Raw genomic sequence first — 144,179 nt, 5'->3', positions numbered from 1 at the left:
GCTACTCACGGAGCAACCAAAAATAAACAATTAAAAATATTTTGTCGTGTAAATCCAGAGATGTAAATTTTCAAATAAAAACTATTTTTTAATTTATTTATCCGTAGAAGAATGCCAAAGTCCATTATAAGAAATACCAGTTCTTCAGGTGAGTACCTATATGGACATTCACTAATTTTATTTACCATGTCAGTAATTCCTACAAAAGCACATTTACGGCTTGTTGCTCTGAGTCAAAACAAATTACATCAGCTTCATTAACTTTCACTTGCATGTCCAAATTCGTGGCATGTAACACCTAGCTTGTTATGACATTGTCCCTTACATTTTAACGTGATCAGAAGAATCTTCATCAATATCATGGTTCCGCTCCATCGCATGCTTGCAATCCTTAAAACACAAAGGAAAAGCACATGAACTAAAATTTCACATTGAAACAGAATGTATTAAAGATAGCATATCACTACATAAGCATTACCAATATGATGCTAAAACATAGATCCTTGGAAACCATTTTTTACCAACATAAACTTGCAAAACCAAGAAAGATCAACATAATATTGTTACAATAGAATCTAAAGAAAATCTGATAAAGTATTACAAGCATAGATGCCATAGGCAAAATACCAATCTGGAACCAGAAGGTTTGGAGACAAACAAAAACTAAAAGGGCTTGAATATCTTTTTCTGATAGGCATACTGGAGTTTTGGCAGAACCCTACCTGTATATATATATTAACAAAAAAAAGGCGCTACAAGTATACACAAAGCAGTTCTTATATAAGGTAGCCAATCTGGGGACTCATTCTCCCAGTGGGCAGCTTACCTTGCCTGATGCCTTTTGAGCCAAGGCAAGGCTTTAGCAAGAGCATAGAATAGAAGCCCTTGTTGAAACTAGTGAACAGAGAAAATGGCATCAAATTTGTTACCCAGAAAAAAACATATCATCGTCCACAAATAAGTTCTCTGAGCATTTTAGATATCAAATATTATATACAACAATGGGATATCCAAGTGAAACCTTTAACAAAAAAACACAAACACACACGAAGGGTCATAAAGAAGCCCAAAATCACAAAGTCATATGCAGCCTCTAGAATGCCGGAGCGAGTGATTATTTAAGTACGAAGCAACTACTGAAACACCACTCTAGAGAAAAACAAATAATCATTTCATCATTTGGTAGTATTCTGATTGAAGAGGGATGAGTAGAATGAATAAGGTAACAGTATCCATACCCACTTTAATCATCTTATGGGACCATTGTTGTTAGGCTTTTAGAAACAAATGCATCATTAGTGCAAGGAAACCACGTATCCCTAGGCGACAGCAATCCATCTCACGTAGCAATGACTACAGAAGTGAAAGAACCAAATCTTTAGGCCAATGGACCATGTACCACCGTCGACTTTAACAACGATCATGCGATCAACTAATGCTAAATAAAATCAACAAATCTATTTCTTGAAAATGCCACCTTCAATAGTAACAAACATTGTAATCAAGAAATCGGATTTGCTGGTAGTAAAATTAGTAGTGTCCATGGAACAAACATGGCGTTGCCCACAACTTCCAGCGAAGAGAAACCATCCATTATAAATTAAAAACACAGGAAGAGAGAGAGAGAGATAGCAAATCACATGAATGATATACAATGGTTTTCTCAATGGATGGCTTGCTTCGAGTCTTTGAGTAAATCATAATTACAGCCAAAAGAAATCATCCACCATGAATTAATAACATACAAGAGGGAGAGAGAGTAGTCAATGGAGCATTTGTTTTGAGTTCCCCATACTTCCAGCAAAAAGAAACCATCCACCATGAATTAAAACATACGGGATATATATATATATATATATATATATATATATATATATATATAGAGAGAGAGAGAGAGAGAGAGAGAGAGAGAGATGAATGATATACAATGGTTTTCAATAGAGGCCTGGCCTTGAGGTTGTTGGGAAACGAAAAGTAGAGCTCCCTTCAATCCAAAGAAGGGTCTAACATGAATAATGCAGCTCCTGGGTCATGCAAGCCACAAGCCTATCCGAGTCTTGAACCCAGTGGGTAGGACAGTGGGATCCATAACTCAGCAGCTCTATCTATTCAGCAAGATCCTCATTTGGACATAAAGGAGCTCCACTCAACAATCACCTCCCAAATCCACCAAAACACCAAAAAGAAAACAACACAATCAACTGAATCAAAAACCACCATGAATCATCTATTAACTCAGTTAAGGAATCTATGACAAACAGTGCCCAAAAAAGTACGAGGAAGAGAAAGGAAACAAAAGAAAATTTACATGGTTACAACTTCATGAATATGGAACATCAAAACAACCGAGCCAAAACTCCAATAAAATCATAGACTTATCCAAGGAAAACTAGCCAATAACGCACAATAAAGAAAACCGATCTGTAATTATAAGCTACATGAACACCAAGTACTTTTAGGAACTGAAGTCACGAAACTGTTGCCAAAAGCAATAAAAAGAATTTTCCATTTGCTTCTCAAGCGAACTCAACCATAAAAAAATGAGGCTTTAGAACAAGCAAAGGCCATTTATCTTCGTAGACGATAAACCCCAGCCCCAAAAACAAGGGCAAAGGTAGAAAGAAAAATCTGGACTTGATAACTACCACAGAGGTCCACCCAAAACTCAGCAACCATCCTCACCCACAAGACATCAAAATATCCAACGACAAACAAGAAGACGACTTGGCCAAGTTGACAAGGAGCTATAGGACAAGGACACCATTATGTTTCTTACATACCAACTGAGTAAGAAACTAAAGAAAATGGAAATTGGATTGGGATATTTTGAAGCTTGAAGACTTCCCCAGATCCCCCCAACCACTCGAGTCCCATCGACGCCAGAAGTGGTTTGTTAGGCGGCTTTAGAACCGGCCTAAAGCCCAACGGAGTAACATCCATAAAGAGAACAGTAGAACACTGAGAAACCAATACAACTGGAATAGAGAGCCTGAAACTGGCCTTTTAGAGAGAGAGAGAGATATGCAGATTTAGGGAGCGACATGGTGTAGAGTAGGGCAGAGTGGGTTTTTCCGCTATCACGAGAGGCCTCGGGAAGAGGCTAGATTCCTTGGATCAATTATGATCACACGTGATGAGAGAGAGAGAGAGGGTAGGCAAAGATAGAGATGACGAAAATCTGTTAGAGGGAGAGTTGGCAAAGTGAGATGGGTTGGTAGAGAAAGTGGATGTACAAGAGAGAGGGGGAGATGAACAGGAGCGTAGGAGAAATTCAGATGATGAAACAATGGAAAGATAGATGGGTAGGAGAGAAACGATCAAAGTTCAAACCATGGTTGGTGAGAGAGAGAGAGAGAGAGAGAGAGAGAGAGGGGTGGTCAGGAGAGAGAAAGGGGCAACAGAGAACGCAGAGAGAATGGTGAGTGTGTAGAGGAGAGAGGAAATAGGGTGTCTTAAACGTGTCCGAGGGTGGGGGAAGGTCAGAACTCAGAACATGAATGAAATAATTAAAGAAAAAGGGCAGCCTAGAGGATTAGGGTTTCCTGGGCCCTTCTTAATCGTAATTGGGTATTTGAAGATGGGACAAAAAGAGACGTAGACGTGACGATTAGTCTGCAGTAATCAACAGGCTTCGGAGAGCGGGCTGCTCCTCATTCAATGCCTGCTCCTCTCTCTCTCTCTCTCTCTCTCTCTCTCTGTAGCAGGCTGTTCCTCTCTCTCTAGGATCCCTTTACTCAACCCTCTTTCTCTCTCTTTCCAGTCACTCTCTCTAGTCTCTCCCCTACTAAAATAAGACACAAAATCCAGCCATAGATTCTCTTGCCGGTTAACGCTTCCTTATTCCCGCGCGATCTTTCAATCTCTTTTTCCAAAGAGAGAGACTGAGAGAGGACGTGGTCATATAGTTGGGATGATAAAATGGGCATAGTAGTCAATACATATATGCTGTAGGAGTTTCGTTTTGGAAACTCTTATCCACAAATCTCACAATTTCCCCTTCTTCACTGTACAAATTGGAAAGAAGCCTCTTGGTGAAAATTGCCAAGATCTGCTGAGAGTCAATGTGCAACTTGTGGAGATGGTAGAATAATGTCAAGCACATTTCTTTTTAAAAAATGAAAATAAATAAAGAAACTCGTTTTTGTGGTTTATGTAGCACACATATCTTCGAAGATGGTAGCTAGGGAAATAATCCGAAAACGTGCTATTCCTGTGTTCAAAACTACACATGAGAAAAAGGACTGGGACGAGTTGTGGCCTCTTGTTTTCTTCCTTAAAGTTTGAATTTTGAAAAACATTCTTGCTAGGACATGTGGGCCTTAACCCTTCATCTTTGATAAAAGCTCACAACTTCTACCATTTCTTACTTTTGATTGCCTATACTTTCATGATTGGTTTAATATCTTAAGAAAAAAAAAACCTTTCTTTTTCTCTTTCTTCCAGGTGGTCGGACAGTCTAACAAATATCAGCAACATATACGATATTTAAATCACTGTTTTAAATGGCCAAAATGTTGTGATATTCAAGATTTAATGCTTTTGTTTTATAGTTCCTCATTTTCAATTTATTTACTTCTGCTGAGATTTTGCGAATAAGAAGTGAGAAAGCAAAAAAAACTTGTCATTATAACCATATTTGCACAGACAATAAATTGATTTGTCACTATCGATCGTGCAGTATTCTCATTTTATCATATCTACAAAAGATAAATGAAAACTTTTCTTTTTTTCTGCAATGAAAGCTGGGGCTAAGCAGACCCCTACATGTTTATTAACAACTTAAAAACAAGTTTACATGAAGGGAACCAATCAGGATCCATACTCAACCAATGATGTTCCAATTCAAACTCTTGGTTTTCTGCAGGTCCAAACCGTTGGATGATCCAACTTGCCACAGATCCGCAGGAAACATAATTGTTGAATCTGTTGGCATGTAAGTTTTTTGCCTTAAAAAATGATCAAATTTCAGATAGACCACAGCTTCCAGATGATGATTTGATAGGCTATGATCCACGCACGTTTGAGAACTTTAGGTTGAATACGCTGATTGCTCCCATTTACATAGACCCTCCTCAATGGATCGGTTTGAAGTGCATCTCTGTGGGTTACTGTTTCCTTAGCAACTTTACAAAACGGACATTGACTACCTAAAGAAAATTCCAGCTTGTTTTAGACTGTCCTGGGTGAGGAGACTACCATAGAAGGCAAACAATAATTTGAGTGGCTCCCTTGATAAAGGCCCTTGTACCAAATCAGGGTAGTTGGGACAGTTTAGGGGGTGGGCTTCTGACCGGCTGGGCCCGGGCCCATTTAGAACTCGTCTCGCTGAGCTTTAAGTGCGTCCTACCCATTTACTAACGGGCTGGGCTTTGGCCCAGTTCTTAACGGGCTTGGGTTTGAAGAACAGCCAATGACCCTGCCCGACCCAAACCCAACTAATTAGTGTAACTAATTAGGTAAATAATAAATAATTAACAAGTTTTCATGTACCAAAGTAATTATCTTTCTAGTTTTTATAAACTTAATGCAACTAATTAGGTAAATAATAATAGTTATCAAGTTACTATACAATTAATTATTATTTTTATTTTATATTATTAAAAATTAATAAATAGCTCAAGCTCGTCGGGCAGGCCCAGCCCACATATATGATGAGCCGAGTTTTGGCCTGATGGCTAATGGGCTCAGGCCTAAAAACCATGACCCAAACCTGGCCCATGGCGGGCCGGTCAACTTGGCCCATCGGGATGCCGGGCATGTTGCCCACCCCTAGTTTAGGGTGATGAACACGAATGGAGTTCCAAGCAGCTTTGGTTGGGAATTCTTGGGGACCATCCCAAGTGATGTCTTTCAAATCAGGGTTAAGGGTGATCTCATCAAGCCGGGTGCCCAAATCAGCTATGTAGTTTAGGACTAAGGGTGGCAAAATCTGACCCGACCCGCCAACCCGCTTCTTAGCCGGGTTAGGGTTTGGCTTAAATGGGTTCGTGTCGTAAATGGGTCGATCCACCTAACCTGTTTATTAAACGGGTCGTGTTCGTGTTAGGGGTATGCCAACCCTGATTTGGTTATGGGAAGACCAACATAATCGATCAAAGATGTGTGAGACAACCATGGGTCTAACCTGAAGGAAGTATAGGTACCATTGTCAAGATTTCAATTGAGATTATTTTGAATGTTGTGAATCTCATGACATAAGCTTTTCCACCCATAAGACCCATCTCTCATAACCTTGAGAAACCAATCTGAAGAAGAAGAAAGAAACTTACATTGGACAAGATGAACCCAAGGGTTTGGCCCTTCTTGTAACCCCTCCCAACCCAGCTTGCAAGCTGAATTATGATCTCGATTTATTTTAATCCCTAAACCTCTTTCTTCCTTAAGTCTACATACCTTTTCTCACCCAAATAAATGGAAGTGATGGTTGGAGGGTGAGTCGAACCAAATGAAGTTATTCATTATTCTCACTAATATAGAGATAACCCAGCTTGGCAAAAGAAAATATGACATCCATTAAATTGGAAACAAAGCTAAAACATAATTAATAAGCACCAACCTGTTCACCATAGAGAGGGTCCTGTTGCTCCAGTTCTTTTATCATACTACAAAACTTTTTAACCAAAGGTTGGCATAGGGATGATTTCAACTGACCTCTGAACAGGGGAAGCCCAAGGTTTTTTTTATGAGAATTTGAGCCCTCTAAACATCTACTAAGATGATTTATGTAGTTATCACGACTTCCAAAGAGATAGAAAATAAATAAATAAGGATTTTTCTGCGCTCACAATCCAATCCAATCGAATTTTTCTTCAAACTCATGAATAATGTGAAGGAAGTTCCCCAGATAGAGTTTTTTTGTCACAAATAAAGAGCAAACAGAGAGTGACTCCAAGAAAATTCTTTCACTGAAACAGGAAAAAGCTGGCCCGTGATTCCTCCCAATGAAGCGGTGCACTCAACATTTCCATCACCAATAAGAAAAGAAGAGATGATAAAGGATCACCTTGCCTTACCCCTCTACTGCTATGAAAAGACTGATCACCACCGAGAAAAGTGAGTGAACACACCTCACATAACACGATTGATACCAATTCACTTGGTTGTAGGCCTTAGTGATGTCCGTTTTAAATATTGTTAGGTGTAAGAAAAGAGGAGAGAGAGAATTCATAAGAAGAAACTTAGGTTGTTTTTTCTTTTTGGAAAAAGTTTGGTTTTGATGACATGGAATAGTCTCATATTGAGGGTGTTTGAGTTCGTTGTAGGCTTTATAACCTACATGTAAACTCTTACACTTGTTCCTAAGAACAAGAGGTTGGGATGACTACCACACGCGCGCGCGTGCGCCCGATGGGCCAGGTTGGGTTGGGTCGGGTTCAAGACCAAAGTATCTTTCTGCAACATCAGTTCATAGAGGTTGTTTTCGAAAAACGATTTTTCGTTTTGATCGTCGAGGCTATTGTATTCTGGGAGAAGGACGTCGGACCCTGTTTGCACTGTACGAAAGGGAGTACTTTCGTACGCCTTAGCTTTTTACACAGTATTAATATGTTTTTCTTGTTGTTATTGTGTTCTGTGCATCTGTTTGTGCATATGTTGTTGTCTGGATTTTGGTTTTATGCAAAAACCGTCATGCTTGCTTCCTGTTCTTGTTTGGATCAACTGTAAATCATGATTTCAATACTGCTGTATTTTCTGCTTTATATCATGATGTTGATTGTGAAACTGCGTGATCCAAAAAAAGATCCAATAAATATTACCTACAGGGCCGTGCTGGAAGCCATGGAAGACACTAAGTGGACGGCTAGTAAGATAGTCTCATGGATATTATGGCCATTCAAAAATGTTCTTTTGTTTTGATAAATGATATGATACGTTAGAGAAGCCAAAACCCAGCTCGATCTTAGGGTCTGACTTATATTTGGTAAAATTAAAATATTAGCCCTCAGACACAAGCGTAGCCTGACCAACCATATGTTGCTCAAGGCCTGGCTGAGGCCTACTACTGGGTCTCACTCGAAGTAAAAAATTTCGTGCCAAGACAATTAAAACTGTTGGCCCATTGTTGTGCCAGCCTCGATGACTTCAAAATTCAAAGGGCTATATATTAACTATCTTGCAGTAGGTAGTGAATGGCTCATTATAGATCCATGCCCAAATGGTCCTGCTGGCCTCTGACCACCTTAAGTTAACAACTGTAGATTTTTCTAAAATGAAGCAAAATCATCATCGAAATGTTGATACTGACATCCAAAAAAGATACTTTTTTGTATACTAGTTACAAGACCCACAGTGGGAGTGATGCAGGCAATTGGAGGAAAGACAGAGAGAGCTAAACAACCCCATAGGAAAAACACCAAGTTTGTACACATTCATGGGCGATGGTACCTAGTATCAGGCCCCCAAGTCGTTAGCATCTTAAAGGGAACTTTATCAGAGCTGCAAAAGAATTGCTTAAAACAGTGGAATGTTTAGGAGCTTTAACTTGTTTAGGAATTGAATGATGAACACGTGAAAGCAAGCAATGTAGGGCTTTGTAAATTTTGCACAAAAAATTAAAGCACACATGCATGCATTTTCCATGGAGTATTACACACTATCAATATAGCTCCTTTTCTTATATAGTACTCTTCTGTTTTGAAGACTAAGGAAAACCCTCCATGCGAGGTAAAACTCCCGGTTGAGGATGCAACCACCCAGCCTTAGGTGCCCCCAACCGTGATAAAGCAACAACAGCCCCTATGCACCAGCGAATTCCATCCTAAGCCTTCGGGACCCGCAGACCACCTGAGTCAGCACTGGGGTACTTGCATCCCAAAACTAAACAAACCTTTAGAAAAAGTACCAACAACCAAAAAGCCTAGGCTTACCGTTTGGTGCCTGACCATTTGGCTTCTAACCAAACTGAAATTCTAAGTAGGGCTTCATCCTATATGTATATATATAATTGGTTGTACCAACCGGGGGGAGTTCCCTTGTCTGGTAGGAGTAGCTAGTGCACGTCACCTTGTGTTGAGACATTACAAGTTCAAATCCCAATGGTATCGTTGTATAACTGGTAGGGGTTTGCCTAACCCAGCTTGCCTTTAAAATATATATATATATATATATATATATATATATATATATATATATATATATATATATATATATGAACTATTAAGTATAATATATATTGTATAATATATACACATGAATAAAAAATATGTAATGTTTTTACAACAGCCTATTCGTGTATAGCTCTTCTCATTTAGGGATGAGACGAGTTTGAGCTCAACTCGGCTAAAAACAAACATGAGTTGAGTCACAAGCTAAATCTACTGGCAGGGATGAGCCGAGTTTGAGCTCAACTCGGCTAAAAACAAACATGAGTTGAGTCACAAGCTAAATCTACTGGCAGGGATGAGCCGAGTTTGAGCTCAACTCGGCTAAAGACAAACATGAGTTGAGGCACAAGCTAAATCGACTGGTAAGAATGAGAAGCGGGAGGGCCCACTAATGGACCGGGTCGGCCCAGTCAAAGCCCTGCACCTCAATTGACTGGTCGAGCCTAAAGCCCAGTTCGGGCCGACTCATTGGGTTGGGTTGTGCCAAGCCGAATCAGAATATAAAATATATATATATAATATTAGCATTAGATAGAAATGATTGGAGGAGAAGGATTCATATGGAAGACCCAGAATGATTTTCTTTTTTGGTTCATATAGCGGACCCCAATTGTTTTGGGATGATGCTTAGTTGTTGTTGTAAACATAAATATATAATAGAATAAATTAGTATGTAATGTCTAATTTGATTAAAAATTGTGTTTGTTTAAAACTGGGTCAAGTTATACCCAAACCCATTAAAGCATATATGGGTCTATAAGTTGCCATACCGAGATCTAAGTCAAAACCCAAACCAAATTGGGAAGAAACTCGTTCATACCCTGTGAACCACACAATTCTAAAAAACCACACCGAAACTCAAACCAAATTTGGTTGGCTTTAAACCCAATTTTTAGGTCCGAATTAAAAACGAGTTCTATTTAAGAGCCAACCCAGTTGTCCCCACCTGACTTATACCCAAACCATTAACTGAAATGTCTCCACAAGTTTCCTCATACCCATACTTGGGCCCATCGAGTTGAGTCGGGTTTCAATTTTAGATCCTATTGAACTCAACCCAAACCAACCCTGCTAATACGCGTGAGAGAGAGAGAGAGAGAGCAGGGCCCATGCCTTTCCCTGGTGAAGTAGAAACCGGCTGAATATGTTCCACCAACAGATAACATCAGCGTTGTACAGACCCCATGGGTAGGGGTGGCAATCGTGTCAGGTTGGCGGGTCGACCCGACGGGTTGTCGGGTCAGCATACCTCAACCCGAACCCGACCCCTTTATTAAACGGGTCGGCTGTGGCAAACACGAACCCGACCCGTTTAATAAACGGGTAACCCGACACAACCCGCCAACCCATTTAATAAATGGGTTGGGTCGGGTAAACGGGTTCTCAGGCTCGTGGGTCGGGTTGGCAGACGGGTTGGCGGGTTGGCATACCCCAACCCGAACCCGACCCGTTTAATAAACGGGTTAGGCGGGTCGACCCGTTTATTAAACGGGTTGGCTTAAGCCCAACCCGAACCCGCCTAAGAGGCTGGTTGGCGGGTTGGGTTGACGGGTCTTGTCAGGTTTTTGCCACCCCTACCCATGGGTCTCTCTCTCTCTCTAAACCCCCTCAATTGATTTTTGGCATTGTAGAAAATGGTCCATAGGCGTTTGATACGCTGAAAAAATGTCGTTCAGTCTGTACCAAACAAATGCCGTGTTTGTCTAGAACTTGTGCAACTGGTGAGTCTCTTCACACAACACTGAAAAAGTGCACCACGGTTCACACTTTGTCCTATGGGAAATGTTTTGTCCACGCATATCAAACGCAGGACAAAGCTCACACAGCGGGCTCTTTCTCCCATATCACACTCTAATTCTTATAGTTCTAGTTGTCATATTCTAATGGCTGATTCTAAACCCATTCTACTCCAAATTGCCGGATTTTGGCCGATCCAGATGATTCAGAACAAAATCGGTTGATTTTGAACGGAGGGTCGAATCGGCCAATTTTGACAACAATGCCTGCTCCATAAACTAATCAGACTCTTTGGGTCTGACCCGAATTCTAATGGAGTCTCTTTCTTTATTACCAAACTCTGACCATATAGGGTTTGGTACATGTCAGGTCCCAATCAAACCTGACCCATTGACAGACCTAGTGGTGACTTTTAAACAAGGAAGGGGAAGCTGCACGGTTATGACAAAGTCCTCTCGTGTCAAGATATTGATGTTTCAGCGTTGCATGGTTGGTGTGCATGCATTTCCCAATAATAGGATGGACCACATGTGAAAATAGTTAAAATAGCCATGGACTCATGGCACTTTTGTTCTTAGGATTTGATTCATGAAACTGTATTGTTAGAAAATATTTTCTTGTACACATGGAATACTATTTTTCTTTCAAATTTGAAATATGCTAATTTTTACTCAACCTAATCTTTTAAAATTAGTTAAACCTTGTGAAAGTTTCATCTAACTAACCCATCTCTCTCTCCCCTAAAGCAAACCTAGATTTCACAAGTGGCCCTATTTTTTAGTTCATGCATCAATTGAGCCTTGTTACCAACTAATACTTCATCAATCCTTTGTGCTTTAAGGTAGAACTCAAAATCAGTTACAGAAAAAAACCAATGTGGAGAGTTGTTTGATCACGAGGTCACGTGAGCCAAGATAAGATTGACACTGCCTAATAGGCTTCATACTTGAGCCCTTATTGCCAAGGAAAGTGATGTTTGCACCAAGTGGGTCAAGAAAATGTCAGATCCTTGTGCATGCCAACTCTAATACAAGTCATATCTAAGTAGGTTTTAGTTGTATTCATCAGATCGAGTCCATATCAGACTATGTTGGGTCCAACGGGTTGAAGATCTGGATCCAGTGTTACATCCAACGCAAGGTCAATATAGAGTAGGCCAATCATCCAACCCAAATAATTTGTTAGTCTCCAAGGAGATAAGATCGACCCTTTGGAAGGATAATATTTTTGAAAACATGAAAAGGAAGTTGAGAGAGATAAGAAAGCTTTAATTACTTGTAAATCTCAATCCCTAAAATGTGGCCTAAATATAGGAGATATACCAATCAAGGTAGATCCTGTATGATTGTGTAATCATTATTATTTTAAGGAAACCTCCTCTCTTGAAAAAATATGGAATAGAGAAGGAGAGTCGTGGATGTAGGATTTAACTGAACCACGTTAAAATTGTTTCCTTTCTGTTATATTCTCTTTTTCTTCTTAAGTGTGGGTTAGTTCAATAGAGGATGTTGAACCTTTTTCATGGTATCAGAGTCAATGGCATCATCCTCTTTTGTTCCTTCAGGATTGGTAATGTTCAATCAGGCCATTCAATGGAATGCCTTCTCGAGTTTGGTTTCCATCAAACTCGACCAAAACATTTACCTCTTATGTAAATCTCGGATAGAGTCCATCATGTATTCTCAGGACATGATCAAGTTCGTAGATGGGAGATCCCAGGCCCCTACTCAGTTTTTTCAAAGTTCTGACTCCTCCCAATCTTTGAATCCTGAGTAAGTTGTTTGGAAGAGGGCAGATCAACTTGCCCTGAGTTGGATCAAAATAATAGTTTGTGAATATATCCTTTCTTAAATCATCCGCATACCAACTGCACGTGAGGCTTGGCTTGCCTTAGAACGTGCACATGCTTCTCATTTGAGTCTAAGGATCTTGCAGCTCAAGAGAGACCTGTAAAACATTAATAAAATTGATAAATCTATGGTTGATTATCTAAATGAAATCAAGTTCTTGGTGGACTCACTAAGCATCATTGATAAAAGAGTGTCAGATAATGATTTGGTTAGCTACACTCTTAATGGTTTGTCTGCAAAATATGAGAGTTTCGTTACTACCATCACCACGATGACTCTTCTTCCATGTTTTATTGATATCTATGAGATGTTACTAAATCAAGAAAAACGTTTTCAAATCTTGGCCGCTAAACTTCCCACAAATGACCAAAACTCAAACACAACCTTCTTTACTCGAAGAGGAAGAAGTCGTGAATTTTTTTTTCGTGGTCGTGGTTGTGGCCGAAATAAAAATTTGGATCATGGGAATCAAAATTTGTATGAAAGTGGTCAGCATGATAGGACTAATGGTGTGAATCGTAGTGATGTCATTTGTCAGTTATGTGAAAGAAAGAATCACATTGCACAGTAGTGTTACAATATTCCTAAGGCGTTTGCAGCTATGACTCTAAAACATGGCAGACCCGAATTGGTATCTGGATAGTGGAGCATCACATCACATGACTAGAGATGATAGCAATATGATAAGCAATAAAGAGTACAATAGAACTGATGGAATGATGGTGGCCAACAACAACAACGTGCACATAACTGGAATCGGTAATGTCCTCTTGCCATAAAAAATGATAGTTTATTATTAAAAAATATGCTTTATTAGAATTTTCCAATAATAGGATGGACCGCATGTGAAAACAGTTAAAATAGCCATGGACCCATGATATCTTTTGTTCTTAGGATTTGATTCATGGAACTGCACCATTTGCTAGAAAATATTTTCTTCTACACATGGAATATTTTTCTTTCAATTTTGAATGAAACAAACGAATATGCTAACTTCTACTTAACCTAATCTTTTAAAATTAGCTAGACCCTATGAAAGTTTCATCTAACTAACCCATCTCTTTCTCTCGCTCTCTCTACTAAAGCAAACCCAGTTTTCACAAGTGGTCCTATCTTTCAGTTCATACATGAATTGAGCCTAGTTATTGACTAGTGCTTCGTCAATTGTTTGTGCTTTAAGGTAGAATTTAAAATCAGTTACAAAAAGGAACCAATGTGGAGGGTTGTTTGATCACGATCACGTGAGCCAAGATAAGATTGACATTGCCTAGTGGCTTCATACTTGAGCCCTTATTGCCAAGGAAAGTGATGTTCACACCAAGTGGGTCAAGGAAATGTCAAATCCTTGTGCATGCCAACTCTAATACAAGCCACATCTAAGTAGGTTTCAAGTGTATTCATCTGATCAAGTCCATGTGAGACTCTGTTGGGTGTAAAATCCAATGCAGGGTCAATATAGAGCAGGCCTATCATCCAACGCATGATAAGAAAGTTAAGAGAGATAAGTAAGCTCTAACTACTGGTAAATCTCAATCCCTAAAATGGTGGCCTAAATATAGGAGATCTACCAATCAAGGTAGATCTCGTATGGTTGTGTAATCTTTATTATTTTAAGGGAACCTCCTCTCTTGAAAAAATATAGAATAGAGAAGGAGAGTTGTAGATGTAGGATTTAGCTTAACCACATTAAAACTATTTCCTTCCTTTTGTATTCTCTTTTCTTCCTCACAGTGTGTCATTGTCTTGAGTGTGGGTTAGTTTAATAGAGGATGTTGAACCCTTTTCATGGTATCAGAGCCAATGGCATCATCCTCTTTCATTCCTTCAGGATTGTTGATGTTGAATCAGTCCATTTATTGGAACACCTTTTCAAGTTTGGCTTCCATCAAACTCGATCAAAACAATTACCTCTTATGGAAGTCTCATATGGTGTCTTTCATGTAATTCGAGGACCTGATCAAGTTTGTAGATGGGACCTCTCAGGCCCTTGCTCAGTTTATTTAAAGTTTTGAATCCTCCCAATCCCTGAATCCCGTTGTTTAGAAGAGGGCATATCAACTTGCCATGAGTTGGATCAAAGCAATGGCATGTGAATTTGTCCTTTCTCAAATCATTCGTATACCAACTGCATGTAAGGCTTGGCTTGGCTTAGAACGTGGACATGCCTCTCATTTAAGTCTAAGCATCTTGTAGCTCAAGAGAGATCTGCAAAACATTAAGAAAAATGATAAATCTATGGTTGATTATCTAAATGAAATCAAGTTCTTAGCAGACTCACTAAGCGTCGTTGATGAAAGAGTGTTAGATACTGATTCGGTTAACTACACTTTTAATGGTTTGTCTGTAGAATATGAGAGTTTCATTACTACCATCACCACGGTGACTCATCTTCCATGTTTTATTGATATCTATAAGTTGTTACTAAATCAAGAAAAATGTCTTGAAATCTTGGCCCCTAAACCTCTCGCAAACGACCAAAACTCAAACACGACCTTCTTTACTTAAATAGAGAGAGGCCGTAAAATTTTTTATCATGGTCGTGGTTGTGGACGAAATATAAATTTGGGTCGTGAGAATCAAATTTTTTGTGAAAGTGGTCAGCATGATAGAACTAATGGTGTGAATCATAGTGATGGCATTTTTCAGTTATGCGAAAGAAAGAAACACATTGCACGGTAGTGTTACAATATTCTTAAGGTGTTTGCATCTATGACTCTAAATAACATGGCAAACTCGAATTGGTATCCGGATAGTGGGGCATCACATCACATGACTGCATATGATAGCAATATGATTAGTAAGGAGTACAATGGAACTGATTGAATAATGGTGGCCAACGGCAACAACATGAGCATAACTGGAATCAATAATGTTATGTTACCATAAAAAATGGTAGTTTATTATTAAAAAATATGCTTCATTAACATTTTCCAATAATAGGACGCACCACATGTAAAAATTGTTAAAATAGCCATGGACCCATGATACCTTTTGTTCTTAGGATTTTATTCATAGAACTGTACTATTTGCTAGAAAATATTTTCTTATACACAAGGAATATTATTTTTCTTTCAATTTTGAATGAAACAAACGAATATGCTGACTTCTACTCAACCTAATCTTTTAAAATTAGTTAGACCCTATGAAAGTTCCATCTAACCAACCTTACTTTCTCTCTCTTCACTAAAGCAAACCCAGATTTCACAAGTGGTCTTATCTTTCAGTTCATGCATGAATTGAGCCTAGTTATCAACTAGTGATTCGTCAATCCTTAGTGCTTTAAGGTTGAATTCAAAAATCAGTTACAAATAGGAACCAATGAGGAAGATTGTTTGATCACGGTCATGTGAGCCAAGATAAAATTGACACTGCCTAGTGGCTTCATACTTGAGCCCTTATTACCAAGGAAAGTGATGTTTACGCCAAGTGGCTCAAAAAAATGTCAGATCCTTGTGTATGCCAACTATAATACAAGCCACATCTAAGTAGGTTCCAGTTATGTTCGTCTGATCAAGTCCATGTCAGATTCTGTTGGGTCCAACTTGGGCAAATACATCTCTAATTGTGTTGGGCTCAAGGGTGCGCAAGGTGTCGATCAATTAACTTAGTAAACACAACAACTGCTAAGGACTATATATTGAGTTGAAAATCATAGGTTCAACATAGTTTGTTTGAAGGCGCAGAACTATTGAACTGGAAATCATAGGTTCAATCTTTAAAGACTCAATCTAACTACATAGATGTGTTCATCATGGTCTATTTTCTAAGGATCAAACCACTACAACAATTATTTTTTGTCGTGACGGTTTATAAAAGCCATCATAAGAAAACCAAAAATAGTGACAACCCAAGTCATTGTCGGATTTTTTAATAAAAAAATATGGCAAAATGGGAAGCTCATGATGCCTTTCGCCCTCCCTTTTAATCCAACAAAAAAGGGACAGCCCATGACTCCTTCTGGTCTCCTTTCCTCTTATGTGCTTCTCTTCTCTCACTCTCTTTCAACATTTTATCTTTACACCTCTAAGGCCGATGACGGATGCAAACTTGAGTGTGCTTTTGCGAGAGCAATTGCCTGTGCCAAGGGGTTCAAGGACTTGCATCAATCCAAGATTGGCTCTATTCTGTAATGCTTGAAAATTTTATCAAAAATTTTCAAGATTTTTTTTTTTAATTTTGACTTATCTTTTGCAAGCACAATGAAATAGTTGGTTTGAACCCGATTCAAACTTTGGGCGAGTTACAATAAACTCAGACACACACACACACACAACTGGATTTAAAGAACTTAATTAAAGAGATTAATTCAAACAAGTACTCAGATAAATTCAAAGTTTACAAGTCTCAACAAAAATCTAACTTAATATAAAATTATCCAAAATAAATCTGAATCCCCAGAGAAAGAGAACGATGATGATCAATTTGACATCGACGAGTGACCCGCCATCATGCTAGCTCATGCATTATCTGTATTATTTTAAAGTAGGGGGCATTAAGCCACAAGCTCTAGTAGGATACCCCAAACGACATAAACATGGATAGAGTCTAAACACAAAAGATATACACAGGTCCATAGATATCTAAGGGCAATTCAAGCAGTTTTTTGCTTTCGTCAATAGGGACTCTACACTAGCTTTTGCTAATCTTGCAGATAATGTCTTTCTCAATTTTGTTAACAATATGACTTTTTGGATCATAGACACTGATGCTTCTGATCACATGACCTCCCATCTTTATTCTTTGAGTAATATGGAGACTCTTGCTGTAAAACCCGAAAATTTTTGCTACCAAAATTTTTGTTTATATTATAAAATATTTCAAATTATGCAAATTGGGCCTAGATCCACATTTCGGATCTAGGACCCATAAAGGGGGTAATTAGGATTAATTGATTTAAATTTCAATTTAATAATAATAATAACAATAACAATAACAATAAATAAATAAAATTTTAAGTTTTTAAAATTAATCCGAGGATCCACAGTTGGATCCATTTGGATCCATATTGGTTGGGGTCGGGTTACGGGTCTCGGGTCCGGACTCGATAGCAGCCTTTTTAAAAGATAAAGGGCAACCCGATAAGGGTTTCCCGATAAAGCTAGATCTGAAAACAGAAAGGGGGGTAGGGGGGTTACGCAGAGCGTAACGACCCCGCGCCTCTCGGCAGAAGAGGGGGGGGGGTCTTGGCCGATAAAAGGGAGTGGAGAGGGGGCCCTCTTCACCCATCTCTCTCTCTTCCCTTGTTTCTCTCTCTCCCCGTCTCTCTCTCTCTCTGTCTGTGTGCGCACACCAGAGGAAGAAGAGGTCGCCGGCGAGCTGCGGCAACTAGCAGCCATCGCCGACCTCCAGCGAGCTCCCTGTCACGGCAGCAGCAAGGAGCAACCCCAGCCGGCCTTACCCACGTGATTTCAGCCTTCGATCGCGGGAGAGATCGCCGGAAAATTCTTCAAAAGGTACGGTGCTCCTCTCGATTCTAGGTGAGGGATCGAACATGGGTTCAATCCGGTGTAATCTTTTGAGGTGAGGGTCCATGGGGACCTTTTGCATGGCCGATTGTTGTTTCCTTTGTTGCTTCGTGTATTTAATTTTGTTTTGGGGGTTTCCATCGACCCTAACCCGAAAACCCAAATCTATGATTTGGGGGTTTTCGGATTTTCATCATCAAGGGGATGCGCGATTTTGATTTTTATGATAAAAAAGGGGTTTCTTGTTTGTGCAATTCTTTTGACTTCTAATTGGTATATGGCATGCGTATGAATGAGGAGATTTGGATCATTTATGGTAATTTCCTTTCTTTCACTTTATGGTATGAAAGAACAGTACTGTGCAAGTCAATCTAACGGGTTCTTTTGGGTTGATTGAAATTTTGAATTTCTTTTGGCTAATGTGAAATAGGGTTGCTAACGATATATATATATATATATATATATATATATATATATATATATATATCGACTGACACGGTCATGGTCTCTTGTTGGGTTATCTTATGGAATCGGTTTTTAGTTTTTATAAAATTTAAAATTAGTAATCTGTAAGGTATATTAACAAGTGTAACATCTTGTAATGCCTGAGTATTGAGTTATGCTTATCTCTTCTGATCTTCATCGAAGCAACAAATATCTAGAGACTTCCCTATCAGGCATATATCTTAAACCTGCTCGTGTTTTCTCGTTTCTTAAGTCCTGTTAATTCCTATCGGTAATCGTCTGAATAACAAGTATTTGATTGTGCTTGAGTTGGTTTTCTTTTTTCTTGATGTTAAATCTGAATATGCATCTATATAGTTTAGCCCAACAATATGGATTAAACCAGAATGGGCACTGAAAAGTTTGAAGGGTTATGACTGTTGCGAAAGAATATATAGTCACAGATATAGGGGTTTGGATTGAGTAGTTTGTTGGGTTGCACATGCTGCTGATATGGTTGCTCATGTATATAATACTTAATCTGTATTATATACATACTTTTAATCTGTAGATTTGGCATGGAAAATACATTTTAGAATTTTTGTTCAGCGTTAGCACATACTGCTACCGTTATCATGCTTCGACCTTATGTTTACATGTATTTTTCTGTTTGCACTGGATTTGGGTTTCCCATGAGTAGTCGGTTTTGAAAAAAAAAAACATTCTTGAGGGAAAAAGGATCTAACATTATTAGGGATCTTCATTATTGATTAGCTAAATGTGTTTATTTTGTGGCATCAGCCCCTGGTATTATGTAAACTGTGTTCGTAAGGGTTGATTTTACTCATATCATTCATGATAGGTTGATAGTGATGCCCATGCATGGAAGTTATCAGGTCTGTTTCCGTATTGCATACATATTTGGGTTTGATGGACAGATTTATCATGGGGTTCGTGTACAAGCACCATGTAAATGGTTCTTGGAACCCTGAGCTTTGGATAACGATCTGATCGATCTTTGTGCACATTAAGATAATTGTGCAAACTGTATTTTCTTTCCTGAAAATCTATGTCCTTTCAATATGATTGGTTGATATGTGTTGGCTGGACTGAATTGACTAAACTTCTAGCTAGGAGGTTGGCGGGTCTGGGATTGGTAAGCCCGACTAACTTCCCTAGCATATGGCAAAGCTTACACTTTTGCCTAGTAATCATGTAAATGTTGTTTTGCTTTTCATCATACTAGTTGTGAAATCTGGAATGTGAGCATGATTTGGTTATTGATAATTCTTCTTGGGCATGAATGCTTGATTTATTATGTGAGATGGTACATGAACACTCACACACTCAAAAGAAGACATGGGTTGGTTGATACCCGTATGTGATGTAAGTAACACAAATATAGTGGAAATGCTTTTTTTTATAGCAATTTGTAAGTACAAAGAGAGATAGAGAGGGGCTTGTTACCAAAGTACATGGGCGATCTTAGACCAAAATCCCTTTACAATAACTAGATAGTGCTAAAGAGGTATATACATCAGATACAAAAAGTGAAAAACATGGCATTCTCAAACATGCTCTTTCGCCTAAATTGGTAGTCCTTGACGCCAATCATTCATGGTAATCCTCCACAAGTTCATGGTGGTGCAACATGTTGGTAGCTTTTTCTCAAGCAGATTTTCTCTCTAGCAGACCTTTTCACTACACCAAGTATTTTTTGACTTCACTAATGTAGTTATTGTAGTGGTTGAGAATGACTTCCGATTCTCTACTTGGGATGTTGATTGTTGATGGTGTGTGCTATAGGATGAGAGCATGTTGAGGCATGCTCTATTGAGGATCTTCTTCATTTTCATGGAATGACTTCAAGTTGCACACATAGAAGACTAGATACACTTGAAAATTTAATGATAAGTCCAGCTTATATATATGTGTGTTAATCTCATGTGATTTCAAATCTCACATTCTCTCTGTCTCTCTCGTGGTGGAGCCGAAACAGGCATGCCTCTCTCGTGGTGGAGCCGAATTAGGTACGTCTCTGTCTCGACTTTCACAGTCGCAACATTCTCTCTGTCTCTCTCATGGTGGAGATTTGGATTGAAAACCCAATCTCCTCCTTCAAGAAATAAGGGTTTTCGTCCTTTTTCCGTTCTCCGTCACTTACAACGTTAGATCTGAAAATTATGATTGGGATCATCAGTTGTTCTTTCGACCTTTGGTCATTTTCTGCCATCAACTTTTTGCTAAGCGGATTTAGGGTTTCTTGGTCGTTTCCTACCATCATCTTTTTTCCAAGCGCATTTAGGGTGACTTGTGGGTATTAAAAAACCTAACAGATTGACATATGTATGGAGACATAATCCTCTAATTTGTGTTTTTCGTGAGCTGTGAATTCAAGAATTGTGTTATCTTAATTGATGGACTGTGATTATAAGACGTTGACTAATCTTCACGTAATCTTCTTTTGAATGGGCATGTTTTTTCTGTGTGGTTCTGCTCGGTTTAGTTGTACTTGGGGGGTTTCTTTCATGGATTGTGTTAATTTGATGCATCGAGAAGTTTCGTATGTATGCAGATTTCTTTTGCCCACTAGGTGAAAATTGTCTAATGTGCTAATTCTGCCATTCACCATATGATTTGGCGGGTGCTTCTGTTGATTTGTATTTCCATGCTTGATTAATGATTGCCACATCTTAGATTCCAAATGCTTTTGGAACTGTTCAAGTTGTAACTTTCATGTTTGAGGATCAAAAGCAGGTGACTGAATTGTTAGATATTTGAAAGGAAGATGATTCAAGAAATTTTCTATCCAAGAAACTACCTCTTCTGTGAAGAAAGGAATGTTCTTGCGGTATATTGAAGACATATAGTGTTTGTATTAATCAAGATCCGTTCCTTTATTGTTCACATGAGACCTATGGGATTCATCGAAAATTTTCTTTCCCCCGGTTGTGCACTTGTATCGTGTGAAATTATATATAGAGGTTATGGCTCACATGTATTATGGTTAACGTTTTGTTGTGCATGCTTCATGTTGGTCAGATGGATTTTAAATCATGCACTGTAATTGCATGATTTTTTATAAACATTGGTGTTGTTAAGTTATTTTTACATTGTAGTAGTGGCACACAATTTTACTCAAAGAATGCAGGCACATAAAAAAAAATCTTTATTTACTGAAATTTCACTAGTTATTGTCTATGCTTGATCAAAGCTTTGCTGGAAATTTTGACTTGTGTGAATTCGAAATCCGGAGCTATTTTGTTTTATTATATCTGTTAAATCACTTTGAAAAAACTGGATTTGCCTCAAATCCTAGTGATTTGCTAAAACTGTTAATGCTAATATGCATTTCGTTTAATGTTAATTTTTTATTGAATGAATGTTCATATTTTATTTCTTAGATACTTACATAGATCAAGTTCTTGTATTAATATTATTTTTACATGTTAATCTCATATTTTTTCAGTATTTATTTGAGATTTTTTATTTCTTATTGGTTGTTGCTTCATCAACAAAGCATTTTTTATTTATTTATAATTTTAGATATTTTTTTATAGTTTTTTTAAGTTAAATTGTTTTTTTTAGGCTTACGCTTTATGCCTCAAGGTTTACGCCTCGCCTCAGATTTTGGTGGAGCGTCTCGCTACACCTCAACGCTTTTCACAACACTGATTTGAATGTATTACAATACTTGATTTGAATGTATTGAAATGTATTGCAATGATTTGAATGATTTATATGTATTCCAATGATTTGAATGTATTGCAATACTTGATTTGAATTATTTGAATGTATTGAAATACTTGATGTGAATGATTTAAAATAATTTGAATATATTGCATGACATTTTTTATTTGTTAGAATATGGTTCGTGGAGCTTACAGTGGTCGTTCATTCAGTAGTAGCCAGTCTCAACCTTAATCTTCACAGACTCATTTGATAGGTATATCATTTAACTAATTAGATGTTTGATTAGTTGAAATATGCATTATGAGAATTTCTAACATATTTTTTTACAGATGATGTTTCTCCTGCACATGTCTGAACATGAACATCGGTCTTTTGCTAAGATCAAGCTTTTAACTAGAGCAAGCAACAAAAGAATTTCATCTTTGAAAAATACACCAAAAAGTTCACGTCTACATCAAATCATACACTTATTTTAAGGCAGATTAACAATGTTACTGGATCAAACCTGCCAAAAAAATCATGGATGTAAAATTCACAGAAACCAACAAAAAATAGATGAATCAAACTTAGACTACTGCTTGAGAAGAAAAAGATAAATTCATAGTTATTTCAAGCATAACACCAACAAGAGCGACCCACCCCACTTTCTTCCTGCCAACAAATTGCGGTAGTGATAAAGGGGAGGGAGACGATGATGGTGGTGGTACGGGGGCCAGCAGGGGAAGTAGGGAAGTGGGTGTTGATGGTGAAGGCGAAGGGGTTGAAGACGATGGTGGTGGTGATGAAGGGGAGGAAGATGATGGTACGAGGTGAGAGAGGGGGGGACAGGAAAGACTTTGATAGGAAACACTCCACCCCCATGAGGAGTGTTTCCTATCAAAATATGTACTTTTTCAACATGTTTCTCATAGAAAAATTTTCTCTTGTTTGGAAAGGTCGGAAAAATTGTACGGTTTTCCGACCTTGGTTCACTTCTGCTACATGTTTCCTGCTTTCAAACGTGCCCTAAAAGGAAATGAGAGAGAAAAGACATTGATAGACTATAAGAAAACCTACAAAGAATGGGAGGTGGGCCATGCAAAGGTTTCAAAGAATATCTTGAATCAAATGAGATTGTATACCAAAGATCTTGTGACTACACACTCCAATAAAATGGTTTGGCCGAAAGAAAACATAGGCACAATATTGAAACCACTAGGATACTCCTAATTTCAAAACATATTTCAAAAGATTTTTGGGCCGAAACTTCATTAACCGACGTATATCTTATCAATCAAATTTCTTTCACGAAACTGCAAAATGTTTCTCCTATTGAAAAATTCTTTGAAACTCCTCCCGATTTTTCGAGACTAAGGACTTTTGGATGTAAATGTTTTGTCTTTACCAAAAAAAATGACAAACTTTCTCCAAAAGTCATTCCGTGTGTATTTCTTGGGTATGGAGAAAACCAAAAAGGCTTTAGATGTTATGATTTTGAAATAAACAAAATCTATATTTCTAGAAATGTTTATTTTTTAGAGAAGAAAAGTTTTTTGATCAAGGTGTGCCTAAAAAAATACTGAATATTCATTTTTACATGAATTATTGCCTAAGAACAATGAGGAGTGCATGATTATTGACGTTATTAATCAAGAACCTCCACTCAATATCCAGAATGGTGATAACATTGATCAAACCGAGCCTTTAGTAATTCAATATAGTAGATGTGGCAATGAGAGACACCCAAGCGCCTTTAAAAATTATTCTAACTTAGAACAACAATTAGGCGAACTTAAAATTTGTTCCATATGATTCATTCTCAACTCTCTATAGAGCCTACCTAACCAAAATCCTGACATATTTTGAACCAACTATCTATAAATGAAAGTTATCCGTCTCTAATCCGACGCTAATCCATCGCTAAGCTGTTTAGCGACGGATTAACGTCAAATTAGCGACAAATTTAGGTTGTCGTTAATCCACAGGTTTCTTGTAGTGTGTGAGACTAAAATTTTATAGAGAACTCATTACCCACAAACTTAAATAAAAATAAAAATAAAAATAAATACTTAGGGATAATTTTGAGCCAAAATCTAACATATATGACGCATCAAACCCCCTAATCTCAAAGTGCCAGTGACCATTGCTAATAGTTCTTTTGTTCCGATTGAAGATGTTGGGGAAACTTACTTTTTTAACCATGTTGTGGCTTGTAATGGTTTCTATACACCTAAGCCCACATGAAGCTTGCTATTCATTCATCAAATAACTCAGAGCCACAATTGTAATATTATTTTTTTTAACTAACATAATCTTTGAAGATCGAATATGAGATTGTTGGAGTGTGGATCATGTTTCCTATCTCGATATAAATCTATAAATTTTTATAGAGTAGTTAATTATGTAATTTTATCTAAGACTCCTTGTATCCGGCAAAACTAGTAGACTTCATGTAAACTTCGTAGACTACTCATATTTTAAGAGGCATCCTCATCTTTATTGTCTATCCTAATCAATAAAGAAGAAGACTAAGTGTGGTTGTGGATGTACACAATTCTTGTTGAATCACGTAAAATACTTGTTTTTGTGTATAATTATTTTTCTCCTTTTGTTTTTTCGTGCTTATTTCTTCAATCCAAGCTTTATTCTCTAACAACCAATAAGATTGGTGAATGAAAGGTTGTCATAGGTCTCTACTTACTCAAAACAGGGAGTGAGGCCTTTATGACGTGTCATGTAAAGGGGGACAACAAGGTGTTGCACCAAAAATTGAGCTACCCATCCAATAAAACTATAAAATCTCCCATGTTTCAGTTAGACTTTGATTGTCTGTCATGAGATGTTTACCAATATGCTAAGCTCACTTGTGGCCATTTTCCACATCCAAATAGAGTTTCTACTAAAACTGTTTGACTTGGTGCACTCATGACGTATGGGGTCCAACCCTTGTATTTGAGTTTCAAATATTATGTCACCTTTATCGATTTCAAAGGTGACTTGAGTCTATTTTATGCACTCCAAAGATGAAGTTCTCTCACACTTTAAACTTTTTTTTTCAAGCTTGTTAAAAATAAATTTTGAGTATCGATAATGGTATAAAGTACACCACCAAGTTGTATGTGAAATTTACTAGGGGATCAACCACTAGACCACTTGCGTGGGCACCCCAGCAGAATGGATCCACTGAACACAAAAATCAACATGTTATGAGTCACCAGAGTTTTCCTATTCCAAATAAATGTCTTGAAACAATATTGAAGTGACGTGGTTGCCACTACATGTTACTTTTTTTTAAAGGCAAGCTGTGGTTAGGCAGACTCATACCAGATATACAACTATACCATTGGGTTTTGAACCTGTAATGTCCCAACATAAGGTCGCTTGGACTAGCTGGGCCTACCAGACAAGTAGAACCCTTTTGAGCAAAAAGTTGAAAGGTAAATCTTCTATGGAGATCTTGAGAGGAAAGAAGGTCTCTCTTGACCATCTAAGGGTTTTTTGGTGCACTATGTATATTCTGAAACCCCCTCAAGGATGGGACAAACTTAGCCCTGGAGTTGTCAAGTGCCTCTTTCTGGGGTATTACTCCTCCAATAAGGGCTATAAATGCTACTGTTCCGGACCACCATGTTTTTCACCTTTTTGCTCTGATGTATATACCTCTTTGGCACTCTAGAGTGCCCCACAAGGCCTTACGGCCTAAGCACCCTATGTATTTGGACCCACTTTCCCCCTCTTGATGTACTTTGCTTTCAAGTATCTATAAAGAAGCTTTTTGCATCCTTGTCTCTTTGCTCTCTTTGTGTTTGGGCATACGCGTACTCTTGCTTCCGCTCGTGCGCGTGTGATGTGTGTTCTTGTGTGCTTAAAAGGCTTGCCTTTGGTGTTTGTGATTGCCCGAAGCTGCGTCACGGGGGCCTTCACTTCTTAGCCCGTGACAAGTTGGTACCAGAGCCTTGTCGACATTGGGAGTGACAATGGCGCCGAAGAAGATTGCCATGACTCCTTCAAGTAGTATGGTTCCTGCTGAAGAGGACTTCATGACCGATGATCGGGTGTCAACCATCTCAGGCGATGTGACGGAGCTGACTGGGTCAGTGACCAACATGGAGAAGTTGGTTAATGGAACTTGTGTCGCTTTTAGAGATCTCAATGCAGAGATCAAGACAACAATAGAGGGAGTAAAAGACTCGGTGAAAAGTCTTGCCACTAAACTTAACTACTCAGTGGAGGACTTTTCCACCAGATTTGATGATTTGTTGGGTCGGTTCAACATCATGGCTGCTGAGTTGGATGTTGTTCGCCGAAAGAATGAACAGTTAGAGCGACAGTTGAGAACTGCCCCGGCTGGCGGAGTTGCGACATATGTGGATAGACCACGGTATAGGCTACCTGAGCCCGCAAAGTATAAAGGCACGCGGGACTCAAAGGATCTCGAGAATTTTATCTACGAGATGGACCAATTTTTAGAAGCTGCGAGGATAGAGGAGGAAGCAGATAGGCTGCGCACCACAACAATGTACTTTGCGGATGAAGCGACCCTTTGGTGGAGACGTCGCTTAGGTGATGTTCGACGAGGATTGGTTGCTATAGTCTCATGGGAAGACCTTCAGAAGGAAATGCGAGACTACTTTCTACCTAAAAATTAAGAGAAAATGACCCGCAAAAGGTTATTGGCATTGAAACAGATAGGGTCAGTGCATGACTATGTCAAGGCATTCTCTTCGATAATGTTGGAAGTGGAGAGAATGGATGATGATGATCGGTTGTTTTACTTTGGCAATGGGTTGCAAGGATGGGCAAACCAAGAACTCATTCGGCATGACCCCGCAACACTAGCTGAGGTGCTTGCGGTTGCAGAGAAACTTGCTGAGCTGGATAGGAATGACCTTGCATTTCAAGGCAGACAACATGGAAATGATCGCAACAATCGAAGGAACGTCCAAGGACAAAATGCTGGTCGGGGAAACCAACAGAATCATGGCCGACAAGATGGCCAAAATAATAATCAGAATTGGAATAATTTTCAAGGTGGTAATTATCGTCGCCATGACTGTCGCATCTGCCATGGGGATCATTGGCAGGATACATGTCCCAATAGAAACTGCGGTCAAGGGAATGGAGATAACCACACACCTCGAGTTGCGAATGTTGTTCAGGGTGAGGAAGATGATCAACTTGCAGAGGCGCCAACAGTTGGCGCAATGCAGATGATGAATGCAGTAAAGGTCACAACCAGTGTGGAACCGACAATATGCAAAGAATTGATGTATTTGGAACTTTTGCTCAACTGAAGACTTACCAAGACATTGGTAGACACGGGTGCCACGCACAATTTCATCTCACGTGAAGAAGCATAACGGTTGGGATTACAGTGGGAACAAAAAGAGAGCTGCATGAAAGCGGTTAATTCTGAGGCTAAAGCCATCTACGGCGTCGCTCGAGATGTACCAGTGCGGATCCACAACTGGTTAGGAAGGATCACATTATCAATCGCACCCATGGATGATTTTAAAGTCATCCTCGGGATGGAATTCTTGAGAAGCAACAAGGCAGTGCCGATGCCCCACCTCAACGTTGTCAGCTTTGAGAGCGAGAGTCAACCCTGCATGGTTACTGCGATGACAGAGAAGCCTTGTGAGCGCTTGGTGTCTGCGCTCCAGTTGAAGAGAGGCATGAAAAGTGGTGACAAGACTTTTCTTGTCACAATCCATGCTACAGATGAGGCAGAAAAAGTCGTGGATGTCCCAGAGGCCTTAGCGCCAGTATTGAAGGAATTTGGCAATGTTATGCCCGCCGAGATGCCGAAGAAGCTACCTCCGAGGCATGAGGTAGATCATCAGATTGAATTAATACCGGGTGCACGGCCACTCGCAATGGCTCCTTATCGCATGGCAATTCTTGAGTTGCAGGAATTACGCAGACAATTGGATGATATGCTCGAAGCAGGAATCATCCAACCCTCCAAAGCTCTCTTTGGAGCGCCCGTGCTCTTTCAAACAAAGCACAATGGGTCGAAGCGGTTGTGTGTCGACTATAGGGCACTGAACAAAATGAAGGTGAAGAACAAGTACCCGCTTCCTTTGATCACAGACTTGTTTGATCAACTTGGAAAGACAAAGGTCTTCTCTAAGTTAGATTTGAGATCTGGCTATTGGCAAGATCAGACAGAGTTGGCAAAGGCATATCTAAACAAGACAACCAAGCGCATGAAGAAATGGGCAGATGAGAAGCATCGCCCAACAAAATTTCAAGTTGGAGACAAAGTGTTGGCCAAGCTCTTTCCTAACCGCACAACTATCTTTCGGGGCCACCACCGAGGCCTTATTTGCAAGTATGATGACCCCTTCACCATTATCAAACGTGTGAGAAACTTGGCATACCGGCTGGACTTGCCAGCAAACTTTCAAGTGCACTCAGTATTCCATATATGCAACCTGAAGCCATTCCACGAAGATGAAGGAGATACTCAACGGAGCATGCCTCAACGTGCCCCGATCCCGCAGCGAGCTTCTTCAACAGTTAGTGTACCAGGCAGAGATCCAGATATCATCCTCAACCATTCCAACAACTATCTAGGGGAAGTCAAAAAGTACTTAGTGCAGTGGAAGGGATTGCCAGAATGTGAAGCCACCTGGGAGAAAGCCAGCAACATGTTTCAGCATCGTCAGCTTGTAGAAGGCTACCATGAACAATTGGCGTTGAGGACGGCGCCAACTTAGGCGGGGGAGCGTGTTCCGGACCGCCATGTTTTTCACCTTTTTGCTCTGATGTATATACCTCTTTGGCACTCTAGAGTGCCCCACAAGGCCTTACGGCCTAAGCACCCCGTGTATTCGGACCCTCTTTCCCCCTCTTGATGTATTTTGCTTTCAAGTATCTATAAAGAAGCTTTTTGCATCCTTGTCTCTTTGCTCTCTTTGTGTTTGGGCATACGTGTACTCTTGCTTCCGCTCGTGTGCGTGTGCTGTGTGTTCTTGTGCGCTCAAAAGGCCGGCCTTCGGTGTTTGTGATTGCCCGAAGCTGCGTCACAAGGGGCCTTCGCTTCTTAGCCCGTGACAACTACAATGTTTGTTAGAGATGTAAATCTCTAGAGAGGTGAGTTTTGAAGAAAAGGTTCCTTATTTCAATAATCTTGAGGTCAATCAGCTCAAAGGACAGGTGCAACAAAGCAATATTCCTGCTCTACCCAACCTGATGATCTTGGCATTCCTCACACACGTGGTTGAGAAAAAATGAGTCTGGTTAGAACAACACTCCTCACGTGACCAACAATACCCAAATCACACCACTTGCACCCAACGTTTCCCTCGGGCGTTCAGAAAGAGTTACCCGGCCTTCCCACCGGCTCCAAGAGTTCATAACATATAAATTCTCAACTTACCCAATTGAGAAATATATCTCCTATAATCATTTTCCCACATGTTATATGGATTTTCTTGGAAACATTTTCCCTCACCAAGAACCAAGCAGTTTTCATGAAGCTAGAGAAAGGCTATGCTGGAAGAACTTGACGCTCTCCACAGAAACCATGCATGAGAAGTCGTCCCCCATTCCTAAAGAACAAAAAGGTTGTTGGATGCACATGGACATACAAAATAAAATATAAAAGTGAGGGTAGTATTGAATGAAATAAGGCCAAACCCTACATGGAAACCTTCTCTTTGATTGCCAAGATGAAGAAGACATTGAGAGTTCTTTGTAACCTTGATTGGAAACTCTATCAACTGGACGTTAAAAACACCTTCCTACAACTAACTTAAAAAAGGACTGCCCCTAGGATAACCAAACAAAGAAAATCAAGAGCTTGTGTGCAAACTCAATAAGGTTATATATGACCTAAAACAGTCCCTGATACAACATTGTTGAAAAAACAACTCAGAGAAGCTCTGCCGACTCTACCCTATTTGTCAAGAGAACCAACTCGATTACTGATTATTCTAATCGTGCTTAAGGGAATTGAAACCATGAGATCTACAAAGAAGAGACATTCTTCTTCCAAGTCAATGCTAAGAAGGAAGAAAGCTCTAATCATTTATTTTGGAGATGTGATTTTATCATGGAGTGCTTCATTAGAATATGCCTACTTCTACGTGGAAAGTTGATGTTCAACTTAGATATAATTCTTACAGCTTTATCAAAATGAATAGTATCAAAAAGCTATTTGCATGGAGGTGTTTTGCAATCTGATTGCAAAGGAATGAGCGTCCACTCGAGTAAATCCATCCCAAGTAAAGGGATTTCAAAGATGGTTCTTCGAGAACTACATCAAAGCATCTCAATTAAATGGCAGAATCTTCAATACCATTTCATCATACAGTTTGAATCTCTTTTGTAATCTGTGTGTCAACCCTATATAATGTATAGTAATTCTCTGTTGAAATAAAATGTATTTTTTCTTAAAAAAAATGAGATCTACAAACTAAAAGACTATCTTAACGAAGCCTTTGACATTAATTCCTAGGCATTGAGATTGCTCGTTCAAGGAAAGGGCTATTCCTTTCACCATACAATTATGTCTTGGATCTCTTAAGGGCAACTAGGAAACTTCGGCCAAACCAGCAGACACTCCGATTGAAGTCATAGCAAGCTTACTCAAGATGATGGGGAACCTCTTGAGGATGTTGAAAAGCATCAAAGGCTTGTGAGGAAACTCATATACCTTATGGTAACTTAACCAGACATTACCTACGTTGTAAGTTTGGACTTGTCCGAAAATCTATCTAATAAGATGGCTACTACTGGATACTGCATAATAGTAGGAGGTAATGTGGTTGTCTGAAAGAGAAAAAAATAAAATGTGATATCACCCCAATGAAAATGCATTACAACCAAGCTCTGTCGACTCAGTCTTTAACAAAATGACCAAACACATTGAGATAGGCAATCACTATAGGGAGAAAGTCCAATCGAATGAAATATGCACAACCTAGTTGAAAAGCTTGAAGCAACTCAACAAATAATCTTCACTGAAGCAGTCACCAAGATCCAATTCTATGAAATTCTTAGCACGTTGGATTCTATGAGTGTTTTCACTCTAACTTGAGGGAGTGTTTGGAGTTAAGATCAGCTCCACCGTCATGCTAGCACCCCTAACCATTTGGATCTGTGCCCTATTTTTAAGATTACCCTTCCAAATTGGGTGTTATCTCCTTTGGCTGTCATCCCTTAATTCAAGGGAAGAATCACGTTGTATCTATATATGCGAGTGTATTGTTGTAGTCGGATTCATGATTCTTAGTGAAACTTTCTCTGAGCTGGTATTCGTGGACGTAGGCGAATCATGATCTCTCTCTCTCTCTCAACCACGTTAGACAGATCTCAATCTGACAAACGATCGTATAAACACAAATCCAATCTAAATTCACATATGAATATTATACTAAGATAAATCACACAATACTGTATCACATTTGGATCTTAGATCCTTAGGTGTAGGGATGGCAGTGGGGCGGGGCGGGACGGGGCGGGGTGGGGCAGGGGACAAGGTCTCCACCCCCCGCCCTGCCTCAAGATTTTATCCTCCACCCCCGCCTCCATCTCCGGCGGGGAATGGATTTTATCCTCCATCCCTGCCTTCATCCCCGGTTCAAACGGGGATGAGGCGGGGCGGGGCGGGGATCGGGGCGGGGCAGGGAAAAGTGCACGTCCATCCCCGCCTCCACCCCCGGACGGGGATGGATTTTAACCTTCGTCCCCGCCTCCATCCCCGTTTCATACCCTTCATCCCCGGTCCAAACGGGGCAAGGCGGGGGCGGGGCCCGCTTTCCCCGGGTCCACTGCCATCCCTACTTAGGTGGTGATTTCCCCCATATGAGGTCTCTCTCTCTCTCAGAACAATGGACCCCACATGACATGTAAAGGCACAATTATTTGGTGGGTGGCGTGGGCCTACCAAAGCACAGTGTGGCTGACTATGAGCACATTCATTGGGCCGGTAGTGGCCAGTATTATCTTATGCACGGTTTCACTTTCACCCCCCTTCGCCTAGTAGCTGGGCTGTCAATGGGTCGGGTATCCACCGTTGAGGGTGTACTCGAATCCACCAAAATAACTTGCAGCCCAACTCCGGTTATGTCGGATTGAGCTAATGGAATCCCAAACCCAACACGTATCATCCAAGAAGTATTTAATTTGCTTTAAAATACATGTCAAGTACTCGGGTCAGCTGGGTCAGATTGGATATCTAACGAAAAGTCAAAACTCAAACCGAATCACATATTATGTGTCAACCCGATTAACACTCGGGTTAGCATTTTTATGCCCATACCTGATAGATCGGGTCTGGATTGAATTGAATACCGGATTGACAGCCCTAAATTACTGGATTTACTTATCCTCATTTTCATCTTTGCATGTATAGCTTTGTTGTAAAGGTTCAAACAAACCACCGAGGTGGTATCCCATGTGGTAGGCAGAGTCCTGTGCCAAGCTGAAGGCCCAGGTTCGAATCCCTCTGTCACATGGGCTTAAGAGATATCTGGTTGGGGTTTACCTAACTCCAGCTTGCCTTTCAAAAAAAGAAAAGGTTCCTGACAAAAAACCAAATTACCCTTTCTCATTTCAAGGGTACAAGTCACAAAGAAAGATGCTTTGCATTATACAAAAAGGAAACCAAAATCCTCCTTTTGAATTAAAAAAAAATATAATCAGATGGAAAATAAATAAAAAAATTTATTTTTTGGTCAAATAATTTTTTTGAAAGAAAATAAAATTTAATTATAATCAGATGGAAAGAATTAATACAAAACAAAAGGGATGGTGATGAGATACTACCAATAACAAACATCAAAGAATTCTCACATGGAGGAATCCAATTACCATTCCAACATTTCCCCAAATCTAGATTGAGACTTGCAAGCAGAGGAAAACATGGAAATGAGTAAAACTTTTAAATGAGCTGGTACACGGACCTATCCAGAATGGTCTGCCAACCAGATCCAGACGTATCTGGATAGGTATATGTAATGGATCCTGATTGAAGAGTTCGACCCAACAAAATGTAACCATACAGGTAGTGTGAATCAAATCATAATCATTCTCTGGATCTTAAAATAAAAAAAATTGGATTGGATCTGGAACCATACCGAAGATTATTGACCCGGACCTTCTGCTGGATCCCATTCATTTGGGTCCAGAACTGACTGGTTATTGCCTTCAATAACATCTGAGATTGTAGTTACGGGTGTCAACAGGTCGGGCATGACCTGATTCCAACTCTACCGGATCCAGTACAATCCAGGGTTGGTATTTAACGAGGAGGTCCAATTATCGATTCAGGTTGGAACCCAGGGTCCAATTAGTATATGGAACCGAGTATGGTTTATGAAATTTCATTAACTATACCTCAGATCAGATTAAGATCCACAATCTTTTAATGTAAAAAACATAAAAATATTATAAGAAAGGACTTTAATGATAAGCGGGGCAGATTGGTGCTAAAGACTTCTTTTAGCGGTCACTTTGATCATTCTTTAAGGGTTAAATGCCATTTGAATTTTTTTGGACACGACACGTTGGGTGCACCTAGTTCGTACCTACTCCCAAACTCCAAAATTACATTAGACTGTTCTAAAGTTACTGCCTACAAAAGTGGTAAATCGAACTCCATGGAAGTCACGAGGTGCACGGTGTCTACATTTCTCATGTTCCATATTTCTATGAATCCTCATTAAATATGCCTCCAATCAAACCCCACTCTCAAGGAAATAGGAATTCTAATTCCAGTTTGGAAAAGATTTTTTGGGAACAGGTGAGAGTAAGGATTAGGGATGGCAGTGGACCCGTCTCCACCCCTACCCAGTCTCAAAATCCAGGAGGATGGATTCTGGGATACAAGTCATCCCCGTCCAAATAGTATAATCAAAAGCAAGCAAAAAAAGGGGGTTTTCCGTGATTTTTTGGCCGTACATAAATAATATAATTGCGATCAACAAGAATTCAGCTTTTTTCGCCAGCTCGATGTTGAGGAATCCGTGGATCTAGAAATTCATTTCGGCTAATTGAACCTTCTCAAACTGTTTCTTTTTAAGAACCAAAAAGATTTGCGCCAGGATAACAGATACTAAGAAGAACAAAAGGCCTTGGATACCCAATGGATCTTGAAGTACTATTTCCGCATCGCCTTGACCAAAACCACCTACATTGGGATTACTTGTTAATGGCTGATCAAGCTTGATGTATTCACCTTCAGAAACAAGAAGTTCTGGTCCTCGAGGTATAATATCAACCGTTTGCTGTCCATTCGATGCATCAGCTATGGTTATTTCATATCCACCTTTTTCTTTACATACTATTTTACTTATACCTGCTGCTGAAGCATTATAGACTGTATTGCTACTCTTGCTCCCAACTTTCGCCCCTGCCTCCATCCCCGTTTCATGTCCTCCATCCCCGGTCCAAACAGGGACGAGGCTGGGTGGGGCCCCATTTCTCCTCGATCTATTGTCATCCCTTAGAAGGATTGGAGATGGGCTGGAGCGGGGCAAGGCGAGGATCAGGATGGGGCAGCGCAGAGAAAAGCATAAGTCCATCCCTGCATCGAGATGAATTTTAACCTTCATCCCCGCCTCCATCCCCGTTTCATGCCCTTCATCCAGAGCCGTACCTGTGTTTTATGGGGCCCAAGGCGGAGGGAAAAAATGGGCCCCCGTATTAATAGTAGGAGTTCGGGGGCAGTGCCTCCGTTTTTTTTTTAAAGAATCAAAATAACCGTAAAAATTGCATTCACATTAAACAAATATAATATTCCAAATATTTATATTATATTAAATAAAAATATATAAAATATTTATATAAACTACCTAAACAATTGGCCCCTAAAATTTTTTTGGGCCCTGAGGCCCAAGCCTCATTGGCCTCTTTACAGGTCCGGCTCTGCCTTCGTCTCCAGTCCAAGTGGAGCGACGCAGGGCGGGCCCCCCATTTTCCCACGGACCACTGCCATCCCTAGCAAGAATATAACAAGATGTGAGGTAAAGTGTGACAGCTAAATAGGCTAGGTCACTATCATAACCAAAGGGCCTTGAGTTCGAATCCAATACTGGATTGACCACTCAGCTTGATCAAACAGGAAGCAGGGTTGCCAATTCTCTAGAGACATAGCCAGGGAAGGAATTGAGATGTCCTCCCAAAGTCTCCAAAATCAGACGCAGGCTAATCTTCTCAGCCCAAGAAAGGATGTAAGCCAAAATCTCTAGAATTCAAGACTTCTGTTGGTCCATAAAATTTTATGAAGTGATATAAAGAAATCTCTACACCTTTTGTAGTCTTTTCTTTGATAAAGGGGCGCGTGATCACCAAACTACAAATTAAAAAAAAACAATAAAAAAGTATCGAGGAGTCTTAGACAGAGAAAGCTCGGGTTAGTCACACCCTACCGATTAAAAAAACACATACCACTGGGATTCGATCTTGCAACGTCCCAACACAAGGTGACGTATACTAACTGCTCCTGCCAGACAAGCAAAGCCTCCATTGGTAAAAGAAGTCTTGACTCTTGACTATAGAGGCACAACGGTTATTTATTGTGGGTTGACTTTGATCAACAACTTTCTTGAATTGCAGTTAGTATACCTTCTTTGACCAATGAGAAAGGCTTTCAAGGTCAACCAAGTATGTGTGGATGAAAGTCAAGAAATTAAAGAGTGGCTTAATCCTATGGACCACATCCATTTTTCTAATCATTCATCACAAAAAGTATAGTTTTTTTTTTCCTTTCCCATTGTAGTCAAAACAACTAGTGAGCTTCTTTATTTGCCAACTACCTAGATAGATTCATCCAACTTAGGGAACAGTAGGCTAACGAAGTAGAGATGTGGAAAGAGAGTGAACAAATATAGCAATATGTATGGAACAATGTTATAAGTTTTTACAAACTTTTACTTTTTTTACCAGTGTTATCAGTTTTCATAAAACAGATTAATATATTGACTGCAACTATAAAAACAATCGAACATGTTGTTTATGCTTCATGTAAATGGGAGTATAGCTTGCTTATTTTTTTAATAAAACAATAAATATCACACTTAAATTGTTTAAATGTAACATATGGTTTAATCAGTGTCGTCCGAATCGAATCAAATCGGCCCCTTTCGACTCAATGAAGGAGCTGATTTAGATGCCATATAAAATCGGCCAGTTTAGCCAAATTGAGCATATTTGACCTAAATTAGGTCTGAATTGTAATACATATATATATAATGTTTTAAGTTTTTTGTGTTTTTTTTTTTTGAGAAAAGTTGTTTTGAAAGACCAATCCAAGCCAATTTGATTTAGACCAATTCAGGTTTTCCTTTAAATTTGATTCAGTTAACAAACTGATTTTGACAGCATTGAATTTATTGGTTAAGATAGAATAGGTTCAAGGAAAAAATATATATAACTAATTCAGTTACATTAAATTATGAGATTTCTATATTTCATTCAATACATTACATCTTTCTTAATGTTAAAAATAATAAAAATATAAAATGTTCCAAAAATAAGTAATAATAAAATTAAATAACAAATGTATTTCAAAATTGTTTTATTAAAAATGTCTTATTTAAGGGAAATATGTGAGAAATATACAGAAAAATTATTTCCAAAATAAGGGGATTTGGTTTCCCATAAAAACTAAGTAGGTTTCTTATGCATTCTTTACAAGCTTCCTACTAGTAAACATTAGGTTTTTGATGAAAACAGTTTCTCAGAAAAACATTTTTCCACATGTAAGTAGTTTTTCAGTAACTCTAGGTTGGAGTACAGTGCAAACAAATTGTTGAAGTGAAGAAATATGTTTAGAATTCAAATCTTAATGGTTTTAGCTTTAATAAAAGGTACTTCTTCCAGTCCAAAAAGTATGTAACAAATTCAAAATTAAATTTAAGTGTTTTTCTTGCATTAATATCACTGTAAAATTGTAATTTCTGACATTGGTGATATGTTAAAAACATTGCATTTTTAGGACTTACATCGATTTTGAAATTATCAGAATAAGATCCCGTTTTCAAAAGTATAACCAATATTTGCTGCATTGTCATACATGCAGGACACACACACACACACAGAGAGAGAGAGAGAGAGAGAGAGAGAGAGAGAGAGACCTAGTCCAAATTCACTATGATAATGGACACTAGCATTCATTGTGAGCCGCTTAAGTTGGTTGGCAGAGCTTAGCTAATGTACTTACCAAATACCAACCTCACAAAAGTTATCAATGGACGTCCTAATACCACTCAAAAGCCCATGCCAGCATTCCTTCACCTAACTTGCATCCAGGCTTCATAAAATTCATGTATTATGATGATATTGTAGGTGAAGGTATTATTTGTTACATTATGATGAAAATAATACGGGCACATCTACTATTAAGAATCTGCTTCAACAAGAAAAAAAAAAAGCCTAAGAGTTGACGCATGCGAGTTGTGGTACTATTGTATTTTTTTTTTTATATTTATATGGAGAAACCAGCCTGGGGAACAAAGACCTAGCCGCTCTCTTTGCTTTGCCTGCCAAACTTATGGTCACTGTTCTGGCAGGGCTAGCTTACCTCCTTGCCCCAAGGGTGTTGCCACGGCTTGCCCAAGGAGTGATGCCCATGAGATTTGAACTTAGACCGCTTGCCTGGATACCTAGGCCCCATCTCACTACGCTAAAGTGGTACTATTGTTTTATATTAATCATATGTATTAGCAAATGACATGATCCTAATCTGCTCATCACAATTTGTGAAATAAATAATCAAAATAAAATAATAGATTTAAATATTATCAATTAGGCCATCTACTCTACTAATTGTAGGGCTAGGTAGGATGAGTAGGCTAGCAACATCATGTGATCAATGAAATGGACGTGAACCAAGGGGTACACAAAAAAAACAAAAAATCATTAAATCTTCCCAAACCTAGCAGTTAGCCAACTCAACCAACCCAATGGATAATATTCAAGGGTGCACCTCTCAACATCTTTCAATTTCAGTACGTCCCGCTACATATCCATTTAGCTCACCAAATAAATTGATAAGCTCATCAAAGTGGACCGAATTGCAAGTAGATATACTCGACTACGGAACTTTATTGTTTTTTATTTTTTATTTTTTCCATTTCCTTTCATGAAATAGTATACGGCTAGGGATGGCAGTGGATAGGGGGAGAACGGGCCCTGCCCCGCCTCTCCCCATTTGGACCGGGGATTGAGGACATGAAATGGAGGTTAAAATAAAAAACGGTGTGGGAATGGAGGTGGGGATGGACTTACGCTTTCCCCCGCCCTGCCCTCATCCCCGTCCCAATCCTCGCCTTGCCCCGCTCCACCCCGTCCCCAATACTTCTTTAGAGATGGCAATGGACCGAAGAGAAACGGGGCCTACCCCACCTCGCCCCATTTGGACTGGGGATGGAGGGCATGAAACAGGGATGAAGGTTAAAATAAAAAATCGTGAGGGGATGGAGGGCAAGATTTTGAGACCCACCCCCACCCCGGTCCACTTCCATCCCTATATAGGGCGCAAAATATGCAAGCATTTCTAGGGCTTTTGATTATTCTACATCACAAAAAAGGGAAAAATATATTTATAGTACTTTGTCATTTTTTTCCCATCAAAAGCACATTCATATGGCTTAACATCTGATGACCAACAAAAAAATAAAATAAAAATTTATTTTAAAGTACACAAAGTTTGAGCATTAATAAAAAAGACATCAAAGTTTTTGAAAATTTTTCAAAATACACTTAAAAAATATCATGGTTAATTAAGAAGGCCCAGAGTTTACTACTATCAAGTTTGCTGTTAAATGAGATGTGGAATTACTATTTTATCCTCAACTTCATATTTAAAAAAAAAAAGCACTTAGAAAAAAGATAGCCTAAGTTAAATGGATGGAAGTTTGTTTGATAACAGTGCAAAAATTTAGGTGCCCTTTTAATTTTTTTTCAAAATTAGTTATATTTTTAATTAATGTCCAAACTTTAGGCGCATTTTTTTAAAATTTCTCAAATGCAAAGGAAAATAAATAGCTTGAAAAATAATACAAGAACATTAAATCATGCCACTAGTGGCTACATAAGTTATTAACCAAAAACGGTTTACCTTTTTCAGAGTTTTAGTTTCTTATTGACTTTTGGGTTCATCTGAAGGACCAAGCAATGTGGCACTTCTCGATCATTAAAGGGATGGATATCATTATTTTGGACACTAAAATGGGACCGCCGCTCTTATGGTTGCCAAAAATCATGGTAGTACAATCCCCATCAGTTTCACACATGGTGCAATGCAGATGCACTGTTAGTTCTTATTTTCACCCACCTGAACCTAACAAATCAACCGCTGTAATGATCTGTTTTTAGGAGGTGTTTAGCTTCATTGGGATATATTACTTATCAGCTATTTGACAAATATCTGTTATATTTTGAAAATATCCTGCAAAAATGTGATATTTGTGGGGAAAATTTGCATAAAAATTTAGATATCCCAACCTATTGCAATATTTAAATTTTTATCGAAAAATTTCATTAAAAATGGTAATTTTACTTTATATAAGTTTTTACTTATTCGTGAAAATTTCAATTTCTCGTGGGAACTTGGCAGCTCTTATTTTGCTGTTTTAAACGTATCGCTATTCTTATCGGTAAAATATAAAAAATTACTAGCTGTAACAATAAAGAAATTACTTCAGTTAACAAACAAGACGAGAGAGAGAGAGAGAGAGAGAGAGAGAGAGAGAGAGAGAGAGATTCAAGGATCACCAAGAGCCACACCACAAGAGTGGAGCATGAATGGGGCATCCTTTTAAACGGAAAAAACGGTGAAAAATCGGGTCGTGATCAAACGTGGTATGCTAGTGGCCCGATGGTATCTCTCCATTTAAATATAGTTAATTACAAAAAAAAAAAACTTTGTGTTAATATCCTGTTTTGTTGCTGTCAGCATGCCGAATTCAAAAAAATAAAGAAACAAGGAACCGTGATGACAAAATAAGACAAAACCAATAGATAAATACAATATTTTTTGTTTTTATTTTGCTAAAAATAACAAATTAGTGTAGTTAGTGAAAAACCATAATTAGATGAAAAAGAACTGAAAATAAGTATAACCGCAGCTTCCTCCTTTCACCTTTGAGTTCTTTCTTCCTCTCTCTCCATCTGTGTTGGAGGGAACAAATTGAGGAAGCAACAATCCTCACACTCCATCTCTTGCTTCTCTTTCTCTCTCTACTCCCCCAAAAAACCCAAACACCCAAGAAACCCGTCATTCCACCACAAGTGAAGGAAAAGGAATCCCAGTTCCATCCTTGTAAGTCTCCTCATTCCATGCCTCCTCTCTTCCCTTCTTCTTTTCTTTGGTTTTCATGGCTCAAGTTGCTATTTTTATTTCATCCCAACTCTCAAACTCGGTAGAGAAACGAGTTCCCTCATCTGGGTCATCCTTCTTCCCTAAAAAATCTCATCTTCTTCCAGAGTTGTGAGTGAAAAGGTAGGCCTTTTCAATGGGATCTGCCTTGTTCTAAGGATTGGTTTTTTGCTTTTTTTTTCAGGGTGTTTTCTGTGGGAACTGAACTCAGAGGATAGTGCGTTTCTGAAGATGGGTGATCATTTTGTGCTGTTGGTGGATCGGTTGATCACTGCGTCAACCCTGGAGGCGGCAATAGAGAGCCGGAACCTGAGCCAAATCCCGGTGGCGGTCGAGAAATCTTCGGTCGATTCGACGCCACTATGGAATTCCGGCGACGAGGGGTCGGGATCGTCAGTACTCAAATTGGCGGAGTGCCGGATTTGCCAGGACGAGGACCGTGACTGCAACATGGAGTCTCCTTGTGCTTGCTGTGGCAGCCTAAAGGTATTTTTTTTTTTTGGGGGGGGGGGGGTATAGTTTTTAACTTATACCGGAGCTAATTGTGTGCCCTGTGTACAGTTTGATGTAGGATGATGCTCCTTGGTTATTGATTGACATAAAATTTGATCACACTGTTTCAGCTTTTTCCTTGTTCGTTTTATTTTCTGGAGCTGTCTTTGGTTTCAAAGTATTTGATTAGAATGCTTAGGACGGTTTAGCTAGACTGTTATTTTAATCTTTGCAGCTTTATTTGTCTTATATACTTGTGATGCATGACGGCTAAGAATTCTACGATTGAAAATCTCATATTGGGAATAGTTTTATGAGCTTTGGATGCTTTCTCATCTTGAGCTTCCTTTCGATTGAAGAGCAACTGAGGGAAGGTCCTCGTGATGCAGGAAGAAAAGCTGCATTGTAGTTTTTTTTCCCTTTTGTGATGGAGAGAATGGCAATAAGAATGCATTAAATCCTGATAAAGTACAGAAGAAAATCAGAAAAATTGAAACACAAAGATCCTGATTCATGTAGGAACCAAAAACAATCATCCATCACAATAAGGAGAAAAAAAAAGGAGCCTTGTTGCGTGTTCACTTGGTCTACATGAAGCATAGCTTTGCCTTTGCCCCTTTGCAATTCATGTTGGATGATAAGTCTCAGATGCATTCTAATAATTTAGTATCAAATGGTGCTACCAATTAATTCTACTTGCTGAATTTGGATGACATACACAAGCTATCGGTTTCTTTGTGGGTTGTTCTTGGCCCATTTTCTCAAACTTTTAGCTTCCTTCTTTCTGTTTGTTGCTATGTCTAAGAAGTATTAATAGAGTTTTGGTCTCTAATCAGTGTTGAATTCGTCCTGTTGGTGCACTTCTGATTTCAAAGTACTTTTGGAACGGGAGATTTTTGATTAGTTTCAGATGGTTTCTTATAGTTAGCTCTATCAATGTCGCTTTGCGATTCATTCCTGCTTATCCTTCTCTTTCTAATGCATCTGCATCAACTTCTTACATCCTGCAGTACGCTCATCGCAAATGCGTTCAGCGGTGGTGCAATGAGAAGGGAGACACCACCTGTGAGATATGTCATCAGGTGAATCAACTTTGCATTTTTAGATTCTCTATCTACTAATATAACTCAGGGATTTTTAATTGTTACTAGAGCAATAATCTTTGGTTTTGAAGATCCAACTTTTCTTTGCATGGAGTATAACTCTCTGAACGTGCAAATATGTTGCCAAATTGCAGCCATTTAAACCAAACTATACGGCACCTCAGATTTTCCATTATGGAAGCATTCCAATGAACTTTAGGTAAATCACTTGCTGTTTGGCCTTCAAATATTTCCTCTTCAATACTTTTATTGTAGATATGCATGCATACTAATTTATTCAGTTGCTTTGTAGAATTTTCTTTTTAAGGTGATGTTTCTTTCAGGGGAAGTTGGGAAATCTCCAGACAGGACTTGAGGAATCCCCAATTTATAGCAATGGTTGCAACTGACCGCAACTTTTTGGATTCTGACTATGACGAATTTTCTGCTTCTAGTACAAGAAGTGCGCTATGCTGTCGTATTATTGCTGCTATTGTGAGTCCTAAATCTGTTGAACTGAACTAAGTTCCTTGCTTTTTGTTTGCTTGTTTACTGATTCGTGGTGCCTTTTCCCTGTTACTGGATTCAGTTCACGGTTCTACTGGTCTTAAGACATGCCTTGCCTATCATAATTGGTGGAGCCGATGAATATGCTTTCACAATATTAACAGTAAGTCATGTAGAATAGACCAATTTGCTGAATGCTTATGAGATTCACAACTTTGATGTCGCCCTAACTGAAAATGCCTGGATTTTTCTGATAGTTATTTCTGTTGAAGGCTGCTGGAATCCTTATTCCTGTATATATAATGGTGCGTGCACTCGCTGCTTTTCATCGGCGGAGACGGCGCCAGGTATTTTGCAAGTTTATTATCTGTGTTTCGTATCCTGCTTGCCATTTTTTGATGAAATAATAAACAATCTTGACTTGAATGGCATATGCAGGAGGTTTCAGATGCTTCACTTAGTGCATCTGATGATGATGATGATGAGCAACAACATCTACATGTGATACATGTTAGGCAAGTGGATTGATTCATTCAAAGCTTAGTTGCTCAATATGATGGTGGCCCTGTCCCAGTGGGATGGATGAGTTCCTAGATGAAAAAGAAGTGATAAATGAAAAGGTGTTGGAATCAACTGGCAGGGTAAATATTCTCAGGGAAAGATTCAGCCAAGCTGTGTAAAATTATGTAAATAACAAAATATAGGCCTGGAGAAAATACACATATAGTTGTATCCTGTAAAGATATCGAGTATGCTATATGTAGCGCCCCACCAAATTTGATATATAAAGGAATGATACCTTTCTCTCTGAAACGTATAATGATGCAACATACTTGAAGGAATTTTTGTTCTTACTGGCCTCTTCATTTAAGGACAAAAGGCCAGACCACTCAAAATTTGAAAATCAAGATTAACTGGTTCATAGCGACACATCTAAAAGACTAAAACAAGAAACAAATGATGAAAAAAATAGAAGACATATTGGACATTTTTCACATTTCTCACGTTTTTATTGGCAAAAATAAATAAATTAAGAAAATAGAAGACATATTTGCAAAAGGAAACAAAAAAACATAAATGAAATCAAATTTATAGGGAAAATAACCCATTAAAATGTAAATATCACAATAAAATTACAATATTTACATTTTAACAAAAATATCATGATATTTTGCCGTTTAAAATGGTGACTGACATGTTTTTCCGCAATATTTTTTAAATATGACCGATATTTGTCACATAGGTTGTATGTAGGCCCGGCTTGTTGATTTTCAGCAAAACTCACGAGACTAAGAGGGCATGTGCACGATTGATTTTGTTCAAATTCATAAATGGAAAGAGGGGCAAACCTGGACCATTTGAAAAATTTTATATAAAAAAGGCAAGCCATCCATAGAAAAGCAAACCGATCCCGAACAACACAACATACTTTATTCAAATGCAAATTACATGGCACCAGAATACAATTTTAAGCTAGAACAAAAATGTGATTTTTCATAAGCCTTTAAAAAATCCTTGGATAGCTTGAAAGCATCAGGAACGTACTCTTTCTGAAGCTGATCCCATATATAGATCTGTATCTGTAATGTTTCTTTATCAATTGCACTTCCCATCCAGCTATGAATTAAGAACATATAACCTGTCGTGTAACTGCTCAAAACTTAGTCATGCATTCTTATGCCAATCTGAGCACCAGCTACAAACATTCCAAACAGTGCAGGAATTGGATGGTACCTTCACATCCATTCTGGCAAAAATGATTACTAAAGAGGACTCCATATAACATGGCCAAAATCCTTGGAATACGTGGGAGACAGTTGACAAGCTGTGTGCTTGTACACTAGAGTGATTAATTGAGACTACAAAGTAAAAAATCATACATCTTCAAGGACAAAAATTCTATAATTTTCAATATGAGAATGTACACGTGATTAAAAAGCAGCCATCTCCTTTTCAAGATGGATATTCAGATCCCAGTACACTGAAATTCCAAACTGATGGTTAGTGAATCAATACAATGCCTCAGGCTTGATATACAGAAGAAAAGCATAGGAAAAAGTGATGGGCTCGCATCTGGGAATAACGGATTCAAAGATGCCGTCAAGCATATTCTGAGCATGCGTACAGCCTTGAAGCAAGCACAGTAAACATACCTATTTGGTAAAAGCTTTGTTTCCATGGATAATCTCATTTAATGATCCTCCTCTGCCTAAACAAACAAAAGAATATGATAATCAGCTTCCTGTCATTAGGAACTCTTACCACTTGTAACAAGACACTAAATGACAATTTACCCTCCTACTAATTATATGTTCTTTAAAGAGTGTAGTTGGTGTAAGTACTTTCGGCTCTTCTGTTGCGATCGCCAGAAGCAAGCGAGTGCCCCAAAAGTGCAGCTGGCAAAAGCAATGGCTAATGCGGCTCCAACAGGTACTGCAACTGCATTTGATGTGGTCAGGTCATCAACCATTTCCAGATCACTCTTTCTCCTACTCAAATCATTTGCCTCTGAAGATGACTTAATCATCTTCCCATAATAATCAATTAAGAAATGGAACACTTCTGTTTCATTCCATTCAACTTTAGCGGTGCCATTTTCTTTCCTGTGCACAGAAATGTAACAAGATGGACAAAGTAGCCGGGATGGCCAGATTCGTTTTGGGAATTTTGGGTCTCCGGTACCAAGAGCTGTTTCTTCTTGCTTTAGCCTCTGATTGACCTTGTTATGTGTTTTCCATAACCACAAAGCAAAATCTCGGGTTGTGTTGAAAGGAATAGAAACACTGCAACCACATATTAGAAACAATCATGTCGAAAGAGAGTTCTTCAATGAATGACTCCACAATAAAATCTGGAAATACCTGGAACACATCTTATAAAAATGATGGCGACATTCCTCGCAAATGAAGAAGTTATGAATGAAGTTACATATGGTAGAAAAGGCCAAATGACTCTCTCCATCATCAACTCTAACAGACAATGAGTGGAGCAGTACCCATAATCCACAGCTGCCACAACGAAAAACAGTTAGAAAAACAGAACTAAGAATATGCATTGAGGCATATGATTACTAATTCAGAACAGCATAGTTGAATAGAGCATTCCGCCAGAGGAAGCAACAAAGAAGTAGCATACTCCATAATATAAATATAATATATATATATATATATATGAAGTTGCATGGGCTAAAATAGTAGAATAATACACTTTTGAACAAACAAGTCTACATAATTAAAGCATTAGTATACCGAATATAATCGTGATGATTTACCAGAGACTGGCAGTTAAGTGCCTTCAAAGACAAGTATCCAAATTAGAAAAGAATTTCCTTTTCGCACACTTCATACAAATGTCATTCCATTAGAACTAAAAGTTCAAGTTTAGCAAGTGAAAGATGATTATCAAATAATTGAATGAGGGAAACACATCATTCAGATGGAAAACATGCTGCACTCTTAACTGGGGCTACACAACATCCCAAGCATTTCATATGATGAGCCAAGCATTCATGAAAGGCTCAGGGTCAGATCATCCATTTTCATATAAATGAACTGAACTCAGCTAATTCAACATCACTTTAGTGCAAGAACAAGGGTATCCATGCACCATTTTCATCAAATGCCCCTTGTATGTCCTACAAAAACGTGTAAGGGCAAAGAATGTGCCTCCTAGGTCATCTTGGACTGTATACATAGCCTCTTATTATAGACTTCTAACACAAGACAGGGTGGATCATTTCGGAGTATCCCTTCCTAATAGATGCTGTTTATGCTAAGGAAGAGGAGATGCAAGATCATCTGTTCTTTAGGCAATGAGTGGCTGAGGTTGTTTGAAGGGAGATGACTCAGAAATTCGGTTGGCAGAGGGTACCTCAACCAACTTCATCTCTGAATGAGTGGTGGTTTTCCATAAGCACCACTGGCTTGAAGAATATCTGCTGGGACTTTCTCTCTCACTTGGTTTTGTAGAAATTGTGGCATGTCAGGAATAAAATTCAGCATGAGAACACTGTTTATACTCTATCAGAAGTGGTTAAAAAGGTCTATGCCACATGCACAGATAAATGATATATTATGGGCCACAAATATCATCCAACCATTAAGAACTTGATTAAGATTCAGACTAATGAGTGAACTTGTTCTTCCTCCATTGGACAAACTTCTCACCTTTGGATCATGGGAGAGAAAAGAAGGAAAAATGATATGTTTTGGAGGTAATGTGGTGGGGAATTTTCTGCTGAGAGGAAGTGAGATTATTGCTAGAGATTTTATTTTTCCTCAGCTACAACTGCTTGATTATCATTCTAAGGAGATCCTGCATGATTGTGAGGTTTTGATCCAAACAAGTTGCAAAAGATGGTGCACTGCTATTGTTACTACACTTGAAGGACGAGGAAGATGAATTGAACCACTGAATACTTTTGTCCTGTCCATTAAATTGCTCGTATCAAGTTCAGATTTCCTAAAACTGCACAGATTTTTTATTTTCTTCAAAATGTTGTGGACGTTATGTATGGGAAACATAAAGCCCCAGACTGGATTCTCAATCCCCAGAATATGCTCTAATTCTTTTCGATCATTGATGATACAAAGAGGGGTCCTTAATCCCCTGGATATATGTATATATATATATATATATATATATATAAGGTAGATGAATTTAATTCAGGATTTGCCTTGGGATCTTCCCTTGTCCATCATTACCTAGACAAGCAAGGGTTATGGTTCCAACATTTAACGCAATGTTATAAACACCCCTACAAATAGGCCAATTTAACATATATACCCCTACATAATCCACCTGAGGCAATAGGGATAATTTGGTTATGGAAAACTTGGGACATGAATGCTGTTTATGAGACCTTAGACATTGTTGGAAGGTTGAGATTTGCCTAGCCCATGCATGGTTTCCTTGTTTGTTAAAATAGTAACTAATTTCATAAACTAACTCTTGATATTATACTTAGACTGTCAATTTTCTAGACATTGAAGGTCCAAATGATTCCAGTTAGCATTGGGGGACCAAAGTATTGTGCCCATCATTTAGGCTTCTAAGAAGAAAATTGAGAAGGGTCAACCAGGCAAAGGGCAATTTTCATCTACAAGAGCCAACCGCTGGCAAGATGTCGGTAGAGGTGAGTGTTAGAATAGTGAGACATGTACATTTGGGCGTTCTTGTAATTTTTCATTATTTTAACCCCTTTTTCTCATATCAGGGGTAATGCTGTAATTAGTCAAGTAACTTAATATAAAAGGAGAAGCTCTAAGGGACGACCTACATAGGGAAAATATCCTCTTTGTCTGCCCCACCTCTCTCTTTCATCTCTCTTCCATATGCGATTGATCTTTGGGTAAATCCATTTTATATCAAAGTCTAAGATAGTATTAGAGCAAGGATTGAAGACTGATTTCTCCAAATACTTGAAAAGATCTGATTTCCTTGTTTCATCTCTTCCAAGTTTTCTATATTTCCTCTTCTTTTCTCTCTTTTCTATTCTTTTCTTTTATTTATATCTATTCATCCCTTTGTCTTCATTTTTCCATCTTTTCTTCTTTGTTGATCATAGACCCTGTCTTTGTTTTCCCATCTTTCTGTTAAGGAGTCAGTTACTGGATCCATTGGAGATCCACACCCAAGTGCTCAAAAGGAGTCCAAGTTCAATGAAGTTGAAGATAAATATCAAGAGCAATCCAGAGGACGTGAAAATAGAAGTTTGGTAGGAGACAAATTTTGTAAAAAATTTATACCAGACCCGGACTCGACCCGAGTTCCGATTAAGACCCACAATTTTTCGATGTAAAAGTGATTAAAAATATGGTTTTACTGGGTTTGTTTCATGTAGTTCTTATCGGGTCCAGATCTGATACCATACCTGAAAATCTGGTCCAAGTCTGGTTCCACCTGGGTCCGAACCAAACCCGACCCGTTGACACCCCTAAGATCAGTTCATTAAGGAAGGTGAAATTTGTTTTGAATCCTGAGTTTTTTGTGTTGAAGCATTCCGATCAGTTGGCACTTAGCTGGATTAAGGCCACCATTACTGAGCCTGTTTTAAGTTAAATAATTTGTACTAGCACGGCTCATGAAGCCTGGCTGTCTTTGGAACACTCATATGCATCCCAATCTAATCTTCACATCCTCCAATTGAAGGATCTTCAAGACGTGGAGGAAAAATTGATGGTTGAGCATCTCAATTTTTAACCATGTAAAGTTCATTGCAGACTCTTTATGTACGACGAATGAACCTGTTTCGGATAGTGAGTTGGTTCAACATACTTCAAACAAACTCACAAGTGATTATAAAAGTTTCATTACAACTGTGACCATGCTCAACAAGCTTTCGTCTTTTGTTGAGATTTATGACCTTATGTTGAACCAAGAGAAGAGACTCCAAATGTTGAAACCAAAGCAGCCTCAATCTGAAAATAGCACCACTGCTTTCTTCACTCAAAGAGGAAGGGATTATGGTAACTTCCGTAGCCATGGGCGTGGAAGAGGAACAGGTTGTGGTATGTTCCAATTTTTTTCCAAAACAATAAGGACAACTAGAACCAAAACATGCGATCTAATGAAGTTCAAGGGCAGGTTGTGTGCCAATTTTGTGGTAGAAGAAATCGCACAGCTCGTAATTGCTATGATATTCCTAAAGTGTTTGCTGCCATGGCGCCAAGTTATATGCAGGATTCAGCATGGTATCCTGACACTGGGGCATCCCATCATGTGACATCCGATGGTCGTGGCATGGAGAACAAAACTAAATACAAAGGACCAGAGAGCGTGATTGTTGGCAATGGTGCTAGTCTACCTATTTCAAACATATTACAAAGACAAATATAGCCACTACAAAGGAGAAGAGAAGAATGAGTAACAAGAATAACTTCATTAGTTGCAAAATGAGATAAAGATACAACATAAAAAGGGCGATCCCTTAGGGTTACACATAAGGACAAAAATAGTTGACTATATTACAAAGATACCCCTCTATAAAGTAAGTATGTACATAAATCTATTAATAAAGAGGGAATCACACAAACAAGTAATAAGGCATTTCCTCACCACTCCCCCTCAAGCTTGAGGTGATGAAAACACAATCAACCCAAGCTTGAACAAAAATGATTGGAATGCCTTCAAAAGTAAATTTTTCGTAAAGCAATCTGCAATCTGGCTCTGAGTCCCAATATAAGCCAACTATATAACTCCATCCAGATATGCTTGCCGGGTAAAGTGACAATCTATCGCAATATGCTTAGTCCTTTCATGAAATTTTGGATTCTTGGCAATATGGACAGCACTTTGATTGTCACAATGCAATGTTGTTGCAGTTGCAATTTTCACTCCCATATCTTGCAACCATCTCAACCAAATAACTTTTGCAGTCACCTGAGCCATAGCACGATACTCTGCCTCAGTAGTTGATAAATGATAGGGCAATCCTTTGTTGTTTCTTGCCCTTCCATGATATCAAATAGTCACCTAGGAATATACACAACCCTGCGGTAGAATGCCTATCTCGTGAAGCTCCTCCAAAATTTGCATTAGAGTAAACTTTCAGAGAAAAATAACCCATAATGCATGGTACCTCTAACATATCTGATGATCCTCAGAACAACTGCCAAGTGAGATGTCCTGGGGGTACTCATAAATTGACTTACCACATGAACTGCAAAGGTAATGTTTGATCGTAAGATAATTAAATAAATTTGAATCCCAACCAATTGCCTATAAACCGAGGGATCACTGAGCAATTCTCCATCAGTATGCTTCAATTTGTAGTTGGCCTCCATAGGAGTGTCCACATGTGTCTTGTTATCTACCAGCCTTGCTTTACCAATAAGCTTTGCTCCATACTTGTGTTGTGTCAACAAATATCCACACTTGGAATACGCAACTTAAAGACCTAGGAAATATTTCAATTTTCTCAAATCTTTCATCGCAAAGTTTTAGGTCAGTTGTGTCTTTACCTTGGCAATCATTGTCCTGTCATCTCCAACAATGATCATATCATCTACATACAACCATAGTGACAAAAGTTAAAAACGGCAAAATCTCGGCAGGCCAAAAACTCAGGAGATTTTAAAATTTTTCATAAATCTCACATTTTTTTTGACAAAATCTCTAGAATAAAAAATAAATTAAAAATATGAAAAATAAAATTTATAAGAAAATATAAATAAAACACATTTAAAAATAAAAAAACTTGGGGGTTTTCACAATAAATATCTTTTAAAAATATAAATATCACGATATTTGTCATGGTTTGAAACTTTGAAAATCTCAAGAGAAATTGTCGTTTTAAACTTTCAGGCAATTTCTTGTGATATATCGGTGAGATTTTTATAAATTGCGCGATATTTATCATAAAGCATACAACAATAGAAGGCATTGTCCTTAATAAAAATGCCACAAACAAAGCAGGCTCATGATGACTCTGTCTAAAACCCAGGCTCACTAGTGTTGTGCTAAAATTTTCAGACCAAGCTCTTGGAGCTTGTTTCAACCCGTATAGAGCCCTTTTTAATTTGCATACTCTACCCTCCTTATCAACAACTCCCTGAGGCAACTCCATATAGACTTCTTCCTCTAAATTCCCATTTAAGAAGGCATTTTTAACAATTATCTGCCATAAATCCTATCCCCTGACTGCAGCTATTCCCAACATGGTTCTAATTGTTGTCATGTGGGCAACTGGTGCAAAAGTCACATCGTCCTCAATAAGTCTGGAGAAGGAAAAGGGGGGTACTTTGTTAAAAGGCAATGTTCGATGGAGATAACACTATCATCCCCTATAATCTTAACTAATAATGTAACCGTTGGATTAGTCCAACGGTTACATTTATAATTGTTGGACTAGTCCAATGATTACAAGGAGAGCTCCTTAAGAGCTCTCCTCTCCCACTTGTATATAAAGAGGTGCATCCCCTCTTGTATTTTATTCCAATGCTTCTTAAGCATTTGGTGTTTCATATCAATAAAGAATATTTTTTATTTCTTCTTTTGTTTCCCATTATACCCTTTTTAAGGGTTATGCTTTAGTGTCTTTTTAGACACCTTCTCGTGCGGATCTAAGTTCGTGTTTGGAAGATCCTCATTTCATGGTATCAGAGCGAGGTTCATCCTACATCGTGAAGATTTTTTGCCTTGTTTTCCGTGCCAAGCTTGTAAAGGTGTTTTATCACCTTGGTTGAGGTTTTTAAAGCCTCTTTTTAAGGAAGGAGAGAAAAGAAAGGCTCGTTGCATCAAAATATCGCATTTGCTTTCTCTTACCCTCTCTTTCTTTATTTCTTTTTCTCCTTGTTTTATCACCTTTGTAAAAGATGGATGATTAAGATAAAATCACCATCATAACCATGAAGCTAAACGACACAAATTATGTAATGTGGGCTTCAATAATAAAGTACCACATATGGGAAAAAGGGTTGTGGGGCATAGTAGATGGTTCCGATTCGGAACCTAAACTTGTTCTCACCAAAATAGAAGGTGATAAAGAAGTTCCCTTGACCGAAGAGGAAAAAAGCAAAGCCTTAGCCAACTATGAAAAGAGTTGGAAAGAATTGAGAATAGGGCATGCTAAAATTATGTCATGGCTAATCAATAGCGTTGACATAAAGAAATGTTCTAGTCTTGCCAAGTTTGAGCATGCCGATAAGGCATGGGAATATCTCAAAAATATGTATTCCCTAAAAGATATTGCACATGTGTGCAATCTTCAAGAAAAGATTAGATCAATGACCCAAGGTGACAAAACTATACGAGAATAATATAATAAATTATCCGAACTTTGGGGTGAATTGGCTATTCTAGAGCTAAAATGGCATTGTCCAGCAGATATTGAGCTCTGACAAAAACAACTTGATATGGAGCATTTTTATCAATTTATAAACTGTCTAAGACCGAAATTCAAGTCAACGAAATCGGCTCTTCTTTATCGAGGAAAAGTTTCCTCTATTGTCGACACTATAAAGGAATTAACTATGAAGGAAAACAGAATCAAGAAGTATACTCCAAAGGTTGAAGATGATTCTGTTCTTGTTGTATCCAGACCAGGGAATCATGTACGATCATATAGACCACCCCATTTTAACCGCCAAGGTGGTGATTATGACAAGAAAAAGGTTATCTGCCATCATTGTAGTGAACTGGGACACAACAGGCCTCAGTGTCCTAAGCTTAAAGAGCTTAGAGAAAAGAGAGTTGTGATTGTTGGATCGGATCCCAAAGATCAAAATGCACCAGTCTCTATGGCACAACTAATGAAGATTCTCCAACCTCTCATCAAAGGAGCTTCCTCCTCATCAGAAGCTTTGACTGAGGCAGTTGCTTCATCTTTTTCCGATCCAGGTAACTTCCCTCGGCTTCTTGACTCTGGTGCTTCATTTCATATGACCCAAAATGATAAAAGTTTATCCGAATGTGTTAAAAATAAAACAAGTGTGTCAAAAGTTTTTACAGCTGATGGAACTTCTCTTGAAATAGAAGGAATAGGAAATTTTGAAAAATCCATAAAGCTGAGAATTTTTTTGTTCCAAAAGTAAGATTTATTCCCAAACTAAATTTAAATCTATTATCCGTTTCTCAAATATCTGACCATGGTTGTAATATTTTCTTTTCTTCTCATGGTTGTTGGGTACAGGATCGCCAGCCAGGAAAACAGATTGGGGAAGGCCATAGAGAAGAACTCTATTACATGGATTTTTTTGAAATGACAAAGAAAGCTTTTTGTTATAACATTCAGAAAAATGAGTTGGAGTTGTGGCACAAGACTCGATCATCCTCGTATAGCCAAAATCCAACATTTTCCAAATCTAGGAAAATTTTGTAATTCTGAAACGTTTACTTGTAAAGATTGTATTCTTGTCAAAATGAAAAGATTATCATTTCAGAATAGAACTTTTGTCTCTTCAAGACCACTTGAATTAGTTCACTCGGATGTTTGGGGTCCTGCACCAATAATTTCTAAAGGAGGATTTGCTTATTATGTTATCCTTGTCGATGATTATTCCAGACATACATGGATTTACTTTCTAAAACATAAGTTTAAAGTATTTTCATACTTTTAAACATTTCATAATATGGTTAAAAACAAGTTTCAAAATAAAATTTTCATCTTTCCCACAGATTCAGGATGAGAATTTTTGTCCACAGATTTTAAAAATTACCTTAACTTGCATGGCATCACATATCAAAGGTCTTGTCCATATACACCCCAACAAAATGGGTTGGCAGAACGAAAACATCATCATATTATGGAAACCACTAGGACTCTATTAATAGCAAATCAAGTCCCAAAAGATTTATGGGCAGAAGCTGCCTTGACTGCCACCTATCTGATTAATCGAATGCCTTCTTCTTTGCAAAATATAACACTAATCGAAAAACTTGTGAACCTTTCTCCAAATTACTCTAGACTGAGAGTATTTGGATGCAAATGTTTCATATTTACGGACAAAAATGATAAACTTTCTCCCCGTGCGATTCCTTATGCCTTTTTAGGATATGCTGAAAATAAAAAAGGATATAGGTGTTTTGACTTCAAAAATAATAAGTTATACGTAACAAGAAATGTTTCTTTTCTAGAAAAAGAGAGCTTCTTTGAATTTGAAAAACCAAAGGAAGTCACATAGTACTCCTTTTTGTTAAATCAAACATCACAATCTGATGAATATGATGATGACTATAACTTTGATGAAGATCAAGGTATTATTGACCTTTATTACAATGTTGACAATGAAGAAGTTCATAGAGATACTAGTATACAATATTCAAGACGACGAGAGCCTAATCTTCTATGTGCACTTGAAAGATATTATGAAATTCCAACCAGAAGGTCATCCCGAGTCTCAAGGCCTCCAGGAAAATTTGTGTCATACGAATCTTTCTCTCCCATATATAGGGCAGTTATTGCATTAATTCACTCATATGAAGAACCATCTTCATACTATCAAGCAAAGAATGATGTCAAATGGGTAAAAGCCATGAAAACTAAGTTAGATGCACTTGAAAAGGCTTCTACATGGTCTATTCAAGACCTTCCACTTGGGAAGAAACCTATAGGATGTCGATAAGTTTACAAGGTTAAAACTAGGAGTGATGGTACTCTTGAAAGATATAAAACCCGTCTTGTAGCCAAAGGTTATGCCCAAGAATATGACATTGACTACGAAGAAACCTTTGCCCCTGTTGCTCGTAATGACAACAGTCAGAACCTTAATTGTCTTAGCTTCCATCAAGAAATGGTTTATATTTCAGATGGACGTCAAAAATGCATTTCTAAATGAAAACCTAGTTGAAGAAGTGTACATGAAAGCCCCTCCCGATCTCAATATTTCTAAGGATAAAGTCCTTTGCCTGGAAAAAACTCTTTATGGGCTTAAGCAAGCACCCAAATCGTGGTATGACAGGTTTAGTCATGTTATGATTGATATTGATTTTCACTTCTGCTTGACTGACACAACTTTGTTTATTAAGAGTTCTGATGCAGGGATCATTGTGCTTCTTCTATACGTGGATGATATGATCATCATTGGAAGCGATAAACAAGGAGTTGAAAATATAAAAAACATTCTTAAATCTCATTTTGAAATGACTCATTTAGATTTATTAAGATATTTCTCAAGTATTGAAGTTGCTTACTCTCCTAGGGGTTATCTACTATTTCAAACTAAATTTGCTTCTGATATTATTTTCAGGTCTGACATTACCGATGATAAGAAAGTAGATAATCCAGAAGTTGTCAATGTAAAAATGAAGATTGATGATGGAGAACTCCTTGAAGACCCTACTCCTTACAGACAGCTAGTCGGAGCTCTTTCCTATCTATCCATTACCAGACCAGACATAGCACATGTTGTGCACAAAGCAAGCCAGTTTCAGCATGCTCCCACATCTGTTCATATGGGAGCAATTTTGCGTATCATCAGATACCTCAAGACCTCTCTTTCGAGAGGGCTCTTTTTGTCTTTTACTTCCTCACTTGATTTAATTGCATACATTGATGCTGATTGGGGAGGTGAACCCAACAACCGACACTCAACCATTGGTTTTTGTGTCTTTTTAGGTGAATCTTTGATATCGTGGAGATGCAAAAAGCAACATAAGGTCTCTCTCATCCACAAAAGCCGAATATCGTGTCATGGCAACCACGACCATGGAAGTAGTTTGGCTCAGATGCCTGCTTGCTGATATGGGAGCAGAAGCAATACAAGCTTCACATATGTGCTGCGACAACAAAAGTGTGATCTACATTGCAAGCAACAGAACATTTCATGAATGCACCAAGCACATTGAAATGGGTTGTCACTACGTCAGAGAGAAATATCTACATGGGACAATTGATCTGCCATATGTTACCTCAGAATATCAGTTAGCAGACTTCTTTACAAAGCCTCTCGCTGCTCCCAGATTTCACTTTCTCTTAGACAAACTTTTGCTCATTGTACCGTAAGTTTGAGGGGGAGTGTTAAAATGTAAAAAATATATATATATATATAATATTCATATTATATATATATATATATTTATGTAATTTTATTTTTATTTTTTTGCATTTTTTTGCTATTTTCTTTTTAGCTTTTTAATAGTTTAATTCTAATAGAACTAGATTTATCTTATTAGTTGAGTTCCACTTGGAACATAACTAATAATGTAATCGTTGGACTAGTCCACCGGTTACATTTATAACCGTTGGACTAGTCCAACAGTTACGAGAAGAGCTCCTTAAGAGCTCTCCTCTCCCACTTGTATATAAAGGGGTGCATCCCCTCTTGTATTTTATTCCAATGCTTCTTAAGCATTTGGTGTTTCATATCAATAAAGAATATTTTTTATTTCTTCTTTTGTTTCCCATTATACCCTTTTTAAGGGTTATGCTTTAGTGTCTGTTTAGACACCTTCTCGTGCGAATCTAAGTTCATGTTTGGAAGATCCTCATTTCATTTCAAAAGTATCTCCAAAGAAGTCACTATGATCAAGACACTAAGTTCTTGATGAATAAAGTGTACACAGAGGCACAATAAGAAGACTTAGAACACTTGTGCACAAAGGCACCACCCACAATGTCTCACAAATGCACAAAGGCATAAAAGAATATGAAAAGCTTTATTAAACAAGAATGGCTTTGACTCAAAGCCTTAACTAAATACAAAGGGATAAGCCCCTTTTATAGAGCAACTAAGTGGGCCTTGGAGGGGCTCCACTTCTAGTCATTGGAGCCCCTCCAACAGTCACAATGTGATCGTTGGAGGGGCCCAACGACTAGAGTGTACCCCCCCCCCAAGGTACACAACTTATAATAAAAGAAAAAGGAAAAATAAAATAAAAAATAAAAAAATAAAAAAAAATAAAAGGAAGAATTACAATCATATTAAAAAATATGAATATGCATAAAATGTTGAAATGATTAAAATACCCCTACAATTAATACAAGAAAGAAATATATTATATATATATAAGTAGATGGATATATGTATTTTCTTTTATACATATAAAATATATATAGAAAATGCATTGCCTTATGAATTACAATTTAACATCCTCCCCCCCTCAAACTTAGGGCATAATGACCAAAAGTTTGCCAAGAAAGAAGTTGAATCGCGAAGAGCACATCGCTTTGGTGAAGAAATCTGCCAACTGATATTCTGAAGTTACATATAGAAGATCTATGACTCCTTTCAGATATGCTTCTCGGACATAGTGGCAGTCCATCTCGATGTGTTTGGTCTGCTTATGAAATGTGTGGTTTTTGGCAATATAAATTGCACTCTTATTATCACAACATAGCTTGGTGGGCCCTTCTATATTAATCCCCATATCTTCCAATAGCTGATGAATTCATACAATCTCCATGGTAGTAGTTGGCATGGCTCGGTATTCAGCTTCGGTAGAGGATAACGATATTTTTTGTTGTTTCTTACATCTCCATGAGATTAGTGAGTCTCTTAAAAACACACAAAAGTCAGTGGTGGAGTGACGGTTATGTGGATCACCTCCCCAATCAAAGTCAATATAAGCTATTAAATTTAATTCAGAGAAAGATGATAAGAATACTCCCTTATTCAATGATCCCTTTATGTATCTGATGATCCGCAGAATTGCACTCATATGAACGAATGTTGGTGCATGTTGAAATTGTCTTGCAGTATAAACTGCGTGTGAAATATCTGGTCTAGTAATACTCAGATACATCAAGGAGCCTACAAGCTGTCTGTAGGGAGTGGGGTTTTTGAAAAAAAAAATCATCATCAATTTTCATTTTGGTTCCTACTTAGCAGGAGTTTCACAAATTTTATCATCTGTAAAATCTGACATGTTAAGAATCTTAGAAGCAAGTTTAGTTTGAGATAAAAAATAACCTCTATGTGAATATGCAACTTCAATTCCCAGAAAGTAGGTCAAAAATCCTAAGTCAGACATTTCAAATTTATCTTTTAAAATAGATTTTATGCTCTTAATTCCTTTAGAATCGCTTCCAGTTATTAGCATATCATCGACATATAGAAGCAATATTACTATTCCTGTGTTGGATTTTATGACAAATAAAGTTGTGCCTGTAAAACATGAGAAGCCATTTTTTAACATTATAGAGTTAAATCTGTCATACCAAGCTTTGGGGGCTTGTTTTAGTCTACAAAGTGTTTTTTGAAGATAAAGTATTTTTCCTTTAGGAGTCTTCATTTCTCGAGGAGCATCCATATACACTTCTTCGTTAAGATCGCCATTTTAAAAAACGTTTTTAACATCCATTTGGTAGATGTTCCATTTTTTAATAGAAGCGATAGTAATAAGGCATCTGACAGTAACCATTCGTGCAACAGAGGCAAATATTTCTTCATAGTTAATCCTGTATTCTTCACTATATCCTTTGGCTACTAGACGAGCTTTATATCTTTCAAGAGATCCATCGCTTTTAGTTTTGACCTTAAACACCCATCTACACCTTATGGTTTTCTTACCCTTAGGAAGATCTTGAAATTCCCAAGTCTTCGTTTTTCTGAGAGCTCTAAGTTCATATCCATAGCTTTTATCCATTCAATACTTTTTTTGGCTTCTTCAAAGTTTTTGGGTTCTACATATGAGTGAATGCCACTAAGGCAAGCTCTATGTTTAGGTGTGAATGAATCATAAGAAATAAACCTTTTAGGGATTTTTCTATTTCTCTAAGTTCTTCGTGGATTTTACTCATTTGAAGAGGTAGTTCCACTAGATTCGTTATATTTTTCTATTGCACTTTTAAAACTATTTTTATCTCTATGGGAATATGTGATAGGATCTCTAGATGTTCCTTCATCAATATGTTGATAGGTAGGTGGGTGTAATAAAGAGTTATTTTCCTCAACTTCATTATCACTAGTCATTATGTGGGAACTCATCATCACTATCATCATTATTCTTAGATAATAACTCAAATAAAAAGGAATAATCCATATTTTCTTCGTGAGGTTCACATCTTTCAAAACTACTAACATTTTTAAAAAAAATTACATTTCTGGATACATATAATTTGTCGTTTTTAATATCGTAACACCGAAACCCCTTTTGAGTTTCAGAGTAACCAAGAAAAGCACATGTGGTAGATTTTGGTGAAAGCTTGTCATTCTTGTCCGTAAAAAAAAACATTTGCATCCAAAAATTCTTAATCTATTATAATCAGGTTCTTTTGTGTATAACATTTCAAAAGGCGAAATTTTGTTTAAATTTTTGGATGTAAGCCGATTTATGAGATAGACAGATGTGAGAGCCGCCTCGGTCCAAAAAAATTTTGGTATGTTTTGCGAAATGAGAAGGGTTTGAGTAGTTTTAATAATATATCTATGTTTTTTTTCGGCTAATCCATTTTGTTGAGGTATTTTCGAACAAGATTTTTAATGGAAAATACCATAACTCTCAAGATATGTTTGAATTCATTTGATAGGTGTTCTCCTTCAGAGTCAGTTCTAAAAATTTTCAAGTTACCATTAAATTGGTTTTTGATCATCATATGATATGTTTTGAATGTCGTAAAAACCTCACATTTGTGCTTAAGAAAAAATATCCAATAATATCTAGTGTAATCATCAACAAAAATCACATAATACGAAAACCCCCCTTTTGATAAAATAGGTGTCGGTCCCCATACGTCTGAATGGACAATTTCAAATGGTCTTATTGTAAACATAGATCTTTGATTAAAAGATAAACTTCTCATCTTTCCAAGACTACAATCATTATAAGTGAAATCACTTTTACAAAGATGTTTAACAAAGATAAATAAGAAATTTTAACAATATTGGGATGTCCAAGCTTTTTGTGCCATACATTAATATCTTTATGTTGGACGATATTACAAAAAGGGTTCTTTGGAATTTGAAGGAAGTCAACATAATATAGATCACACTTCCTAGTGCCTTCCCCAATCAACCTCCCGGACCGGCGATCCTGTATCCAACATTTATCAGATGAGAATTTTATCACATCCATGGTCCGAGAGTTGAGAAACCGAAAGCAAATTTAAGTTTAATTTTGGTATAAATCTAATTTTTTGGATAAAAAAATCTTATTTTTCAAAATTTTCAATTCCTTTGATTTCAAGAGAAGTTTCATCCGCGATTGAAACAAAGGATAGAGAGGAATTTTTAAATATTCAGAAAAAGAACAAATACTTAGAGACATATGAAAAGAGGCACCCGAATCTAAAAGCCAAGAAGTCTTACCGGAAGGAGAGAAAGTTGACATGGCGGCTCTAGAAATTGCCCCCTTGAGAAGAGGTTGAAGCGCTTCCATAATTTGATGCAAAGAGAGAGCTCCATTGGAAGAAGATGAACTTTCTTCCTTTTGGGGTTGGGATGTGGTAGCCATGGCTAGCAACTTCTTCCATTTTGGACAAACCGGTTTGATGTGCCCCAGTTCCTTACAAAAGTGACACAATTTTGCTATAATCTCTTTTCCACCTTGCCCGTTATTTTTCCTTGCTCCTTGATTTTTGAAGTGGGGAGGTTTGTAGGTTCTCAAATTGTTTTCCGATCTTGAAACATTAACACCTTCACATTCTTCTTGGTTGGAAGGTGTTGCAAGAACACTTGAGTTATTTTTGCTTATACCCATACGAGTCTCTTCCCCACTTAATTTTGTAATTACATCTTCAAGAGAAGGGGAAGTAAAGGCGGATAGAAGAGAGGATCATATTTATTCAAATTCGGGTCTAAGCCCATTTAGAAAATTGAAAAAGCGATCATCTTCTAATTGCTTATGCCTAAGCTCAATGGCATCACCACTCCATTTGGGCTCAAGCATGGCAAGCTCATCCCCAATAGAGGACAACTCTGTGAAATACTCTCTAATAGTCATTTCGCCTTGTTGGAGGGTAAGACCATTTTTTTAAGATAGTACTTGTGGGACAAGTCTCTTAAAGTGTACAATTTTTCAAGATATTGCCATGCTTGAGAGGCTTTTTTGAATTTGATAATGTTGGCATTGATTCTTGTCTCAACGGATGAGAAGATCCATGATAGAATTTTAAAATTTCTCATCTCCCATTCATCATGTTTCTTACTATAGTCTTCAAGCGCTTTGATTCTCTCTTCACCTTCAAGAATCTTTATTTCTCCTTTTTCTACCAAAGTAATCTTTGGTTCTGGTTCCGATATTGAGTCTTTGACATATCCCCAAAGCCCTTTACCATTGATATGGGCTTCCATATTACCGGCCCAAACATGATAATTTGAGCCATTGAGTTTGAACCCAAGAAAGAAGTGTCTTTTTCCCCTATTTTGAGAAGGAATATAGAGTGAAGATTTTACCACAAGCGAGTCTTTAGAGCTTACTTGATGTGGTATGATTCTCTCGATATATATTGCAAGGAGTCTCTATGCCGAAAATCAAGAGAAAGGTAGGTGCATGTCTTTCAAGGCACACGATCTTCTTCAATAATAACCTATTTTCTTCAATAATAACCTTGCTCTGATACCATGTGAAAGTATCATGAAAAAAGTCACTACGATCAAGACACTAAGTTCTTGACGAATAAAGTGTGCACAAAGGCACAATAAGAACACTTAGAACACTTGTGCACAAAGGCACCACCCACAATGTGTCACAAATGCACAAAAGCATAAAAGAATATGAAAAGCTTTATTAAAGAAGAATGAGTTTGACTCAAAGCCTTAACTAAATACAAGGGGATGAGCCCCTTTTATAGAGCAACTAAGTGGGCCTTGGAGGGGCTCTACTTCTAGTCGTTGGAGGGGCCCAATGACTAGAGTGTGCGCCCCCCCCAAGGTACACAACTTATAATAAAATAAAAAGGAAAAGAAAAAAGAACAATAATCATATTCAAAAACATGAATATGCGTAAAATATAAAAATGACTAAAATACCCCTACGACTAATACAAGAAATAAATATATATTTTATATATATAAGTAGACGGATACATGTACATATATATGAAATATATATGTATATGTATCTTCTTTTATACATATAAAATATATATAGAAAATACATTGTCTTATGAATTATAATTTAACGGGGGGGGGGGGGGTCCGATTAGCTGGACCAACTTCCTCCCCTAGGTGAAGTGATTGGATTAGAGAGAGACTCAGGCCTTGCTTTTGATGTTGCTTGTGACTCTTAAGCTAACTAAAGTAAAGAGAAGATTGTTGGAATGGTGATGTGCGGCACCTGGAGTAGTCAGAGAGGAAGTTGAAGGCTCCCTATTAGTCCTAGCTCAAGTAGTGGATTCTCCTCTCCTTTTCTAGTCCTCTCGCAAGTACAAGTTAGACACATAAGAGACAAGGGTATATGTCATTGATAGATGGTTATCCATTGCCTATTCAGACAGCCTAAGACTAATTACAGAGATGTCAAATGATCTAAACTTGATGTAACTCAGGGTGGAACATTTCAGGCACTCGAGATCGATGATTCCATCGATGCAGAAGGGAATCCTCATTTCAAGGCACCCAAACAAAAGACCGATGGAAAAAGGAGAAAAAAATGGCTTCGTCATTTTTGGTTACCAATCAAACACAAGGGCCCAAGACAACACTAGGAAGGAGCAATTGCACCCAATCTGAACTGAGTCTTGCTATCCTTCTAGTTACTTCAATCAAGGAAGCTTTGCTCCCTTTTCCTGAGAGAGAATCCAATGATTGTCCAAAGGTTGCAAGCAAGCCCGTTGAAAACAAAGCAAAGGAGCCAAGCAAGGCAAACCAGTCTTCTTTCTAAGACTCCCTCCCTGCCTTTTCTTCCTTCTATTAGCCATTCCAAGCAGTACCTTCTTTTAAATAAGAGCCTCTACGGTCAAGTGTCTTTTTCGTAGTAAGGGGCCCCGATGGATTCAAGTTGGTTCAGGGGACATAGAAGATCCTCGATTCTAGAGGATTACACTTGACACTTTGGGAACCCCGCATGCTACTCTTATTAAGGACCAGTGATTAGCGTGCCTACACTTTGCTTTCCCTGTCAGGTGAACCCCCTCCACATCCTACAATTAGGACCGATTGTTTTTACTCGTCTCCCCTTGTACTCCTTCCTAATAGAGAGGCAAGGTAGCCAACAACTAAACCTATACAGGTCTGGATCATGCACCCAGGTAGTTTATTCCCTTCCCCTCCCTTTTGCTTGCATGGATGTGTATGCCTGGCAATTGTCTTTGTTTCAAACAGAAGAAAGTCCTTATGGTCAAACCATTGAAGAACCTGGGATTACATCTTTTCCATACCAAAGAGAAGGAGCCCTATTGTAGTTTTGTTTGGAAAAGCTTGATTGCCTAGCCCTCGTGTAACCCTCCTTTCTCCTCATCAAGTAACTATGTCAGGCTCCATGTCTTATTACCAAAGTTGAGTACTTGAGTCATACACTTTCTTATCACTCTCCTTTGTGAGTTACTTTTCAAACTAACCTTGGTGCAAGTCCTCGACCTTCAGGTTTCAGGAGATATGGATTCGACATCCTTCCTTTAAGGAAGTGGTCCATAATAGTTTATCTATCCCAGTCCATGCCCAGTCGGTGCTTAGCCTCTTCTTCATTCCTTACCACATCGATAACTAGAATGAAAAAAAGGAGAATGGCAATGCATCTTGGAATAAACAATTGATCTCTATCAATAGACCTGCTAAAGAACCAAACCATAGAGTAGTTAGTAGCACAAGCACCACAAAAAGGTATGTTTTGATATCTCGTTTGGGTGCCCACCAATCATCTCAAACAAAGTCACCCAACAGGTTGACTACCTTTGTCTGAGTGTCACTGCTTTTCCTAAGCCCAGTACCCAACTCATTCCTTGCACAATAGTGTGTAGGGTTGATATGAATGAATGACTGACCTCAGAGCACACCTACTCGCTTCACACCACTTTTTTGTCTTTCTCTATAGTCATAACAAAAAGAAAGAAAGAGATAAGATTTAACGGCTCCCTTGAGGGACGGGAAGGAGAGATTCCCTTCTATATTCCTTTCTTGATATTTGAAAATATCCCAAATAGAAAAGCCTTCTCTCTATATTCTGTTCTAAATCTATTTTCCCTCTCGTTTTCATAGGTACATTGTTTCTTTATGTTTTCACGAGCTTTTGGTTCTACATATTGTAGTTGTTGGTTTATTGATCTGGTCTATAAAAAAAACCGCATATCATATTGATTGCCTCTTAAAAGTTTCTTGATTCGTTTTATTTTAGTTGCAACCGAATATATTGAGATTTATTGTGCCTGTGGAATTCAGAAGTGCCCGCAGCACGTACCCATTGAATCTGTGTCTGTGGAATATGTTTGTGTTCTGTAACTTAGTGTTTTGCCTTTCTTTGGCTCTCTCTTGTGTAACTTTCCTGTTTGTTATGCAAAATACTCAACATTAATGGATTTTGTCCCTTATTCAGCCTTAACAAGTTGATGTTTGAAAAGTTAAACCATTCCAATTTCTTGACTTAGAAGAGACAAATTTCACCTTTTATCAGAAGTCAGGATCCTGAAGAACACCTAGTGAAAAGAAGTGTTTTCTCGGTTACGGGTCATGGATCTGAAGATCCAGGACCCGTGACATCCACTTCTTCATTAATGGCATTATGTAATATTGATTATTGTAATAAGGGGTATTTTAGTACCCTAAAAATGTTGTAATCACTTGTTAATATGAAGGAATACACAGCAGCCGACCCCATTGCTGAAGGGGTATCGGTTTCTCCCAACTTCTCTCTCCCTTTCTCTCTCTCTCTCTGTTTTTCAGATCTCACGCGTGGAAGGACCTGGAGATTCAAAATCTAACATGGTATCAGAGCCACGCTTCAGTTGAAACTGGAATCGATCGCAAAGGTACGTCCGATAGATCTATCCTTCTCGATTTCTTCTTCTAAGTCAAGAACATATCCCTCCGTTCCCTATTTTCATTTTTTTTCCGTTCCCTATTTTCATTTTTTTTTTGTTCACGAACGACCCATTTTTGTCTCCCCACATTCCTTTCTTCTCTATCAGATCTGATATCAATCAGATCTGAAGATAATCAGATCTGATTCAAATCTGACTTCTTCTTCCCACAGTCTTCTTTTCGTCTCTTTCTATTTTTCTTTTACCTCGGTGGTGGCTGAACCTCGGTTCCCCCACAACCTTCTTTCTATCCCCTGAGTAACTCAATCCAGATTTGGATTTTCGACTCCACAGCCTTCTTTCTATCCCTTGAATAACTCAATCCAGATTTTCGACCCAAATACCTAGTTTATCACGGTTGATAACAGCGTGCTCTAATCACGCAGGGTCCTATTTCTCATTCTGTCACTCGCATACCTAGTTTATTGCTGTTGGTAGCAGCGTGATCTAATCACGCAGGGTCCTATTTTGATTCACCTGCATCCTTAATCAAGCCGATACATTCATTTTCTGTTTCATTCATATCAAATCAGAAATCTGATTGACATTCAATTTCTGTTTCATATCAGCAATCTGAATTAGTTTCTGCAGTCTGATAGCATCGATCTGAGTTAGTTCCTGCAAAAAAAAAACTGCAGGTCAGATTGTGCTGAATACTTTCTTAATTCTGTGAAACAAGAATTCACTTCCTAGTCAATCAGTTCTTTCTTCCAGTTTTCTCAGTCAACTCGTGTCTGAAAAATTAAATAATGGTAATTTCTTGACTTGGAAGAGGCAAATCATACCTTTCATTAGGAGTCAGGATCTTTCTGGACACCTGGATGGATCTATTCCAGTTCCTCCTGAGTTCCTATCACAAGAAGAAAGGGACAGCAAAGGGGAAGCTACTACCGTATATGTTAGAAATCCTGAATTTGTGGCTTGGATGAAAAGAGACCAAGCGCTTGTTGCTTATATTACATCAACACTGTCACAAGAGGTTCTTGTAGCCATTCCAGATGACTGCACTGCCATGCAACTTTGGAACAGACTAGTTCAGACATATTCACAGGTTTCTCAGGCCAGGATTATGTTTCTTAAAAGAGAATTTCAAATGTTAAGAAAGGATTCCATGTCCATCATGGAATATTTGAACAAAATGAAGGTTATCACAGATCAGTTAGCAGTTGTTGGAAGTACAGTTTCTGATAAAGATTTGGTACAGCAAACCCTCAGTGGATTGGGACACGACTATCATATGATTGTCACTTCTCTATTATGTTTACCTGAGCTGCCCAACTTTGAAGATCTGCGCGCAAAATTGTTACAATATGAGATGAATCTAAAGGGATTTTCTGAAGAATCATCTATGCAAACTGGGGCACAAGAAGTTCTTGCTACAGGGGTTACTTATGCACGAGGACGAGGAAGCTATGATATCAAGGGAAAAGGAGCACAAGGGAGAAGTAGCCATGGCGGTCGTGGATTATTGCCTACACCCAACTCATATACCAACTCACAAAGACAGAGGCCAATCCTTACTTGCTTTCTGTGTAATAAAAGGGGGCACATCAAAGCCAACTGCTGGTTCAATCCCTTAAATAAAGGAAAATCAACACAAACTGAAGCAAAAAGAGGCACAGACAGTACAAGGACCAATGGAGAAGTAAAAGAGTTGTTGTTGTCAGCCTTAGCAGAATTGAATCTGAAATAGAATGAGCAAGGTACTTGGTATGTGGACTCTGGCGCAGCGACTCATGTTACTGGTGATGCAGGTAAGCTCCTAAAACTTGTTCCTTACATTGGTAGAAGTAGTATAGTTACTGGAGATGGATCACACCACTCTGTCTCGTATATTGGAAACTCCATCATACCTTTGCCCGAATCTTCCATCAATCTTTCAAATGTTCTTTATGCTCCTAATATCAAGAAAAACATTGTTTCAGTTTCTAAACTTGTTGATGATGTCAAAGCCTCAGTTGAATTTACTCCTTCTGTTCTTGTTAAGGATCTCTACACGAAGGAGACGTTCGCTAGAGGAAAACGACAAGGCAATATGTATGTTTTTCAAGAAGATCCTTCAACACATGTTAGCTCTGCAGATCCAAACTTGAAGCTCCAATCATCGTTGTCTTCTGAAAATCCTACCTGCGTTTTTAGTGTCTCTGAAATCAATAAGCCAAATCTTTGGCATGGTCGTCTAGGTCACTGCAGTAGTAGTTTCATTGAAAAGCTTGTTTCGAATAATCTTATTCCCAAGTCAAGTCTAGGAATAAATGTCAATGACAATAAATGTTCTAGTTGTCTCTTATGTAAGAGTCATGTTTTACCATTTCATTCTATCAATAAAAGAGCTTCAAGACCTTTTGAGACTATCTGTTCTGATGTTTGGGGGCCTGCTCCAGTTGCTTCCATGTCTGGAACTAGATATTATCTTTTATTTGTTGACAGTTATTCTCGATATTCCTGGATATTTTTCATGAAACATAAATCCGAGACTTTCAAGTTGTTCCGTAACTTCCATTCCTTTGTCAAAAACCAATTTTCTGAAAACATCCTAAGTTTCCAATGTGACGGAGGAGGTGAATTCTCTTCCATTGACTTTACTAACTTTCTTCAAAGTAATGGGATAAGAAAAAAGGTGTCTTGCCCACACACACCTCAGCAGAATGGGATTGCTGAAAGGAAGCATCGCCATATTGTTGAGAGTGCGATGAGCATGATGCATGACAGTAATCTTCCGATCACTTTATGGACAGAGGCTTTTCATTCTGCAGTTCATGTGATAAATCGATTGCCCATGACTATTTTGGAAAACAAGTCTCCTTACTTGTCTCTTTTTGGTATACACCCCAACTACTATGATTTGCATGTCTTTGGATGTTTATGTTATGTTCATGTTGATAGTTCAAGGAGACATAAGTTTCAGGACAAAGCTTTAAAGTGCAGGTTTGTGGGTTATGCTGATGACTATAAAGGGTACAAGTGCTATGATCCGGTGAGCAAGCGCATCAAAATATCAAGAAATGTCATCTTCGATGAATTGAATTTTGATTGTCGATGTACTAGTTCTTCAGAATCAAAACATAAAGTTGAGGCTTATTATCCTTGGTTGAATTATGAACTTCTCTCAGGAGCTAGTGATGCTTGCTCAAATTGCATTCAAAAGGATAAGAAACTTGTGTCTACTGATGGAATGATTGATCATGAAAATACAGACTCAACTTTGAATCCAGGAAGGTATAAAGGTCTTGTCTACACTCGACGAGGAAGAGAGTCACCCACCATAGTTGATTCAGACATGGACGCATCCTCAACATCCAACATTGTTGATACTAGAAGATCCACACGTTGTCGCCATCCAATTGAAAGGTGGGTCAGTTATGAAAATTTCTCATTAGATTTTCAACTCTTTCTAACAGCCTTGAATAAAGAAGATGAACCCACAACGTTCTCTCAAGCATCAAATTCCAGAAGATGGATTGAAGCAATGAATGAGGAGATGGAAGCTCTACATGAATGTGGTACGTGGGATGTCGTATCAAGACCACCTGACAGAAACGTTGTTGGTTCGAAATGGGTGTACAAAATAAAGTATAAACCGGATGGGACTATAGAGCGATACAAGGCGAGACTTGTAGCCAAAGGTTTTACACAGGAGCAAGGACAGGATTATGATGAAACCTTTAGTCCAGTTGTGAGGATGGGGACAATCCGAGTCATACTTTCTTTAGCCATTGAACACCAATGGACCATTAGCCAACTTGATGTGAAGAATGCTTTTCTTCATGGAGATTTGAGAGAAGAAGTTTACATGGAACAACCCACTGGTTACGCAGAAGGTAATCCTACAAAATATGTCTGCAGACTAAAAAGGGCGATATATGGATTGAAGCAGGCATCTCGATCTTGGTTTGACAGCTTTTCTCTTGAAATACAAAAGTATGGTTTTAAGAAATCTCTTCTTGACCACTCCTTATTTATATTTAAGAACCAAGACACAATTACTCTGTTGTTGATATATGTGGATGATATTATCATCACTGGCAGTTCCAATAAGCACATTGAAGAAGTCAAACATCTCTTGAATCAGAGGTTCAAAATGAAGGATCTTGGCAAACTACGGTACTTTCTTGGAATTGAAGTCGACAGTTCCTCGGAAAAATGACTCTTACTCAACATAAGTATACCATTGATGTTCTCAATAAATCGGGTATGAAAGACTGCAAGCCCTTGAGCACTCCTAGCGTTCTTCATCAAAGGCTTAGCTCTCAAGACGGAGATCCATTTGAAAATCTCACACAGTACCGTAGCATAGTGGGTATGTTACAATACCTCACTTTTACTCGCCCTGATATAGTCTACTCGGTGAATCAAGTTTCTCAGCTTATGCATGCACCATGTGAAGGGCATATGGAAGCAGTTAAACGGATACTACGATATCTGAAGGGAACGGTTGGGGATGGTCTCACATATAAGCGAAAGACAAATGGGCAAAGTGCACATGAGATCACTATTTATTCTGACGCGGACTGGGCGGGAGATCCAGATGAACGCAGATCAGTATCAGGCTATTGTGTATTTGTTGGGATGAATTTGGTTTCTTGGAGTAGTAAGAAACAAAAGGCTGTTGCCAGATCCAGTACAGAGGCTGAATACAGGTCAATGGCAGCCGCCACTGCTGAGGCTACTTGGGTTAGACATCTACTGACAGAAGTCGGAGAATCGATATCTCGATCACTTCTTCTGTGTGACAACCAGAGCGCCATTAGTGTGTCTTTTAATCCAATCCATCACAGTCGTGCCAAACATATTGAAATAGACCAGCATTTTGTGAGACAAAAGGTAGAAGAGAAAGAGATTGAGCCTGAATTTGTTCGAACTACAGATCAAGTGGCGGATATATTTACAAAAGGATTGACAAAAGACAGATTTTGGATGTTAAAAGGCAAGTTGTTCATGATTCAAGATCATGCACAACTTGAGGGAGGGTGAAAAGAAGTGTTTTCTCGGTTACGGGTCATGGATCTGAAGATCCAGGACCCGTGACATCCACTTCTTCATTAATGGCATTATGTAATATTGATTATTGTAATGAGGGGTATTTTAGTACCCTAAAAATGTTGTAATCACTTGTTAATATGAAGGAATACACAGCAGCCGACCCCATTGCTGAAGGGGTATCGGTTTCTCCCAACTTCTCTCTCCCTTTCTCTCTCTCTCTCTGTTTTTCAGATCTCACGCGTGGAAGGACCTGGAGATTCAAAATCTAACACCTAGATGAATCAGTCAAGATCCCATTAGATTTCATCCTACAGGAAGAAAAAGATGATAAAGGGGCAATTATATCATCTTCCACTATCCGTAATCTAGAGTACGCGAGCTAGAAGAAGAGAGATCAAGCTCTAGCCATCGTAGAAACTTCTTTTAGGTATACTGGATACCTGTACTGTTATGGAGCTATGGGGGAAATTAATTCAGACTTACTCCCAGATCCTAGAGGCCAAAATCATGCTTTTGAAGGAGTTTTAGGACTTAAAGAAAGGATCCATGAATGTTCTTGACTATCTAAACAAGGTCAAGATAACAGGTCAACTTGCTATGGTTGGATGTGAAATAGAGGAGAAAGAGAAAGTTCGACAGGCCCTGAGGGGAAGGGATCAGAGTTCCATGTCCTATCTACTATACTATCTCTTTTCCCCGCTTTGCCTACCTTTGATGAGCTAGATCTAAGTTCTTGCATTATGACCAGGCTTTGAATGGTTTGAAGGATCAAAGTAAATATATAGGGACCTCTAGTGAAGTACTCAATACGGGTGTTGGACAAGGCCGTGGTTGCGAGGGTTTTCAAGGAGGGGCTTGTGGTCGTAGTCATAGCAACAATCAGGGAGGCAGAGGTATTTTACCATTGACCACCATGCGACCGTGAAGGGAAAACAATCAGAATCAGAGTGGTGGCATATCAATATACTATATATGTAAGAAGAAGGGTCATGTGAAGGGACCCAAACTACAACCCTGAGGTCAATATTGTTCACAACAAAAACCAGCCAGGTAGTCAAGGCCAAAGTTCTAATCAGGGACAGTGTAGTAATAATCAATCAAGAAGTGACAAGGATTCTCTTATTGCTGGACCTGTTGATCTGAATTTCAAGAAGAGCGAAGATGGTTATTGGTACATCAATTCTAGAGCAGCCACTCACACCACAGGTGACGTGGGTAAGTGTTCAAAGTTAATTTCATATTTTGTTAGGAATAGTGTTGTTACTGGAGATGGGGCTCACCAGTCACCATCCAATCACTCATGTTGGTAGTGTCCAAATTCCTTTGTTGAATTCTAGATCTTTATCATTTTTGTATTTAAACTTGATGATACAAATTCCTACGTTGTGTTTACTTCAACTTCTGAAGGATCCTCTCACGAAGAAGAGGTTAGCTGAAGGAGAGTGACGTAGGAATATGTACGGGTATCAAGGAAGATGTCCATTCATCAATCATCCGTTCATGTTTCAGCTTCGGAGCCAGTTTTCCTTAATGCTTTTGTTTCTAATCTTGTTGAATCCAATAAAGCTATAATGTGGCATTATCGTCTTGCTTACTGTAATAATCATGATTTTGTCGAAAGACTTGTGTCTGATGGGTTAATTCCCAAATCTGGTTTATGTAATGAAGAGTCTTTATGTCCTAGTTATCATATTTGCAAGTCACGTTTTACCTTTTAAGTCTTAGAATAATAGAGCTTCGAAGCCTTTTGAACTTGTGCATTTTGATGTTTGGGATCCAGCCCCTAATGATTCTTTGTCTGGCAGCAAGTATTGTGTTATTTACATTGATGATTATTCTCAATCCTGGATTTATTTCATAAAAAATAAATCTGATGTGTTTGGTATCTTTCGCAAATTCTATGCTCTCGTTAAAGTTCACTTTTCTGTTCCTATTGTTTATTTTCAAAGTGACGGTGATGGTGAGTTTACAATGAAGGAATTAATTCACTGAATTCCTACAAGAAAATGGAATTAATCATAGGACGTCTTGCTCACAGGCACCTCAACAAAATGGTTTGGCATCAAGAAAGCACAAACATGTTGAGATTGTGCTGTCCATGATCCACAACAGTGGAATCCCTATTTTGTTGTGGACAAAAGCTTTTCATATTGTTGTTCATGTGATAAATAGGCTTCCTATGTGTATTCTTAAGAATAAATCTCCATACTATGTACTGTTTAAAGAACATCCTGATTATGACGCTTTGAGAGAATATGGCTGCACATGCTATGTCCATGTTGATAAAAGCCTTAGGACCAAGTTTAGTGATAAGGCTATAGCATGTAGATTTGTCGGGTACGCTGATGGTTATGATGGTTACAGATGCTATGATTCTTTTAAGAAGTGTATTCATATTGCTAGAAATGTGGTATTTGATGAAAATTCTTTTCAGGATGTTATGTCAGATGTTATACAGGAGAAAGGAACCGAAAGGGTCGAGTTTTGCCAACCATGGCTGAAAATTCTGATATTCCTTCCTCTTGATGTTTGAGATCTCACACATAATCAAAATGACTCCTTGGCTGGACAGCAAGATGAAAGTGAGGTTGTAGCCCCAGATATGGATCATGGAAATGTATCAACCCAGGGAGGCTCCAGGCATGGCCAAGTTTATGTGAGGCGTAATCATAATGTGCAGCAGCAAGGTGAAAATCTTGATGATCAACCTAGTGTTATTAGTCAAGAACAAAGTTTGAGAAGATCCTCAAGAATTCACCACCCTATTGACAGATGGGTTAGTTATGAAAGCTTCAGTCTTGATTACTAAGTATTTATTGCAGAGACTGAAAATCATTAAGAATTGAAGACTTTTGCTCAAGCAAATAAAAATAGTAGTTGGATAGAAGCCGTGAATGAGGGAATGAAAGCCTTGACTGAGTGTCGAACTTGAAAATTTGTAAGGCAAAAGAAAAAGTTGCAGTGGGATCAAAGTGGGTCTACAAGATAAAATACAAACCAGATGGAAGCTTTGAGAGGTATAAAACACAGTTGGTGGCAAAAGGTTTCACTCAAGAGTATGGATTGAATTTCGAAAAAACTTTTAGTCTCGTAGTAAAAATGAGAACTATAAACATTATTTTATCTCTTGCTCCTGGTCATTGAATCAACTGGATGTGAAAAATGCTTTCCTACATCACAGTATTAAGGAAGAAGTATACATGGAACAACCGTCAAGTTTCAATGAAAAGGATCATGTAATTTGCAAACTAAAATGAACCATTTATGGGCTGAAACAAGCCTCAAGGTCTTGGTTTGAACGATTCTTTTGATGAAATTCAAAGGCATGATTTCAAGAGGTCAGTATTAAACTATTCATTGTTTATATATAAGGACATAGATAAGATCAGTGTTGTAAGTATCGTATGTATCGTATAATATGGTACGATACGTATCATTACTTTTGGGTTTTGCCATACGATACACATCGTACCCGTATCGGGTGTATCGTACGATACACCCCTGTATTGTGTTGTATCGTACGTTACAGGCACCTTCGACGCACTTTAAAAAAGACAAAAGTTACTTTTTTTCATTTTGGGTTTTAAATACCTTTTGAGGGCCTACTTCTCCATTTGGCTAGAAGTCATTAGAAGTGCATTTCCATTGGTGTTTCACCCAAAGAAGTGTGTTAAGGTAAAAAAAGTGCATTTTCACCATTTTTCACTCAAAAAAAAGGGTTAAGGTAAAAAACTCTTTATTATAAACAAAATTACAAAACTACTCTAAATTTTTTTTTTGCATAAGTTGGAGCCGCGAAAATTAAAGATTTATATCAAAGTAGAAATCAAGCTTCACACAACTCCAACAAAGATGGCATAAGATGATCTGACATGGCAAAGGGGCACTCAAGTAATGAGTGAAAACCGATTGAAAATTGAGAACTATTGCCATAATATTTTTGTTTATATAATATGAAAGTATGAGTCTTGTGGCATGTTCTTAATTGCAAGATATTTAATATTTTGCATTGTTCTTATGAGATATGCATGCAATATTATCTATGATTCTATATGACTTGATGTTTGATGATGTCTTATGCGGCTCATAGAGACGCAAATGCTTTCATATGTGATTTTATGGTTGTATTTTATACAATTCATCATTGTTTCATGTGATATAAATTTTTTTAGAATTTTTGCTAATTTTTCTTAAATTTTTTGGATTTTTTAGAATTTTTTTATTAAAAATTTACGATACGTTTACGATACAATATGGTATTACTTTGGGCCCAACCGATACGGGTAACGATACAATACGTTTACAATACGATACAATATTACTTTGGGCCCGACCGATACGGGTAATGATACAATACTTACAACCTTAGATAAGATTACTTTGTTACTTATCTAAGTAGATGACATCATAGTCACAGACTCACAGGGAGTTGTGAAAGCCACATTTGGGAAATCAAAAGTCTTCTCAACAAAAGGTTTCAGATGAAAGGTTTGGAAAAGCTGGAATTTTTCTTGATGTGGAGGCTGATCACAGAGGAGACAAGCTTATGCAGACACAACATAAATATACTCTAGATTTACTGGCCAAGACAGGAATGGTAGACTATAAACTATGTCACACGGACTCGGCTAAGGAGGTGCCGCACCCGAGTCGACACGCCCCGACACGGGTGCGGACTCAGGTGTGGCTTCGGACTCGGCCCGAACTCGGTCAACGCCGAGTCGGACTCGGTCAACGAGTCCAGGCCGAGTCCGTCCACATTTTGGACTCGGTCAACTTTGACCGAGTCCAAAAATGTCCCTAAAAAACCAATTTTTTATATTTTTTATTTAAAAATATATATATAAAAACTGTGACAGTGCTGCAGTCACAGACTGTGACTGTGACTGTGCACAGTCTGTGCAGTGTGCACAGTCTGTGACTGTGTGACTGTGCACAGTCACACAGACTGTGCTGTGGCATTTTAAAAATAAAATAAAATTATATATATATATATATATATTTTTTTTTTTTTGCCGAGTCCCCGTGTCCAAAAATTTTAAAATTGTGCCGCACCCGTGTCGCACCCGCACCCGCACCCATGTGACATAGACTATAAACCTTCACCAACTTCGAGTACTCTCAATCAGAAATTGAGCACATATGATGGAGAAATTTATGAGGATCTCACTAGATATCGGAGTATAGTAAGCATGCTTCAATACCTTACTTTTACTCGTCCTGATAGAGTCTATGCAGTGAACCAAGTATCCCAATTTATGCATGAACCACGGATGGAACACATTGAAGCGGTTAAAAGAATCCTTAAGTATTTAAAGGGAACGGTCAAAGATGGGCTGTTATATGTAAAAACATCTCAAAATGAAGATGTACTTTCTGTTATAGTGTATTTTGATGTAGATTGGGAAGGAGATCCTGATGAAAGGAAGTTGGTTTCAGATTGTGTATATATTGGTGAGAATATTGTATCCTAAAGCAGCAAAAAGAAAAAGGTTGTTGCTAGACCTAGCATAGAAACTGAATACATATCCATGGCTTCAGCAACATTCGAAGTAACATGGATTCATCATTTGTTGAATGAAATTGGTGAAAGAATATCAAGACTGATATTTTTTGTGACAACCAAAGTGCAATCAAAATCTCGGTGAATCCAGTTCAACATGGAAGAACAAAACACATTGAGATAGACCAACACTTTATTGGACAGAAGATTGATTTTGAATCGAAGACGAGATATGTTAGGAGTGAAGATCAAATTGCAGACATTATTACAAAAGGGCTCACCAAGGAAAGGTTTTGGCTACTGAAATCCAAGTTGTTCATGATTGTAAACCATGTACAACTTGAGGGAGGCTGTTAGAATAGTGAGACGTGTATATTTGGACATTCTTGTACTTTTTCATTATTTTAACCCTTTTTCTCTTATCAGGGCAATGTTGCAATTAGTCATGTAACAATATAAAAAGAGAAGGGACAATCCACATAGGGAAAGCATCCTCTTTGTCTGCCCTAACTCTCTCTTTCGTATACGATTGATCTTTGGGTAAATCTATTTGATATCAAAGTCTAAGAGTGAGAGGCATTCTATGCAACGACGACAGTTGCAAGAGGCATTCTCTACTGTAGTTTTCCAAAGCATTAAGGGTTTAGAGAGAGAGAGAGAGAGAGATTTTCTATACATTCATGATCATCCAAGATTCTGGTGACCAACAAGGAACAAATGTGTACAACCAACAGCAGCCTATGATGGATATGAGAGTTTTATCCTGGTATGCAATTATCATTTTTCACATACATTAATCTGTGATGAAGTTCAGGGTTTCGCATTTTGGTGTTTCGTTTAGCTCTGAATATCTGATCATGGATTTTGGTGAATGTTGGAGAATGACAGGTTCAAATCCCGCTCCCACCACTGCCTTTATTTAACAGCCAAAAGTTAAAGGGAAAAAAATTGTCTCATCTCTAACCTAGTTAATCTGAGTTCGAGCTCTCTCAGCTTGACCCAAGTTGAACTTCAACATGATTGTTCAAGCTTGGAGCCAAATTCGAACCTGGTTCAGTAATGACTGCTATTCAAGCAATCCCATGCGGCCATGCCATAAACAGATATAGACAAAACAGGAATAAGAGATGTGGTTTAGAAATATGAAAAACAAAACAAAACTATGTTGCTCCAAACTTCAATCCTAGTCTGAAGTCAATCAACATAAGATAAGCTGATAATATTCAAAAGCATGGAAGAGAGACGAGACACAAGAAACAAACATCTCCGTGAAAATGAAGTTATTTAAGTAAAAAAAGTACACATGCAAATAAGATTCCGTAATGTAGAAATTCAAACATGAGATATTTTGTGGATTATAAAATATACTGATGCAAAAACTTTACATATCATTATCATCAAATTAGCAGAATGTGACAGGTTCAAGGAAACAGAACTAAACAATCATCTAGTAGCTATGTCAGAGGCATAAGGAATTGACAAACCTGAATCCCCTCGTGTCATTTTTACTGCCACGACAAAATATCTGCAATATAGTAGATAATCAGGGTGAAGACAAAGTCATTATCTTACAGAAAAACCAGAGTTTTTTGTGCTGGCATAAAATGAAATCAAACTGACATTTAACCAAAAAAGGCCACCGTGAAAAAAGAAGAATGCATTTAGACATACATGAGATGGTGAACCTCTCTGTCAACTTTCATATGCTCATCTCTGAAAATTGGAGACTAACATAATTAAATAAAATGTTTTTAAATAGCTAGCGGTATAAGGCCATTAAGTTTTCAAACATTTTAGAACAAGAGTTATTACAAATTTCAATAGGAGAAAAGGTAGCCTAGAAGAGTTCACATTCAGAAGATACAGATATCCACGCCACAGCTTAACATAAAGTGTAAAAAGAAATGAGCAACTTTGAACTGTTCTACTGCCAATAGCCTGGTCAGATTGTTATATACAAGCATTCATGCACATATACTGCCACACAGAGACAGAGACAGATACGGACCCAAGCTACTCCCCAGGGCACCTAAATGTATCTATAATGGGTGCTTTGTAATTTACTGAAACACCATTGTGTTATGGTAATAATACACATCAAATGATGAAAAAACATAAAAATCCAGACATGACATATATATGACCATATTCCTCCAGATCATACAACCTCACTCAAAGTTGATCTCAAGCTTAGGGGTCTCCACATAGCCTTTATTCTATATGTGCAAGTAAAATTAAGAATCCATTTGGCATATCCTATGGACTTAACCCTCCCTTAAGTCACTGCAGTCTTGGTCATGGCCTGACTGGGATTTGGACTACTGGAACATCAGTGCATATAGCATTTCCTTTGGCACATTTGGTGAAGAAGAAAGGAAAGGGAAGGAAGGCCATTTGGAAATGGTGGTTAATTTTGGCATGGTGGCACTTTTGGCAGGGAAGAAATAATAGTATCTTCAAAGAAGAGAAGGAAGACATATTTCACACATCAACGGAAGAATTCAATCACAGTTGTTACTTTATGTAAAAGACAAACAGGCAGGAGAGCGTCTCAGCTGCATTGGCAACAGAAGGCTAGGGAATCTCAGATGTAATTTGATGTGTGATTCTATCTCTTATCAGGATTCTCCTTTCACTCTCTTTTACTGTGCTTTTTCTTTTCTTCTGTATTGCAGTTTTCTCAGAGATACCTCATCACTGACACTCTCTACTCCATTTTTACCGAAGATACTGTTTCTTTATAAACTATATAGATTAGGAATGTCCAATATGAGAAACATTAAGAAAAACAAGGGAACCATAGGAAGTTAGGATTAGAGCATTTCCAAAAAGAGAAATCTGATGGTTTTTCATCTCCAGTATTAAGTATACTGTGAGGAGCAAGATAAGAATGTGCTTTTAGACTATGCCATTTATGGCATAGGATTATATTATGTCATGTGAATATTTCCTACATTCCATGATCTTTTAGATTATGTCATATTCATACTCCATTTTGATTCCCTTAGTGAATCCTCTATTGTATTTTTGCAATGGAAATCTCCAAAAAAAAATTATATTCCAATATCCAACAGCCGTAAATATGTGACACAACATTTAGAGGGCACATACTTCTGGTAGAACACTCATAAAGTTCCAACAGGTGATGCAGATTTCATGTATTAAAGGTAGTAGATAATGTTTTGTGGCTACTAATGTAGATGCAATGAAGGTGCAAGAAATATTGGAGAAATGTAGTACAAAATATGCAGACAAGCTCTTGACAAGTATAAGGTAGTACACCATTGAAAGTAATTAGCAAAAATATGCCCTCTCTTGTTACAAATCCAACATACAATTGTAGCATAGAATTGTATGTGACCACTGTAACAAAGCACTTATAATGTGACCTAAGACCACAGAGTGCTTGCATAACAGTATCATCATCAGATATTGAATTCCCTACAACAACAAAATTGTCCATAATGGATTTGATGTGATTCTGATATTCATTCAATTTTTCATGTCTTGTGTTTCCAGATCTTCCTTTAGTTTGTAGAACTTTGGATTGGAAACTTGTTGAATCATTTGTGCAATCAACTCCATAGTTTAATGTCTGATATTCTTGTGAATTCTCAGGAACTTCTTGTGGCAATATGGCTATGATACATGTAACCACAAACCATCATTTTTTACCAGTAATAAACACTGGCTTCCTCCTCAAGACCACCTTCCTACTTTCATCATCATCTCTCATAGAGATGCCACCTCAAATCATAAGAGCAGAGAAATGGAATAATTTGTTTCTTCCGTTATATGAAGTTAGAAGAATTCAAATTTTCAGTGATGAGATTAAAAGGTGAATTGAAACTGAATAGAATCCAAGAATTAAGTAAAAGGCAAAAGATCTAGAATAAAGGATGAACATATGCCCTATGACACATTGAGTTTGTTTTCTTTCCTCCTTTCCCACTTCCCCTTGTTCTTAAATAATAAAACAAAGAGGAGGAAAATCGAAACACTGAAATGTTTGACGTTGACAGCATATTTTATAGTTTTTACCTGGGTTTCCCAATTTGTGTGGTATAATATTGAAAGTTTGGAACCCTTTCAGGAGTTTCAGTTGAGATTATAAAAGATTTCTTGAGAAACGAGGTAAGCAAGATTTTTCCCCTTTCTCCTTGGTTACTGATTTCTTCTAAATGTTCCTAACTTAGTCAGAGGATATGAAGTTTCTATTTACCTTCTTTGTATATTTCAGTTATCTTCTCACTTTTGATATTTCTTTGTTTTGCTCATCTTTGCATATTGTAGGACTACATTTGGATTCTACGGGTAGGTTGGATCTTTAACCAGGCAGTTTGGATGAAGCAGCTGTTAGGTGAGATTGGGCTTATAATATGTCTTAAACCAATATGGATCTGGCCTAAGCTAATGGGTTCAAACATAGATATAGTAGGTCTTATTTAGATCTAGGTAACTATAAAGCTAACCATTTGGAATTCAATTTCAATTTATGACCTAAAGGGCCTTTAATCAGTTGGGTTAGGGTACAAAAATAGATCTAGATATAGAATCTATAGATCCTAGTTAGAATTATATTTTATTTAGTTTATAAGGTATTTAAGGTTCGTTATGTAATATTGAATATGCCTAATTTAGAAAAGTCAATACTCTTTAATACCCTATCTTAATTTCTTTTTGTATTTTAAATATTCATTAAATTGCCAATACATTGACAATATATAGTTGATACATAGCTGAAATCTGCCAAGAATAACAAACAATAATTCACTTATGTATTGGCTTGTGACTGTGGTGAATTGGCTGCAGCTTATATGAGTCCATGTTGGCATGAACCCCAAGGTTCCAATTTGAAATATGTCTAATTCAGTAAATATGTATCTAAATGATGCAAAAATGCTTGCAACTTGTAGGATTGAATCAAGGTTGACCCTGATCTGATCATTGCAACATAATCTTCAAGTTTTGAAGAACTCTAATCTTTTATGATAAAAATAACAATAATCAGTCATTTCACTAACTGTGATGAGTTTTAGCAGCTGAGAAGGCAGATTGTATACACATTGTCTCTAGATTTTATATTAGTGATAGTCAACACTATCAGTTTCATCATAATGTTGCTATGTGATCTTCTCAGAAAGCTTAAAAGTAAGCTTATTTTGAGAAAATCTCAGTTATTTTTTAAATAAAAATGACCCATTTAGTAAAAAAATTTGATCTCAAGAAATACATAGTATTAATATTTATATATTTTCGTTAAAAAAAGAAATGTCTGGATATTTGGTGATTATGGTATTAAATTATTAATTTTTCATACAAACTTCTATTATGGAACATAGGCTGTGCGAGTTCAAGTGTCAAGTTCTGAGAGAAGGGGAACAGAGTTACAGTTACTATTCAGTTTAACTGCAGAAAAAAGTTTAGTAACAAGAATAGGTATTACTAGTCACAATGCCTTACAGGACTCTAGACCAGTTTAAGTGTTGTATCCAAGTATAAATTAAAGAGAGAAAACTACCCAATATCCACGAGGGACCTCTTCACCGCAAATACCAATGCTTCTCATTGTATCATTTTCAGCAGAAATAACATCTTTCTTGGTATGAATTGACCAGAAATTTGGAGGCCATGTGTCATCAAAGTTGACAAGTATCTCAGAACTGCCTCTTCGACACCTAAAATATTATCAACTGTAAATAAAAGGAAAGCAAAGGTAGCATGCATTACAATCATATGGATCAAAGTTGATATACCTCTTAGATGGATGATGAGCCACCAAAAGTTGCAGAAACTGTATAAGAGGAGCTCGAGCATCTGGCTTTATCATCTGCAACCGTGGCCAAGAAATTGACCATATGAGTTAGTGAATGAGATACATAAAATATGATGGACATGGAAAAATGCTACCTTATGTTCCAGGATGATGTCAAAAGCTTTAGCTGTTGCTTCCTCAAGATCAAATGCGCCTTGCAAAATCTTTCACCAGTTACATGCCACACATATTGAATAGTATCACTAAATGAATAAGTACCAGTTAATGGAATATAATAAACATGGAAAATATGTTAATATCAGTCAAGCGTTCTTTAAAATACCTGACCAGAATCTGAAATATTGTGTGTATACAGAAACACATTTTCAGTTTTCTCATCATCAAAGGAAAATGCCCTGTAAAGTTGACATTTAAAAAAAAAAAAATTGAAGATGGTATATTATTGGTATAGAGCAAAAATGAAAACCATGGTATCAGTTCAAAACTTCACATAGCAACCATACAAAGAAATGGACTAGAGTCTAAATGAATAAATTTCAAATCCAGGATTCACTAGCAATTTTGTTCAAATAGGTCGTACAATAGTTAAATAAGGAGATTTGACTGCCAAACATCCATTTGCCAAATCCTGAAATAAAGTGCAAACTATCTTTATGATACAAAATGAATCTTATTTTGTGATGATACCCATGCCAGATCCACCAGAAGCACAACAATTCTTCCATGATGAATGAGAGAGAGAATTATGAACTGATACTCCATGATTTCATTATAGAAAACACCCTAAATGACCTGTTCGTAAGAATCAATATTTCATTTTATATTATGATCTCACAAAACTTTCTGCAACATGCATGTAAACCAGACTCAAACTGATGTCTGTACATGAGAGAGAGAGAGTTGCTGAGATCACATAGACTCAGTGAGGAAGAGATGTGACTTAAAAGGAAATTAAAGATGATGGCATCTATAAGTATTTTGGCCACTGCGGAACCAATAATGACCTATAAACATTTTACAACAATGCTGGCAAAAAGGACAGAAAAATTTTTCTCCGCTTTGGTGTTTCTGAAGCCATGTCCATAAATCACCATCCGTCCCTCCCTGCTCCACCAACCCCACCCTTTGTGCAAAACAGTAGTCTCAATCACTCAATCTTGGTGTTTGTTATTCAATTATGTTTCTAAAGACAGGGTCTCTTTATCCTGGAAGGATAAACATCCTAATTGGATTGCAACTGCAGAATCCATGCAAGTTGCTAATTCCATTTAATTCAAGAAGGGGGCCTTAATCCCCAGGTTTCTTATTGAAAGAGATTAATGAGCAATTGTCATAATTGTTGAGAATAGGTGGTTTTAAGTTAAGCCTTTTTATATTAGAGGCTATTTGAAATTCTGTTTTCATAATGGGCTTAGATGTAATTATTCCTTTTTAGCCTCTCTCTATTTAATATAGAGAGAAGCCCTAACAAAGCAAGTTAACGTGTTTTATTCTGTGCAGCCGCCTCTCTCTCTCTCTCTCTCTCTCTCTCTCTCTCTCTCTCTCTCTCCCTCTCTCTCTCTCTCTCTACCTAGGGTTCGGTGCTTCTTTTCTACATGGTATCAAAGCCATCGATCGTGGGAACGTGATCTATCGTGATCAAACTATCGTGGGAGCGTGAACGAAAAGCTTTTGCTAATAAGGTCTGCTGGTTAGTTTTCTGTGTAAGATCTGATGACAGATCTGCAGATCTAAGGAAGCAGGATGCATGCTGCTGGTCTGGTAGCTCCTCAACTTTTTTTTCTTCGTGATTCCCTGTTGCCGAGTTTTATCCCTGCCGTGATTCCTGCCCTGATTTCCTGCTGTGATGCCGTGATTCCTTGCCGTGATTTCCTGCGATTCCTTGCCGTGATTCCCTGCTGTGATTCTTGCCGAGTTTTATCTCTGCCGTGATGCTGTGATTTCCTGCACTGTTTTGTTGCTGAGTATTTTTTTTATTGTCGTGATATCCTAATGTTTTGGGCCACTCTCCTTGTCGTGGTTTTTGGTATCTTCTGTTTTCGTGACTTCCTGTTATTTGGGAGAAACAAAAACTGCATTGGTTGTGTTGTTGCTCGTGATTGAGATATGACTGACTGCTGGTGTTGCATTAGCTGGTTTGCTGGGAGTTGTGAGAGCACAGGGCAAGCCACTAAGTGACTTCGTGAAGCAAAAGTGCGGTTGTGGGAGCAACCTCTGTTATGACTCAGTTGCTGCGTATGCATAGTTATGCTGTTATGATTCAGTTTCTGCATATGCAAATTTATGTTGGTTGTGATTCCCTGCTGTGCTGAAAAAAATTAATTTTAAAAACTAGTATTCATGTGTGTGGGTTGCTGTCCACTATTGTCGTGGAAACTGCAGGCTTGATTCCCTGCTGTGCTGGGAAAATATTCTTCTTGTGGCCTGTTGTTCCCTACTGTCGTGGTTTTTTTTTGTGAACAGCTGCTGGTTGTCGTATCGGTTGATGCGTGAGTGTAACACACGCTATTTCCTGTGTTGATTGAAGTTTGTCCAGATTTTTATCTTTGCTGAAACAGAAATATATCTTCAGTATGGCTGAAAATTCGAAATGTGATTCCAAATTGGAACATATTGGAGAATATAAAGCATTTGCCAATCCTTTTTCGTACGGCTCTTCTGTAAGGTTGAATGAAACCAACTACGCCAGGTGGTCCAAAACGTTTATGATGTCGGTATCTGGACATCGTCGAAAACATATTTTGTTGGAAGATGAACCCACTGAAAAATTGGGAAAATATGTTACTTGGGATGAAGATAATGACATAGTTATGTTATGGATCATGAATAGTGTCGAACCCCATATTGCAGATGGATTGATCTACTATAATACAGCCAAACTGATGTGGGACAATCTTCGTGATACATACTCACAAGAAACGAATGTGAGTCGTATCCTGCAAGTCGAACAGGAGATATATAATTTGCAGCAGGGAGATCAGACCTTAGCCCAGTACTATGCCTCTGTCAAAGCTGCTTTTGAAAGACTTAATGCTCACAGGCCTCTTTGTTGCTCGAAGCAGAAGGATCATCAAGAACAAACCATGGTTGCTCGCTTTCTTACAGGTCTCTCTTCAGAATTTTCTGTTGCAAAAGTTCGAATGTTGACTGGATCAGATGTTCCTACTCTTGTTGACGCATACAATCGTCTGAGTAGACTTGCGAATCTCTTCCACAATCTCAGCCTGTGACTCAGTCATCTGCTCTTGTTGTCTCATCTGGTTATGGGCGTGAAAATATTCAGAATATTAGAGGACGAGGTCGTGAACGTGGTATGGGAGGCAGAGGAAAGCTTCAATGTACATTCTGTGGAAAATCTGGACATTTAGAAGATCGTTGCTGGGATAAGCATGGTCGACCAACCTCCTCTTCATCAAAGTCATATGCTCCTAAAGCAAATGTTACTACTATCGAGGCACCAAGTTTACAGGATAATATTTCGGCAAGTGACAGTAGTATCATCCTCAGTCGTGCTGAATATGATGAGTTGATAGCTCTTCGTCCTTTGAGTTCCACCCCTCCTGGTGTTGCCTATTCAACTGGAAATCATCTTCATCCGACTGACAGTAAGTGGATTATTGACTCTGGTGCATTCAGACATTTGTTTGGAAATTCACTTGGTTTTTCAGATATGAAGGATATTAATGCTCATCGAGGAGTCTCATTAGCCGATGGGAGTTCCTCCCCGGTTGTTAGTCAGGGAAATATTTCTATATCCTCCTCATTACAGTTGCAAAATGTTCTTCATGCTCCAAACTTTCCTCAAAGTTTACTCTCTATTAGTTGCCTTATACGAGAACAAAACTGTAGAGTAATATTTGATCCGATGGGTTGTCATTTTCAGGATTTGCTGACGGGGAAGAAGATTGGTGGAGGCTATGAAGAAAATGGAGTCTACTACCTACATCATCCAGTAGGTAATGTTCATGCTGCAGTGGAACACTCATCCAGTCCTGTTCAGTAGCATCGTCGTCTTGGTCATCCTTCATTGTCAAAGCTTCGTTCGGTCTTTCCTCAAATTCCTTCCACCACATCATTTCAGTGTGAAGCATGTCAGTTGGGAAAGCATCATCGAAGTTCGTTTTCTTCGAGTCAGAGTCTGTCTAGTAATAAAGTCTTTGAACTTCTTCATGCAGATGTATGGGGTCCTAGTAAGATTCCTACTAGGAATCAGTGTCGTTACTATCTTGTTATTGTTGATGATTTCTCTAAGTTGTCATGGGTGTTTTTAATAAAGGAACGATCTGAAGTTCCAAGTATTATCAAATCCTTAATTCTTGAAATAAAAACTCAGTTTGAATCTATTATCAAGATTGTTCGCACTGATAATGCTCTCGAGTTTAAATCAAAAGGTCTGTTACAATTCTACCAAGATAATGGCATCCAACCCCAAACTTCTTGTGCCTATTCATCTCAACAAAATGGGGTGGCTGAGCGAAAACATCGGCACCTGCTTGATGTTGCCAGGACCATTATGATTCAATCCAATGTTCTTGCGTTATACTGGGGTGATGCGATTACCACTGCTTGCTATCTGATCAACTGCATGCCTTCGTCTTCTGTGGGTGATCAAATTCCATTACATATCCTAAAACCTAATGCCTCACTCTTTTCTTTCTCACCAAAAATATTTGGATATGTTTGTTTTGTACACAAACTTGGCCCTGACCGTGATAAATTAGTTGCTCAAGCTACAAAATGCATATTTATAAGTTATCCCAAAAATCAAAAGGGATATCGATGTTATGATCCTATTTCTCGCCAAGAGTATGTCAGTGCGGATGTATCTTTCTTGGAATCCACTCCATATTACTCCAGTACCGGTTCCCCGCTGCAGATTGATCCAACTGAGTCTTTTCCATTACCTATACCTCCTTTTCCTTTGGAATCTGTGCCCTCATTATCGAACCAAAATTCATCCTCTTCCAGAATTAATAATCCTCCATTGGTATATGTGCGTAGAGCTCCACCTCCGCAAGAGCCTTCATCTTCTTCTTCTCCTGAGGTAAGTTCTACTGACAATAGTGATCTTCATGATGATGATAACAGGCCTATTGCTCTACGAAAGGGGACACGACAATGTACCTTATATCCCATATCTCATTTTGTCTCCGATGCCAGAATTGGAAATCAGATAAAGTCTTTTATTTCAGCCTTATCTGCTGAAACTATTCCTCTGAACTATCAACATGCAGAGCTTGATAATCGCTGGAAGTTGGCTATGGAAGAAGAAATGGATGCTTTAGTATCTTAGCATACATGGGATCTAGTTGATTCCCCAGCAGATGCTGACATTGTTGGATGTAAATGGGTATACACAATAAAGTACAAATTTGATGGTTCTATTGAAAGGTACAAGGTCAGATTAGTAGCGAAAGGGTATACTCAGACATATGGCATTGATTTCTTTGAAACTTTTTCTCCTGTTGCACGGATGGGTACCATTCGTCTTGTTCTCTCAGTAGCTGTTCAGCATGGTTGGAGCTTGTGCCAGTTAGATGTGAAAAATGCCTTTCTATATGGGAATCTATCTGAGACCGTTTACATGCACCAACCTCCTGGTTTCGAGGTTGAGGGGGAGTGTCAGAAGGTGTGTAGATTGAGAAAGGCGATTTATGGCTTGAAACAGAGTCCTCGTGCATGGTTTCAAAAGTTGTTTGAAGTGATGTCAGGCTTTGGCTTTAATAGGTCAGCAGCAGATCATACACTATTTATAAAGAAAACTAGCTCTGGCATAGTCGTTATGGTGGTATATGTGGATGACATCATTCTTATAGGAGATGATGTGAAAGCTATTGAAGCCACAAAGGCTCATCTTCAAAAACACTTTGTTACAAAAGACCTTGGTTCACTTAGGTATTTTCTGGGTATAGAAGTTGCCAGGAGCCGTGAAGGGATGGTTTTGTCTCAACGGAAGTATGTTCTTGACTTTTTAAAGGAAACGGGAATGTTGGGAGCTAAACCAGCAAATATTCCCATGGACCATAAAGTTCAGTTGGTTGAAGAAGGGTCAAAACCGATTGATAGCAAGAGCTATCGCTCCCTAGTAGGGAAGCTATTGTATGTAACTATGATCAGGCCGGATATTGCTTTAGCAGTAAGCAAAGTTAGTCAGTTTATGGACAAACCAACTGAGGTACACTGGAATGCAGCTATTATGATTCTCAGATATCTAAAATCTTCTCCTGGAAAGGGGTTATTGTTCAGGAAAAGTGGACCTCTGGAGATAGTGGCCTATTCTGATGCTGACTATGCAGGATCTGTAGTAGATAGAAAATCTACCACAGGATTTTGTGTGTTCCTGGGAGACAACTTAATCTCTTGGAGAAGTAAGAAGCAAAATGTGGTTTCTAGGTCTAGTGCAGAATCAGAATATCGGGCTATGGCCCAAACAGCTGCTGAATTGATGTGGGTTCGTACTGTGCTTCTTGATCTCCAGGTGAAGGTTTCTTCTCCCATGACCATGATGTGCGATAACAAAGCTGCAACATATATAGCGAACAATCCTGTATTTCATGAGAGAACAAAGCACATTGAGGTTGATTGCCACTATGTAAGGGATATGGTTCAAGCGGGTCATATCACTACCCAATATCTAAAGTCGGAAGACCAAGTTGCAGATATGTTCACAAAACCTCTTGCCAGACCAAATTTTTCAAAATGTTGTGACAAGCTGAGCATGATCGATATCTATGCTCCAGCTTGAGGGGGAGTGTTGAGAATAGGTGGTTTTAAGTTAAGCCTTTTTATATTAGAGGCTATTTGAAATTTTGTTTTCATAATGGGCTTAGATGTAATTATTCCTTTTTAGCCTCTCTCTATTTAATATAGAGAGAAGCCCTAACAAAGCAAGTTAATGTTTTTTATTCTGTGCAGCCGTCTCTTCTCTCTCTCTCTCCCTCTCTCTCTCTCTACCTAGGGTTCGGCGCTTCTTATTAAAAGAGATTAATGAGCAATTGTCATAATCATGGTGAACCAACAACAATGAAGTCTCACAAAAATCATTGACTGATACCTGTAATAAGATGAGCTCCTAGATCACCACCAACGAATACTTCAAAGAGCTCCAACCAAAGTGTCGAAAATGAACACTCACAAGAACCAAGAAAGGTTCATACACAAATACCCAAAAAAGGGTATTCAACAACAAGAAAAAAAATGAATATTATTGATTATGAACCACACAAAAAATACATATTTTAGAGGGGGCAATGCCCCATATTTATATACAATAGAGGGCAAGAAGGAGAGAGTCGTTGGGCTCCCAACGGCTCTAAATAAAGTCATTGGGTGCCCAATGACTATGTATTTGACTTTAGTCAAACATTGACTAGTCAAATACAACCTAAAGGTCCTAAAAAGTAAAAAGAAAAAAAGACAAATACCTATACAAATAATACTAAAAGAAAAAATAAGAAAATAGCTAGCCTTATAATACATTATTTAACACTCCCCTCAAACTTACGGTTGGATAACCAAAAGTTTGTCTAAGAAAAAGTGAAATCTAGGAGCTGCAAGAGGTTTGGTAAATAAATCTGCCAATTAATATTCTAAAGAAACATAAGGAAGATCAATAGTGTTGTATAGAAATTCCTCTCGCACATAGTGACAATCCATCTCAATGTGCTTGGTTCGTTCGTGTAATGTCTGATTGCTAACAATGTCAATAGAACACTTATTGTAGCAACATAGTTGTGATGCCCTTGTACTCTGAACACTCATGTCATGCAACAACCTCCCTAGCGAAACTACTTCCATAGTGGTTGTAGTCATGACATTGTATTCTGCTTCAGTTGATGAGAGAGAGACTTTTTGTTGCTTCTTGCACCTCTAAGAAATTAATGATTCACCTAAAAATACACAGAAACCAGTAGTTGAGTGTCAGTTATTTGGATATTGTCTCCAATTTGCATTATTATAAGCAATTAAATTTAAGAAGAAAGAAGCATACAAGAAAAGTCATCGAAAAATAGAGGTTTTAATATATCTAATAATACATAAAATAACTCACATATGAACAGTGGTAAGAGCATACTGAAATTGGCTTACTGTGTGAACAGCATGCGCAATGTCAGGTCGTGTAATTGAGAGATAAGACAGTGCCCTGACAAGTTGTCTATAAGGTGTTGGATTTTCAAGTGGTTCTCCATCATCAATCCTTATTTTGACATTTATAATTTCGAGAGTGTCGACCTTTTTCTCATCGGAGATACCAAACCTGTCAACAATATCTAGAGCAAACTTAGACTGAGTTAGCAAATACCCTCTAGAAGAATAAGCAACTTCTATACCAAGATTTTTTTTTAAAAAAACCCAATTCACTCATTTCAAAGTGTATTTTGAGAAATCTTTTAAAATTTTCAACTCCTTGCTTATCACTTTTAGTGATGATCATGTCGTCTATATGGAGGAGAAGGATAATAATACTTGCATCAGAAATCTTAACAAATAAAGTTGTATCAGTAAGATAAGATTGAAAACCAAAATCGAACATAACTTAACTAAATTTGTCATACCAAACTTTGGGGGCTTGTTTAAGGCCATACAGAGCCTTATTTAAACGAAGTGCCTTTCCTTTAAAAATATTAATGCCAGGTGGTAGTTCCATATACACTTCTTTGGCTAAACTTCCATTAAGAAACGCATTTTTGGCATCCATTTGATATATAGGTCATTTCTTTATAGAGGCAAGAGCCACTAAGGTCATAACTATGGTCATTCTAGCGACTGGAGCAAAGGTCTCTTTATAGTATAAAACCCGAGATTTCTTATTTTAAAATATTTCAAATTTTTTTCAATTTGGGCCTAGATCCACATTACGGATCCAGGACCCATAAAGGGGGGGGTAATTAGGATTGATTATTTGAAATCTTGATTTAAAGGGCAATAATAAATAAATGAAAATTTTTCTAATTAAAAATTTTTAATTTAATTCGAGGATCCACAGTGGATCCATTTGGATCCACTTGTGGACCCATTTCGTTTTGGGGCTGGGTTGCGGGTCCCGGGTTCGGACCCGAGCCCCACCCCAACTAATAGCCTTTTTAAAACAGAAAGGGCAACCCGATAAGGGTTGCCCGATAAGCCCTAACAGGATAGGAAAGGGGGGAAGGGGGTGTTACGCAAGGCGTAACCGACCTCCCCCTCCCATCTCGGCGAGGAAGGAGGGGGCCTGGGGTCGATAAAACCGGAGTGAAGAGAGGGTTATGCCCTCTTCACTCGGGCTCTCTCTTCACCATCTCCCCCCTCTCTCTCGCTTGCTCGGTGCGCACACGCCGGAGGAGAGAAGGTCGCCGGAAAGCTGCGACAGCCTTCAAGAGCCCTCCCGCGAGCTCCCTGTCACGGCAACAGCAAGGGGCAACCCCAGCCGACCGTGGTTTCGCGTCCCCAGCATCCGATAGCCGGAATACCCTTCAAAAAGGTACGGGTACCTCTTTTTGATTCAAATGGGGCATCGGTGGAGGTTTGATTTTTCATGCAGCAGTCGATGGAAAATCTTGGAGAATAGTTTCCACTGTCACTCCCTTGCACCTTCTGTGCTCTGGTTGTATTGAAGAAAAAGAGACAGATTTAAAACTTCTCTTGCATGGTTTGGGGCCCAGGTATGCAGTCGGTTCGGCTGGGTATAAAAAAAAAAAAAAGAAAATTCAGTTGTGCAAGATAAGTATGTTGTTGATTGCTGGCAGCATACACAGGCCCACACTGGGCCTGTGTATATGCTGCTAAGCCCAGCCAACAAGGTCGGCTGGGCTGGGGTAGGTGTGTGTTCTCACAAAAAAAAATATCCAGTTTTCGTGGGGGGGGGGGGGGGGTTGCTGTCACCTTTGACAGCCTACACAGGTCCAAACTGGACCTGTGTGTATGCTTTTGGACCCAGCCGACAGGGTCGGCTGGGCTGGGTGTTCTTCCCCTTTTCAAAAAAATACACATGATATTTTTAACAGGTAATGTGCGTAAATAAAATTTCTTTTATGTTGTTCTTGTTGACAGCATACACAGGCCCACACTGGGCCTGTGTATATGCTGTTAAGCCCAGCCATCAAGGTCGGCTGGGCTGGGCAGAGTTGCAACAAAAACATTTATAAAAAAAAAAAATCCGCATTTTCAAAGGGGATGAGTTGGGGTCGTTACAGGTTTGGTATCAGAGCCACCACAAATACTTGCAATTTTATCATCTTTTAGTGTTTAATTTTCATAATTGGTATGTGAGCCCTGTCCTGAAGCGTCAACAAGTTGTGACTCGTCCTCCAGAGCAGTCTTGTTCACTAGTATGGTTGCCTAATACTTTTACTTAATTTATATAAGTTCTGTGTGATTATGGTAAGTATAATTCCATGTTCTTTGGTGTGAATTTTAAAAGTCTGATGTGATTCGGGAACGAATACTTTTCGTGATCAAACCTAAGGGGGTAGTATCAATAATAGTCTAATTTGAAAAAGGTGGTGCATTGTATATGTCGCACTATACCCGTAGAGGCGCTTTGTCTTCTACTGCTGCTCCCACGAACTGGCAGGAGGAAAGAGATTTCATGATGGAGGTCATCCATACCCTAACAGAGACTATGACGGCTCAAGCGACGCAGACAGCGCAGGCGCTACAAGCGACTCAGAATCTTCAGGCGGCACAAGCTGCACAAACGGCCCAAGCGGCACAGGCTGCACAGGTAGCTGCACAGGCAGTCGCGCAGGCAGCGACTCGTGACCCTCCGGTCAATATTGTTCCCAACGCAGGTGGCGTTTCGTTCGAGAGGTTTCTGAAGTTGGACCCGCCTTCCTTTTCAGGAAAGGCAGACCCAGAGGCTGCCGAGAGGTGGGTCGAGGAGATTGAGAGAGTGTTTGACGTCTTACTTGTCCCTGAGGAGAGAAAGACACCCTTCGGCACGTACCGCTTAAAGGGCGATGCCATGAACTGGTGGGACACCCTGCGAAGGGTGAAATTTGCTGATTGGGATGAGATTCCTTGGGAGACGTTCAGGGAGGAGTTTTTAGACGCCTACTTTCCCCCTTACGCCAAGGAGCAGATGCAACAAAAGTTCCTCGATCTGACTCAGGGGACCATGAGTCCAGTGGAATACACTACTAAGTTTCGGAGTCTTGAGAAGTATAGCCCAAACCTCTTCAAGAATGAGAAGGCAAGGGCGGCTAGATTCGTGCGTGGACTGAAAGACGGGTTACGGACTCGTGTGCTCGGGGGTCGTCCTTCTACCCTGGCCGAGGCGATCGAGTCGGCCACTGTACTGACCGAGGACTGGGAACGATCCAAAGGTGGTTTTCAGAAGAAGGGTGGCAGCGGAGGAGGTTCTTCAGGCGGGACCAGGAAGAATCCTCCAACAGGAGGGGGAGTGCAGAACGGGAAGAAGCAGCGGACCTGGGACGAGCGACAGCAGGGCGCGCAACAGGGCCGACCTCAGCCGCGGAGACAACAGGGGAAGGCCCAACCGGCATGTCGCAGATGCGGCAAGAATCATCCATTAGGTTTTTGCCCATCGTTTAAGGGGGTATGCTACCAGTGCCAGCAGCCAGGGCACATTGCCCCCTTCTATCCGAACAAGCCTGCGATTCCGGGTGGACAGCCGCAACAACCACAGCAGCAGAGGCCTCAACAGCAGCAGGGTCAGCGCAAGACCAATGGACGGGTCTACGCAGCGACAGCAACCTCCCAGGATGATCAGGCTGATCTGATCGAAGGTATATTCTTAGTCGCCAAACAATTTGCACGTGTTATGTTTGATTCGGGTGCAACACACAGCTTTATTTCCTCTTCGTTTGCAAAGTTGCTTGATTTGGTTTCATCTAGCCTCGAAAGGGCTCTTGATGTGATGTCACCTATGGGTGCATCCTCTTCCTACGGGAAGTATTTTCCGTCCGTATGCGTGGTGATAGAAGGCCATGAGTTGTCGGCCGATTTGGTCATTTTGGATATGACATTCTATGATGTCATCCTGGGCATGGACTGGTTGTCCAAGCATAATGTGACCCTCCAGTGTCGGGGCAGGAAGGTAATCTTGGAGCACCCCAAATTGTCTGCATTGTTGTACCATTCGACGAGACCAACCGATGGGGTGAAGATCGTGTCAGCCTTGAAGGTCTCCAAGTACCACAAGAAGGGATGCATGGTATTCTTGGCCAGTGTTTCTGCTCAAGACAGTCAGGCGCCGTCCTTGGAGCAGTTAGACGTTGTCCGCGAATTCCCGGATGTTTTTCCCGAGGATTTGCCGGGTTTGCCTCCGCATCGAGAAATTGAGTTCTCGATCGAGCTAGTGCCTGGTACAGCACCAGTTTCCCGCGCTCCGTATCGCATGGCACCTGCTGAGTTAGGGGAACTGAAAAAGCAGTTGCAGGAGCTTCTTGACAAAGGATTTATTAGACCGAGTCTATCCCCTTGGGGTGCCCCGGTCCTCTTTGTTAAGAAGAAGGATGATTCAATGCGACTTTGTATTGACTACCGCATGTTGAATCAAGTAACGGTGAAGAACAAATACCCTTTGCCTAGGATCGATGATTTGTTTGATCAGTTGAGAAGGGCCAAGGTGTTCTCGAAAATCGATCTTCGTTCGGGGTATCATCAGCTGAGGATTAAAACCGAAGATATTCCTAAGACAGCGTTAAGGTCCAGATATGGGCATTATGAATTTCTAGTGATGTCATTTGGACTTACAAATGCCCCTGCGGCATTTATGGATCTGATGAACCGGGTTTTCAAGTTGTGGCTGGATTCCTTTGTCATCGTGTTCATAGATGACATTCTGATATATTCGGAGAGTGTGGAAGATCACCGAGAGCATTTGCGACTCGTGCTGAAGACACTGAGAGAACATCAGCTTTATGCTAAATTCTCAAAGTGTGAGTTTTGGATCGATAGGGTGATGTTTCTTGGTCACGTGATATCCGAGAGAGGTGTAGAGGTTGATCCAGCCAAGGTGGAAGCCGTTTTGTCATGGGAACAACCGAAGACGGTGACAGACATTAGGAGTTTCTTGGGATTGGCGGGTTATTATCGTCGATTCATTCAAGATTTCTCGCGTATAGCGGCTCCGATGACTCGGTTGTTGCAGAAAGGAGTGAAGTTCGAGTGGTCCTCTCGCTGCGAAGACAGTTTCCAAGAGTTAAAGAAGAAGTTGACCACAGCGCCGGTTTTGACATTGCCTTCCGGGGCGGGTGGTTTTGTGGTATATAGTGATGCGTCAGGGACTGGACTGGGTTGTGTTCTTATGCAACATGGAAATGTCATAGCATATGCTTCCCGACAGCTAAAGGTGCATGAGAAGAATTATCCCACACATGACTTGGAGTTAGCGGCAGTAGTTTATGCGTTGAAGATTTGGCGCCACTACCTTTATGGGGAAACGTTTGAGGTCATGTCTGACCACAAGAGCCTCAAATATATCTTCACCCAGAGGGACCTGAATTTGAGGCAACGTAGGTGGTTGGAATTCCTAAAGGATTACGACTTCTCCATCGCTTACCATCCGGGTAAGGCGAATGTGGTGGCTGATGCGCTTAGTAGAAAGGCGTCAATCACAACAGCTAGCTTAATTGGACGCAGTTGGAATCTGGTCTAGGAGTTCGTACGATGGCAACCTTTTTCTGACGACTCCGAACGCATCCTTTGTGCCGGGATGCAGGCACGACCAGAGATCATAGATCGAATCGAGGAACTCCAATCAGAAGATCCGGACTTTGAAAAGTTGTGCGAAAGTGCTCAGAAGCCAGAAGCGCAGTTTCGTCGGGAGGAGAGCGGAACCATTATGTTCGGGGACCGATGGTGGGTTCCAAAAGCGTTACGGGAAGAGCTGATGAGTGAAGCTCACAGGTCGAAGTATTCCGTTCACCCTGGTTCCACCAAGATGTTCAAAGATCTTCAGAGGACGTACTGGTGGAATGGGATGAAACGGGACATCGCGGAGTTCGTATCTCGGTGTCTTACTTGCCAGCAAGTGAAGATTGAACACCAGAGACCGGGTGAACTTTTGCAGCCTCTTGAGATTCCAGAATGGTAGTGGGATGATATCTCAATGGACTTCATCGTAGGGCTGCCTAAGACCCGACGACAACGAGATGCCATATGGGTGATTGTGGATCGGTTGACAAAGAGTGCTCATTTTCTTCCGATCAGGATTAGTCAAAGCTTGGAGAGCTTGGCTGATCTCTACGTAGAGGAGATTGTTAGGCTTCACGGAGTGCCTCGTTCGATAGTGTCAGATCGGGATCCGAGGTTCACATCTCGATTTTGGCGCCAGCTTCAGAAAGCCCTTGGCACTACCTTGAAGTTTAGTACTGCTTTCCATCCGCAGACAGACGGGCAGTCAGAGCGAACGATCCAGACGCTCGAGGACATGTTGAGAGTGTGCGTTTTGGATTGGCCTGGTGATTGGGACAAACATGTGAAGCTTGCAGAGTTTTCTTATAACAATAGCTTTCATGCTAGTATTGGCATGCCCCCGTATGAAGCACTGTATGGCCGACCGTGTAGATCTCCGGTTTGTTGGGATGAGGTTGGAGTAAGAGCAGTAGAGTCTCCAGAAATCGTCCAGCACTATGCGGATCAGGTACGTTTAATTCGACAAAGGTTGATTGCAGCTCAAAGTAGGCAAAAGAGTTATGCCGATCAGCGGCGTAGAGAGCTCAGTTTTGAGGTAGGCGATCACGTGTTTGTTCGAATCTCGCCTACGAAAAGTATCTTCCGGTTTGGAAAGAAAGGCAAGTTGAGTCCTAGGTATGTTGGACCCTTCGAAGTCCTTGGACGTGTCGGAGAGACGGCGTATCGAGTAGCCCTTCCTCCTCAGTTTTCGCAGATTCACGATGTTTTTCATGTCTCGATGTTGAGAAAATACGTGCCTGACCCCTCACACGTAATTCACTATGAGGCGATCGAGGTACAATCTGACTTAACAACGGACGAGAAGCCGATAGAGATTGTGGAACGCCAGGAAAGGGTACTACGCAGTAGGACGATTCCTTTTGTAAAGGTGCGTTGGCAGCATCATGGGCTAGATGAATGCACTTGGGAGCCTGAGGCGGAGATGCGTCAACACTATCCTCTTTTATTTGGTATGTGCTAATTTCGCGGACGAAATTCTTTTAAGGGGGTAGGGATGTAAAACCCGAGATTTCTTATTTTAAAATATTTCAAATTTTTTTCAATTTGGGCCTAGATCCACATTACGGATCCAGGACCCATAAAGGGGGGGGTAATTAGGATTGATTATTTGAAATCTTGATTTAAAGGGCAATAATAAATAAATGAAAATTTTTCTAATTAAAAATTTTTAATTTAATTCGAGGATCCACAGTGGATCCATTTGGATCCACTTGTGGACCCATTTCGTTTTGGGGCTGGGTTGCGGGTCCCGGGTTCGGACCCGAGCCCCACCCCAACTAATAGCCTTTTTAAAACAGAAAGGGCAACCCGATAAGGGTTGCCCGATAAGCCCTAACAGGATAGGAAAGGGGGGAAGGGGGTGTTACGCAAGGCGTAACCGACCTCCCCCTCCCATCTCGGCGAGGAAGGAGGGGGCCTGGGGTCGATAAAACCGGAGTGAAGAGAGGGTTATGCCCTCTTCACTCGGGCTCTCTCTTCACCATCTCCCCCCTCTCTCTCGCTTGCTCGGTGCGCACACGCCGGAGGAGAGAAGGTCGCCGGAAAGCTGCGACAGCCTTCAAGAGCCCTCCCGCGAGCTCCCTGTCACGGCAACAGCAAGGGGCAACCCCAGCCGACCGTGGTTTCGCGTCCCCAGCATCCGATAGCCGGAATACCCTTCAAAAAGGTACGGGTACCTCTTTTTGATTCAAATGGGGCATCGGTGGAGGTTTGATTTTTCATGCAGTAGTCGATGGAAAATCTTGGAGAATAGTTTCCACTGTCACTCCCTTGCACCTTCTGTGCTCTGGTTGTATTGAAGAAAAAGAGACAGATTTAAAACTTCTCTTGCATGGTTTGGGGCCCAGGTATGCAGTCGGTTCGGCTGGGTATAAAAAAAAAAAAAAAGAAAATTCAGTTGTGCAAGATAAGTATGTTGTTGATTGCTGGCAGCATACACAGGCCCACACTGGGCCTGTGTATATGCTGCTAAGCCCAGCCAACAAGGTCGGCTGGGCTGGGGTAGGTGTGTGTTCTCACAAAAAAAAATATCCAGTTTTCGTGGGGGGGGGGGGGGGGGTTGCTGTCACCTTTGACAGCCTACACAGGTCCAAACTGGACCTGTGTGTATGCTTTTGGACCCAGCCGACAGGGTCGGCTGGGCTGGGTGTTCTTCCCCTTTTCAAAAAAATACACATGATATTTTTAACAGGTAATGTGCGTAAATAAAATTTCTTTTATGTTGTTTTTGTTGACAGCATACACAGGCCCACACTGGGCCTGTGTATATGCTGTTAAGCCCAGTCATCAAGGTCGGCTGGGCTGGGCAGAGTTGCATCAAAAACATTTATAAAAAAAAAAATCAGTTTTCTTGTAGCAGGTATGCTGTTCTTTTTTACAGCATACACAGGCCCAAACTGGGCCTGTGCACATGCTGGTGGACCCAGCCGACAGGGTCGGCTGGGTTGGGCTGGGTGTTTTCATCTTTACAAAAAAAAAAGATGCTTAAGCTGTTGGATTAAGATATGGACAGTAAGAGAAGGATGAGATTGAAGTTACAAGCCTTCTGGGCTGATTTGTTTTTCTACACATCATGTTTAATCATGCTTTTTTTTTAGCAATAACAAGTCTCAATTTGTATTTTTTTTAATACATGAATATATCACTATGATGCATGTACGTATCTGTGATACATACAGTGTATGTTTCTCTTTCAACCTAAATCAAGTCAACTCTCTTTGTGATCTATCCTAATCTTCCATTATGAATATAAATATTTTCTTAGCTTCTGATCCATCCTTGTTGACCCATTTTGTGTTTTCATATATCGATATGAAATTTTATGGAAAAACATTTAGATTTATCATGCTGATAGGCATTCTTATTATTTTGATTGGTTAGAATAAATTGATATTGTTTAAATGGAATTGGCATCAGATTTGTCAAGCTGATAGGCATTCTTATTTTAATTTGAATGGTCAGAATAATGTAGATATTATTTAATAAAGTGGTGCATCAGATTTATCATGCTAATAGGCATTCTTATCATTTTGAATGGTTAGAATAAATTGATATTGTTTAATGGAATTTGGCACCAGATTTATCAAGCTGATAGGCATTCTTATTTTAATTTGAACGGTTAGAATAAGTTGATATTGATTAATGAAGTTTTGCATCAGCATTATCATGTTGATAGATATCTTTTAATTGAACTGGAATGGTCAGAATAACGTTGATATTATTTAATAAAGTCTTGTATCAAAATTATCATGTTAATAGGCATCTTTTATTTGAACTTGAATGGTGAGAATGAGATGATAATTCGTCCATAGTTTAATTCTGATATGTCTTAGAAATTAAATATGGTATTGAATTTGTGATCCTTGTATTAGTGTCCCGGTGATCAAAATGAATCATCGAGGGTTTGGTAAACCCGAGCTGTGGGAATATTTTCCCTTACTTTTTTCAATGCATTTCAAAGATCATGCTTCATAAATATTTCAGCTTTATTGCACTGTTATATATGTTTCCACAGGCCGGAGTCCTGTGATGGCTCTCGCGAGGTAGATGCGAGCTTTTGTCTTTCTTTTTGCATATGATGTTGCAAAACTTAAGAAATTAAATCTTAATAAAAAATAATAATAAAGCACAGTGTAATAAACCTTCTGGGATCACTCATCTGGAGAGTGGGGATCTTAGAAATCCGGTCTTGGGGAGACTGTGAGGATACAAAACTCTGTGTGCTAATTTTGGTCCCCTGAACCCGATATTGAGGTTCCTTCTCCTGGCCACGGTTTTAGGGAGAGTCTGCCACTTTACCCGGGAGTGGTGTGTTTGACACAGCTGTTGTTTTTGGTACCAAGGAAGTGGCACTTGTGGGCGTGGAGTGTCCCTTGTGTCCCCGACATTAGATGTGGAGGTCTAATGTTCCGAAGGTGATTCGGTCGAGGGCTAAGTTGGAACCCAGTAATAAAATACAAATTGTGTGCTAAGCTACCCTGGGAACCTAACTTAACCTCGGGGTTTGTACCCGTTTGGTGTATCCGCGGGCAACGGTAATTGAAAAGAGAAACTTAAAGTTGTATGCATTTAATAGGGCATGCATAAGGAAACAAAAGACTTAATGGAAGATAATAAAATGATTCATGCATTGCATAAAAGACATGCATTTTTCCTGTTATGCATTAGATCATGCATACTTTGATGGTTTCCTTACTCAGCACATGAGGGTAGATGTTGAATGTTAAATTCTTGTTGCATGCTGAAATTTTAGTAGATGCTACTGCTTTACTGTCTTTGCGTGCTTAGCAATTATGATTGTTGCATGAATAAATTCTCAATTGCTATAAACTGTCTTGTATGTATTTCCATTAATTGTTGCATGATATCTCATCTTCACTCTTTACCTCACTTGTTTCATTAAGAAGTAGTTGTGCTCAGGATTTCGATTCTGACACCCTACTTCGTTGGTTTTTCGCAGGAACAGGTGATCAGTGAAGTCGACAGCTACTGTGAGGGCGCGGGAGTCACAACGAGTTTTGACAGTCTTCTTTGTGGACAGAGTGGCTCTTTATTTTGGTTTTTCAGTCTAGTGTTCTTGTCAGTTGCTTATTGTCATCAGTGGTTACTTGAGTCAGACACTTTATTTTTGAAATTTGTTTTTAATTCATGAATAAAGGTAATGGTTAGTTATGGATGTTAATTGCAAGTTCTTTTGTGGTGTATGGCTATCCAGTTGGAATTGGAACTGTGAGGACCTCGGGTCTCTGGGAAGTTTTCCGCACTGTTTAGAAAAAAAAAAAATCCGCATTTTCAAAGGGGATGAGTTGGGGTCGTTACATATAGTCTATTCCATATTCTTGGGAATAGCCCTAGACAACTAATCTGACCTTATACCATTCAAGAGTTATGTCACTCTTGGTTTCAACTTTGTACATTCATCGATAACATATAGGCTTTTCGTCTAGTGGAATATCTTGAATAGTTCAGGTATTTGCCTTTTCTAAAGCTTTTAATTCCACTGTTATTGCTTCTACCCATTTAGAATGTTCGTTTGCTACAACATAGTTATGAGGTTGTATGTAGGAATGTATTAATGCGATGTAGGCTTGACACTTAGGTGAAAAGGACTCATAAGATACAAAATTTTCAGAAACTTTTGACACTCTAGATGACTTTCTTGTTTGTATTTCTTCATGTTCTTCATTACTTGTATATTTTTCGAAAGCACATGGTTGTTCTAAATTACCCTGCCTAGAGTATTGAATACAATCTTGATTATCACGAAAAATGGCACCGTACTTATCATGTCATTTTTATCTTTTTGGCTTTCATCAATATCACACTCATCAATCTTTGGAACTAAATCCAATAAAAAAGAATATTCATTTATTTCCTTAGAGTTCTCATTTTAAAAAAATCTTTTCTTTTTAAAAAATGATACATTTCTTGACACATATAACTTTTTAGTTTTAAAATCAAAACATCTATAGTTTTTTTTATAATTTGTGTATCCTACAAAAGCACAAGGAATAGCACGAGTAGAGAGTTTGTCATTTTTGTTAGAAAAAATAAAACACTTGCATCCAAAAACCCTTAACCTAGAATAATCTGGAATTTGTTTGAAAAGTTTTTCAACAGGAGATATATCTTTCAAAGAAGAGGATGGCATTCTGTTAATAAGATAAACTGCAGTTAGAGAGGCTTCAACCCAAAAAACTTTAGGTACTTGATTTGTAATGAGTAGAATTTTTGTTGTCTCTATAATATGCTTATCATTTCTTTCAGCTAAACCATTTTTGTTGAGGGGTATAGAGACATGATCTTTGACGTGTGATACCATATACATTTAAATAATTTTTAAATTCTCTTGACAAAAAACTCTCCCTTTGAATTAGTGCGAAAGATAGAAATATCATTCTTAAATTGATTTTTTACTAGATTATAAAATATTTGAAAGTGTGAGAAAACTTCTCATTTATGTTTAAGAAAATAGATCCAAGTATGTCTTGTAAAATCGTCCACAAAAATTACATAATACATAAAGTAACCTTTTGATACATCCGAATGTATTAACTCAAGTGATCGAGAAGAAACAAAGGTTCTTTCTTGAAAAGGTAATCCCTTTATTTTATCAAGAATACAATTTTCACATGTAAAGTTTTCAAAATTACAAAACAAAATCATCTTTGAAAAAAGTTGGATCTTGGATACACTAGGATGGCCAAGTCTCTTATGTCATAGATCCAAATCCACTTTCTGAACATTACAACACAATGTATTCTTGGGTATTTTCAAAAAATTCATGTAGTATAAGCCTCCTTCTCTATAACCTTCCCCAATCAGCTTCCCTGACTGACGATTCTGCACTCGACAACTACTAGAGGAGAATGAAACATTACATCCATGGTCAGATAATTGAGAAACGGATAAAAGATTTAGGTTAAGTTTAAGAATATATCTAATTTGTGGAATACAAAATCTTTTTGAGTTTTAAGAAATATTTTCAAAACTTCTTATTCCTTTTATCTCAAGAGATGATAAATCAACGGTAAAATCATTTAACCCACTTGAGTTATGACATTCAGATAACATATCAATATTTGGTGTCATATAAAAAGAGACACCTGAGTCAAAAAGCCAATGAGATTTATTGGGATCGAAGATACCAAAAAAAGAGACTGCAACTCCAGTGGATGAAGATGCTCCTTTGAGTAGAGGTTGAAGTGCCTTCAGTAATTGAGTTAAGGACATACTTACAATAGATGGTTCACTTGATTCTTGTAGAGGTCTGACAGAGGTAACCTTATTATCATAGGGCTTCTTTAATTTCAGACAATATGTTTCCACGTGTTCTGGTTCACGGTAATAGTAACAAATGACTTTCCTTTTTTCAAACTCATTTCCTTGTTTCTCATCATTTGTCCTCCTATAATGTGGAGGTTTGTAGGTACGAACATAGTTTTTCGGTCTAGATACGGCTAGGACCGAGTCATCATCACACTTGGCGATTATCTTTTTAAACCCATTTTCCTCCATGCTTAATTCTTCTATTGAAGGAATTTTTTCTCGATGAAGGAAAACGGATTTGATTGATTCAAATTACGATCTCAATCCATTAATAAATTAGAAAAAATACTCCATACTTATTTGATTTTGATGGAGTTTTATATCTTTCGAAAAATGCCATTTTGGTTCAAGAATAGTCAACTCTTCCCATAATTCGGACAAGCTATTATAGTATTCTCTAATACTCTTGTCCCCTTGAACCATATTTCGTAATTTATCTTGTAAATTGCACACATGTGCAATATCTTGAGTACATTTTCTTAAGATAGTCTCATGCATTATTACTACTACCATTCTTCTTGTTGTCATCATCCTAGATGCAATAGTGCACTTCATAATTATAGTATAAACAACAAATAATTTAACAAAAATATCAGAGAGACAAACAAGAGAAGAGCATCATGTACTTGTCTTTACTAAAGACATCTTAATAACTTTTGTTTCTTCAAAAATGAAAAGAGCAAAAATAAGATTTAAGAATAACCAGCTACCATATTCAATAACCATGAAAAAGCAAATTAAATCCATGGTGCTCTTTCACGGCCCTTTCCGGCCAAACCAAACATATGACAGAAAAAAGGGCCTCAGGGAAGGCCCTTTTCCGACCATAGACAACTAGCTGAGAAAAAAAGGGGCCTAGCCTACTGTCATTTTCCTAAAGGCACACAAAAGAGGACAGGGACGAAGACGATGATGATGAGAAGAAGATGATGATGATGATGATGATGGGAAGAACAGGACAACGAGAAAGAAGACGAGAGAGAGAGAGAGACTCGCTGATGTATTGGGGATTTGTCGGATCAACAACACTGTAAGAAGATGAATTCTTGGATCATTACCAAATAAAGCTTCAACTAGCTCCAACTAAAATACCGAAAATGATCATTCATAAGAACCACAAAGGTTCATACACAATACCCACAAAAGGGTATATAAAAACAAGAGAAAAAATATATTTATTTGAATGGGAAAACACCCTTGGAATACATTACATTGTGAGTATTTACAATACATTGAGGGAAGTAGGAGAGGGAGTTGTTGGGCTCCCAACGACTCTAAATAGAGCCATTGGGAGTCCAACGACTCTCTTTCTTTTTTACTTAGTCAAACATTGACTAGTCAAAAAGCCTAAATCAGTACAAAAATGAAAAAATAAAAAGCCTATTCTAACTAGACTAATCCTATTCTAACTAGACTTAAACAATTCCTAGTTAGCCTAGGATATTACATATAATTTAAGACTCTCCATCAAGCTTACGGTTGGATAATCAAAAGTTTGTCCAAGAGAAAGTGAAATCAAAGAATAGCGAGAGGTTTGGTAAAGAAATCTGACAATTGACATTATGAAGAAACACAAGGAAGATCAATGGTGTCGTGTAGAAATTCCTCTCGTACGTAGTGACAATCCATCTCGATATGCTTGGTTCATATGTATGTATATATGTGTATGTATTTATATACATATAAATACATACACATATATTCTATATATGTATATATATATATAGATATATATATTTTTGTAATACCTGATAAGGGTAAATATGTCATTTCTATTTTTACACATATTATACTTAAGAATATGATTATAATTTATTTCTTTTCTCTTTCTTTATTTTTTTATTTTTTCTTTTTTTATTTTTCTTCCTTTTAGCCATTGGAGGGCCCACACAATAGACGTTGGAGGGGCTCCAACGTCTATATGTGGATCCCCTCCAAGGTCTCCATGTGTGTATATATTGGGGTTCAACCCCTTTGTATTTTCTTAAGCATTGAGACAAAGCTCTCTCACTTCTTCAATAAAGATCCATATTTTTTATGCCTTTGTATTCTCTTGAATGTGTTGTGCCTTTGTGCACATTTGTTCCAAGTGTTCTTATTGTGCCTTTATACACATGTTTCTCATTAAGAACTTAGCGTTCTTGTGTATGTTGTCGCTTTGAAGACATTTTCACATGGTATCAGAGCTTGGTCTCTAGAAGAAGATTTCAGGTATTGTGTCATCTTGGTGGTCTCCTCGAAGAACGTGCCTATCTCACTTTCTTATTCTTTTGACACAAGAAGCTCTTGCAAATCATTTCAAGTAAAGCGCAATACATCAAGTAAACTCAAAGAAGACCCATTGTGGTAAGATTTCAACTCTTGAAGACTCTTTCTTTCTCGTAAAGGCACTTCCATGGGAGAAAAAGATTCTCATTTTTCCCTAGGATTTAAACTCAATGGGTCCAAATATCATGTTTGGGCTAACAATATGAAAGCCCATATTAAGGAAAAAGGTCTTTTGGGTTATATCAAAGGCACAATTCTGGAACCCGAACAAAAAATCACCATTATTGAAAAAGGTGAGATTAAAGTTCTTGATGGGGAAGAAAGAGAGAAGGCTTTTGAAGAGTATAAAAAGAAGCATGAAGAGTGGGAAATGAAGAATTATAAAATTCTTTCATGGATTTTTTCTATGGTGGAAACAAGAATAAATGCCAATATTTTGAAATTTAAAAAGGCATTTCAAGTTTGAGATTATCTTGAGAGGATGTATACCTCAAGAGATTTATCCCATAAATGCTATTTTCAAAAAAAGGCATTGACCCTCCAACAAGGGGAAATGTCCGTTAGAAAATACTTTGCCAAATTATCATCCATTTGGGATGAACTTGCTCTTCAAGAACCCAAATGGAGTGGAGAAGATATTGAACTAAGGCATAAGTGATTGCAAGATGATCACTTTTTCAATTTTTTGAATGAGCTTAAACCCGAATTTAAACAAACTAGATCCTCACTTTTATCTTCTTTTACATCTCCACCTCTAGAAGATTTTCTTACTAAATTGAGTAGAGAAGAGACTAGATTGGGAATGAATAAAACCAATCAAAGTGTGTTAGCCGCTCCTTTACAAGATGAAAATGAAGGAGCCTATGTCGTCTCTAGACCGGGGAATAATGTGAAAGCATATAAACCCCCTCATTTTAACAAATTCAAAAATCAAAATCAAGGAACAAGAGAGAATGATGGCCAAAATTGAAGGTATCAAGGAAGATACTATAGTAGGATTATGTCATTTTTGCAAAGAATCGGGCTATATTAAACCAGTGTATCCTAAATGAAAGAAGATGGTGGCCATGTCGACTACATTTCAACCACATGGGGAGGGTTCATCTACTTCCAACAATGGAGCATTGTCACTAAGTCAAATCATGGAAACTCTTCAACCGCTTCTCAAGGGGTCCATTTTCGGAGCCGCCATGTCAACTTTCTCTCCTCCCGATAAGATTCTTTGGCTTTTAGAATCGGGTGCCTTATTTCATATGACTCCAAATATTTTTGCTCTTTTTGAATACACGAAAAATTTCTCCCTCTTTTGTCTCAACCGCAGATGGTGCTTCACTTGAAATTAAAGGAATTGAAAATTTTAAAAAACAAAGATTTTTTTATTCTTAAAGTTAGATTTATTCTTAAATTAAATTTAAATTTGTTTTCGGTCTCTCAACTATCAGACCATGGGTGTAATATCAAATTCTTATTAAATAAATATTAGATACAGGATCACCGATCCGGAAAGTTGATTGGGAAAAGCTCTAGGAAAGAAGATCTATGCTACATGGAGTTTCTCCAAATTCCAAAACATTCTTCTTGTAACATTGCCCAACATAAAGATATAAATGTTTGGCATAAGCGCCTTGGGCATCCCAATATTATCAAGCTTTCTTATTTACATTTTGTTAAAAATCTATGTAAAAACAACTTCACTTGTAATGACTGTATTCTTGAAAAAATGAGAAGCTTACCTTTTGGAGAAAGAACCATGTTTATAACCAAACCTTTTGAAACTGTGCATTCGGACGTATGGGAACCGGCACCCGTAGTATCTAAAGGAGGATTTTCTTACTATGTCATTTTTGTAGATGATTATTCTAGATTTTGTTGGATATACTTTTTCAAGCATAAACAAGAGGTTTTTTTGACATTTAAGACATATCACATGATGATAAGAAATCAATTTAATGGTAAGTTAAAAATTCTTAGGACCGATTCCAGAGGAGAATATCTCTCAAATGATTTTAAGAATTATCTTGAAACTAATGGAATTATTCATAAAAAATTGTGTCTCAAAACACCCCAACAAAATGGTTTAACCGAGAGAAAACATAGACATATAGTTGACACTACTAGGACTTTGCTTATCTTTCTAAAAATTCCTTCAAGATTTTGGGCCGAGGGGACTCTTGCATCCATCTATCTTATAAATCGTCTTCCTTTAAAAAAAATGAATAAAATATCACATTTTAAAACTTTGTATAAAAAAGAACCCAATTTTAAAACTAAGAATTTTTTGATGCAAATGTTTTGTTCTTACCGACAAAAATTATAAACTTTCACCCAAAGTCATTCCTTGTGCATTTCTTGGTTATTCAGAAATTCAAAAGGGATTTAGGTGTTATGATATCAAAAATGATAAACTATATGTTTCTAGAAATGTAACTTTCTTAGAAAACTTAAGTGGTTTAGAAGAATATAAACCCCGTGAGGATAATGTCGATTATTCCTTCTTGTTTGAATTATTATCTAGAAATGAGGATATTTCTAATGACGATGAAATGATATGTGATGCTCCTAATAGTGATTTTCAAGAAAATGAGAGTTTTCCACTTCTTGAGCAAGCTATCGAAGAAGGAATATCTAATGAACCAATCATGTATACACATAGAGATAGAAACACTTTTAGAAGTGCAATTAAAAAATATAGTGAATCCAATGAATTTTTTTCAATAAACAATCCTCGTAGAACCAAGAAAACTAGGAGAAACCCTTCTAGATTTACATCCTATGAATCCTTCTCACCTAAACATAGAGCATGTCTTAGTGCTATTCATTCATATGTGGAACCTAAGAATTTTGAAGAAGCTAAGAAAATGATAGAATGGACGATTGCAATGGATAATGAACATGGAGCTCTTAGGAAAGCTAAAACTTGGAAATTCCAAAATTTACCTAAAGGTAAGAAAACAATAGGATGTAAATGGGTTTTTAAGGTAAAAACCAAGAGTGATGGATCACTTGAAAGATATAAAGCTCGTCTCGTCGCCAAGAGATATAGTCAAGAACATGGTATAGATTACGATGAAACATTTGCCCCCGCAGCAAGAAGGGTTAGTGTTAGGTGCCTAATTACCATTGTCTCTATTAAAAAATGAAACATATATCAAATGGATGTCAAAAATGCATTTTTAAATAAATATTTAAATGAAAAAGTCTATATGGATGTTCCTCTGGGTATGGATGTGCCCAAGGGTAAAGTCTTTCGCCTACAAAAAAACCCTCTATGGTTTGAAACAAGCTCCCAAGGCTTGGTATGATCGATTTAACAACTTAATGATAGAAAATGGTTTTGTTTCATGTTATGCTAACAGTGCCCTGTTTGTCAAGAAATCAGATGCAGGAGTTGTAATTTTGTTATTATATGTTAATGACATGTTGATCACAAAGTGATGATACCGAAGGAATCAAGAACATCAAGTCAGCATTAACAGAAAAATTTTAAATGTCAGACTTAGGTTTTCTGACATATTTTTTAGGCATTGAAGTTGCATATTCTCACAGGGGTTATTTTTTGTCTCAAACTAAACTTGCTAGTGAGGTCATTAACAGGTCATGCATTACAGATGATAAAATCTGTGAAACTCCTAAAGTAGTAGGAACAAGAATAAAGATTGATGATGGGATTCCTCTAGAAAATCCTACTCCTTACAGGCAACTCGTTGGATCTTTGATGTATCTTAGCATTATGAAGTCAGATATCTCTCATGCAGTACATGTTGTAAGTCAATTTTAGCACGCCCCTACATCAATTCATATGGGTGCCATTCTTCGAATTATCAGAAATATGAAGGGGACCATAAATAAGGGAGTATTTCTATCTTCATCTTCTGATTTAAATTTAATTGCGTATACTGATTCTGATTGGGAAGGTGACCCAAATAATCGTCACTCCACCACTGATTTCTGTGTCTTTTTAGGTGAATCATTTGTTTCTTGGAGATGCAAGAAACAACAGAAGGTATTTTTGTCTTTTACTGAAGCTCAGTACTAAGCCATGGCAACTACAACCATGAAAATTGTTTAGCTTCGACAGTTGCTAGAAGATATGGGAGTTCGTGTTTAAGGGCCCATAAAGCTATGCTATGATAACAAAAGTACAATATATATTGTCAGGAATCACAGATTTCATGAGCGAACAAAGCATATTGACATGGACTGCCATTATGTTGGAGAAAAATATTTGAAGAAAGTCATTGATCTCCCTTATGTAACATTCAGTGTTGTGAAAAGCGTTGAGGCGTAGCAAGGTGCTCCACCAAAAATCGAGGTAAAGCGTAAAGCGTAAGCCTCAAATAATTTTTTTGAAAACTTTAAAAAAATTATAAAAAAAATATCTAAAAAAACAAATAAATAAAGAAATGCTTTATTAATGAAATAACAACCAATAAGAAATAGAAAATCTCAAATAAGTACTAAAAAATATGAGATTAACATATAAAAGTAATTAAAAACTGATTACATACCTGGAAAATATATGAGATTAACCAAAAAAAGTTAAAATATACTAAGAAACTGATTACATAACTGAAATAACTGAAAATATGAGATTAACCTACAAAAGTTAAAATATATGAGATTATTCTAAAAATATGAGATTAACATATAAAAGTAACTAAAAATTGATTACATAACTAGAAAATATATGAGATTAACCAAATAAAGTTAAAATATGTTAAGAAACTAATTACATAACTGAAATAACTAGAAAATATATGAGATTAGCCTACAAAAGTTAAAATAAATGAGATTATTCTAAAAAATATGAGATTAACATATAAAAGTAACTAAAAAACTGACTACATAACTGGAAAATATATAAGATTAACCAACTAAAATTAAAATATATTAAGAAACTAATTACATAACTGAAATAACTAAAAAATATACGAGATTAACCAACAAAAGTTAAAATATAGTAATATACTAAGAAACTAATTACATAACTAAAATAACTGGAAAATATATGAGATTAACCTACAAAAATCTTGTTGATCATGTCTCAGAAATCTTTTTGTAAAAAAAAATAAACATTTTTTTGCGCCTTAGGCTTGCGCTTTGGGGCATAGAGGGACGCGCCTCAAGGCGCATTTTTTTATAACACTGGTAACATCAAAATATCAATTGTCTGACTTCTTTACTAAGGCACTATGTTCCCCTAGATTCAATTTTCTTTTTGGCAAACTTTTGGTCATCACACTATAAGTTTGAGGGGGGATGTTAAAATATAAAGTCCATATATATATATATATATATATATATATATATATATATATATATATATATATATATATATATATATATATATATATATATATATTGTAATACCTGATAAGGGTAAATATGTCATTTCCATTTTTACGCATATTCTACTTAAGAATATGATTGTAATTTATTTCTTTTCTCTTTCTTTATTTTTTCATTTTTCTCTTTTTTAGTTTTCTTATTTTTAGCCATTAGGAGCCCCACACAAGAAACGTTGGGCCCCTCCACAATTATGATCGTTGGAGGGGCTCCAACATCTACATGTAGAGCCCCTTTAAAGTCTCCATGTGTGTATATATAGGGGTTCAACCCCTTTGTATTTTCTTAAGCTTTGAGACAAAGCTCTCTCACTTCTTCAATAAAGATCCATATTTTTTATGCCTTTGTACATTTGTGTTCTCTTGAATGTGTTGTGCCTTTGTGCACATTTGTTCCAAGTGTTCTTATTGTGCCTTTGTACACGTGTTTCTCATTAAGAACTTAGTGTTCTTATGTATGTTGTCTCTTTAAAGACATTTTCACAATCACCTCCTCAATCTGTATTAGTATAGGCAGTTAAATCTAAGGAGGAAGAAGCAGACAAAAAAAGTTCACGAAAAATTAAAGTTTTAATATATCTAATAATGTGTAAAACAGCTCCCATATGGACAGTGGTAGGAGCATGCTGAAATTGACTTGTTGTGTGAATGACATGTGCAATGTCAGGTCTTATAATGGAGAGATAAGATAGTAACCCGACAAGTTGTCTGTAAGGTGTTGGATTTTCAAGTGGTTCTCCATCATTAATCTTCATTTTGATATTTACAACTTCAGGAGTGTCAACCTGTCTTCCGTCTGAGATATCAGTCATGTCAACAATATCTAGAGCAAATTTAGATTGAGTTAGCAAATAACCTCTGAAGAAGTAAGCAACTTTTATGCCAAAAAAGAATTTTAAAAAAACTAAGTCACTCATTTCAAAGTGTGTTTTGAGAAACTTTTTAATATTGTCAACTCCCTATTTATCACTTCCTGTGATGATCATGTCATCTACATAAAGGAGAATAAGAATAATACCTGCATCAGAATTCTTAACAAACAAAGTTGTGTCAATAAGATAATATTGAAAACCAAAATCAAACATAACCTAAATAAACTTATCATACCAAGCTTTTGGGGTTTACTTAAGTCCATACAAAGCCTTATTTAAACGAAGAGTTTTTCTTTTAGGAATATTGATGTCAGGTAGCGGGTTCATGTACACTTCTTCAGCTAGGCTTCAATTGAGAAATGCATTCTTGACATCCATTTGGTATATATGTCATTTCTTTACAGAGGCAAGAGCTATTAGGATCCTAACAATAGTCATTCTAGCGACTAAGGCAAAAGTCTCTTCATAATCTATTTCATATTCTTGGGAATAACCTTTGGCAACTAATCGAGCTTTAAACCTCTCAAGAGTGCCATCACTCTTGGTTTTAACTTTGTACACCTATCGACAGCCTATGGGCTTTTTGCCTGGTGAAATATCTTTAATAGTCCAAGTATTTGTCTTTTCTAAGGCTTTTACTTTTTTTGTCATAGCTTTGACCCATTCAGGTTGTTCTTTTGCTACAACATAGTTAGAAGGTTCTTCGTAGGAGTATATTAAGGCAATGTAGGCTTAATACTGTGGTGAAAAAGACTCATAGGACACAAAATTTTCGGAAACTTTTGACACTCTAGATGACTATCTAATTGATATTTGGTCATGTTCTTTAGTATATTTTTAAAGAGCACATGGTTTTTCTAAACTTCCCCGCCTAGAATATCGAATGCAATCTTGATTATCACTAAATGATACTGTACTTATCATATCATTTTGTTCATCTTGACTTTCATCAATGTCACCTTCATCAATCTTTGGAACTAAGTCCAAAAAAGAATATTCATTTATTTTCGTAGGATTCTCACTTCCAAAAATATTTTCTTTTCTAAGAAGGATACATTCCTTGATACATATAAATTTTTTGTTTTAATGTTAAAGCATCTATAACCTTTTTGGTGACTCGCGTACCTTAAGAAGGCACAAGGAATAGCACGAGGAAAGAGTTTATCATTTTTATCCATAAAAACAAAACATTTGCACTCAAAAACACTCAACCTAGAATAATCTGGAATTTGCTTGAAAAGTTTTTCAACAGGAGAGATATTGTTTAGTGAAAAAGAGAGCATCCTGTTAATAAGATAAACTGCAATTAAAGTGGCTTCGGCCCAAAAAGTTTTTGGTACTTGATGTGTAATTAGTAAAGTTTTTGTTGTTTCTATAATATGCCTATGTTTTCTTTCTGTTAAACCATTTTGTTGAGGAGTATAAGGACATGATCTTTGATGTGTAATACCGTATACGTTCAAATAATCTTTGAATTCTTTTGATAAAAACTCTTCCCCTGAATCAGTACAAAAAATTGAAATATCATTCTTAAATTAATTTTTGACGAGATTATGATTTATTTGAAAATGTGAGAAAACTTCAGATTTATGTTTAAGAAAATAAATCCAAGTATGTCTTGTAAAGTCATCAACGAAAATTACATAATACATGAAACCACTTTTTGATATAACAGGTGTGGGTTCCCATACATCTGAATGTACTAACTCAAATGGTCAAGAAGAGACAAATGTTCTTTCTTGAAAAGGTAATCTTTTCATTTTTTCAAGAATACATTTTTCACATGTAAAGGTTTCAAAATTACAAAAAAAATCAATCTTTGAAAAAAACTGGATCTTGGATATACTAGGATGGCCAAGTCTCTTCTGCATAGATCCAAGCCTATTTTCTGAACATTACAACATAATGTACTCTTGGGTATTTCCAAAAAAATCATGTAGTACAAGCCTTCTTCTCTATGGCCTTCCCCAATCAACTTCCTTGACTGATGATCTTACACTCGACAACCACGAGAGGAGAAGGAAGCATTACACCCATGGTCAAATAATTAAGACAAATAAAAGATTTAGGTTAAGTCTAGGAATATATCTAATTTGCGAAATACAAAATCTTTTTGAGTTTTGAGAATTTTTTTTAAAATTTCCTATTCCTCTGATTTCAAGAGATGTTCCATCAGCGGTAAAAACATTCAACCCATTTGAGTTATGACATTCGGATAACATATCTATGTTTGGTGTCATATGAAAAGAAGCACCTGAGTCAAGAAGCCAAAGAGATTTACCGGGATCGGAAATGCCGACGGAAGAAACAATGGCTCCAATGAATGAAGATGCTCCTTTGAGTAGTGGTTGAAGTTCCTCCACTTATTGTTTTAAGGACATGCTTCCAATGGATGGCTCACTTGAATCTTGTGGAGATTTGACCGAAGCGACTTTCTTTTCATAGAGTTTCTTCAATTTTGGACAATAAGTCTTTACATGTCCCGGTTCTCGGCAATAGTAACAAATGACTTTTCTTTTTTTAAATTTATTCACTTGCTTCTCATCATTTGTCCTCCCATAGTGTGGAGGTTTGTATGTACGAATATGATTTCCCGATCTAGATATGGCTAAAACCGAGTCATCATCACTCTTAGAGATTTTTTCTTAAGCCTATTCTCTTCCATACTCAACTCTTTTATTGTGTCTTCTATGGAAGGAACCTTTCATCGATGAAGAAGCACGGATTTGGTTGATTCAAACTCCGATCTTAACCCACTAATAAATTGAATATTTATTTGATTTTGGTGGAGTTCTATGTCTTATGGACAATGCCACGTTGGTTCAAGGAGAGTCAATTCTTCCCATAATTTAGACAAACTATTATAGTATTCTCTAATACTCTTGTCCCCTTGAACCATATTTCGAACTTTGTCTTGTAAGTTGCACACATGTGCAATGTCTTTAAGAGAATACATTCTCTTAAGATAGTCTCAAGCATCGTTAGCATGTTCAAATTTTGCAAGCATTGAACACTTTTTTATATTGACACTATTAATGAGCCAAGACATAATCTTGGCATGTCTCATTCTCCATTCCTTCCACTTTTTTTCGTAAGTAGAAATGGCTTTATTTTTTTCAACCTCCGTAAGAGGTATCTCTTTCTCACCTTCTACCTTTGTAAGGATTAGTTTGGGTTCTGGATCAGTCCAATCCACTAATCCCCACAACCCCTTTCTCCATATAAGGTGTTTCATAATTGAAATCCATGTTACATAATTAGAATCATTGAGCTTAATGGGTTTAATGGTGACACTATCATTGTCATCCATTTTACAAAGTTTGAGAAGGAAAAAAGAAAATAAGAAGAATGGAGAAGAAGAAGAAAAGAGAAAAAAAGTGAAGATAACGAGTACTCCACCACTGATAAAGAGTACGAGCACTCCAATCTTTTACATGATCACGATCTCACACGCACTTGAATAAGAATTGTAAAAAAAGCTTCACCTCTTTTTCAAATTTTGAATGGCATGTTTCTTGATGTACCGAAAACAAACTTAGCTTGATCACCAAGCTCTGATACCATGTAAAAAGTTAAACTCCTAGATCACCACCAACGAATACTTCAAAGAGCTCCAACCAAAGTGTCGAAAATGAACACTCACAAGAACCAAAGAAAGGTTCATACACAAATACCCAAGAAAAGGTATTCAACAACAAGATGAAAAAATGAATATTATTGATTATGAACCACACAAAAAACTACAATTTTAGAGGGGGCAATGCCCCATATTTATATACAATAGAGGGCAAGAAGGAGAGAGTCTATGTATTTGACTTAGGTCAAACATTGACTAGTCAAATACAGCCTAAAGAGGTCCTAAAAAGTAAAAATAAAAAAAGGAAAAATACCTATACAAATAATACTAAAAGAAAAAATAAGAAAATAGCTAGCCTTATAATACATTATTTAACAGTAGGGGGCCTTAATCCCCAGGTTTCTTATTGAAAGAGATTATTGAGCAATTGTCATAATCATGGTGAACCAACAACAATGAAGTCTCACAAAAATCATTGACTGATACCATCATTACTCTGACTTTTATTCATGTTACATGATATTACTAGTTATCTGCTCCTATCTTATACATTCAACAATGCTGGCATGTTTCCAGAATAAAAAACCAGGCTTCCATCCCAAAATGTAAGTATGAAATTCTGATCTTAAAATTACTATAAACAGCAAATAACCATGTAAACAACATTTAGCCCACTATATCAAGAGGTCTTCTGAAGCTTGAATTTTCAAGGCACACAACAGATCCTGCACTACGTGTTCAAGAAGGAAATGATCTCCAAATTTGAAAATTAAGCAGGATTAGTTAATAATGCAGCAAAGTTTGAAAGATAATTAACATGCACTAAGTGTTCAAGAAGGAAATGAGCTCTAAATTTGAAAATTCAGCAGGATTAGTTAATAATGCAGCAAAGTTTGAAAGATAATTAACACTTCCATATTCAAGTAGCCATGAAAAGACAAAAATAAAGTGATCTACGATGACATTCTAAGCTTGAGAAATGAAATGAGCCAAAATCCCTGCCAGTTTAGGATCTCACATACCAACGGACAATAGCACAGCAATTTCTTGAAACTGGAAGAATAAAAAAAAGAAGGATTTCAAGGGAACATGCCTTCCTAATCTTTTGTTTATCCAGTTAAGCAAGCGATCAGCTGTCCGTGCATCATCAATTGCTTGTATTTTACCTTTGTCATGTTTAGGTCCCCAGCTGCCAGATGCAAATTCAGCTGGAGGACCCCAAAAAAGCATAGGGTAATGGCCAACAGAAAATCTATCACATAGATTTGTATTTATCTGCAGTGCAATACATTCAGAAGAGAAAAATAACAATGGACAAGTCAGAGTACTATCTATAAATAGATGAATATGCCTAAAATCAAATGAAGTCATTCATTGACTGGTGAAGAATAATTAAACAAAGTACCCTTCCCATGCAAATCAGATATTATTCACCCAATTTTATGAATAATGTCAGGCACAGGAATTTATGCACTCTCTGAAGTCAAGCAATCAAAATAGAATTTTAAGAAAAATATTGTTCAAAGGTTGGTTCTAGGATACAAAGAGAAAAATAAAAATAATAGAAATAGAAGAACAATAAAGACAAATCCAAAATACCGCCTTAGGAATTGAGAAACTTGCGAACTGCTAATATTCCTAACCTTCATAAGCCACTGGAAATTTTACGGTATTGAAAACAGAAGACAGGCCCCAAAGGGGTTTGGCATAGTGGGATGGGACCTAGGCCACAATGCAAGTGGTCTAGGTTCAAATCTCATGGGCATCACTCCTTGCACAAGCCGAAGCGTGGCGACTCCCTGGGGGCAAGGGGTAAGCCCACGGAGTTTTACGCTGCTAGGACAGCAACCATAAGTAGGGCAGGCAAAGCCAGCGCGGTTATGTCTCTGATCCTGGGAGTGGTTTCTCCGTATAAATAAAAAAACAAACAGAAGACAGGCAAAGCTTTCCCCCTAATATATATAAACTTCAATACGAACTTCAATACGAGAACACTAGTCATTTTGAAGTACTCACGTTACACAGGCATGTGCACGTCTTTGTGCATCTGCACATACACATGCATAATACATATGCAATGTAAGCTAGGTCCTAGTTTAGAATATGGAATTCAGGATTTTAGATCCTAGCCTAAATCTCCATCTTTTATCATGTTTCATCTATAGAGGCTACTTGCATATGGTAGGTTCTGGTTACAAGCATAAAGCAACACTGAAACACATAAAATTTACATGTAATCACCTATGCCATCTTCACATATATAGTGATACCAATAGTACATACCAATGAAAAATTTTCTGGGTGGACATCAAATAAGAAAGAGAAAAACCAGCAGTCATTTTTAAAATACACCTAAATCTATAGGAAGCTCTAAAAATCAACAGGTAAAAAGATATAAGATGGTTTATCACATAATATCAACCATAGGGCACTCTACCTTTAATGCACAATCTACCCTTGTCATAAATATAATCCCACTGTGCACTGCATCTGCTCCATTGAAAAGCCTAGCCACTTTTTCATAATGAGGCTGCAAAATTACACGCCTGAGAAATTGCAATAAATAACTCTGATTTCCACAGATACCACTAAAAACATATGCAACAAATTACCTTGTAATTTTGACAAGCAGGGCACCTGAAAAACAACCAAAGCACAATCAGACTAACAGCATATGTACAAACAGTTCTTTCCTATTTGGTTGGGAAAGCAACGACCCACCACATAGCATTAACCTGATAAGACCTCCTAAAATAGCTAAAATTTATTTTCGCTGGCAAACAAGATGAGCCACTTGTGGCTCGGCATGTGTTCAGCTCATAAAGAGCTCGTTTGAATTTGAGAAATAGACTCAACAAGCCAAACACAAAAGTTATATATATGAAAAAGGATGGATGTGCATGGCTTAGGTGCACAGACCCCAAGAGCACTGGTGATAGCCACCGTCTTCTGGCAACCTCACCGCACAGATGCATCTGGCATGGTCCATTTGCTAGGAACAGGCCCTTGGTTTGTGTTTTTCGACGAAAAAACATTTGTAATATTTGACCATCTACAACACATCTGTATGGTCAGAATTCTGAAAAAAAATGAAAAATTTATGGTGAAAAATGGCATGCACACAGTTTCATGCATAAATCCATGCACGCCTACCCTGTACCAATATATATATATATATATATATATATATATATATATATATATATAGAGAGAGAGAGAGAGAGAGAAGGGTGTATCATCGTGCACCCAAAAAATTTGACTGAAGTTGAACTTCATTGAGCCACTGATTGTGAGCACAATCAGTGGTGCAAAATTGTTTTGCGCTAAAAAGGCTTTTAGCGGCGGTCACAACCACAGCTAAAGACCCTTTTTTGTGGAAATTTTTTTCCGCCGTGCGATCAGCGTAGAAACATTTGACCGACCTCTTGTCCGATAATGGGTCGTTTGACATTACACCTCTCTCTCTCTCTCTCTCTCTCTCTCTCTCTCTCTCTCTATATATATATATATATATATATAGAGAGAGAGAGAGAGAGAGAAAGAAAAAAATGGGTAGGTGATTAATGAAATATGCTTAATGATATGTGCTTAATGGGCTTTTCTGCTCTTCCAGAGTTTTTTTCGCAGTTCTTGAAAAGACCCTGTCATTCACGACTAGGTCTGGATCCAGACCCAATTCATTTTATCTAACTCTTGTTTTATTTAAACACATGCTCATTAATGGCATGTTGTAATTTTAACATATCATGTAATGGGTATTTTCGTACCCTAAATATTATTCCTGTGTATACTTAATGAGAAAAGCAAGCAACCGAATATCCAATTGGGTTTTCTGCAGCCACCGACGCCTCTCTCCCTCTCTACTCTTCTTCCTCTTGTGATTGACGGTGGAATACCATTTTCTAACACGGTATTAGAGCTTCAGATCCTTCATTGAAGATTGTGACCACCTAGAACATTCAGTCCATCCCCTTTGTTCTCTTATAAGGTGTTTTTTCTTTCTTCTTTTCTCTTCTTTCACTGTTTCTTCTTATAAGAAATTCAATCCAATTCGATTTCTTCTTCTCCTGTTTGTTTCTTCTCTCACTATTTTCTTTTCTCTTTTATCCTGCTGCATCTTGATTTCACCCCTACAAAATCATTATCTAACCACGCAATATCAAAATCCATGTTTACGTTATTTCAAAAATTGAAATCACGTCAAACTCGTCCTTTCCTCTCTCCCATATGGACGTCAGTACAGAATCTGACTTGCTGTTCTGCCTAGATTGATTAACACCACTTTATCTTTGTTCTACTTTGACATTTTCCCTTTTAGAAAGAAGACACGTACACCACTTTATCTTTGTTCTACTTTGACATTTTCCCTTTTAGAATGAAGACACATTAAAGAAAACACGTTTTCATATTAACGTGTTTTCTTATTGATTGAATATTTATTTTTTTATTTTTTTCTCAGAGCAATTTTTTCTTTACTGCATATTTTGCCTCGAGCCTACATGTAACGCCCCAAATTTCAAACTTGCGAACCCTTTTCAGAAAAACAGGCAATAGACTAGAAATATCTCTTTCCTTCAGAGTTTGATTATGAAATCAGCGGAAGATTTTTCTTTTGATAAATCATAAGGCAAGCTGACAACTTTGGGCAAGTTAGCTAAAAGAACCAAAACTCGCAAGATTCGGATATCCCAAAAAAATCCGATACAAACCCATAGCGTCAAGGACGCGAGCTAAGAGCAGGAAGAAGTCTTGAAGCCATCTTGCAATCGCGCCATCGCCCGTAGAGTACCTAATCATCACCTGTACCCATAGAATGGGTTAGTTTCGCGAAAAACTAGTAGGTGCACAAGAGAAACTACAAGAAAGTGAATTAAGTACATTTAATTCAGTAGGTTACGCAGTTTAAAGCAGATATGCAGTTAAACAGATAAGCAATGCAAGCAGGTGAATAGTGCAAACGCGTAAGTAGTACAAGCGAATAAGTAGTGCGAGCGAGTAAGTAGTGCAAACAGTTAGCAGTTCAAAGCAAGTAAGCAGTGCAACTGACAAACACAGCATATGATTCAATTGATCGTAGGTTGTGAACCACCACGCAACTAGCTTGTTCTCGTTCCTAGAACGAGGTCTCTGCATCTAATCACCATCAGGACATCGTTTGTCGCCCACTACTTCTAACAAACGCTTTGTCCTGAACAACCTTAAGTTATTCTCATCTCTCAAAGTCTTACGCGGCTAACTGTCACCGGTTATGACTCACTAAGGCGTCATACTCTCTCAGAAAAGCTCACCCATTCGTAGAAGGTCCAAAACATGATCACTAACTCAAATCGCTAATGATCTGATTCTCACACCTGAGTCATGCATGTAATCATGCTAAAACAGAAAACCAAAACTATGAATTCATAGTTAGCTATCGCAAACAATCTCAGATCATCACAACTCACCATAACTTTTTATGGTAAGCAAAAACACTAGATTCACGTCGGATCGCTCGGTCCGGGAGATATACGACCTGACAAAGAATTACCGCCCTAGAGGGTATACTTGGTTTTGGACCATACACTTCCTCACAGGAGTTCACCGTCCTTGCGGCTACCCGTTCGTGGACAGTGTATATCCTCACAGAGATTCTACCGCTTTAGTCGGATCACCTGGTCTTGATCATACATACCCCCACAGCGAAACCTTTGGGAAACTGGTCCCCAACAAATGCCATATCCAATGAAAATCATTGTGATACACGCATCAAGACAAATGACCGCTCTCAGGGTCGATATCCACTAATACAAACAACAAGATCAACGTCGGATCACATGGTCTGGGAAATGTATAACCTCACAAGGAATCCTGCCCTAGATGGTATACATGGTCTTGGACCATACACTTCATCACAAGAGTTCACCGTCCTTGCGGCTACCCGTTCGTGGACAGTGTACATCCTCGCAAAGAATCTACCACTCTAGCCGGGTACCTGGTCTTGATCATACACGCCCTCGCAGATAATCCTTTGGAGATCAAGTGCTCGACAGACACCCCACTCAGTGATACATGCATCATTAATCGACTGCTCTGAACCATTGACCGCCTCGGGGTCAGTAGCCACAATATGGGCACAAGCATGTATATCAACGCTATACATTGTATCACTTCACATAGAAGCATATAATCCTACGCATTGTGTTATTGCCACAAGGAATATTGAAATCCTCAAATAGGCCCTCAAAGCATGCGTAAACGACACATGAGAACGTGCAGATATGGCAATCCAGTTGGTTCTATGGGCGAAGAGTAACTAACTCTACCTGTCAGCCAAACAAAACAGCTGAATAAGACGAGCACTCATAACAATGCTCGTAAAACATATAATTACCATAAAATGGCTCAGTCTATCAACAAGTAATTAAATTAATCGTAAGGCATAAACCATTGCATCACAAGCCATTCATAAGCAATCATACGACAGCAGATATATCACAATATGTAAGCAGCTTATAAGACAAGCGGCCACATCAATCGTAGTTGCCACCAGTTCGTAGATTACGAGCTGTATGCAATCACATCAATTATAAAAGATGCAAGCCAACAAGTGCTACGCTACAATAAGCACCAAACAGTTCGACCAAGGAATAAAGCAAGTCACATGCTAATATGTAGCAATTGGCATAATGCTATTATTATAAGCATTTAACTAGTATGAGAAGCTCCTTATTACTCCGCAAAGAACTGCGTAAGCAGTTTAACCAACTCGAGTAACGCCTTGACAGGCATGCACAGCTCAACGAGTAGCATATTGAACTACCGAGCAAGCAAGTGATTCAGTAGTGCAAGCGAATCAATAGTGCAAGCGAACCTCACGACCCAACGACCTGTGTGAACAGACCTTATGTTTCGATAATTACTGGCCTGCGGGTACGGGCAGGCAAAACGTAGAAACAACTGAGACTAGTTCGGGAGTCTGTTATTCTATGTATTTTCAATAACCAAAATAGCTAGTTGGTTCCGCTCCAAAAGGGCCGACTTTAGCCGAGAGAGGATTCTCCAAAGGAGGCTGTGTCACGAATGCATCCAACTTCTGCAGAAGTGTTGAGCTAACTAATGTAGCCCCTTTCCCCTTAACTCCAATGACTGGGGAGGCCGGATCATTGCCCGTGGGGTGGTTTTTAACAACCTGTCCATTGAAGTTTTGTACCGCTCTGTCCTCTCCCTTGACAGAACAACCAGAAGCGAATGGGTGCATTAGGGGTTGCTTAACTAACGACTCATCCTATGTTGTGGTCTTTAAACCACTCGAGCATCTTGCCTGTGAAGGCGAATGTGAGGTCATTTATGTGATTACAACATTTTGCATTTAACGTTGTTCGAGGTTGCACGACCGTCTCATCCGATCATCGCAGTACTAGACGTGTCGTGCACGACTACAAGTACTCTAGGATGAATGGGGTATAGCTCCTCAATAGAAGCCTCAACAGGAGTGTTTCACAAAGATGTAAAGTTTATCAACTTTATTTTATCATTTGAAACAGCAGTACCTTGTGCCAACATTATGCATGTGATTATCTCGAATCACATCCGCTATCAGGGTATCTACATGTCTCGCATGACTCGATATCGGCCTCGATAGACGGGATATGGGTTTCTCAACAGAACACCCGCTAAGAAGTTCGCTCGAACCCCCAATTCGGGATCACCCGAGATAAGCCAAAAAGGCGAGCAGAACCAACCAATCACATCCTTCCAAATGCTTCAATTTGGAGCAGTCTTTGATGCTTTTGCGCAGCTCCCTAAAATCTCAAGTCGACTCTGCAGGACTGCGCACACGAAGAGCCAGGATCCTTGCGAGGTATCCCTCTCCTTAGACGAAGGTGTATCGCCAGCTCCCGACTGAACTCTTGTCGCAAGAGGGAGTGATAGATGTCTCTTGCATCCTCCACGAGGATGCCTCAAACGCGTATGCAATGAGCGAATACCTGAGTGTCGTCTGCAATAGCAAGGCAGTAACAACACATGCAAAAACGAGAGTCTGGCGCAAAGCGCGACGGCAAAGTAAAGACTGTAAGCAGGAGTGCAACGCAAAACCTTTGCGCGATGCGCAACGGCAAAGTAAAGGACAAGGATCGCGAAACCGCATCCTTGAGTTAAATGCATACTCGTATAAATATATATGATATATATATATATATATGCATATATATTTATTTAATTGTCCTTTTTAGTTAATTGAACTCAATTCAATTGCCCAAGTCTTTTGTGCAATCTTCCCCTACCTTTGAGAGTTGCAAGCTTGTTGGCGTCTGCGAGTATAAGCGATGGATGGCTCGGGTCGCAGAGCGCGAGCAAGACTCGTCGTACGAGCTGCAAAAGTGACGATCTTAGCAAGCTAACACCAAAATAGAAGGTCAGGGGCACCGTCGTCATCCTGACGTAAGGGAAATAGAGGCAGGGGCATCGTGCCCTTGCGCACCTGCCATAAGCGCAAGAAGCAGGGGCAGGGGTAGCGAGCCCCTGCTGACCTGCTGTCAGCGGACTACGAGGAGGCAGGGGGTCGCGCCCTTGCCCGAAGAAGACAATGAGGGAGGCTCCGCCCTGCCTGTCGAAAGAGCAAAGAGACGAGGCCCTTCCCTGCAAACCACTAAGGGGGAGGCAAGGGCTTCGCCCCTGCCTGTCGAATATGCAGAGAGGGCTAAGGGGCTCGGTCCTCTGCCTTCTTTGCAAAAAGGGCAGCGGCGACGACTTTGTTTCGTCCTGCAAAAAGAAATAAAGACAGGGGACGAGCCCCTGCTTGCCAAGCAGAAACAGAACGCAGGGAGGGCTCGGCTCTCCCCTACCCAGTAAGCATAGGGCGACGGAAAGAAACCTCGTCCTCCCACCATGCCCACCAGTCGAAGAAAAGACACAGGCAGGGGGCTCTGCCCCACCCAACCTGACGTGAAAGAACAACGACAGGGGGCTCTGCTCCCCTGTCGATCGAACCAAAGAGGGAGACAGGGGGGAAGTCCCCCTGCCGACAAGCGGCGACGACAGGGGGCTCTGCCCCCTATCGGTCGGTTGAATACGGAGAAGGTGAGGGTGCAGGGAGGGCCCGACCCCCTCCCCTGCCGCATCTGTGAGCAGGGAAGGGCTCGACCCCCCCCCCCCCTCCCCTGCTGACAGGAGAGCAGGGAGGGGCTCGGCTGCCGATATAGGGAGCAGGGAGGGGCTCAGCCCCTCCCCTGCTAAGAGTGGGCACAAGGAGGGGGTTTGACCCCTCCCGTGACCCCACGGGGAATAAGGAGCAGGGAGGGGGGGCTCGACCCCTCCCCTCCTAATAGTGGCACAGGGAGGGGGCTCGGACCCTCCCTTACCAAACACGGTGCAAGGAGGGGCTCGGCCCCTCCCTCGCCGAAAAGAGTCATAGGGAGGGGGCTTTGCCCCTCCCCTGTGATTTAGGGCAGCAGGGAGGCGGCTCGAACCCCTCCCTGCACAACGGAAAGATGAGGGAGAAAGAGAGGGGATCAGGGAAGAGACGAGAGAACAAAGAGGGGAAAAAGGGGCGTACCTGGGATCGTCGGCGATGGCGGCATGGTGTTAGGGGAAGACCAGACGCGACGGCGACTCAGGCTTGCTCCTGGAAGTTGTCGTCGTCGGTGGCATCGGAGGGAATGAAGGCAATCCACGGCAACATCGGAAGGGGTCTCCGGCGAGCAAAGGGAGAATGAGATGGCCCGAGAGATGGGAGTCGGGGGAGGTTGAGAGGGAAAGAGAGGGGGAGCCGAGAGGGCGAGAGTGCAGGAGAGAGACAGCGAGGGGGGGGGGGTCGTATTTGAAACCCCCCTGCCTTGTTTTCTAAAGAAGGCTCGAGGGAGGCGGTGAGGCTATGCCCGACCGCCTCTCCCTTTTGGATCCGGGTCGGGTCCAAATCTGGATCCGACCTGGGTCGAACAAAATTTTTTTTTTGTTTATTACACTGCAAGTTCAAAAAAAAAAAGGGGCAACCGGGTTCTCTGAAATTCATTGTTCTAAATTTTTATTTTGTTTACTCTAACGTGACTTCTCTTTCCAGTCTCTTAATCCTCCTTGTTTTTCGCTCCCCATTGACTATGGATTCATTCTCTTCTTCGTAATCTAGCCTTTCTTCCAACTTTCTCAGACAGCTTGTGTCTGAGAAGCTGGAAAATTTTAATTTTCTAACCTGGAAAAGACAAATCATCCAATTCATAAGGAGTCAGGATCTTTCTGGACATCTGGATGGCTCTGTTCCTGTTCCTCCAGAGTTCATATCACAAGAAGGCAAGAATGGGGAGGGTGACACTTCAATTACATTTGTTAGAAATCTAGAGTATGAATCCCGGATGAAGCGAGATCAGGCTTTGATTGCGTACATCACTTTCACTCTGTGATAGGAGGTGCTTGTGGCAATCCCAAATGACTGCTCGGCTATGTAGTTGTGGCATCGTCTTGTTCAGACATATTCTCAAGTTTCTTAGGCTAGAATTTTATTTTTAAAGAAAGAGTTTCAAATGTTGAGGAAGGACTCCGTGACTGTCATGGAGTACTTAAACAGAATGAAGACTATCACGGATCAGTTAGCCATCGTGGGTTGCGCGGTCAATGACAAAGATATAGTGCAACAAACTTTGAGCGGGTTGGGACCCGATTATCACATGATGGTTACTTCTTTGTTGTGTTTGCCAGAGTTACCTACATTTGAAGACCTTTGTGCTAAACTCTTACAGTATGAGATGACCTTGAAGGGATTCTCCGAAGGCATTCACAACCCCATTGGAGCACACGATATTCTTGCCACAGGAGTTACCTATGGTCGAGAACGTGGGAGGTATGAATCTCGGGAAAGAGGAGGTCAAGAGAAGAATAGACAAGGAGCCCGTGGAATATTACCTACTCCCAGTATGCCTCCTAATCTACAAAGGCAAAGGACAATATCTACCTGTTTTCTCTGCAACAAAGGGGGGCACATCAAGGCAAATTGCTGGTATAACCTGCAAAATAGAGGAAAATAATTGGAGACAAGAAAGGGCACAGATACATTGAAGAATACTGGAGAAGTCAAAGAGTTGTTATTATCTGCCTTGGTTGAATTGAATATCAAAGAGAATGATCAAGGTACTTAGTATGTTGATTCTGGTGCAGCCACTCATGTCACTGGTGATGCTGGTAAGCTCCTAAATTTTGTTCCTTATGTTGGTAGAAATAATAGTCACTGGAGATGGGTCTCATCACCATATTTCGCATATTGAAAATTTTGTAATTCCTATGTCCAACTTTTTCCTTGCCCTTTCAAATGTCATTCATACTATATCAAGAAAAATATTGTTTCAGTCTCTAAGCTTGTCGATGACATTAATGCTTCAGTTGAATTTACTCATTTTTCTGTTCATGTTAAGGACCTTTACACGAGAAAAACGTTCGCTGAAGGAAAATGACAAGAGAATATGTACGTGTTCCAAGAGAATCCTTCACCTCGTGTTCAATCTGTTGATTCCATCTTGAAGCTCAAATCATCGTCATCATCTTCAGTTCCTCCTGAGAGTGTTCTTAATATTTCTGAATATATTGAGCAGCATCTTTGGCATGGTTGTTTGGGTCATTGTAGTAGTCGTTTTATTGATAAGCTTGTTTCAAGCAGTCTTATTCCCAAGTCAAGTTTGAATTTAAGTGTCGATAATAAAAAATGTTCTAGTTGTCTTCAGTGTAAGAGTCATGTTCTTTCATTTCATTCCATTAATAAAAGAGCTTCAAGACCATTTGAAATTATATGTTCTGATGTTTGGGGTCCGGCTTCAGTTCCTTCCATGTCTGACACTAAATATTATCTCATTTTTGTTGATAGATATTCTCGATATACATGAATCTTTTTTATGAAAAGTAAATCTGAAACATTCAAATTGTTTCAGAATTTTCATTCCTTTGTTCAAAATAAATATTGTGAGAATATTACTTGTTTTCAATGTGATGGAGGGGGTGAGTTCTCTTCAAATGACTATTAATTTCCTCCAGACAAATGGAATCAGTAGGCAGGTGTCTTGCCCTCATACCTCTCAACATAATGGGATTGTTGAACAGAAGCATCGTCATATTGTCGAAAGTGCAATGAGCATGATGCATGATAGTAATCTTCCAATTAACTTCTGGGCAGAGGCTTTTCATACAGCAATCCATGTCATAAATCGCTTGCCCATGAATATCTTGAAAAACAAATCACCCTATTTCTCTTTGCATGGTGTGCATCCAAATTATCATGATTTGAGTATATTCGGGTGTGTATGTTATGTTCATATTGATAGTTCAATGCGGCACAAGTTTTAGGATAAGGCCTTAAAGTGCAAATTTATAGGTTGTTGAGAAACAGTCACCGTATATAGGCAAATGTATTTAAGGGTAGTAAGGTAATCATTTAATATGTTAGGTGCATTATTGTAAATTAGTTATTTTGGTCTAATCTCTCTATTTAAGAGAGATTAGACCTAATGAGAGTTCAACGAGTCTTCTTCTTTCCCTCTCTCTCTTTTCTTTTCTTCTTTTTCTAGTTTTCTTAAAACCCTAGCCGATGTCAACATGGTATCAAAGCAGGACGTAGCTGGGCATCTGATCTGATCGTCCCATCTTCCTCCTCCTGCAGAAAATGCAGATCGGATCCACAGCGATCGTTGACAGCGTCTATAGCCGAGATCGCTCTTCGTGTAGGGGCAGGGAGACGCCTCCTTTTCAAATCTGATGTCAGATTCAAAGCAGTTTGGTCACCATAAGAAAGATGTGATCTAGACTGCACTTTGGATCTAACGTCAGATCGTGTTGATGGTGGTAGTGTGGATGTCGAATAAGTCTGCAAGTTTCATCATGAACCAGTTGCATCATGATCTTGGTATCGTCTAAGGCAGCAATCGTGGAGTAGATCAGATCTGATCCTGGTCATGGTATGCAGCTTGTCGCAGTTATTGTGGATGGTCAGGTAAGGTTCAATACGAGTTAGGTATGCAAGTTTTGGATCTGAACAGCGTGTAACAGTCGTGGGTCGTGTATATCAGATTTTTTTTGTGTAACTAAAAGCTGGTATAGTCGGTTTCATAAGGTGGTAGTTAGTGTGCACATCAGATCCAGGTTTTTCAGTAGGTGACATTTGAGTGTGGTCGTACCTGCGTATTGAATCAGTCCCATTATCTTTCCCCATGGCTTAAACGCAGAAGTCAGACATGAAGACCGAAACAGTGGTTGATTATAAAGCCTTTGCAAATCCCTTTTCATATGGATCATCGGTAAAGCTGGATAAGACTAACTATACTAGATGGTCTCGTACATTCATGATGTCTGTCTCAGGACATCGTAGAAAACATATTTTGTTAGAAAATGAGCCTAAACACAAAATTGGAAAGTATGCTACATGGGAAGAGGACAATGATATCGTCATGTCCTGGATTATGAATAGTGTGCAACCTCACATAGCCGACGAGCTTATTTATTACACCACCGCAAAACAAATGTGGGATAATTTGCAAGATACCTACTCTCAAGAAACTAATGTAAGTCGTATTCTTCAAGCAAAGCAGGAGATCTATCAATTGCAGCAAGGAGAGCAAACTCTTGCCCAGTACTATGCCTCTGTGAAGGCAGTTTTTGAGAGACTAAATGCACATAGACCATGGTGCTGTGACAAACAGAAACTACACCAGGAGCACACCATGGTTGCATGGTTCCTTACTGGCTTGTCAGTTGAATTCTCAGTTGCGAAAGTTCAGATGTTGACAGGCTCAGAAGTTCTCACTCTTGCTGAGGCACATAATCGTCTAAGTAGGCTTGCCATGTCTCTTCCTTTATCCCAATCGGAATCACAGACCTCTGCTCTGTCTGTCTCTTATGGTCGAGGTCGAGGTTTTCTTCCCAATACACGAGGTCATGGACGTGGTTGAGGCATAGGAGGACGAGGCAAGCTACAGTGTACCTACTGCGGGAGATTTGGGCATTTAGAAAATAGATGCTTTGACAAGAATGGACGACCCCCCGCACCTTTAGCTAAAGTTGTTCCTCCAGCTCAAGTTGCCAAACCTGAGTCTCCGGTTGTTCCTCCTAGTGATTCTGTTACACTTACTCGTGCTGAGTATGATGATTTGTTGGCACATCGGTCGTCTAATTCCCCCGTGGCTGATGTCGCATGTTCTGCAGGTGATGGATTATCTTGCCAAGGTAGTAGGTGGATTATTGATTCAGGGGCATCTAAACATATGTGTGGAAATAAATGTGATTTTTCCTTTTTGGATAATGTTGCTAACCATAAAAAGGTAGTTCTTACTGATGGAAGTTCCTCTCCGATTGTTGGTCAAGGAAATATCTCAATCTCTCCTACTCTTCAGTTATCAAATGTTCTCCATGCCCCCTCATTCCCTCAAAATTTGTTATTTGTTAGTCGTGTTGCAAAAGAATTGAATTGTAGAGTAATATTTGACTCTGACTATTGCACTTTTCAGGACTTGCTGACGGGGAAGACGACTGGTGGAGGCTATGAGGAAGGTGGAGTCTATTATCTACATCAACCAGTTGGCTCGGTTCATTCGACAGTTGAATCCCCATCTAGTCTGCTGCTTTGGCATCATCGTCTTGGTCATCTCCCATTGCTTAAATTGCGTCGAGTTATTCCTCATCTCTCGCCATCCACTACTCTGTTGTGTGAAGCATGTCAGCTTGGGAAACATCATAAGAGTTTATTTTCGTCTAGTCAGAGTCCTTCAAGTCAAAATTTGTTTGATCTTCTTCATGTTGATACTTGGGGTCCAAGTAGAATTCCTAGTCGTTCTAAGTGTCGTTATTATTTAGTCATTGTAGATGATTTTTCCATATTATCTTGGGTATTCTTGTTAAAAACTAGGGTTGAGGCCCCCATTATTCTTAAATCCTTGATTATTGAAATAAAAACTCAATTTAATTCTTGCATCAAAGTCGTTCGTACTGACAATGCTCACTGTAGAAGATGGCCTGGACCCTAGAGATAGAGAAGAGAGAGAGAGACGGCTGCAAAGAAAACCTCAAAACTCATGATTTAGATTAGGGCCTCTCTCTATGTTAAATAGAGAGAGGCTTAAAGACCTAATTACAATACAGCCCCATTATAAAGAACTAAATTACAAAAAGCACCTTAATGAAAGATAACTCTACTTAAAACCACCTATTCTCAACACTCCCCCTCAAGCTGGAGCATAGATATCGATCATGCTCAGCTTGTCACAACATTTTGAAAAATTTGGTCTGGCAAGAGGTTTTGTGAACATATCTGCAACTTGGTCTTCCGACTTTAGATATTGGGTAGTGATATGACCCGCTTGAACCATATCCCTTACATAGTGGCAATCAACCTCAATGTGCTTTGTTCTCTCATGAAATACAGGATTGTTCGCTATATATGTTGCAGCTTTGTTATCGCACATCATGGTTATGGGAGAAGAAACCTTCACCTGGAGATCAAGAAGCACAGTACGAACCCACATCAATTCAGCAGCTGTTTGGGCCATAGCCCGATATTCTGATTCTGCACTAGACCTAGAAACCACATTTTGCTTCTTACTTCTCCAAGAGATTAAGTTGTCTCCCAGGAACACACAAAATCCTGTGGTAGATTTTCTATCTACTACAGATCCTGCATAGTCAGCATCAGAATAGGCCACTATATCCAAAGGTCCACCTTTCTTGAACAATAACCCCTTTCCAGGAGAAGATTTTAAATATCTGAGAATCATAATAGCTGCATTCCAGTGTACCTCAGTAGGTTTGTCCATAAACTGACTGACTTTACTCACTGCTAAAGCAATATCTGGCCTGGTCACAGTTACATACAGTAGTTTCCCAACTAGGGAGCGATAGCTTTTGCTATCAACCAGTTTTGACCCTTCTTCAAACAACTGAACTTTATGGTCCATGGGAATATTTGCTGGTTTAGCTCCCAACATTCCTGTTTCCTTTAATAAGTCAAGAACATACTTTCGTTGAGACAAAACCATCCCTTCACGGCTCCTGGCAACTTCTATACCCAGAAAATACCTGAGTGAACCAAGGTCTTTTGTAACAAAGTGTTTGTGAAGATGAGCCTTTGTGGCTTCAATAGCTTTCACATCATCACCTGTAAGAATGATGTCATCCACATATACCACCATAACAACTATGCCAGAGCTAGTTTTCTTTATGAATAGTGTATGATCTGCTGCTGACCTATTAAAGCCAAAACCAGACATTACTTCAAACAACTTCTGAAACCATGCACGAGGACTTTGTTTCAAGCCATAAATTGCCTTTTTCAATCTACACACCTTCTGACACTCCCCCTCAACCTCGAATCTTGGAGGTTGTTGCATGTAAACAGTTTCAGATAGGTCCCCATATAGAAATGCATTTTTCACATCTAATTGAGACAGGCTCCAACCATGTTGCACAGCTACTGAGAGAACAAGTACTCATTCGTGCAACAGGAGAAAAAGTTTCAAAGAAATCAATACCATATGTCTGAGTATACCCTTTGGCTACTAATCTGGCCTTGTACCGTTCAATGGAACCATCAGATTTGTACTTTATCGTATATACCCATTTGCATCCAATAATGTCAGCATCTGCAGGGGCATCAACTAGGTCCCAAGTATGCTGAGATATTAAGGCATCCATTTCTTCTTGCATAGCCCTCTTCCAGTGAGTATGAATCTCGGCCTGCTGATAGTTCCGAGGAATAACTTCAGCAGATAAAGCTGAAATAAAAGATTTTATCTGATTTCCAATTCTGGCTTCAGAGACAAAACGAGACATGGGATATAAAGTACATTGTCGTGTCCCCTTTCGTAGAGCAATCGGCCTGTTATCATCATCATGAAGATCATTATTGTCAGTAGAACTTACCTCAGGGGAAGAAGATGGAGGCACTTGCGGAGGTGGATCTCTACGCACATATACCAATGGAGGATTATGAAATCTGGAAGAGGATGAAGTGTGGTTCGGGAATGAGGGCACGGATTCCAAGGGAAAAGGGGGTATAGGTAATGGGCAAGACTCAGCTGGATCAACCTGCAGCGGGGAACCAGTATTAGAGTAATATGGAGTGGATTCCAAGAAAGACACATCCGCAGTGACATACTCTCGGCGAGAAGTAGGATCATAACATCGATATCCCTTTTGATTTTTGGGATAACCTATAAATATGCACTTTGTAGCTTGAGCAGCTAATTTATCACGGTCAGGGCCAAGTTTGTGTACAAAGCAAACACATCCAAACACTTTGGGCGAGAGGGAGAAAAGAGGGGTATTTGGTTTTAGGATATGAATTGGAATTTGATCACCCACAGAAGAGGAAGGCATACGGTTGATCAGATAGCAAGCGGTTGTAATTGCATCTCCCCAGTATAACGCAGGAACATTTGATTGGATCATAATGGTCCTGGCAATATCAAGTAGGTGACGATGTTTTCGCTCAGCCACCCCATTTTGTTGAGATGAATAGGCACAGGAAGTTTGGGGTTGGATGCCACTATCATGGTAAAATTGTAACAGACTTTTTTATTTAAACTCGAGAGCATTATCAGTGCGAACAATCTTGACACTCGATTCAAACTGAGTCTTTATTTCAAGAATTAAAGATTTGATAATATTTGGAACATCAGATCGTTCCTTTATTAAAAACACCCATGATAACTTAGAGAAATCATCAACAATAACTAGATAGTATCGACACTGAGTCCTAGTAGGAATCTTACTAGGACCCCATACATCGGCATGAAGAAGTTCAAAGACTTTATTACTAGACTGACTCTGACTCGAAGGGAACGAACTTCGATGATGCTTGCCCAGCTGACATGCTTCACACTGAAATGATGTGGTGGAGGGAATCTGAGGAAAGACCGAACGAAGCTTTGACAATGAAGGATGACAAAGACGACGATGCCACTGAACAGGACTAAATGAATGGTCCACTACAGCATGCACAGTACCCATTGGATGATGTAAGTAGTAGATTCCATTTTCTTCATAGCCTCCACCAATCTTCTTCCCCGTCAGCAAATCCTGAAAATGACAACCCATTGGATCAAATATTACTCTACAGTTTTGTTCTTTTACAAGACAACTCACAGAAAGTAAACTCTGAGGAAATTTTGGGGCATGAAGAGCATTTTTCAACTGTAATGAGGAGGATATAGAAATATTTCCCTGACCAACAACCGGGGAGGTACTCCCATCGGCTAATGAGACTCCAAGCTGAGCCTTAATATCCTTCAGATCTGAAAAAATAAGTGAATTTCCACACAAATGTCTGGATGCACCAGAATCAATAATCCACTTACTGTCAGTCGGATGAAGAAGATTTCCGGTTGAATAGGCAACACCAGCAACAGGAGAGGTAGAGCTCAAAGGACGAAGAGCTATCAGCTCATCATATTCAGCACGACTGAGGGTTATACTACTGTCACTTGCAGAAATATTGTCTTGTGCCTTTGTTGCCTCGAGAGAAGTAGTATTAGCTCTAGGAGCATATGACTTTGATGAAGATGAGGTTGGTCGGCCATGCTTATCCCAGCAACGATCTTCTAAATGTCCAGATTTTCCACAGAATGTACATTGAAGCTTTCTTCTGCCTCCCACACTTCGGCCGCGACCTCGTCCTCTGATGTTCTGAAGATTTCCACGTCCATAACCAGATGAGACAACTAAGGCAGAAGACTGAGTCACAGGCTGAGAATGTGGAAGAGATATAGCAAGTCTGCTTAGACGGTTATATGCCTCAGCAAGAGTAGGCACATCCGACCCAGTCAACATTTGGACTTTTGCAACAGAAAATTCTGAAGATAAACCTGTAAGAAACCTAGCAACCATAGTTTGTTCTTGATGATCCTTTTGTTTCGAACAACAGAGAGGTCTGTGAGCATTAAGTCTTTCAAAAGCAGCTTTTACGGAGGCATAGTACTGGGCCAAGGTTTGATCTCCCTACTGTAAATTGTATATTTCCTGTTCGACTTGTAGGATACGACTCACATTAGTTTCTTGTGAGTATGTATCTCGAAGATTGTCCCACATCTGTTTGGCGGTATTATAATAAATTAAACCATCTCAATATGGGGTTCGACACTATTCATAATCCATGACATGACTATGTCATTATCTTCATCCCAGGTAACATATTTTCCCACCTTTTCAGTGGGTCCATCTTCCAACAAGATATGTTTTCTACGATGTCCAGATACCGACATCATAAATGTTCTGGACCACCTGGCATAGTTAGTTTCATTTAACCTTACAGACGAGCCGTACGAAAAGGGATTGGCAAATGCCTTATATTCTCCCATATGTTCCAATTTTGAATCACCTTTCGAAGTTTCAGCCATACTGCAGGTAAAAACAAACTGGATAGTCTCCACACTAACCAAAAAAAAAAACCCTGCGTGTTACACCCACACGCCAACAGATATTCCAACCAGCAGTTGTTCACTTACGAACAACAATCAAAAAAAAAAAAAACCCCACGACAGTAGTGAGCAGCAGCCCACAAGCAGACAGATAATTCAGCACTTCAGTGATTCACAGCTAACACGACTTCTGCATATGCAGAAAAAAAAAATTCCATAACAGGGGCAGCTCCCCAGACATATACAGTTTGACAATACGTCATTAATTTTTTCGAGCAACACCACTAAGAGTTGGATTGCTGGAGAGAAAAAAAAATATGCAGGAAGTCACGACCTGAAATCACAACATTTTCAGTGCAAAGAGTACCAGCACCAATCAAACTCCACACAGCCACGATATCAAGATACACAAAACAGGCCCCCAACCATATGTAGAATCACCAACAGTAATCAGACTCCCAACAGCAACTATAGCAATATCTCACAACATGTTCAGTGTATACTATACCAGCAGCAATCAAATCCCAACAGGTAGCCACGAAACCGAGACAGTAGGCAGTCATGAAATGATAAAACAAGAAGTTGTGAACTCACAGCAAGCATCCATGACAAGAAGCTGCGAACTCACAACAAGCATCCACGACCAACTGCATGATCAGATCTGTCAACAGATCCAGAAAAAAAAATTTCATCGCTGACCTGATTAGGTATTTTTCCTTTTACTCATTAGATCTGTTGACAGATCTGGTGGCCTTGATCACGATCTGATTAGGTATTGAATCACGATCACGATGGCCTCCACGATCGATCGAGCCTTGGTCAGACTCGATCACGCTCCCACGATCACGCTCGATCACGCTCCCACGGTCGGTACTGCTTTGATACCATGTAGAGGATGGCCTGGACCCTAGAGAAGAGAGAGAGACGGCTGCAAAGAAAACCTCAGAACTCATGATTTAGATTAGGGCCTCTCTATGTTAAATAGAGAGAGGCTTAAAGACCTAATTACAATACAGCCCCATTATAAAGAACTAAATTACAAAAAACACCTTAATGAAAGATAACTCTACTTAAAACCACCTATTCTCAACACTCACGAATTCAAATCCTCTGAATTATTACAATTTTACAAAAATCTGAGAATTCAACCTCAGACCTCTTGTCCTCATACCTCATAATAGAATGTAGTGGAGTGCAAGCATAGACACATCCTAAATGTTGCTCGTTGCCTCATGATCTAGTCTAATATGCTTGCGTCTTACTGGGGAGATGCGGTTCTAACTGCGAGATACCTAATCAACCGTATGCCTTCAACCTCTGTGGGGGATCATATTCCTATTCAAATTCTTAGTCTTGAAGCTCCTCTTTTCCCTATCTCTCCAAAGGTGTTTGGTTGCGTGTGCTTTGTTCATAAACTTGGTCCCAACCAAGATAAATTGTCACCCCAATCTATAAAATGTGTTTTTGTTGGATATCCCAAGCACCAAAAAGGATATCGTTGTTATGATCCCATATCCCAGAGAGAGTATGTCAATGCGGATGTTTCATTTTTTGAGTCTATCCCATATTTTTCTAGTACTTCTCTACGGTTACATGCTAGTCAAGGTGATTCCTTTCTTCTTCCTGTTCCTCCTTTTCCATTAGAGTCTGTCTGTCTTGAGCCTCTTGTTCCAAATCTGATTTTGTCTCGTTACAAAAATCCTCTTGTGGTATACTGACATCGAGCTCCACCCAACTCTATGCCTTTGCCATCAGCTTCTCCAGGGGTGAGTGTTCCTGACCCTATTGACGAACCTATTGTAGATGGTGATTTACCTATTGCTCTTCGAAAAGGAAAAAGGCATTGTACACTTCATCCCATTTCTCAGTTTGTTTTTGAGGCAAGACTTGGTGCAAATATGAAGAATTTTGTATTAGCATTATCTGCGGCATCAGTTCCTCTCAATCATCATCAAGCTCTTATGGACCCCAAATGGGTGAAGGCCATGCAGGATGAAATGGATGCACTGCTTTCTCGGAGAACATGGGACTTAGTCGATCCCCCACATGAGGCTGATATTGTTGGTTGTAAATGGGTCTATACTATTAAGTATAACTCAGATGGATCGATTGAAAGGTTTAAAGCTCACCTGGTAGCTAAAGGCTATACTCAAACTTATGGCGTGAACTTCTTTGAAATATTCTCTCATGTTGCTCATCTTGGGACTATTCGTCTGGTTTTGTCAGTCGCAATGCATCATGGTTGGTCTCTATGTCAGCTTGATGTGAAAAATGTTTTTCTATATGGAGACTTGGAGGAGACGGTTTACATGCAACAACCTCTGGGGTTTGAAGTTCAGGGGGAGTGTCAGAAGTTATGCAAGTTGAACAAGGCAATCTATGGTCTCAAACAGAGTCCCCATGCGTGGTTCTCCAAGCTGGCTGAGGTCATGTCAGCGTTTGGATTTGCCCGATCTGCCTCTGACCACTCTTTTTATTAAGAAAACTTGCACAGGGATTGTGGTTATGATAGTATATGTTGATGACATTATAGTCACATGCAGCAGTGAAAAAGACATCTCCGAGACAAAGTCCCATCTTCAAAAACACTTTGTGACTAAGAATCTAGGACCACTCAGATATTTCTTAGGTATAGAGGTTGCAAGGAGTAAAGAAGGTTTGGTGTTGTCACAGCGGAAATACGTCTTGGACCTGCAAAAGAGACAGGGATGTTAAGTGCTAAACCTGTAAGGATTCCTATGGATCCTAAGGCTCATTTGTTTGATGAAAAATCAGAGTATGTGAACAGTAGCAGTTATCGTTCCTTGGTTGGCAAGTTATTATATGTGACTGTGACCAGACCTGACATATCTTTAGCTGTGAGCAAGATAAGTCAGTTTATGGACAAACCTACAAAGGCCCACTGGGAGGCTGCAATGATGATTCTCAAATATCTAAGGTTCTCTCCTGGAAAAGGACTATGGTTTAAACAAAATTCTTCTTTAGATGTTACTGCCTATTCAGATGCAGATTATGTTGGGTCAGTTGTTGATAGAAAGTCGACAACTGGATTCTGTGTGTTTGTTGGAGGGAATCTGGTTAGAGAAGTAAGAAACAAACTGTTGTTGCCAGGTCGAGCGCTGAGTCAAAGTATCGGGCTATGGCTCAAACTGCTGCAGAGATGATGTGGGTTAAATCTGTGTTGACTGATCTCCAAGTGAAAGTCTCATTACCTATGGAGATGATATGTGATAATAGAGCTGCTACTTATATTGCTAATAACCCAGTGTTTCATGAACGGACAAAGCATATTGAGGTGGATTGTCACTATGTACGTGACATGGTCCAGACTGGGTACACTTGTACCAAGCACATACCTTCAGAGAACTAAGTTGCTGATGTCTTTACAATACCCCTAGCTAGTTCAAAATTTTCAAAATGTTGTGAAAAGTTGAGCATTATTGATATATATGCCCCAGCTTGAGGGGGAGTGTTAGAAACAGTCATCGTACATAGGCATATGTATTTAAGGGTAGTATGGTAATCATTTAATATGTCAGGTGCATTATTGTAAATTAGTTATTTATGTTTAATCTCTATATTTAAGAGAGATTAGACCTAATGAGAATTCAACGAGTCTTCTTCTCTCCCTCTCTCTCTTTTCATTTTTTCTTTTTCTGGTTTTCTTAAAACCCTAGCTGACGTCAACATAGGGTATGCTGATGATTACAAAGGCTACAGATGCTATGATCCCATGAGCAAGCGCATCAAAATATCCAGAAATGTTGTGTTTGACGAATCAAATTTGGTCATAATGCTAACACTCCTCCTGAAATTAAAGTTTATCACCCTTGGTTGAACTCAGATCTCTTTTCTAGTATTGATGGTGTTTGTTCTTCTGAATGTAATCAAAGAGATGAAGGGAACATATCTATCGTTGCGCCAAGGACTCAGGAAAGTGTGATTTCAGGACCACTATTGGCCCCCGAAAGGTATAAAGGCATTGTTTACTCTCGACGTGAGAAGGAGATACCTTCAAGCTCTAATCAGGATCAAAATTCTCCTATTTCCATTCAATCACCTGCTCACAGAAGATCTACCCGACCTCGACATCTTATTGATAAGTGGGTTAGTTATGAGAACTTCACGATGGATTTTCAACTCTTCTTAACTTCTTTGGGCAAGGAAGATCAACCCACGACATTTTATCAAGCAATAAATTCTAAGAGATGGATTGAAGCTATGAACGAAGAAATAGAGGCTCTTCACGGGTGTGGCACTTGGGATATTGTTTCCAGACTACACAATCGAAATGTAATTGGGTCAAAGTGGGTGTATAAGATAAAGTATAAGCCAAATGGTACTATCGAGCGATACAAGGCTAGGCTGGTTGCCAAAAGATTCACACAGGAGCAAGGACAAGACTATAATGAGACCTTCAGTCCGATCATGAAAATGGACACTATCTGCATCGTACTATCATTGGTTGCTGAGCACCAGCGGACTCTCAACTAACTGGATGTGAAAAATGTGTTTCTATATGGAACTCTGAAGGAAGAAGTATACATGGAGCAGCCCACTGGGTATGCAGAAGGGAATTCTAAAGAATACGTGTGCAGGTTAAAGAGAGCTATATATGGTCTGAAACAAACATCTCGATCTTGGTTTGACAGTTTTTCTCTTGAAGTAGAAAAATATGGCTTTAGTCGGTCTCTCCTTGACCATTCTCTTTTCATATTCAAATGCAAAGATATAGTTACCTTGTTGTTGATATATGTTAATGACATCATCATTACAGATAACTCTAATGAACATATTGAACAGGTTAAAGAATTTTTGAACCATAGATTCAAGATGAAGGATCTTGGTAAACTGCGATACTTTCTTGGAGTAGAAGTTGACAAGACTCTTGAAGGCATGACACTTACTCAACATAAGTATACTATTGATGTTTTTAGCAAGGCAGGTATGAGAGATTGTAAGCCCCTAAGCATACCCAGTGTACTTCATCAGAAACTCAGTTCTCAAGATAGAGATTTGTATGAGGATCCTACAGGATATCGCAAGATAGTAGGAATGCTTCAGTATCTTACCTTCACTCGGCCTGACATTGTCTATTCTGTCAATCAGGTATCTCAATTCATGCATGAACCGCACATTAGGCATATGAAAGCTGTTAAACGCGTTCTTCAATATTTGAAGGGAACTATTGGAGATGGTCTTCTGTACAGAAAGAGTATACATGGTCATCACATGCATGAACTTCTTACTTACACAAATGCAGATTGGGCAGGAAACCCATATGAGAGTAGGTCAGTCTCAGGATACTGTATTTTTATTAGCCTAAATCTTGTCTCCTGGAGCAGTAGAAAACAAAAGGCCATAACTAGGTCGAGCACAGAAGCTGAATATAGATCAATGGCAGCTGCTACAGCCGAAGTAACATGGATACACCTGTTGACAGAAGTAGGAGCATTGATTTCTAAAAGCATTCTCTTGTGTGACAATCAAAGTGCTATCAACATGTCATTCAATCCTATCTACCACAGTCGTGCCAAACATATTTAAATTGATCAACATTTTGTAAGACAAAAGGTCGAAGAGAAGGAAATTAAACCAGAATACGTACGGACTACTGATCAAGTTGCTGACTTGTTTACCAAAGGACTTATCAAGGACAGATTTTGGATGTTAAAAGGCAAGTTGTTCATGGTTCAAAACCATGTACAACTTGAGGGAGAGTGAAAAGACGTTGTCATTCACGACTGGGTCTGGATCCAGACCCAATTCATTTTATCTAACTCTTGTTTTATTTAAACACATGCTCATTAATGGCATGTTGTAATTTTAACATATCATGTAATAGGTATTTTCGTACCCTAAATATTGTTCCTGTGTATACTTAATGAGAAAAGCAAGCAACCGAATACCCAATTGGGTTTTCTGCAGCCACCGACGCCTCTCTCCCTCTCTACTCTTCTTCCTCTTGTGATTGACGGTGGAATACCATTTTCTAACAGTTCTGACCCCATAAATGTGTTGGGCATGGTCTATTTATGAGGAATCCACACCTGGATCATGTGTTTTCAATGAAAAAAATGATATTTGGAGCCTAAAAAATTTACAAAGATTTTAGACCGTTGATTTATCGAACCTTATAAAAACCCACCCATGTGTCGGAATTGAACACTTCAAGAGCTGATCCCTATAAAATCAAGTACATAGATCACATCTGTATGGTCAGAATTTAAAAATAAAACAAAAAAACCTGAAAAACCCATTAAGCACCTACCCATTACTATATATATTCAGTGTGAACTGCACATGGACCGACCCACAGTATTGGATGTTGAAAAACAGAAAAGAAAAGCCAAAAATGTTTCTTAGCAGACTCAAAGTCGTTTCTTGATGGCCCTTGATTTTGCACGATCTGAGTGCCAGTTTTGGTAATCTTTTGTTCATACTTTTGGGTTCATAGCCAGCTTGGCTAATTCTCTGTGACATTGTACTAGTTATATTTAGGGCTGGTAAACGAGCAGAACAAACTGAACAAAGGATGTTGAAGCTTGGCTAATTCGTGTGGCAAGCCGAGCGGAGCCCCGGTTAAAAGAGCCGAGCTCAAGTTGCCTTGTTAAGAAAAGGAATACATTTCTTAAAATTGAAATGAGAAAAATTAGATCCTAAACCTAGTAAGCCAAGCTCAAACTGGGTAGTTTACAAAATAACTACGTTGTTTCAAAGATGTAAGCAATAGGATTTGACTCTAAACTTATTGCTTGCAAGACAAACACTTCAAGCGTCTAAACTCTGATATAAAATATATGAAAAATATATTTATTACTAGTTAACGAGCCTATATATAATTACACAAACGAATGATCCATCCATCTATATGGCACTGCCATCAATCTATACAAATGAACCACAAATTTAATCATTGCAGTTAATGTTAGATTCCGAAGTCAGAAAACACACCTTCGGGAAGTAGGGTTAATAAGGTATCAAACTTATTCATATGCTATTGCTATTGCTATTCCAATTTCAAAGCTTCAAAGTTTAGCTCAACCCACTCACAAAATGGCATTGTCAATAAAGAAGATGTGTTACCAGAAGCTGAATTTTAATGATCATTCCCTTCAAAAAGAGAAAGGAAATGAGAGAAACAAACAACAAACCCTATGGAGACAATTAAAAAATCTATATCTTCTACATCACACTTATTCTCACCGGTAGAAAACCCCGACCCCGAGAAAGAACGTACAAGAATGGGAATCCCCCAACTTATTTTCAACTGAAAGCTTTCCAAACCAAAATTTGCACAGAGAAAGAGAATCTGAAGCAGACATGGACAGAATTTTGAAGACGGAATCCCTCAACTACCTTTAAAGTCACAATAGATAGAAATGGACAGAATCTGAAGCAGACAGAGAAAGAGAAGAAGACGTTCGCTCACCAGTGTGCGAAGAACTCGACGATTGACCAGGGAGTAGGGGCGTCCTTGAGAACCTGATCGAAGTTGGAGCTGTTCAATTCCACGGCGAAATCGGTCGAGTCCGGCACGTTCAGAGATCTCAATAGCGATCTCCTCGGCCCCATCTGAGATCCATCATTCCCTTCGACGCTTTGGACACGAGCAGATTGGATGGCCGTCGGCAGAACCATCAACAAAACCAAAACAACCATCTTCAGCATCGTCACTATCACCATCTTCGTCGTTCCGCGCGACGCCATCGAATCAGGATGAAATAGAAAGAGCGAGCGCTCTCTCTCTCTCTCTCTCTCTCTCTCTCTCTCTCTCTCTCTCTCTCTCCGGATCAGGATGGCGAAGAGGGTGTCAAGAAAAAGAAAACCACCATCGTTTTCCCTCCTTCTCGATCGATGGGGAAGGGAGGAATCGAGAGGGAGAGAGACCAAACGCAGTCTTCGTTCTTCTTCCTGGATCTCTCTGCTTCGGTTTTTCGTATCTTTGAAGAGAGAGGGATTTTAAAGGAGTTGAAAAACTCGTGTCCTCTGGAAATGATCGGAAAAAAATCGGCCAGAAAAAGGAAGCAGTCCTCTCACGACAAGGCCGTGAATCGCCGTCTCAACAAGTTTTGACTTTTGGAAACGGCCTTGTCAATCGCCCCTTTCAAAGAGTCTGACCGGGTCGGATCTCCCCTGCCACCTACCCAACCCAGTCAGATCTAGCACATTGTCTAAGCCAGATCCTTGATTGGGTCTGCTTCAGATAGGTATGCAAACGAGTCAGATATGTTGACTTCGACACTATATCCGAATTTGAAGGGCGGGTCTAGTTCCGGATCCTGATCCCATTAAGAACTTATGGTTTAGTATCAAATCTTATTTATAATGTGAATCACGATTCCGTGGGTCCACTTAAAAAGAATAAAATCTTTTGATTTCATTTACGTCTCACAGACATGGACGCAAAAAGGCCTGGTGGCCTGAACTCGTCATTTTTGCAATAAGCAATATATAAAGATGTAATTTTCAAAGGGTTAATAGACAGTATTAATGAGGTAAGGAACTATTTAGTAGAAATCACTTTCTTTTCAAATTATTTTTATTCTTTTTATATATCTGACCTTATGGATGTAATTTACAAGGTTTGTTTAATAGAAAATGAGTTTGAAATAACACGATTGTGACACATAAATATGTTTTTTAGTAGCTTCAAAAATCTACGGCCCACAATGCACCAAAAAATTATGACTCAAAAAAATCATATTTTAACATAAAAAAAAATAGGTTCCAAAGTTTGATTCTTATACATCTATATAGTCAAGATTAAGTTGGTACAGTTTGAAACTATGATATCTAGCTCAATAGTTCTCTACCTCTATTAGTACCAAATGTGAACCCTTTTATTTTTAAAATACTAATATATAACGAATATTAAATTAAAATTAATTTTTTGCATAAATAAAACATAAAACGTGTCATACATGTTCGTATGCTGTGTCGGGTCTCCTAAATGCAGGACCATAGTGTATATCCATGACACAGATTTTCATGTGTAAAATGGATCCGCTTAGACCTGATTGAAACCCAAATGCAGCCATATTTGTATACAATTCAACCCGGGTCCAACTAAACCCCTCCATATTTGTTCCTCTATCTGAATCTGATAATATGGGTTAGATTCGTTTGTCCTGGGCCAGACTCAGAGACTCAATCGGCTTTTGCCCCTAGTTCAGATATGGATCGATGCCATTACATCCAAAATAGACAGAATCCTCTATTCTTTAACAGATAATAGCTTCAATGGTTTTGAGATACAGGTCCGGATCCATGTTTGAGCAGTTGGTAGATGGTTGGTCCGGTCACTGTTTAGATGTGACATATAGAAAAAAATGTGTCCGGGTCCCACTGAGACCCACTCCATTGACAGCACTAGGTCCAAAAGCTCTATAGATTGCAATTATTAGGATTAATGTGCTTGGTACAACAACAACAACAACTACGCCTTCATCCCAAAACAATTGGGGTCAGCGATATGAACCAAAAAAGAAATTCATTTTGGGTCTTCCACATGAATCCTTTTCCTCCAATCATTTCTATCCAACGCCATGTCCTCGGTGAGGTTCAAAGCATTCATATCCTTTCCTATCATCTCCATCCAAGTCTTCCTAGGCCTACCCCGACCTCTTTTAACTAATATATTTTCCCATTTCTCCAACCTTCTAACTGGAGCATCATTAGGCCTTCGCCGAATATGTCCAAACCACCGTAAGCGATTCTCTCGCATCTTATTTTCAATGGGTGCAACACCTACCTTCTTACGTATCTCTTCGTTCCGAATCTTATCTTTTATTGTATTTCCACACATCCATCTAAGCATCCGCATCTCAGCTACACTCATTTTTTGAATATGATGTCTCTTGGCAACCCAACATTCCGTACCATATAGTAAAGCGGGTCTAATAGTCGTCCTATAAAACTTTCCCTTCAACCGCAATGGCATTCTACGATCGCACAGCACTCCAGTAGCACTTTTCCATTTCATCCACCCAACCTTTATCCTATGATTTACATCTCCATCAATTTCTCTATACTTTTGAATGATGGATCCCAAATATTTGAAATAATCATTCATCGGTATATCTTGCTCACCAAGCTTCACTACACTCCCATCACTACTTCGTTGCTTACTAAACCGACATTCCATATATTCAGTCTTACTCTTACTCAACTTAAAACCTCTAGCTTCCAATGTCTGTCTCCATAATTCTAACTTAGCATTAACCCCAGCTCTAGACTCATCAATCAAAACAATATCATCAGCAAACAACATACACCACGGTACATTTTCTTGAATTGATCTCGTAAGCTCATCCATCACTATCGCAAATAGGAAAGGGCTTAAAGCAGATCCTTGATGTAACCCAACCGTTATCGGAAAATTGGTTGTCACCCCTCCACAAGTGCGGACATTGGTTACTACTCCTTCATACATATCTTTAATTATACTAATGTACTTGAGAGAAACACCTTTCTTCATCATTGTCCACCAGAGAACGTCCCTAGGTACTCTATC

The 144,179-nt window shown here is 38.7% G+C and overlaps 2 protein-coding genes across 6 annotated transcripts; one reads left to right on the top strand and one right to left on the bottom strand.

Annotated features, from left to right (window-relative positions):
* Positions 1-40,401: 40,401 nt before the first annotated feature.
* LOC149815667 (uncharacterized) lies at positions 40,402-43,494 on the top strand. Its single transcript, XM_089989005.1, has 8 exons — positions 40,402-40,546; positions 40,788-41,089; positions 42,106-42,177; positions 42,333-42,397; positions 42,522-42,672; positions 42,767-42,847; positions 42,942-43,031; positions 43,123-43,494. The coding sequence occupies exons 2-8, from the start codon at positions 40,835-40,837 to the stop codon at positions 43,210-43,212; spliced, it is 804 nt and encodes a 267-aa protein (XP_089845131.1). The 5' UTR covers positions 40,402-40,546; positions 40,788-40,834; the 3' UTR covers positions 43,213-43,494.
* On the bottom strand, positions 41,471-141,592 carry LOC149815666 (sulfhydryl oxidase 2-like). Of its 5 annotated transcripts, none has more exons than XM_089989002.1 (13): positions 141,096-141,487; positions 116,918-116,942; positions 116,743-116,835; positions 115,399-115,580; positions 81,599-81,671; positions 81,411-81,479; positions 81,257-81,330; positions 81,022-81,178; positions 76,985-77,025; positions 45,546-45,692; positions 45,027-45,467; positions 44,838-44,893; positions 41,471-41,555 (listed from the first exon to the last, which is right to left on the bottom strand). In XM_089989002.1, the coding sequence occupies exons 1-12, from the start codon at positions 141,371-141,373 to the stop codon at positions 44,872-44,874; spliced, it is 1,602 nt and encodes a 533-aa protein (XP_089845128.1). In that variant the 5' UTR covers positions 141,374-141,487; the 3' UTR covers positions 41,471-41,555; positions 44,838-44,871. The 5 variants fall into 5 exon arrangements, with proteins under 5 accessions (XP_089845128.1, XP_089845127.1, XP_089845126.1 ...); XM_089989001.1 differs by lacking the exon at positions 41,471-41,555 and adding an exon at positions 44,092-44,323; XM_089989000.1 differs by lacking the exon at positions 41,471-41,555 and adding an exon at positions 44,199-44,334.
* Between the last annotated feature and the right edge of the window lie 2,587 nt (positions 141,593-144,179).

The sequence above is a fragment of the Nuphar pumila genome, chromosome 15 (genome assembly GCF_984573655.1).
Source record: "Nuphar pumila chromosome 15, dmNupPumi1.hap1.1, whole genome shotgun sequence".
NCBI lineage: Eukaryota > Viridiplantae > Streptophyta > Magnoliopsida > Nymphaeales > Nymphaeaceae > Nuphar > Nuphar pumila.
Note: the sequence above shows the minus strand (reverse complement) of the source record. Positions and strands in the feature narration are given on the sequence as shown.

Excerpts from the sequence above, each read along its gene's own strand:
- LOC149815666 (XM_089989004.1), bottom strand. The coding sequence starts at position 141,373 with ATGGCGTCGCGCGGAACGACGAAGATGGTGATAGTGACGATGCTGAAG. Across the intron at positions 115,581-116,742 it reads GGGTAGATTGTGCATTAAAG|ATAAATACAAATCTATGTGA; the intron begins GTAGAGTGCCCT and ends ATTGCACTGCAG. Across the intron at positions 81,672-115,398 it reads ATAAACAAAAGATTAGGAAG|GGCATTTTCCTTTGATGATG; the intron begins GCATGTTCCCTT and ends TCAACTTTACAG.
- LOC149815667 (XM_089989005.1), top strand. The coding sequence starts at position 40,835 with ATGGGTGATCATTTTGTGCTGTTGGTGGATCGGTTGATCACTGCGTCA. Across the intron at positions 41,090-42,105 it reads CTTGCTGTGGCAGCCTAAAG|TACGCTCATCGCAAATGCGT; the intron begins GTATTTTTTTTT and ends TACATCCTGCAG. Across the intron at positions 42,398-42,521 it reads AGCATTCCAATGAACTTTAG|GGGAAGTTGGGAAATCTCCA; the intron begins GTAAATCACTTG and ends TGTTTCTTTCAG.